Source organism: Pelodiscus sinensis, chromosome 19 (assembly GCF_052426305.1).
Source record: "Pelodiscus sinensis isolate ZL-2025 chromosome 19, ASM5242630v1, whole genome shotgun sequence".
NCBI classification, from domain to species: Eukaryota; Metazoa; Chordata; order Testudines; family Trionychidae; genus Pelodiscus; species Pelodiscus sinensis.
This window is the reverse complement of record NC_143070.1, coordinates 33,471,140-33,607,092: the sequence shown is the minus strand read 5'-3', so window position 1 is coordinate 33,607,092 and position 135,953 is coordinate 33,471,140. Positions and strand designations below refer to the sequence as shown.

At 61.7% G+C, this 135,953-nt stretch overlaps 9 protein-coding genes across 10 annotated transcripts in view; 3 read left to right on the top strand and 6 right to left on the bottom strand.

The window, feature by feature from the left end:
* GABBR1 (gamma-aminobutyric acid type B receptor subunit 1) overlaps positions 1–24,916 on the top strand; it is a 53,654-nt gene extending 28,738 nt beyond the window's left edge. Inside the window, exons 6-23 of the mRNA XM_089771215.1 lie at positions 741–901; positions 6,996–7,130; positions 7,730–7,900; positions 8,757–8,858; positions 9,355–9,420; positions 11,691–11,882; positions 13,193–13,435; positions 13,576–13,639; positions 14,899–14,976; positions 15,465–15,615; positions 17,205–17,337; positions 17,532–17,648; positions 20,880–20,987; positions 21,087–21,180; positions 21,389–21,516; positions 22,460–22,588; positions 23,496–23,639; positions 23,744–24,916. Of these exons, the coding sequence (XP_089627341.1) occupies positions 741–901; positions 6,996–7,130; positions 7,730–7,900; positions 8,757–8,858; positions 9,355–9,420; positions 11,691–11,882; positions 13,193–13,435; positions 13,576–13,639; positions 14,899–14,976; positions 15,465–15,615; positions 17,205–17,337; positions 17,532–17,648; positions 20,880–20,987; positions 21,087–21,180; positions 21,389–21,516; positions 22,460–22,588; positions 23,496–23,639; positions 23,744–23,995 (2,468 nt within the window). The 3' untranslated portion in view covers positions 23,996–24,916. The remainder of the gene's footprint in view (positions 1–740; positions 902–6,995; positions 7,131–7,729; positions 7,901–8,756; positions 8,859–9,354; positions 9,421–11,690; positions 11,883–13,192; positions 13,436–13,575; positions 13,640–14,898; positions 14,977–15,464; positions 15,616–17,204; positions 17,338–17,531; positions 17,649–20,879; positions 20,988–21,086; positions 21,181–21,388; positions 21,517–22,459; positions 22,589–23,495; positions 23,640–23,743) is intronic.
* Positions 24,917–27,553: 2,637 nt separating this feature from the next.
* On the bottom strand, positions 27,554–28,341 carry RNF225 (ring finger protein 225; the record flags this gene model as incomplete). The annotated part of the gene is given in 2 exon segments (XM_089770522.1): positions 27,554–28,008; positions 28,011–28,341. Coding segments are annotated over 2 exon segments (786 nt in total), but the record flags the coding sequence as incomplete, so codon positions are not given.
* Positions 28,342–30,316: 1,975 nt separating this feature from the next.
* Positions 30,317–32,253, bottom strand: RPS5 (ribosomal protein S5). Its single transcript, XM_089771424.1, has 5 exons — positions 32,041–32,253; positions 31,571–31,780; positions 31,246–31,374; positions 31,060–31,158; positions 30,317–30,424 (listed from the first exon to the last, which is right to left on the bottom strand). The coding sequence occupies exons 1-5, from the start codon at positions 32,236–32,238 to the stop codon at positions 30,356–30,358; spliced, it is 705 nt and encodes a 234-aa protein (XP_089627550.1). The 5' UTR covers positions 32,239–32,253; the 3' UTR covers positions 30,317–30,355.
* Positions 32,254–46,583: 14,330 nt separating this feature from the next.
* Positions 46,584–56,487, bottom strand: TEKTL1 (tektin like 1). Of its 2 annotated transcripts, none has more exons than XM_089771369.1 (8): positions 56,339–56,487; positions 54,714–55,263; positions 52,479–52,583; positions 51,517–51,715; positions 50,926–51,092; positions 49,519–49,614; positions 48,810–48,923; positions 46,584–47,075 (listed from the first exon to the last, which is right to left on the bottom strand). In XM_089771369.1, exons 2-8 carry the CDS (start codon positions 55,257–55,259, stop codon positions 46,875–46,877), a joined length of 1,428 nt encoding a protein of 475 aa, XP_089627495.1. In that variant the 5' UTR covers positions 55,260–55,263; positions 56,339–56,487; the 3' UTR covers positions 46,584–46,874. The 2 variants fall into 2 exon arrangements, with proteins under 2 accessions (XP_089627495.1, XP_089627494.1); XM_089771368.1 differs by having other exon boundaries at positions 54,714–55,266; positions 56,339–56,485.
* A 4,576-nt stretch (positions 56,488–61,063) lies between these two features.
* LOC149523112 (uncharacterized) lies at positions 61,064–76,914 on the bottom strand. The gene is made up of 5 exons (XM_089771253.1): positions 76,825–76,914; positions 75,131–75,229; positions 74,338–74,412; positions 74,022–74,258; positions 61,064–70,048 (listed from the first exon to the last, which is right to left on the bottom strand). Exons 2-5 carry the CDS (start codon positions 75,162–75,164, stop codon positions 67,902–67,904), a joined length of 2,493 nt encoding a protein of 830 aa, XP_089627379.1. The 5' UTR covers positions 75,165–75,229; positions 76,825–76,914; the 3' UTR covers positions 61,064–67,901.
* Positions 76,915–77,001: 87 nt separating this feature from the next.
* LOC149523108 (uncharacterized) lies at positions 77,002–130,173 on the top strand. Its single transcript, XM_089771384.1, has 2 exons — positions 77,002–77,170; positions 126,072–130,173. Exon 2 carries the CDS (start codon positions 126,099–126,101, stop codon positions 127,410–127,412), a length of 1,314 nt encoding a protein of 437 aa, XP_089627510.1. The 5' UTR covers positions 77,002–77,170; positions 126,072–126,098; the 3' UTR covers positions 127,413–130,173.
* On the bottom strand, positions 85,942–90,001 carry LOC149523111 (uncharacterized). Its single transcript, XM_089771330.1, has 2 exons — positions 88,404–90,001; positions 85,942–87,803 (listed from the first exon to the last, which is right to left on the bottom strand). Exons 1-2 carry the CDS (start codon positions 88,710–88,712, stop codon positions 86,448–86,450), a joined length of 1,665 nt encoding a protein of 554 aa, XP_089627456.1. The 5' UTR covers positions 88,713–90,001; the 3' UTR covers positions 85,942–86,447.
* LOC149523110 (uncharacterized) lies at positions 95,872–101,994 on the bottom strand. Its single transcript, XM_089771332.1, has 2 exons — positions 101,385–101,994; positions 95,872–100,142 (listed from the first exon to the last, which is right to left on the bottom strand). Exons 1-2 carry the CDS (start codon positions 101,691–101,693, stop codon positions 98,802–98,804), a joined length of 1,650 nt encoding a protein of 549 aa, XP_089627458.1. The 5' UTR covers positions 101,694–101,994; the 3' UTR covers positions 95,872–98,801.
* LOC149523109 (endonuclease domain-containing 1 protein-like) lies at positions 113,967–120,001 on the top strand. The gene is made up of 2 exons (XM_089771338.1): positions 113,967–114,993; positions 117,576–120,001. The coding sequence occupies exons 1-2, from the start codon at positions 114,706–114,708 to the stop codon at positions 118,914–118,916; spliced, it is 1,629 nt and encodes a 542-aa protein (XP_089627464.1). The 5' UTR covers positions 113,967–114,705; the 3' UTR covers positions 118,917–120,001.
* Positions 130,174–135,953: the final 5,780 nt, after the last annotated feature.

The following is a 135,953-nucleotide window of genomic DNA, read 5'->3' as shown; positions in this document are numbered from 1 at the left end:
GCTCCATCCTTCCCCTCCCCTCCCCTCCTTCCTCCCCCTCCCATCCCTTGATCCCTCCCTGCCATCCCTGCCCGTCCCCACCATCTCTCCATCCCCCCCGCCCTTCTTTCTCCTCCCTCCTCCTCCCCTCCCTCCCTCCCCCTCTCACCATGGCTCCATCCCCCTCCCCTCCTTTCTGTTCCCTCCCCCCTTCCTCTGCCTCCCCCCTCCCGCTCCCCCCTGCATCCCTCCCCCTCCCCACCATCTCTCCTCCTTCCCCCTCCCCTCCCCTCCCCTCCCCACCATCTCTCCTCCTTCCCCCTCCCCTCCCCTCCCCCTTCCCCTCCCACCATCTCTCCTCCTTCCCGTCCCCTCCCCTCCCTCCCCTCCCCTCCCCACCATCTCTCCTCCTTCCCCCTCCCCTCCCCTCCCCCTCCCCCCTCCCCACCATCTCTCCTCCTTCCCCTCCCCTCCCTCCCCCTCCCCCTCCCCCTCCCCACCATCTCTCCTCCCTCCCCCTCCCCTCCCCGCCTCCCCCCTCGCTCCGCCCCCCGCATCCCTCCCGCGCCGCGCTCCCCCCCTCCCGCCCCCCGCGCCGCCGCCGCCGCCGCCGCCGCAGAACCTCCCGCGCGCCCTGGCCGGGCCCCGGGCCCCCCGCGCGCCCCAGCCCCCTTGCTCCGGCCCGGCCGGGTGTGGGGGTCCGCTGCGGGCGCTGCTGCTGCTGGCGGGGCTGGCGGCGCTGACGGGCGGCCGGGCCGCAGGGCGCCGGGCCGTGCACGTCGGGGCGCTGTTCCCCATGAGCGGCGGCTGGCCGGGGGGCCAGGCCTGTCTCCCCGCCGTGCGCATGGCGCTGGAGGACGTGAACCGCCGCCGGGACATCCTGCCGGACCACGAGCTGCGCCTCATCCACCACGACAGCAAGGTGCGGGCCGGGGGGCGCGGGGCTGGGGGGCGGCAGGGGGCGCACGGTTGGGGGGTTCAGGCAGAGGGATGCAGGATTCCGGGGTGCCGGCGGGGGGCGCGGGGCTGGGGGGCGGCGGGGGGCGCACGGTTGGGGGGTTCAGGCAGAGGGATGCAGGATTCCGGGGTGCGGGCCGGGGGGCCGGCGGGGGGCGCGGGGCTGGGGGGGCCGGCGGGGGGCGCGGGCCTGGAGGACCGGCGGGGGGCGCACGGTTGGGGGGTGCAGGCCGGGGGGTCTGGCGGGGGACACAGAGTTGGGGCTCAGGTAGAGGGGTGCAGGATTCGGGGGGCTGGCGGGACACAGTATTGGGGTGTCCAGGCCGGGGGGCTGGCGGGGGACACAGAGTTTGGGGTTCAGGCAGAGGGGTTCAGGATTCGGGGGTGCAAGCCGGGGTCGTGGGGATGGGGGGCTGGCAGAGTTGGGGAGTTCAGGCAGAGGGATTCAAGATTCCAGGGTGCAGGCAGAGGGGTGCGGGGCTGGAGGGCTAGCTGGGGGCGCAGGGTTGGGGGGTGCAGGCCGGGGGCTGTGGTGTGGGGGGTGCTGCCAGGGGGCACAGTGTTGGGGGATGCAGGCTGTGGGATGCAGGTCTGGGGGTGTGGGGTTGGGGGGGGCAGGCCGGGGGCACAATATTGGGGTGTCAGGCCAGGGGTTTGGGGTTGCGGGGCTGGTGGGAGACACAGAGTTGGGGGGCTCAGGCCGAGGGGTGCAGCATTTGGGGGTTCAGGCCGGGGTGTACCGGGTTGGGGGATGGCAGGGGACTCAGGGTTGGGGGGTTCAGGCAGAGGGGCGCAGGATTCGGGGGTGCAGGCCGGGGGCTGTGGATGTGGGGTGCTGGCTGGGGGCACAGTGTTGGGGGGTGCAGGCTGTAGGGTGCAGGCCAGGAGATGCAGGGTGGGGGGTGCAGGTAGGGGGGTTCAGGGTTGCAGGGTTCAGGCCAGAAAGGGAGGGGTTGGTGGTGCAGGCGGGGGGGAAGGGTTTGGGGGTGCAGGGATGGAGGCTTGTGGTTGGGGGGTGTGAGGGTGCAGGCTGGGGGCGCAAGGGCTTGGGGGCACCACCATGGGGTGTGGAGCTTAGGGTTCTGGCTGGGGGTGCGGGGCTGAGCAGTTCAGGGCTGGAGGAACAGTGAGGGGCACAGGGTTGGGGGGTGCAAGCTGCGGGCTGCGGGGGAGCTGCTGGCCATGGGCCTGGGGAGGCACAGGGTTGAGGGCACCAGCATGGGGTGTGGAAATGGGGGAGCCAGTGGGGGACACCATCTTGGATGGGCATGGGGGGCTGGACATGGTGGTGCAGGCTGGCTGTGGGGGGCAGCAGGGAGGGACATGGGGGTGCAGGCTGGTTGTGGGGGGCAGCAGGAAGGGACATGGGGGGCAGGCTGGCTGTGGGGGGCAGCAGGAAGGGACATGGGGGGCAGGCTGGTTGTGGGGGGCAGCAGGAAGGGACATGGGGGGCAGACTGGCTGTGGGGCAGCAGGAAGGGACATGGGGGGCAGGCTGGCTGTGGGTCAGCAGGGAGGGACATGGGGGGCAGGCTGGCTGTGGGGGGCAGCAGGGAGGGACATGGGGGGCAGGCTGGCTGTGGGGTCAGCAGGGAGGGACATGGGGGGCAGGCTGGCTGTGGGGGGCAGCAGGGAGGGACATGGGGGGCAGGCTGGCTGTGGGGTCAGCAGGGAGGGACATGGGGGGCAGGCTGGCTGTGGGGGGCAGCAGGAAGGGACATGGGGGGCAGGCTGGCTGTAGGGGGGCTAATAGTGCAGGGGGCTGGAGAGCAAGGGGTCGCCAACAGGGCCAGGCCTGGGGGCGGGGAAGGGAGCATCAGTGGGGCTGGGCCGAGGGTTCCATGGAGCTGGGGGCACCAATGGGGGGAGGTGGCCTTGGGGGCACAGGGGAAAGGGGCGTCCCAGAAGTGGGGGGAGGCAGAGGCTGGGGGGATGCACACACACATCCCCCCCCCGTGCTGCGTGTCTCGCACGCTCCCTCTGCTCCCTCGCACGTGCCCTGGGCCGGATGGCTCCCCGTCAGGTCTGCCCCTGCTGGTCGGCTCCGTTCCTTGTGTCTCCCCCCCCCCCCCCCGCGCACAAGCGCCTTGCACGCCCAGCCTGTTGCACACGTGTCGGCTGTCTGGGCCCCCTCGTGCTCTGCCCTTCTCTTGCACGCCCGCGCACGGATTCCCTGGGGCCGCTCCGAGTCACTGCCTCCTGCGCACGCTGACACGGTCACGCGCCTCGCCCCCGCCTCGCGTCTTCCAGGCTCCTTTTTCCCCAGCCCCCTCGCCCAGCCCTGGGCACTGGGGTCTGGTGGGTCAGACCGGGGGGGCTGGGAGCCAGGACCCCCCCAGTCACACTCCCTCTGGGGGTCCTGGCTCACCCCCCCCCCCCCGCCCCGAGCCATCTACATGGAATCTGGAGCAAATTTCCCAAGCAGCAAAGCTTCCGTCCTCCTTGAAATGCACCATCTTGAGAATGTCGCCTGTCTGCCCCCTCCCCCCAGCTACACACACAGCCCGTCCGCCTGTCCATCACTCCCGACACACCCCGTCCGCCTGTCCCTCTCTCCCCTTGCACCCCGTCCGCCTGTCCCTCTTTCCTGGCACACTCTGTCCGCCTGTCCCTCTCTCCCCTTGCACCCCGTCCGCCTGTCCCTCTCTCCCCTTGCACCCCGTCCGCCTGTCCCTCTCTCCCTGCTCACCCCGTCCGCCTGTCCCTCTTTCCCGGCACACCCCGTCCGCCTGTCCCTCTCTCCCTGCTCACCCCGTCCGCCTGTCCCTCTTTCCCGGCACACCCCGTCCGCCTGTCCCTCTCTCCCCTTGCACCCCGTCCGCCTGTCCCTCTTTCCCGGCACACCCTGTCCGCCTGTCCCTCTTTCCCGGCACACCCCGTCCGCCTGTCCCTCTCTCCCCTTGCACCCCGTCCACCTGTCCCTCTTTCCTGGCACACTCTGTCCGCCTGTCCCTCTCTCCCCTTGCACCCCGTCCGCCTGTCCCTCTCTCCCCTGGCACCCCGTCCGCCTGTCCCTCTCTCCCTGCTCACCCTGTCCGCCTGTCCCTCTTTCCCGGCACACCCCGTCCGCCTGTCCCTCTCTCCCCTTGCACCTCGTCCGCCTGTCCCTCTTTCCCGGCACACCCCATCCGCCTGTCCCTCTCTCCCCATGCACCCCGTCTGCCTGTCCCTCTCTCCCGGCTCACCCCGTCTGCCTGTCCCTCTCTCCCGGCACACCCCGTCCGCCTGTCCCTCTCTCCCCTTGCACCCTGTCCGCCTGTCCCTCTTTCCCGGCACACCCTGTCCGCCTGTCCCTCTTTCCCGGCACACCCCGTCCGCCTGTCCCTCTCTCCCCTTGCACCCCGTCTGCCTGTCCCTCTCTCCCGGCTCACCCCGTCCGCCTGTCCCTCTCTCCCCTTGCACCTCGTCCGCCTGTCCCTCTTTCCCGGCACACCCTGTCCGCCTGTCCCTCTTTCCCGGCACACCCCATCCGCCTGTCCCTCTCTCCCCTTGCACCCCGTCCGCCTGTCCCTCTTTCCCGGCACACCCCGTCCGCCTGTCCCTCTCTCCCCTTGCACCCCGTCCACCTGTCCCTCTCTCCCTGCTCACCCTGTCCGCCTGTCCCTCTTTCCCGGCACACCCCGTCCGCCTGTCCCTCTTTCCCGGCACACCCCATCCGCCTGTCCCTCTCTCCCCTTGCACCCCGTCCGCCTGTCCCTCTTTCCCGGCACACCCCGTCCGCCTGTCCCTCTCTCCCCTTGCACCCCGTCCACCTGTCCCTCTCTCCCTGCTCACCCTGTCCGCCTGTCCCTCTTTCCCGGCACACCCCGTCCGCCTGTCCCTCTCTCCCCTTACACCTCGTCCGCCTGTCCCTCTTTCCCGGCACACCCCGTCTGCCTGTCCCTCTCTCCCCTTGCACCCCGTCCGCCTGTCCCTCTTTCCCGGCACACCCCGTCCGCCTGTCCCTCTCTCCCGGCTTACCCCGTCCACCTGTCCCTCTCTCCCGGCACACCCTGTCTGCCTGTCCCTCACTCCCGGCACACCCCATCCACCTGTCCCTCTCTCCCCATGCACCCCGTCTGCCTGTCCCTCTCTCCCGGCTCACCCCGTCTGCCTGTCCCTCTCTCCCGGCACACCCCGTCCGCCTGTCCCTCTCTCCCGGCTCACCCCATCCTCCTGTCCCTCTCTCCCGGCACACCCCGTCCGTCTGTCCCTCACTCCCGGCACACCCCATCCACCTGTCCCTCTCTCCCCGTGCACCCCGTCCGCCTGTCCCTCTCTGCCCACTCACCCCGTCCGCCTGTCCCTCTCTCCCGGCACACCCCGTCTGCCTGTCCCTCTCTCCCCGTGCACCCCATCCATTTGTCCCTCTCTTCTGGCACACCCCATCCACCTGTCCCTTTTCCCATTCACCCCATCCGCCTGTCTGTCTCTCCCCACACACTCCATCTGCCTGTCTGTCTGTCCATCCCAGCTTCCTCCTCTCTCTGTCTCTCCCCTGCCTTCATCTCCTCATCTCTCTGTGTCCCCCGCCCTCCCCACGCTCCCCCATCTGCCCCCCCCCCAGCTCGCTGTGGCTGATAGGTTGCCATGGCAGCCCAAGCTACTTTGCCTGCTGATGGGGTTGTCATGGAAACTGATCTTCCTCCCCCAGCTGCCATGCCCTGAATAATTCATGGGCCCCTTCTGGTGTCCAGCCAGGGGAGGGAGGATGGGCTGTGACCTTCTGCAGGGAGCAGGGAGCCCGGACTAGTGGTTAGAGTGGTGAGGCTCGGAGCCAGGACTCCTGGCGTTGTGGGGGGAAGTGGGGGCCAGTGGTTAGAGCAGGGAGGCCGGGTGCCAGAACCCTTAGGGTTGAGCGTTGGGGGTGCAGAGCGGGGTCTAATGGGTTAATGGGAGTAGCTGGGAATCAGGACTCCTGGGTGTCTCTCTCTCTGGGAGGGCAGTGGGGCCTAGTGGGCGGAGCGGGAGCACAGCGAGTCAGGGCTCTGAGAGCAGCGTGGGGTGCAGGGTGAGAGCTGGGAGCGGTGCGGCGGGGCAGGGCAGGGCGGGGGCAGGTGTGTCAGGGGAGGGCTGGGCCGGGCAGGGGAGGTTCAGGCAGGGCAGGGCTGGGCAGGGGAGGTTCAGGCGGGGGAGGTTCGGACGGGACCAGGGAGGGCGGGGCAGGGGGAGGCAGGGCAGGGGAGGGGAGGTTCAGGCGGGGGAGGTTCGGACGGGGCGGGGCAGGGCTGGGGAGGGCGGGGCCGAGTGGGGCAGGGGAAGGCTGGGTCGGGAGGGGCCGGGGAGGGCGGGGCAGGGGAAGGCAGGGTCAGGTGGGTCAGGGGAGGGGCGGGGCCGGGCAGGGGAGGTTCAGGCGGGGGACGTTTGGGTGGAGCAGGGCTGGGTCGGGCGGGGCACGAGGGCAGGGAGGGCGGGGCTGGGTCAGGCAGGGCCAGGGAGGGGAGGGGCAGAGGAGGGCGGGGCTGGGGAGGGCGGGGCCGGGCGGGGCAGAGGAGGCGGGGTCGGGCGGGGCAGGGGAGGGTGGGGCAGAGGAGGGGGGGCCGGGCGGGGCCGGGGTGGGCGGGGCAGGGGAGGGTGGGACAGAGGAGGGCCGGGTCGGGCGGGGCCGGGGTGGGCGGGGTAGGGGAGGGTGGGGCAGAGGAGGGCCGGGTCGGGCGGGGCCGGGGTGGGCGGGGTAGGGGAGGGTGGGGCAGAGGAGGGGGGCCGGGCGGGGCCGGGGTGAGCGGGGTAGGGGAGGGTGGGGCAGAGGAGGGCCGGGTCGGGCGGGGCCGGGGTGGGCGGGGTAGGGGAGGGTGGGGCAGAGGAGGGGGGCGGGCGGGGCCGGGGTGGGCGGGGTAGGGGAGGGTGGGGCAGAGGAGGGCTGGGTCGGGCGGGGCCGGGGTGGGCGGGGTAGGGGAGGGTGGGGCAGAGGAGGGCTGGGTCGGGCGGGGCCGGGGTGGGCGGGGTAGGGGAGGGTGGGGCAGAGGAGGGCCGGGTCGGGCGGGGCCGGGGTGGGCGGGGTAGGGGAGGGCCGGGCGGGGCAGGGTCGGGCGGGGCAGGGAAGGCCGCGCCCCGTCCGTGACGGTGGGTCCGCCCCCGCAGTGCGACCCGGGCCAGGCCACCAAGTACCTGTACGAGCTGCTCTACAACGACCCCATCAAAATCATCCTCATGCCCGGCTGCAGCAGCGTCTCCACCCTGGTGGCCGAGGCCGCCCGCATGTGGAACCTCATCGTGGTGAGCGGGGCGGGTCTGTGGGGCGGGGGCGGGGGGCTGCACTCGGGGAGGGGGGCGGCGCGGGCGCCGATGAGCCAGCTGGGGGGAGAGAGAAGCAAGTGGCGGTCCGAGCGCGGCCGTCGTGCGAGAGGTGGGGCGTGCGAGGCGACGGGGCACGGCTCTCGCATGGACGGCCCCCCTCCCTGCAGCCTGGCCCCCCCCATATTGGACACGCCTTCCCCCCAGAGCCAGCCGGGTTCCCCACCGTCCTTCCTCTCTGTGGTCACATCCCGGGGCCCTCTGGGGCGTCAGCCACTTTCCCCTGCCTCTCCCCGGGAACTTGGGGGAAACTGAGGCACGCACCGTGGTCGCGGAAACTACCGGGAGAATGTGGCCACCCTGCCAGCGGGGCGCCCCGGGAGAGGCTCTGATGCCGCCCAGCGGCGCGTTTTTCTACAGCGGGGGGTGGAGGGGGCGTCAGCACCCGCCCCGGTGCACAGAACAAAATTCCTTCCGCACACTTGGTCTCGGGGAGCTGCGGGGGGAGCGGGGGGGATGCTGAGGTATTGGTGGGGTTGGGGGGCGACCGCCCTGACCCCCCCTCCGCTGACCCCCCCCAGCTGTCGTACGGCTCCAGCTCGCCGGCGCTGTCCAACCGCCAGCGGTTCCCGACCTTCTTCCGCACCCACCCCTCGGCCACCCTGCACAACCCCACCCGCGTGCAGCTCTTCAAGAAGTGGGGCTGGACCAAGATCGCCACCATCCAGCAGACCACCGAGGTCTTCACCTCGGTACGGCCCCGCCCCCCGCCGGCCCCGCCCCTCCCTCCTCTGGGCCCCGCCCCTCCCTCCTCTGGGCCCCGCCCCTCCTCCTCTGGGGCCCCTCCTCCCTCCAGGCCCCAACCACCTCCGCCTGGCCCCGCCCCTCCCTCCTCTGGGGCCCCTCCTCCGCCCGGCCCCGCCCCTCCCTCCTCTGGGTCCCGCCCCCTCCTCCTCTGGGGCCCCTCCTCCCTGCAGGCCCCTCCCACCTCTGCCCAGCCCCGCCCCTCCCTCCTCTGGGTCCCGCCCCCTCCTCCTCTGGGGCCCCTCCTCCCTGCAGGCCCCTCCCACCTCTGCCTGGCCCCGCCCCTCCCTCCTCTGGGGCCCCTCCTCCGCCCGGCCCCAACCACCTCCGCCTGGCCCCGCCCCTCCCTCCTCTGGGGCCCCTCCTCCCTGCAGGCCCCTCCCACCTCCTCCTGAGCCCCACCCCTCCCTCCTCTGGGCCCCGCCCCCTCCTCCTCTGGGGCCCCTCCTCCCTGCAGGCCCCTCCCACCTCTGCCCAGCCCCGCCCCTCCCTCCTCTGGGGCCCCTCCTCAGCCCGGCCCCGCCACCTCCTCCTCCTCTGGGGCCCTTCATCCTCCCGGCCCCACCCCTCCCTCCTCTGGGGCCCCGGTCCCTCCTCCCCCTGGCTCTCAGCCCCTCCTCCGCCCGGCCCCGCCCCCTCCTCTTCTGGGGCCCCTCCTCCCTCCAGGCCCCTCCCACCTCCTCCTGAGCCCTGCCCCTTCCTCCTCTGGGGCCCCTCCTCCCTCCAGGCCCCTCCCACCTCCGCCCGGCCCCGCCCCTCCTCTTCCGGAGCCCCCGGCGCCCCCTGACCCCTGCCTCCCCCCAGACGCTGGACGACCTGGACCAGCGGGTGAAGGAGGCCGGGATCGAGATCACCTTCCGCCAGAGCTTCTTCTCCGACCCCTCGGCGCCCGTCCGCAGCCTCAAGGTGAGACGCCCTCGGCCGGGGGAGGGGCCTGGCGCGGAAGGGGGAGGGGCCTAGGGCTGGGGGAGGAGGAACCTGGGGCGGAAGGGGGAGGAGCCTGGGGCTGAAGGGGGAGGGGCCTCGGGCTGGGGGGAGGGGCCTAGGAGCGGAGGGGCGGCCCAGCGTTGAGCTGTTGGGGGCCGTGGAGCCGGCGGGAGGGCAGGGCAGGGGGCTGGCCGGCGGGGGGGGGGGGGCTGGGCTGGACAGACGGGGCCCCCCGGCCCCCACCCCGTGTGCTCCCCATCCCCCGTCCAGGTGGGGTCCCCCCCCCCGCAGGCCGGCCATGAGTAGGGGGGTGTCAGCGTCACCTCTGGGGGGGAGGCGCCAAGCTCCAGGTGTATGCAAATTTATGCAAATGTGCAGCACCCCCCCCCGTGAGCTGGCGAGCGGGGTGGGGGCGGTGGCGGGGGGCAGGAGGTAGGTGGGGGTGGTAACCGTGTCCCCCCCTCCCGCCCCCCAGCGCCAGGACGCCCGCATCATCGTGGGGCTCTTCTACGAGACCGAAGCGCGCAAGGTCTTCTGTGAGGTGGGTCCTGGGGGGCCGGCCTCCTGCTGGGGGCAGTGGGGGGCTGGCTCCCTGCTGGGGGGCAGGTGGGGGGCAGGCTCCATGCTGGGGGTAGTGGGGGGGCTGGCTCCCTGCTGGGGGGCAGGTGGGGGCAGGCTCCATGCTGGGGGGCAGGTGGGGGGCAGGCTCCATGCTGGGGGGGCGAGTGGGGGGCTGGCTCCATGCTGGGGGGGCGAGTGGGGGGGGCTGGCTCCCTGCTGGGGGGCAGGTGGGGGGCAGGCTCCATGCTGGGGGCAGGTGGGGGGCAGGCTCCCTGCTGGGGGGCAGGTGGGGGGCTGGCTCCCTGCTGGGGGGCAGGTGGGGGCAGGCTCCATGCTGGGGGGGCGAGTGGGGGGCTGGCTCCATGCTGGGGGGGCGAGTGGGGGGGCTGGCTCCCTGCTGGGGGGCAGGTGGGGGGCTGGCTCCCTGCTGGGGGGCAGGTGGGGGGCAGGCTCCATGCTGGGGGGGGCCAGTGGGGGGCTCTGGACTCATTAGTATAGGGCAGCTGGGGTGGAGGGGCTGGACTCAGCACTGGATGGGGGGGCAGAGCCCCACAGCACAGATACCCCACAATGCTCATGCCCCATAACACACCCCATAGCACACACATGCATGTGGTTCATGCATGCCCCCCACAGCGCGCGCACACACACACACACACACACACACACACACGCCTCACAACACACATGCTTCATACCTCACAACACACACACACCTTATACCTCACAACACACACACGCCCCTCACAACACACACACCTCATACTTCACAACACACGCCTCACACACACACACACATGCTTGACACACACACACACGCGCCTCACACACACACACACACCTCACAACACACACACACCTCATATCTCACAACACACACACCTCATATCTCACAACACACACACACACCTCACAACACACACACCTCATATCTCACAACACACACACACACACCTCACAACACACACACTCCTCATACCTCACAACACACACATACCTCACAACACACACACCTCATATCTCACAACACACACACACCTCACAACACACACACCTCATATCTCACAACACACACACACACCTCACAACACACACACTCCTCATACCTCACAACACACACACACACACCTCACAACACACACATACCTCACAACACACACACCTCATATCTCACAACACACACACACACCTCACAACACACACACACCTCATATCTCACAACACACACACCTCATATCTCACAACACACACACACACACCTCACAACACACACCTCACAACACACACACTCCTCATACCTCACAACACACACACATACCTCACAACACACACACCTCATATCTCACAACACACACACACACCTCACAACACACACACACCTCATATCTCACAACACACACACACACCTCACAACACACACACTCCTCATACCTCACAACACACACACACACACCTCACAACACACACATACCTCACAACACACACACCTCATATCTCACAACACACACACACCTCACAACACACACACCTCATATCTCACAACACACACACACACCTCACAACACACACACTCCTCATACCTCACAACACACACACACACACACCTCACAACACACACATACCTCACAACACACACACCTCATATCTCACAACACACACACACACCTCACAACACACACACTCCTCATACCTCACAACACACACACACACACCTCACAACACACACATACCTCACAACACACACACCTCATATCTCACAACACACACACACACCTCACAACACACACACACCTCAGACCTCACAACACACGCGCCGCACAACAGGCCCACACAGGAGATGGCTGGGCCTAGCCAGCCAGCCAGCACTCCCCTGCCAGCTCCGTCACGTTCCCCCAGCGCCACCCCCCGCCCCAGATCTTATCTGTGCCAGTCCCACTGCGGCAGCCTGAAAGTGGGTCAGCGCCAGCCACGCAGCCCCTCGCCGGGCCCCCTTCCCTCCCCGGCCAGGCCCGCCTCCACCCCGGCATCACGGCAGAGGTTCCCTCTCGCCCTTGCCACTTTTCCCGCCCGCGAGCCAGTTTTTTCCACCCGCGGTGCGGAATAATTTTATGTTCTGCGCACCTGTGTGCACCACCCGCCGAACCCCAGGGGCCTCGCCGGGGCGGGTCTGTGAACCCCTGGCCCTCGCGGCGGCGGGAGGGCGGGGGCGAGGGGGCCGGGCTGAGCGGGCGCCCGTCTCTCGGGGCGCAGGTGTACAAGGAGAAGCTCTACGGGAAGCGGTACGTCTGGTTCCTCATCGGCTGGTACGCCGACAACTGGTTCCGCATCAAGGACCCCGCCATCAACTGCACCGAGGCGGAGATGGCCGAGGCGGTGGAGGGGCACGTCACCACCGAGATCGTCATGCTCAACCCCGAGAACACCCGCAGCATCTCCAACATGGTGAGGCCAGGCGGCGGGGGGGCGGGGGGCAGGCCCCAGAGCAAGGGGGTGCCAAGAAGAGCCTGGTGGACAGTGGAGCAGAGGTGGGGACTTGCGGGGGCCAGGAGAGCTGGGGCAGGAGGACCTGGGGGGGGAGCGAAAGAGAGGCAGGGAGGGGGTTGTGGGCTTGCCTTAACTCAGCCCTGTCTCCTTAACCCTGCCCTCTCCCCTTAACTCTGCCCCTTCCCGTAATTTTGTCCCTTCCCCTTAACTCTGCCCCTTCCCCTTAACACTGCCCCTTCCCCATAACTATGGCCTCTTCCCTCAACTATGCCTCTTCTGTTATCTCTGCCCCTCCCCTTAACTCTGCCCCCTTCTCTTACCTCTGCCCCTCCCCTTAACTCTTGTCTATTCTCCTTAACGCTGCCCTTTCCCTCACCTCTGCCCCTTCCCCTTAACACTGCCCCTCCCCTTAACTTTGCCCCTTCCTTTTAACTCTGCCCCCTTCTCTTACCTCTGCCCCTTCCCCTTAACACTGCCCCTTTCCCATAACTCTGCTCCCTACCCTTACCTCTGCCCTTTCCCCTTAACTCTGCCCCCTTCTCTTACCTCTGCCCCTCCCCTTAACTCTTATCTATTCTCCTTAACGCTGCCCTTTCCCTCACCTCTGCCCCTTCCCCTTAACACTGCCCCTCCCCAACTTTGCCCCTTCCCCTTAACTCTGCCCCTTCCCATAACTTTGCCCTTTCCCCTTAACTCTGCCCCCCTTCCTCTTACCTCTTCCCTTCCCCTTAACTCTGCCCCTGCCCTTAACTCTGCTTCCTTCCCTTTAACTCTGCCTCTCCCCTTAACTCTTACCTCGTCTCCTTAACGCTGCCCTTTCCCTCACCTCTGCCCCTTCCCCTTAACACTGCCCCTTTCCCATAACTCTGCCCCCTTCCCTTACCTCTGTCCCTTCCCTTAACTCTGCTCCTGTCCTTAACTCTGTCCCTTCCCTTAACTCTGCTCCTGTCCTTAACTCTGTCCCTTCCCTTAACTCTGCTCCTGTCCTTAACTCTGTCCCTTCCCTTAACTCTGCCCTTTCCTTTTAACTCTGCCCCACCCCTAAACTCTGCCGTAACTCTGCCCCTTCCCCTTAACTCTGCCCCTTCCCCTTAACTCTGCCCCTTCCCATAAGTTTGCCCTTTCCCCTTAACTCTGCCCCTTCCCCTTAATTCTGCCTCTTCCCGTTAACTCTGCCCCTTCCCTTAACTTTGCCCCTTCCCTTAACTCTGCTTCCTTCCCTTTAACTCTGCCTTTCCCCTTAACTCTGCCCTTTCCCTGCCCTGCAGACGTCCCAGGAGTTCATCGAGAAGCTGCAGAAGCGGCTGGGCAAGAACCCGGAGGAGACGGGGGGCTTCCAGGAGGCCCCGCTGGCCTACGACGCCATCTGGGCCCTGGCCCTGGCCCTGAACAAGACCTCGGCCGAGCTGGTGAAGAAGGGCCTGCGGCTGGAGGACTTCAACTACAACAACAAGAACATCACCGACGAGATCTACCGCGCCCTCAACTCCTCCGCCTTCGAGGGCGTCTCGGTGAGCGGCCCCGCGCCGGCCTCCAGTCCAGGCTCCGCCCCCCCAGCTCCACCCCCCGCCCGTGGGCGCCCGCGGCCCACCGGGGAACGGCCCTACTGCCGCTAGCGGTGACGCCGGCCCGTGTGTCTTTCCCCGCCCAGGGTCACGTGGTGTTCGACGCCAGCGGCTCCCGCATGGCCTGGACCCTCATCGAACAGCTCCAGGGTGAGTGACGGCCCGGGCAACAGCGCCACCCCCGGCAACAGCTCGACAGCCCTGCCCTGGGCAACAGCGTGTCACCAACCCCCGCTTGCACAGCAACTGCCGCTTGTGCAACAGCTCCACAACCCCCGTTCTGGGCAACAGTTTGCCAGCAACCCCCACTTGCACAGCAACCTCTGCTTGTGCAACAGCTCAACAACCCCCGTTCTGGGCAACAGCTTGTCAACACCCCCTGCTTGCACAACAACTCCCGCTTGTGCAACAACTCAACAGCCTCTGCTCTTGGTAACAGCTCAACTGCCCCTGCCCTGGGCAACAGCGTGTCACCAACCCCTGCTTGCACAGCAACTGCCGCTTGTGCAACAGCTCCACAACCCCCGTTCTGGGCAACAGTTTGCCAGCAACCCCCACTTGCACAGCAACCTCTGCTTGTGCAACAGCTCAACAACCCTCACTCTGGGCAACAGCTTGGCAGTCCTTGCCCTCGGCAACAGCTTGTCAACAACCCCCCACTCACACAACAACCCCCACTTGTGCAACAGCTCTACAACCCTCACCCTGGGCAACAGCTTGTCAACAACCCCCACTTGCTCAGCAACCCCGCTCTTGGCAACAGCTCAACACCCTCTGCGCTGGGCAACAGTTTGCCAGCAACCCCTGCTTGCACAGCAACCTCCGCTTGTGCAACAACTCAACAGCCTCTGCCCTGGGCAACAGCTTGTCAACAACCCCCACTTGTGCAACAGCTTGACCGCCCTCATGGGGGACAATAGTTTGACAGCCTTTGCCCTGGGCAACAGCTTGACAACCCCCCACCCCGATCAACAGCTCGACCACACCCCCGCCACAGCTCATCGACAAGGTCCCCCCCACACACAACAGCTCAACAACCCCATGGGTCAACACTACGCTCACAGCTGCCCCATCCCACGTACCGCACAGCACAACACCTCCCCCTGCGCAACGCACCTTGCAACACACCCAGCACCCACACCACCACAACCGCCCCTCTGTTCACACCCCCCAGCAACACACCACACCCCGGCGCTCCCCCAAGCGCACCGTGTCCCACCACAACCCCCCGGCAAAACCACACAACCGCCCCTCGCTCCAAGGGCGACAGACAGCCCGGCTTCCCAAGCTCCCCGCCCACCCCAGAGCCAGGAGGCTGCCCTGGGATGATAGGTGGGGGGCGGTGTGATGGGGAGGGGGGGTGTCTGACACACACCCCTCCCCGGGACTGACCCCTTCCCCCTCGGCAGGGGGTGTCTACAAGAAGATCGGTTACTACGACAGCACCAAGGACAACCTGTCCTGGTACAACAACGACAAGTGGATCGGTGAGCCCACAGCCCCTAGGGATTGTGGGAGGGGTTCCCCACGCACCCCCCCCCCCCCGGGCCGTGCCCTGCTGCTAAGGATTCTGGGAACCCTCCCTCCCTCCTCACCACCCCAGGGTTTCCCTTCCCCCCCCTGCAGCCGGGTATTGTGGGAAATCTCCCCCCCCCCACCCGGGTGTTTCCGTCACCAGTGGCTCCAGGACCTGCCGGGATCGGGAACGTCCCGCCTCCCCCAGAGGGTCTCCCGCCCCCGGCCCCAGGGATTCTGGGACTCCTGCCCCCCCAAGCGGAGTCCCATCCACGGGCCCCACGGCGGTGGGGGACTGCAGGAATGGCCCCTCGGAGGGCTGGGGGGGGTCCCCGTGGATTTGGGAGCTTCGGGGTCCGAGGGGAGTCGCCGGGGTGGGGGGCTGACGGGCCCCGGGGCGGGTGGGATTGGGGGGCGCAGTGCTGGGGTCAGCCCCCCCTCCCCTGGCTCTCCCCTGCAGGGGGCGCCCCCCCGGCCGACTACACCAAGGTCATCACCACCTTCCGCTTCCTGTCGCAAAAACTCTTCATCTCCGTCTCCGTGCTGGCCAGTCTGGGCATCCTGCTGGCCACTGTGTGCCTGGCCTTCAACCTCTACAACGGGCACGTCCGGTCAGTGCCCTACGGCGCCCGCCCCACGGCGCCCGCCCCACGGCGCCCCATAGCCACCTCCCCCCCGGCCTGGGCATCCTGCTGGCCACCGTGTGCCTGGCCTTCAACCTCTACAACGGGCACGTCCGGTCAGTGCCCCACGGCGCCTGCCCCACGGCGCCCCATAGCCACCTCCCCCCCAGCCTGGGCATCCTGCTGGCCACCGTGTGCCTGGCCTTCAACCTCTACAACGGGCATGTCCGGTCAGTGCCCCACGGCGCCTGCCCCACGGTGCCCGCCCCACGGCGCCTGCCCCACGCGCCTGCCCCAAGGCGCCCCATAGCCTCCTCCCCCCCCCGGCCTGGGCATCCTGCTGGCCACCGTGTGCCTGGCCTTCAACCTCTACAACGGGCACGTCCGGTCAGTGCCCCACGGCGCCTGCCCCACGGTGCCCGCCCCACGGCGCCTGCCCCACGCGCCTGCCCCAAGGCGCCCCATAGCCTCCTCCCCCCCCGGCCTGGGCATCCTGCTGGCCACCGTGTGCCTGGCCTTCAACCTCTACAACGGGCACGTCCGGTCAGTGCCCCACGGCGCCCGCCCCACGGCGCCCGCCCCACGGCGCCCCATAGCCACCTCCCCCCCGGCCTGGGCATCCTGCTGGCCACCGTGTGCCTGGCCTTCAACCTCTACAACGGGCACGTCCGGTCAGTGCCCCACGGCGCCCGCCCCACGGCGCCCCATAGCCACCTCCCCCCCAGCCTGGGCATCCTGCTGGCCACCGTGTGCCTGGCCTTCAACCTCTACAACGGGCATGTCCGGTCAGTGCCCCACGGCGCCTGCCCCACGGTGCCCGCCCCACGGCGCCTCCCCCACGCGCCTGCCCCAAGGCGCCCCATAGCCTCCTCCCCCCCGGCCTGGGCATCCTGCTGGCCACCGTGTGCCTGGCCTTCAACCTCTACAACGGGCATGTCCGGTCAGTGCCCCACGGCGCCTGCCCCACGGTGCCCGCCCCACGGCGCCTGCCCCACGCGCCTGCCCCACGGCGCCCCATAGCCTCCTCCCCCCCCGGCCTGGGCATCCTGCTGTCCACCGTGTGCCTGGCCTTCAACCTCTACAATGGGCATGTCCGGTCAGTGCCCCACGGCGCCTGCCCCACGGCGCGTGCCCCACGGCGCCCCATAGCCACCTCCCCCCCGGCCTGGGCATCCTGCTGGCCATCGTGTGCCTGGCCTTCAACCTCTACAACGGGCACATCCGGTCAGTGCCCCACGGCGCCCGCCCCACGGCGCCCCATAGCCACCTCCCCCCGGCCTGGGCATCCTGCTGGCCACCGTGTGCCTGGCCTTCAACCTCTACAACGGGCACGTCCGGTCCGTGCCCCACGGCACCCGCCCCACGGCGCCTGCCCCACGGTGCCCGCCCCACGGCGCCCAGCCCCCCATGCCATGGCCGTGTCCGTAGGGGCCGGTCTCTGCAGTGAGGGGGCAGGGGCCGGGCTGTGGGGCGCCCCCCATGCCATGGCCGTGTCCGTAGGGGCCGGTCTCTGCAGTGGGGGGGCAGGGGCCGGGCTGTGGGGCGCCCCCCATGCCATGGCCGTCTCTGCCCGGCAGGTACATCCAGAACTCGCAGCCCTACCTGAACAACATGACGGCCGTGGGGTGCACGCTGGCCCTGGCCGCCGTCTTCCCCCTGGGGCTGGACGGCTACCACATCGGGGCTGGGCTCTTCCCCTTCGTCTGCCAGGTGGGGCTGGGCTCGCGGTGGGGGGTCAGAGCGGTTGTGGGGGCAGCAGGGGACAGGCGGGGGTGGAACTGGGGGCAGGGAGCGCAGGAAGGTGGGGGGCAGGGGGAAGTCTGGGGCTGAAGAGGGGGGGTGGCAGGGCGGTCAGGGGGGCAGCCGGGGGGGCCGCTCTGACCCCGCCCTCTGCCCCCCGGCAGGCCCGGCTCTGGCTTCTGGGGCTGGGGTTCAGCCTGGCCTACGGCAGCATGTTCACCAAGATCTGGTGGGTGCACACCGTCTTCACCAAGAAAGAGGAGAAGAAGGAGCGACGCAAGGTGAGGCCGGAGGGGGGCCGGGGGGTCCGGGGCGTGGGGCAGGCGGCGGGCAGGGGGGGGCATCAGGCTGCAGATATGAGGTGGAGCACTAGGGGGCGCTGTGGATTTGCGGGCGCTATGCCGGGCACTAGGGGGGGCTGTGGATTCGGGGGCGCTATACCGGGCACTAGGGGGCGCTGTGGATTTGCGGGCGCTATACCGGGCACTAGGGGGCGCTGTGGATTTGCGGGCGCTATACCGGGCACTAGGGGGCGCTGTGGATTTGCAGGCGCTATACCGGGCACTAGGGGGCGCTGTGGATTCGGGGGCGCTATACCGGGCACTAGGGGGCGCTGTGGATTTGCGGGCGCTATACCGGGCACTAGGGGGCGCTGTGGATTTGCGGGCGCTATACCGGGCACTAGGGGGCGCTGTGGATTTGCGGGCGCTATACCGGGCACTAGGGGGCGCTGTGGATTTGCGGGCGCTATACCGGGCACTAGGGGGCGCTGTGGCTTTGCGGGCGCTATACCGGGCACTAGGGGGCGCTGTGCATTTGCGGGCGCTATACCGGGCACTAGGGGGCGCTGTGGATTCGGGGGCGCTACACCGGGCACTAGGGGGCGCTGTGGATTTGCGGGCGCTATACCGGGCACTAGGGGGCGCTGTGGATTTGCGGGCGCTATACCGGGCACTGGGGGGCGCTGTGGATTTGCGGGCGCTATACCGGGCACTCGGGGGCGCTGTGGATTTGCGGGCGCTATACCGGGCACTAGGGGGCGCTGTGGATTTGCGGGCGCTATACCGGGCAATAGGGGGCGCTGTGGATTTGCGGGCGCTATACCGGGCACTAGGGGGCGCTGTGGATTTGCGGGCGCTATCCCGGGCACTAGGGGGCGCTGTGGATTTGCGGGCGCTATACCGGGCACTAGGGGGTGCTGTGGATTTGCGGGCGCTATACCGGGCACTAGGGGGCGCTGTGGATTTGCGGGCGCTATGCCGGGCACTAGGGGGCGCTGTGGATTTGCGGGCGCTATACCGGGCACTAGGGGGCGCTGTGGATTTGCGGGCGCTATACCGGGCACTAGGGGGCGCTGTGGATTTGCGGGCGCTATGCCGAGCACTAGGGGGCGCTGTGGATTTGCGGGCGCTATGCCGGGCACTAGGGGGCGCTGTGGATTTGCGGGCGCTATGCCGGGCACTAGGGGGCGCTGTGGATTCGGGGGCGCTATACCGGGCACTAGGGGGCGCTGTGGATTTCCGGGCGCTATGCCGGGCACTAGGGGGCGCTGTGGATTTGCGGGCGTATACCGGGCACTAGGGGGTGCTGTGGATTTGCGGGCGCTATGCCGGGCACTAGGGGGCGCTGTCGATTTGCGGGCGCTATACCGGGCACTAGGGGGTGCTGTGGATTTGCGGGCGCTATACCGGGCACTAGGGGGCGCTGTGGATTTGCGGGCGCTATACCGGGCAATAGGGGGCGCTATGGATTTGCGGGCGCTATACCGGGCACTAGGGGGCGCTGTGGATTTGCGGGCGCTGTGCCGGGCACTAGGGGGCGCTGTGGATTTGCGGGCGCTATACCGGGCACTAGGGGGCGCTGTGGATTTGCGGGCGCTATACCGGGCACTAGGGGGCGCTGTGGATTTGCGGGCGCTATGCCGAGCACTAGGGGGCGCTGTGGATGTGCGGGCGCTATGCCGGGCACTAGGGGGCGCTGTGGATTTGCGGGCGCTATGCCGGGCACTAGGGGGCGCTGTGGATTCGGGGGCGCTATACCGGGCACTAGGGGGGGCTGTGGATTTCCGGGCGCTATGCCGGGCACTAGGGGGCGCTGTGGATTTGCGGGCGTATACCGGGCACTAGGGGGCGCTGTGGATTTGCGGGCGCTATACCGGGCACTAGGGGGTGCTGTGGATTCGGGGGCACTATACCGGGCACTAGGGGGCGCTGTGGATTTGCGGGCGCTATGCCGGGCACTAGGGGGTGCTGTGGATTTGCGGGCGCTATACCGGGCACTAGGGGGCGCTGTGGATTTGCGGGCGCTATACCGGGCACTAGGGGGCGCTGTGGATTTCCGGGCGCTATACCGGGCACTAGGGGGCGCTGTGGATTTGCGGGCGTATACCGGGCACTAGGGGGCGCTGTGGATTTGCGGGCGCTATACCGGGCACTAGGGGGTGCTGTGGATTCGGGGGCACTATACCGGGCACTAGGGGGCGCTGTGGATTTGCGGGCGCTATACCGGGCACTAGGGGGTGCTGTGGATTTGCGGGCGCTATACCGGGCACTAGGGGGCGCTGTGGATTTGCGGGCGCTATACCGGGCACTAGGGGGCGCTGTGGATTCGGGGGCGCTATACCGGGCACTAGGGGGCGCTGTGGATTTGCGGGCGCTATACCGGGCGCTAGGGGGCGCTGTGGATTTGCGGGCGCTATACCGGGCACTAGGGGGCGCTGTGGATTTGCGGGCGCTATGCCGAGCACTAGGGGGCGCTGTGGATTTGCAGGCGCTATGCCGGGCGCTAGGGGGCGCTGTGGATTTCCGGGCGCTATACCGGGCGCTAGGGGGCGCTGTGGATTTGCGGGCGCTATACCGGGCACTAGGGGGTGCTGTGGATTTGCGGGGGTATACCGGGCACTAGGGGGTGCTGTGGATTTGCGGGCGCTATACCGGGCACTAGGGGGCGCTGTGGATTTGCGGGCGCTATACCGGGCACTAGGGGGCGCTGTGGATTTGCGGGCGCTATACCGGGCGCTAGGGGGCGCTGGGCGGGGGGGCTGGGGGGCGGGGAGCTGGGGGCCGGGGGCGCTATACCGGGCACTAGGGGGCGCTGTGGATTTGCGGGCGCTATACCGGGCACTAGGGGGCGCTGTGGATTTGCGGGCGCTATACCGGGCACTAGGGGGCGCTGTGGATTTGCGGGCGCTATACCGGGCACTAGGGGGCGCTGTGGATTTGCGGGCGCTATGCCGGGCACTAGGGGGTGCTGTGGATTTGCGGGCGCTATACCGGGCACTAGGGGGCGCGGTGCCGGGGGGGGCGCTGTGGATTTGCAGGTGCTCTGTGGGGCACTATGGGGTGCTGTGTATCTGGGGGCGCTATGCCGGCACTCGGGGGGCTGTGCGTCCGGGGGGGCTGTGCTGGGCAGTAGGGGGCGCCGAGGGGTGCGGGGGGGGGGGGCCGAGGGGCGCGGGGTGGCCGAGGGGCGCAGGGAGCGCCGGCGGCGGCGCTGACTCTCCCCCTCGGCAGACGCTGGAGCCCTGGAAGCTCTACGCCACCGTGGGGCTGCTGGTGGGGCTGGACGTGCTGCTCCTGGCCGTCTGGCAGATCGTGGACCCCCTGCACCGCACCATCGAGGTATGGCCCCGCGGGGCACTGCCGGGGGAAGCTCGCAGCCGGGGGCGGGGTGGGGGGAGGGGCCCCCCGCCGGCCGCTCACCCCCCTCCCTCCCCGCAGGAATTCACCAAAGAGGAGCCGAAAACCGACCTGGACGTCTCCATCCTGCCCCAGCTGGAGCACTGCAGCTCCACCAAGATGAACACCTGGCTGGGTGGGCGGGGCACCGGGGGGAGGGGCTTAGGGAGGGGGCGGGGCCCCGGCTCAGCGGGGGGAGGGTCAGGTGGGGGGCAGCGTGCGGGGTGGGGGCAGTCCCGGGATCTCTGAGCCGCGCCTGTGTGACTCCTGGGGGGCACCCCACAGCCCTGCCCCCTGCCCCCCAACAGCCGCCGCCCCCCCTGACCTGCCCCCGCCCCCCACAGGGATATTCTATGGGTTCAAGGGGCTGCTGCTGCTCCTGGGCATCTTCCTGGCCTACGAGACCAAGAGCGTGTCCACCGAGAAGATCAACGACCACCGGGCCGTGGGCATGGCCATCTACAACGTGGCGGTGAGAGGCGGCCCCCCCCCCCCCCCTGGCCCTCCCCCCGGCCCCCCCCCCCCCCCTGGCCCCCCCCCGGCCCCCTCCAGCCCCCCCGGCTCCCCCCCCCTGGGCCCCCGGCCCCCCCCGCCTCCCTCCCCGCCCCCCCGGCTTCCCCCGCCTCCCCTGCTCCCCGCCTCCCCCCCCCCTCCAGCCCCCCCGGCCCCCCAGCCCCCCGGCCCCCCCTCCTCCCCCTCCCCCCGGCCCCCCAGCCTCCCCCCCCTCCCCCTGGCCTGCCCCCCAGCCCTGCCCCCCAGCCCCCCAGCCTCTCCACTGCCCCCCAGCCTCCCCCCAGCCTCCCCCCGGCCCTCCCCGCCTGCCCCCCGGCTCCCCCCCTCCCCTGCTCCCCCCCGGCCCTCCCCCCAGCCCCCCTCTCCCCCCAGCCTCCCCCCAGCCTCCCCCCAGCTCCCCCTGGCCTCCCCCGGGCCCCCAGCCTCTCCACTGCCCCCCAGCCTCCCCCAGCCCCCCCAGCCTCTCCACTGCCCCCCCCCTCCCCCAGCCCCCCCAGCCTCTCCACTGCCCCCCAGCCCCCCACCCCTCTCTGCCCCCAGCCCTCCAGCCCCCCAACCTCTCCACTGCCCCCCAGCCTCCCCCCAGCCCCCCAGCCTCTCCATTGCCCCCCAGACTCCCCACTGCCCCCAGCCCCCAACCTCTCCACTGCCCCCCATCCCCCCAACCTCTCCACTGCCCCCCAGCCTCCCCACTTCCCCGAATCCTCCCCACTGGGCCGCGGGAATGACCACCAGCCGTGACCCCCAAGTACCCCTCAGTGCGGAAGCATCGGGTACCCCACGGTATCATGCCGCAGTGATATGCGGGGTAGGGGGTTGGGTTGGGGGGTGCCAGGGCAGGGCGCTTCCCCCCTCCCCTCCCCGAGCGGTGACCCTGGCCGCCGGCTCCGCCTGTGCCGCAGGTGCTGTGCCTGATCACCGCGCCCGTCACCATGATCCTCAACAGCCAGCAGGACGCCGCCTTCGCCTTCGCCTCGCTGGCCGTCGTCTTCTCCTCCTACATCACCCTGGTGGTGCTCTTCGTGCCCAAGGTAGGGCCCTGCCCAGGCCGGGGAGCTCTGGGCTGTTGGCTCCCCGTCCGACTGTTGTGGCCGGGGTCGCAGCTCCGGGGAGCTCTGGGCTGTTGGCTCCCCGTCCGACTGTTGTGGCCGGGGTCGCAGCTCCGGGGAGCTCTGGGCTGTTGGCTCCCCGTCCGACTGTTGTGGCCGGGGTCGCAGCTCCGGGGAGCTCTGGGCTGTTGGCTCCCCGTCCGACTGTTGTGGCCGGGGTCGCAGCTCCGGGGAGCTCTGGGCTGTTGGCTCCCCGTCCGACTGTTGTGGCCGGGGTCGCAGCTCCGGGGAGCTCTGGGCTGTTGGCTCCCCGTCCGACTGTTGTGGCCGGGGTCGCAGCTCCTGGGAGCTCTGGGCTGTTGGCTCCCCGTCCGACTGTTGTGGCCGGGGTCGCACGTGGGGCTTCGCAGCTCCGGGGAGCTCTGGGCTGTTGGCTCCCCGTCCAACTGTTGCGAGCTCAGGTCTGGAGGTGGCCTTGGGGCGTTGTCTCTTAACAGTCGGCGCAGGCAGGGAGTTGGATGCCTGTGCTGCAGGTGTAGCAGCGGGGTTTGTGTCTGACTCAGGTGAGGGGGTAGCGGGGAAGTCTGGGGGTCTCTGTGCCGGGTGCGCTTGTTGGTCCTTGTCTGCCTGTTGGCAGAGCAGGAGAAACGAGTTGCCAGGGGAGCTTTTCTGGAGGTAGCCTTGCAGCGACTGTCTCCCAACAGTCCGTGCTGTCTCCGACAGTCAGGACAGACGGAGGCGGGTGTTTCCGGCGGAGCGGTGCGGTGTCGTCTCCGACAATCACCCGCAGGGGGTAGCCGGCAGCCAGCCAGCCTTCTGGGGGTGGCGTTGTGTTTGTCGAGGGGTAGCTGGGGGAGGCCGGACAGTCACCGGGAGGCGCCTGTTGCAGATGCGGCGGCTCATCACCCGGGGCGAGTGGCAGTCGGAGCAGCAGGACACCATGAAAACCGGCTCGTCCACCAATAACAACGAGGAGGAGAAGTCCCGGCTGCTGGAGAAGGAGAACCGGGAGCTGGAGAAGATCATCGCCGAGGTAGGGGGTGGAGAGGCCCCCCACTCCGCCTGTGGGGTCCCTCTCCCCACCCGGGAGGGGGGGGGACACACGACACTCATCCCCCCCCCCCTTCTTTCCGGCAGAAAGAGGAGCGCGTCTCCGAGCTCCGCCAGCAGCTCCAGGACCGGCAGCAGCTGCGCGCCCGGCGCCGCCCCTCCAACCCCGCCTCGCGGGACGGCGGCGGCGCCGACAACCACTTCACCCACGCGGCCGGGCCCGTCCCCACCCTCTACCAGCCCAGCCTGCCCCTGGTGCGCTGCCTCGTCTCCGAACAGGCCGACAAGCTGGGCCGCAGCAACTGCGACGGCAGCCGGGTGCACCTGCTCTACAAGTGACCGCCGAGGAGGGGCGGGGCCTGGGGAAGGGGCGGGGCCTGGGGAAGGGGCGGAGCTTAACGCGGGTCTTTTCCCTTCCGCCCCCCGGTTGCGTCTCTTCGCTTTGGCAACTCTCTCTGTGGCTGTCCAGCGCCCCTTCCCGCCTCCGGAGGCTGCAGGGGGTCCGGGGGGCACCTCACGTGGTCTCTCTGGGGCCGTGTCAGGCTGGAGGGGGGGGGCGATGGCTCGTCACCAAGGCGACACGGGGGCGGGGGGGGGCGGGTGAATCGAGAAATCTCACTGTGTAGCGGCGCCGCGGCGGACCTGGTGGCCAGCAAGATACAGTCACGCACAGCCGGATCGCGTTACCGGGGCGTACGGTCGAGGTGTACTGCACAGCCGGATTTAGTTCCTCCTACGTACGGTGTTCTTGTAGCCTAGAATCTAGGTTTGGTTACCTGTAAGTACAACCAGACTGTAACACACAAGCGGATCTGGTGAGGTGTATGTACCATCGAGCTGGGGTGCGGAGCTGGGGCTGATGGCTGCAATGTACTGTCAGGCTGTAGTGGCACGCCAGCGCTGCTGTAGTTGTAAGTACAGTCCGACGGTAGTGTACAGCTGGGTCTGGTTCCACGTGAGTACAGTCCGACGGTAGTGTACAGCTGGGTCTGGTTCCACGTGAGTACAGTCCGGCTGTAGTGTACAGCTGGGTCTGGTTCCACGTGAGTACAGTCCGGCTGTAGCACACCACCAGATCCGGTCACTTGTATGTACAACCAGACGGTAGCACACGACTGGGTCTGGTTATTTGTCCGTACTATCAAAGTGTAATGCACAGTCGGGTCAGGTTCCTGTAATGTACTGTCAGGCTGTGGTGTACAACCGGGTCTGGTGTTCTCAGTTGCACTTTAGTGAACAACTGGATCTGGTTATTCTCGAGTGCCGGCGTGTTATTTCTGTGCACAGATGAACCGGTGCTCTCGCAACTCCCCGATCCGGGAGGAGTGTCGCGTACAGTCAGCCTGGGGAACACCCTCGGCAGGCGTTGTTCTCCTCCGTCCCACGGTCCCGGCCGTGGGGGCCGACCTGCCCTGGTTACCCACAAGAAGGGCCATGCAGCACTCGTGTGCACAGTCGGATCGGGTTACTCTGGCTACACCCGAGCAACCCTCGGTCGCCCTGCGGCGGGTCACACCCGTGCACAAACAGACAGGGTTTTGCATGGAGAGGTGGGGGGAAGGGCTACACATCCCAGCCCTGCTCCGGCCAGCCAGCTTGGCGGTGACAGCCCCGCTGGGGGCCAGCCGCAGTCTGACTGTAGCGTACAGCCGTTTACTCAGCCGCATGGGCCCTTTCTGGACTGACAGACACAGGCAGGGGGCGGGCATGGGGGGCTGGGGCGGGGCACGGTGTAGCTGGCCACAAAGGGCCCCAGAGACCCCCCCCCCCATGCTCCCTGATGACAGAGTGCCCCCAGCAATGGGGAGCCCCCCCAAGCCCGAAGGCCAGTGACCCCCCCCCCCGGCCTCCATACACACAACCCCCCACGTGGACAGGGACCCCCGCTGCCAAGCCGGAGGGCTGACCCCCAGGGACCCCCGCTGCCAAGCCGGTAGGCTGGGCCTGAGCCAGACCGGCCCCCTTACCCCCTCCCAGCCCTATGCCAGAAAGAGCCCCACCTTGCTCTAACCTGGGGGGGGGGGCGGCTGTTTGCCTCGGGGGGCAGCCCTGGTCTGCAGCCCAGCCCTCCAGCGCGCCCCCCCCCCCCAGGTGCCAGGAAGCTGCCCCCCCTCTCCAGGCACAGCCGGAGCTGCAGGACTCCTGGGCTAGCGCCCTGGCAGGGCAGTGGCAGCGAGTGGTTAGAGCCAGGGGGCTGGGCTTCCCGCCCCCAATCTGGCTGCTCAGGACTGGGTGAGAGTGGAAGGAGCCGGGCCCAGCCCCAAGCAGGAAACTCCTGGGGCCCCACCCGGGGCCCACCCCCCCGTCCCACCGCTCTACCCACTAGGCCTGCTGCCCTGCCCCAGCCAGGGAAACCTGGTATCCCCCCCACCAGCCCCACTGCTCTACCCACTAGGCCCTGCTGCACTCCCCCAGCCAGCAGAGAACCCTGGTATCCCACCCCCCAGCCCCACCGCTCTACCCACTAGGCCCTGCTGCACTCCCCCAGCCAGCAGAGAACCCTGGTATCCCACCCCCCAGCCCCACCGCTCTACCCACTAGGCCTGCTGCCCTGCCCCAGCCAGCAGAGAACCCTGGTATCCCACCCCCCAGCCCCACCGGGCTACCCACTAGGCCCTGCTGCACTCCCCCAGCCAGCAGAGAACCCCCGCGTCCCACCCCCCCAGTCCCACCGCTCTACCCACTAGGCCCTGCTGCACTCCCCCAGCCAGCAGAGAACCCTGGTATCCCACCCCCAGCCCCACCGCTCTACCCACTAGGCCCTGCTGCACTCCCCCAGCCAGCAGAGAACCCTGGTATCCCACCCCCCCCCCCAGCCCCACCGCTCTACCCACTAGGCCTGCTGCACTCCCCCAGCCAGCAGAGAACCCTGGTATCCCACCCCTCCAGCCCCACCGCTCTACCCACTAGGCCCTGCTGCACTCCCCCAGCCAGCAGAGAACCCCCGCGTCCCACCCCCCCAGTCCCACCGCTCTACCCACTAGGCCTGCTGCCCTGCCCCAGCCAGCAGAGAAACCTGGTATCCCCCCACCAGCCCCACCGCTCTACCCACTAGGCCCTGCTGCACTCCCCCAGCCAGCAGAGAAACCTGGTATCCCCCACCAGCCCCACCGCTCTACCCACTAGGCCCTGCTGCACTCCCCCAGCCAGCAGAGAACCCTGGTATCCCACCCCCCAGCCCCACCGCTCTACCCACTAGGCCTGCTGCACTCCCCAGCCAGCAGAGAACCCTGGTATCCCACCCCCCAGCCCCACCGCTCTACCCACTAGGCCTGCTGCACTCCCCCAGCCAGCAGAGAACCCTGGTATCCCACCCCCCAGCCCCACCGCTCTACCCACTAGGCCTGCTGCACTCCCCCAGCCAGCAGAGAACCCTGGTATCCCCACCCCCTCTACCCACTAGGCCTGCTGCACTCCCCCAGCCAGCAGAGAACCCTGGTATCCCCCCCCAGCCCCACCGCTCTACCCACTAGGCCCTGCTGCACTCCCCCAGCCAGCAGAGAACCCTGCATCCCACCCCCCTCCAGCCCCACCGCTCTACCCACTAGGCCCTGCTGCACTCCCCCAGCCAGCAGAGAACCCTGGCATCCCACCCCCTCCAGCCCCACCGCTCTACCCACTAGGCCCTGCTGCACTCCCCCAGCCAGCAGAGAACCCACACATCCCACCTCCCAGCCCCACTCCCCATGTGGGGTCCGGCTTGACCCCCCTTGGTGGTTTTTCCCCCTTTTGCTGCCCCAGACGCCCCCCCCCAAAGCTTGCAAGTGAAAAATTAAAGCATTTAATGAGTCGACGGTGGGGGGGGGGGAAAGCTGGCGGGTGGGGGGTGTCCCCCACCAGTCCCTTTAGCAGCATTCCTGGGGGCCCTTGACCCCTTGGTACCCGGTGGGCACAGGCCTAGGGCTCCCCCTTTTGCCCCCCCAAACGTGGGGGGGCTGAGTCCGATGCGGGGGGCGGTGCCCTAGGACGGCCTCGGCGTGTCACTCCCCGGGGGGTCCTGGGACCCCCTGTCCACCCTGCGGAGGCCACGGGTGGGGGCCCCCCGTCTCCTGCTGCCGCGGGGCCCGGGTCCCCGGCCTGGGGGGCGGTGCCGTTGGGCCAGGGCAGGGTGCCGTTGCTGGTCCCCGGGCCCGGCCCGTAGGCGGCGGGGGGCAGCAGGAAGAAGATGTAGACGCCCGAGACCACCAGCCCCACGGTGAGGGCCACGGCCAGCCCCACGGCCAGGGCGAAGGGCCAGCGGGAGGGGGCCAGCGCCCCTGCCCCCAGCCCCCGGGGCGGCGGGCGGCCCACGTCCACGCTCAGGCTGACGGTGTCGAGGGGGGGCGGCCGGCCCGGCGGGGCCCGGCCACGCAGAGCAGGCCACGGCGGCGGCTGAAGCGGACGGAGGCGGCGGCGGCGGGCGCCAGGCGGGCCAGCAGGTCGCGGCGGGTGGGCAGGCCGGGCGGGCCCCGGCGGGGGGCAGGCGGGGTGGGCTCGCGGCACACGGGGCAGACCAGGGCCCGGCCGGGGGCGGCGGCCACGTGGAGCCGGGCCAGGCACTCGAGGCAGAAGACGTGGCCGCAGCCCAGCGCCTTGGGCACCCTGAAGAGCCGGTCGTAGGGCGAGAAGCAGATCACGCAGTCCAGGGCGCCGTCCTCGTCCGCCGCCGTGGGGCCCCGCGGCCGGGCCCCCCTCCTCCGCCATGCCGGGGGTCACGCCGCCGCCAGCGCCGGCTGGGGGGAGGGAGGGAGGGGCAATGTTTACCGGGCCGAGATAAGAGCCGGGGCTGGCCGCTGCCCCCCCCGCCCCACGGCCCCGTTTGCTCAGGGAGGGGCTGGCGGCCCACCCCGGCCCCACAGGGCCCCCCTGCTGGTACCACCTGCCCTGGAGAGATGGGGGGTAGGAAAGGGAGGGGGCAGGGAGCATGTGCCCCCAAAGCACAACGCAGCCTGCCCCCGACCCCTGCCAACCCGGCCTGTGCCCCATGGCCCCTGCCAGCCCCACTGACTCTGCTAGCTTTGCTGTCGCCCCTCCCTCCCGCCCCACAGCCCTGCCAGCGCCCCCCACTCCTGCCCCACAGCCCCTCCAGAGCAGCCTTTGCCCCACGGCTCCTGCCCCACAGCCCCCTCCAGAGCAGCCTTTGCCCCACGGCTCCTGCCCCACAGCCCCCCTCCAGAGCAGCCTTTGCCCCACGGCTCCTGCCAGTGCCCCATAGCCCTTGCAAGCTTTGCTGATGCCCCTCACTCCTGCCCCACAGCCCCCTCCAGAGCAGCCTTTGCCCCACGGCTCCTGCCAGTGCCCCATAGCCCTTGCAAGGTTTGCTGATACCCCTCACTCCTGCCCCACAGCCCCCTCCAGAGCAGCCTTTGCCCCACGGCTCCTGCCAGTGCCCCATAGCCCTTGCAAGCTTTGCTGATGCCCCTCACTCCTGCCCCACAGCCCCCTCCAGAGCAGCCTTTGCCCCACAGCTCCTGCCAGTGCCCCTCACTCCTGCCCCACAGCCACCTCCAGAGCAGCCTCTACCCTACTCCTGCCCTTCAGCCCCTCACGCCTGCCCCCCCAGTACCTCATTCCAGCCCCACAGCCCCTGCCTTCTGAGCTGCCCCCCCCCCAGTGAGGCTCACCAGCTGTGGGTCAGGTGTGGAGCTGGGCGCTGGCTGCTTGCGGCTCCTGGTGCTCCGGGATCTGCCCCCTACAGCGCCAGGGCGCACTTCCCCCTGCAGCGCCCGCCCCACAGCCCCCCCCCCGGCCGGCCCGCCCTCCGGGTGCGGTCTCAGCCACCAGCCGGTGCCACCGCATTCCCTGCCTGTGGCTATTGGCCAGGAATGCGGCCGGTCCCCCCAGCGCTGAGCGACAGGCGGCTCCCTCCGGCCGTGGGGCTGGCCGGCGAGGGGCAGCCGGAGACCCGTACCAAGGGGCAGGGAGCCAGGGGTACAGGACTGGCAAGCCTCCAGCCGGGCCATGGGGCACAGCCAGGCCTGCCCCACTCCCCCCCCTGAGCCGGGGAGCTGCCCTGTAGACCCCGTGGGGCAGCCCCATAGCCTAGCGGGCCGAGGGGCCGCTGCGTCCCCAGGGGCCGCTGCGTCCCCGCCCCTCACGCTGGCCCAGCCCGCGTGGGAGCTGCCACAGGCGGCTCAGGCCGGCCCAGCGCCACGGGGCAGGATCGGGGGAACCGGTTCCCCACGTCACACGCAGCCCCGCCCCACGCCCTGGGGGCGGCTGAGCCCCTCCTCCCCCGGCACTGCCCCACGCTGCCAGGAGCCAAGGCTGCCCCCAGTGCGGAGTTGGGGGGCCCCTGGCCAGACCCAACGGCCACATCTATCTCACCCCCTTGCACAAGTGTGTGTGTGTGTGTGTGGGGGGGGGGGGAGGGGGGAGACCAGGGCAACCAGCCGCCCCCCCCCCCACAGAGGGGCTGGGGGTAGGGGAAGCCCCCTTGGTTCATACACGTGGTACAGGCCCCCCCCGCAGAGATGGGAGGAGGCTCTCTGCCCCCCCAGGCAGCTCCCTGCAGGGGGGGAAGGGGGGAAGTGTAGGGCAGAGCTCAGCCCGCCGCTACCCCACGCCGCAGCAGGGGGGCAGGTGGAGGAGTAAGAAAGCCGCTCCCTGCCCCAGCAGCCCCGCCCCCCTCCGGGGCCCAGGCCCGCCCCCGGCAGCGCGCAGCTCAGAGAGGACACGTGGGGGGGCGGCGAGCGGTTTATTGAGGGGGCCGGGGGGCTCCTAACGGTTCGATTTGGCCACGCGCTCCAGCTCGTCCTTCTTCTTGATGGCGTAGGAGTTGGACGAGCCCTGGGGGGGAGGAGACCGTGAGCCCCCCGGCCTGGTAGGGCCAGCCCCCCACCCCGCCCCACACCACAGAGCACCCTCCTGCGTTCAGTTCCCAGCTGCCCTCGCCCAAGGGGGCAGGATCTGTCCTGCATTGCTGGGGCTGTCGCCCCCCCCCCCCCCCGCCCCGGAGCTGGGGGCCCCCCGCCCCTCCGGCCCATGGGGATACCCACTCTGGAGGTGAGCCAGGCCCATCACAACCAGGAGGGGAAGCAGCCAGGTGCTACAGCAGCCCCGTCGACCTCCCCCGTCCCCCCCACGTGTAGGGCTGCCCCCCCAGCCCCTCCCGCCCCACGGCACAGAGCGGACAAACCAGACCTTCCTGGCTCCAGTTCCCAGCGGCGCCCCCCCCTCGCAAAGGGGGCAGGATCTACCCTGCATTGGTAGGGACCCCCCCCCAAGAGCTGGGGGAGCACCCCTCTCCAAGTGGGGGCTGCCCCCCTCCAAGCTCGGGGGGGGGGTCTCCCTGCCTAAAGACACCGGGCAGGGTCAGGTATCCCCAGGCCGACCACACCCAGGAGGGGAAGCAGCCAGGTGCTACAGGCGCCCCTGGGACCCCTTCTCCCCCCACATCCGTGGGGCTGCCCCCCGAAGCCAACCTTGGCGGCGTTGATGAGCTCGTCGGCCAGGCACTCGGCGATGGTCTTGATGTTGCGGAAGGCGGCTTCCCGGGCCCCGGTGCACAGCAGCCAGATGGCCTGAGGTGTGGGGGGGACAAAGAGGGGGGCGGTTACCACAGACCCACAGGCCGTGGGGCAGGGGTTAGGGAGGGCGCGGCCGGGTACCTGGTTGACGCGGCGCAGCGGGGACACGTCCACCGCCTGTCTGCGCACGGTGCCGGCGCGGCCGATGCGGGTGGAGTCCTCCCGGGGGCCGCTGTTGATGATGGCGTTGACCAACACCTGCAGGGGGTTCTGCGGGGAGACAGGCGCACGGAGCCGTCAGGCGGCCGCCTTCCCGCTCCCGTTTCCGCCCGCGTGCGGGTTAAATTTTGCGCGCGCACCGCGCGCCGCAAGGGAGCACGCACCGCACCGCAAGGGGACCCCACCCCTCTCCCACCCCTCAGGAACCCCCCGGCAGGGCCCCCCCCCCGCCCCACGGCTGCCCCACCTCCCCGGTGAGCAGGTGGATGATCTCGAAGGCGTGCTTGACGATGCGCACGGTCATCAGCTTCTTGCCGTTGTTGCGGCCGTGCATCATCATGGAGTTGGTGAGGCGCTCCACGATGGGGCACTGCGCCTTGCGGAAGCGCTTGGCCGCGTAGCGCCCGGCGCTGTGGGGCAGGTACTTGGCGTACTTCTCCTTCACCGCGATGTAGTCCTGCCCGGGGGAGAGACGCCCGCGTTAGCGCCCCCGCGGCGGCTCCCCCCCCACACAACGGGAGGGGAGGAGCCAAGCGTCCGGCGCCCCCCCCACACACAACGGGAGGGGGAGGAGCCAAGCGTCCGGCGCCCCCGCCCCCACACACACACAACGGGAGGGGGAGGGGCCAAGCGTCCGGCGCCCCCCCACACACACACACACACACGGGAGGGGAGGAGCCAAGCGTCCGGCGCCCCCCGCCGCCGCCCCCGCCGCACCTGCAGGGAGATGTCATTGATCTGCACGTCGTCCGTGCTCCATTTCCCGAAGAGCTTGATGTCGGGGGTCTCGGCCACGGCGGGCGCCGTCTCCCAGTCGGTCTTCTGGAGGGGGAGGGGGAGGGTCAGCGGGGCAGCCGGGCCCCATAGCGCAGGCCCCGAGCGCCCCCTGGCCCAGTCCCCTCCCACAGAGCCCATGGGGGGGCGCCCGCGGTGCCGGACCCCCCCGCCGTGGAGGGGATTTAAAGTGGGCCCCCCTCCCCGCGTAGGGGGCACCGCTCCGTGGAGTCTGGAAGTGCCTGCACCCCAGAATCGGGCCCCCCCACGCACGGTTCCCCGCCCCCGACGTTCGAACCACCCCCCCAATGCAGGGTCGCCCCCCCTCCCTCCCCACGCCCCCCCCCGCATTCCATCCCCCCTTCCCCTCCCACGCACGGCTCCCCGCCCCCGACGTTCGAACCACCCCCCAATGCAGGGTCGCCCCCCCACCTTCTCCACGGAGGCTTCCCTCCCCCCTGCATTCCATCCCTCCCCCCACGCGCCGCCCCCCCATACCCCTGTCCCCCCCGGGTTCCATCCTCCCTCCCGCCCCCCCCACGCGCCCCCCCGCGCTCCCTCTGCGTTCCATCCCCCCCCCCCCCCCACGCGGCCCCCCCCCCCCCGCATCCACCCCCTCCCTCCCCCACGCGCGCCCCCCTCCCTCCCGCGTTCCATCCCCCTCCTCCCCCCCACGCGGCCCCCCCCCCCGCGTTCCATCCCCCTCCCTCCCTCCCCACGCGCGCCCCCTCCCTCCCGCGTTCCATCCCCCCTCCCTCCCTCCCCACGCGCGCCCCCTCCCTCCCGCGTTCCATCCCCCCCCTCCCTACCCACGCGCGGCCCCCGCGTTCCATCCCCCCCTCCCTACCCACGCGCGGCCCCCCTCCCTCCCGCGTTCCATCCCCCTCCCTCCCTACCCACGCGCGGCCCCCCCGCGTTCCATCCCCCCTCCCTACCCACGCGCGGCCCCCTCCCTCCCGCGTTCCATCCCCCCTCCCTCCATCGCCACGCGCGCCCCCCCCTCCCTCCCGCGTTCCATCCCCCCCCCCCCACGCGCACCCCCCCCCCCGGCATTCCACGCAAGGTTCCATTCCCCCCTCCCCCCGCGCGCTCACATGGCGGCAGCTCCGGCGGCGTCCGGCCCAGGAAAGAGGCTTCCGCACGGGGTCTCCCGGCCTCTTATGATACAGGCGGGCCGGGCTGACCTTGCGGCGGCGGACTGCGCATGCGGCCCGGAGCCGCGCGGGCGCGCCGAGCGCTTCCGAAGCCTCGCTTCCGCCCAGAGCACCGCCCGCTCGGCCCTCGTGCGCAGGCGCGCGCACCTCTCCCTCCCCCCGCGCCAGGCGCCCGGCGCCGCCTTTTCTGACGCATGCGCGTGGCAAAATGGCCGCGAGCGCGAGCGCATGCGCAGGAGCTGTCTTTCGCCCCACGGGCTTTTCCTGCCCCGCGCCGCTTCGTTGGCGCATGCGCGAGATCGGCCAGGCGGCGCTTGCGCGTTGGCCCCTGCGAAGCGAGCGGCGCCATGTCTAGTGAGGGCAGCTGCCCTAAGCACCTCCCCTTCCCACGTGACCAGAGACCCCCCCCCCCAAAGCTAGGGGCCGGGCTCACCCCCCACACTGGCCCCCCAAAGCTAGGGGCCGGACTCACCCCCCACACTGGCCCCCCCAAAGCTAGGGGCCGGGGTCACCCCCCACACTGGCCCCCCCAAAGCTAGGGGCCGGGCTCACCCCTCACACTGGCCCCCCCAAAGCTAGGGGCCGGGGTCACCCCTCACACTGGCCCCCCCAAAGCTAGGGGCCGGGCTCACCCCCCACACTGGCCCCCCCAAAGCTAGGGGCTGGAGTCACCCCCACACTGGCCCCCCAAAGCTAGGGGCCGGGGTCACCCCCCACACTGGGCCCCCCAAAGCTAGGGGCCGGGCTCACCCCCCACACTGGCCCCCCAAAGCTAGGGGCCGGGCTCACCCCCCACACTGGCCCCCCCAAAGCTAGGGGCTGGGCTCACCCCTCACACTGGCCCCCCAAAGCTAGGGGCTGGGCTCACCCCTCACACTGGCCCCCCAAAGCTAGGGGCTGGGCTCACCCCTCACACTGGCCCCCCAAAGCTAGGGGCTGGGGTCACCCCCCACACTGGCCCCCCCAAAGCTAGGGGCCGGGCTCACCCCCCACACTGACCCCCCCAAAGCTAGGGGCCGGGCTCACCCCTCACACTGGCCCCCCAAAGCTAGGGGCCGGGGTCACCCCCCACACTGGCCCCCCAAAGCTAGGGGCCGGGCTCACCCCCCACACTGGCCCCCCCAAAGCTAGGGGCCGGGCTCACCCCCCACACTGGCTCCCCAAAGCTAGGGGCCGGGCTCACCCCCCACACTGGCCCCCCCAAAGCTAGGGGCCGGGCTCACCCCCCACACTGGCTCCCCAAAGCTAGGGGCCGGGGTCACCCCCCACACTGGGCCCCCCAAAGCTAGGGGCCGGGCTCACCCCCACACTGGCCCCCCCAAGCTAGGGGCCGGGGTCACCCCCCACACTGGCCCCCCCAAAGCTAGGAGCCGGGCTCACCCCTCACACTGGCCCCCCCAAGCTAGGGGCCGGGGTCACCCCCCACACTGGCCCCCCCAAAGCTAGGAGCCGGGCTCACCCCCCACACTGGCCCCCCCAAAGCTAGGGCCCGGGCTCACCCCCCACACTGGCCCCCCCAAAGCTAGGGGCCGGGGTCACCCCCCACACTGGACCCCTCAAAGCTAGGGGCTGGGCTCACCCCCCACACTGGCCCCCCCAAAGCTAGGGGCCGGGGTCACCCCCCACACTGGCCCCCCCAAAGCTAGGGGCTGGGCTCACCCCCCACACTGGCCCCCCCCAAAGCTAGGGGCCGGGGTCACCCCTCACACTGGGCCCCCGAAAGCTAGGGGCCGGGGTCACCCCTCACACTGGCCCCCCCAAAGCTAGGGGCCGGGGTCACCCCTCACACTGGCCCCCCCAAAGCTAGGGGCTGGGCTCACCCCCCACACTGGCCCCCCCCAAAGCTAGGGGCCGGGGTCACCCCTCACACTGGGCCCCCGAAAGCTAGGGGCCGGGGTCACCCCCCACACTGGCCCCGCCAAAGCTAGGGGCCGGGGTCACCCCTCACACTGGGCCCCCCCAAAGCTAGGGGCCGGGCTCACCCCCCACACTGGCCCCCGCAAAGCTAGGGGCCGGGGTCACCCCCCACACTGGCCCCCCCAAGCTAGGGGCTGGAGTCACCCCCACACTGGGCCCCCCAAAGCTAGGGGCCGGGCTCACCCCTCACACTGGCCCCCCCAAAGCTAGGGGCCGGGGTCACCCCCCACACTGACCCCCCCAAAGCTAGGGGCCGGGCTCACCCCTCACACTGGCCCCCCCAAAGCTAGGGGCCGGGGTCACCCCCCACACTGGCCCCCCCAAAGCTAGGGGCCGGGGTCACCCCTCACACTGGCCCCCCCAAAGCTAGGGGCCGGGCTCACCCCCCACACTGGCCCCCCCAAAGCTAGGGGCCGGGGTCACCCCCCACACTGGCCCCCCCAAAGCTAGGGGCCGGGCTCACCCCCCACACTGCCCCCCCCCAAAGCTAGGGGCCGGGGTCACCCCTCACACTGGCCCCCCCAAAGCTAGGGGCCGGGGTCACCCCCCACACTGGCCCCCCCAAAGCTAGGGGCTGGGCTCACCCCTCACACTGGCCCCCCCAAAGCTAGGGGCCGGGGTCACCCCCCACACTGGCCCCCCCAAAGCTAGGGGCCGGGGTCACCCCCCACACTGGCCCCCCCAAAGCTAGGAGCCGGGCTCACCCCTCACACTGGCCCTCCCAAAGCTAGGGGCCGGGGTCACCCCCCACACTGGCCCCCCCAAAGCTAGGGGCCGGGGTCACCCCCCACACTGGCCCCCCAAAGCTAGGGGCCGGGCTCACCCCCCACACTGGCCCCCCCAAAGCTAGGGGCCGGGGTCACCCCCCACACTGGGCCCCCCCAAAGCTAGGGGCCAGGCTCACCCCCCACACTGGCCCCCCAAAGCTAGGGGCTGGGGTCACCCCCCACACTGGCCCCCCCCAAAGCTAGGGGCCGGGCTCACCCCCCACACTGGCCCCCCCCAAAGCTAGGGGCCGGGCTCACCCCCCACACTGGCCCCCCCAAAGCTAGGGGCCGGGCTCACCCCCCACACTGGCCCCCCAAAGCTAGGGGCCGGGCTCACCCCCCACACTGACCCCCCAAAGCTAGGGGCCGGGGTCACCCCTCACACTGGCCCCCTCAAAGCTAGGGGCCGGGGTCACCCCCCCACACTGGCCCCCCCAAAGCTAGGGGCCGGGGTCACCCCCCACACTGGCCCCCCCCAAAGCTAGGGGCCGGGGTCAAGCCCCACACTGGCCCCCCCAAAGCTAGGGGCCGGGCTCACCCCTCACACTGGCCCCCCCAAAGCTAGGGGCCGGGGTCACCCCCCACACTGGCCCCCCCAAAGCTAGGGGCTGGGCTCACCCCCACACTGGCCCCCCCAAAGCTAGGGGCCGGGGGTCACCCCCCACACTGGCCCCCCCCAAAGCTAGGGGCCGGGGGTCACCCCCCACACTGGCCCCCCCAAAGCTAGGGGCTGGGCTCACCCCCACACTGGCCCCCCCAAAGCTAGTGGCTGGGGTCACCCCCCACACTGGCCCCCCCAAAGCTAGGGGCCGGGGTCACCCCCCAAACTGGCCCCCCAAAGCTAGGGGCCGGGGTCACCCCCCACACTGGCCCCCCAAAGCTAGGGGCCGGGGTCACCCCCCACACTGGCCCCCCAAAGCTAGGGGCCGGGGTCACCCCTCACACTGCGCCCCCCAAAGCTAGGGGCCGGGGTCACCCCCCACACTGGCCCCCCCAAAGCTAGGGGCCGGGGTCACCCCCCACACTGGCCCCCCAAAGCTAGGGGCCGGGGTCACCCCTCACACTGCGCCCCCCAAAGCTAGGGGCCGGGCTCACCCCCCACACTGGCCCCCGCAAAGCTAGGGGCCGGGGTCACCCCCCACACTGGCCCCCCCAAGCTAGGGGCTGGAGTCACCCCCACACTGGGCCCCCCAAAGCTAGGGGCTGGGCTCACCCCTCACACTGGCCCCCCAAAGCTAGGGGCTGGAGTCACCCCCACACTGGGCCCCCCAAAGCTAGGGGCCGGGCTCACCCCTCACACTGGCCCCCCCAAAGCTAGGGGCCGGGGTCACCCCCCACACTGACCCCCCCAAAGCTAGGGGCCGGGCTCACCCCTCACACTGGCCCCCCCAAAGCTAGGGGCCGGGGTCACCCCTCACACTGGCCCCCCCAAAGCTAGGGGCCGGGGTCACCCCCCACACTGCCCCCCCCCAAAGCTAGGGGCCGGGCTCACCCCCCACACTGCCCCCCCCCAAAGCTAGGGGCCGGGGTCACCCCTCACACTGGCCCCCCCAAAGCTAGGGGCCGGGGTCACCCCCCACACTGGCCCCCCCAAAGCTAGGGGCTGGGCTCACCCCTCACACTGGCCCCCCCAAAGCTAGGGGCCGGGGTCACCCCCCACACTGGCCCCCCCAAAGCTAGGGGCCGGGGTCACCCCCCACACTGGCCCCCCCAAAGCTAGGAGCCGGGCTCACCCCTCACACTGGCCCTCCCAAAGCTAGGGGCCGGGGTCACCCCCCACACTGGCCCCCCAAAGCTAGGGGCCGGGGTCACCCCCCACACTGGCCCCCCAAAGCTAGGGGCCGGGCTCACCCCCCACACTGGCCCACCCAAAGCTAGGGGCCGGGGTCACCCCCCACACTGGGCCCCCCCAAAGCTAGGGGCCGGGCTCACCCCCCACACTGGCCCCCCCAAAGCTAGGGGCCGGGGTCACCCCCCACACTGGCCCCCCCCAAAGCTAGGGGCCGGGCTCACCCCCCACACTGGCCCCCCCCAAAGCTAGGGGCCGGGCTCACCCCCCACACTGGCCCCCCCAAAGCTAGGGGCTGGGCTCACCCCCCACACTGGCCCCCCAAAGCTAGGGGCCGGGCTCACCCCCCACACTGACCCCCCAAAGCTAGGGGCCGGGGTCACCCCTCACACTGGCCCCCTCAAAGCTAGGGGCCGGGGTCACCCCCCACACTGGCCCCCCCAAAGCTTGGGGCCGGGGTCACCCCTCACACTGGCCCCCCCAAAGCTAGGGGCCGGGGTCACCCCCCACACTGGCCCCCCCCAAAGCTAGGGGCCGGGGTCAAGCCCCACACTGGCCCCCCCAAAGCTAGGGGCCGGGGTCAAGCCCCACACTGGCCCCCCAAAGCTAGGGGCCGGGGTCACCCCTCACACTGGCCCCCCAAAGCTAGGGGCCAGGGTCACCCCCCACACTGGCCCCCCCAAAGCTAGGGGCTGGGCTCACCCCCACACTGGCCCCCCCAAAGCTAGGGGCCGGGGGTCACCCCCCACACTGGCCCCCCCCAAAGCTAGGGGCCGGGGGTCACCCCCCACACTGGCCCCCCCAAAGCTAGGGGCTGGGCTCACCCCCACACTGGCCCCCCCAAAGCTAGTGGCTGGGGTCACCCCCCACACTGGCCCCCCCAAAGCTAGGGGCCGGGGTCACCCCCCAAACTGGCCCCCCAAAGCTAGGGGCCGGGGTCACCCCCCACACTGGCCCCCCAAAGCTAGGGGCCGGGGTCACCCCTCACACTGCGCCCCCCAAAGCTAGGGGCCGGGGTCACCCCCCACACTGGCCCCCCCAAAGCTAGGGGCCGGGGTCACCCCCCACACTGGCCCCCCAAAGCTAGGGGCCGGGGTCACCCCTCACACTGGCCCCCCCAAAGCTAGGGGCTGGGGTCACCCCTCACACTGCGCCCCCCAAAGCTAGGGGCTGGGCTCACCCCTCACACTGGCCCCCCAAAGCTAGGGGCTGGGGTCACCCCTCACACTGGGCCCCCCCAAAGCTAGGGGCCGGGGTCACCCCTCACACTGGCCCCCCCAAAGCTAGGGGCCGGGGTCACCCCCCACACTGGCCCCCCCAAAGCTAGGGGCCGGGGTCACCCCCCACACTGGCTCCCCAAAGCTAGGGGCCGGGGTCACCCCTCACACTGGCCCCCCCAAAGCTAGGGGCCGGGGTCACCCCCCACACTGGCCCCCCCAAAGCCAGTGGCTGGGGTCACCCCTCACACTGGGCCCCCCAAAGCTAGGGGCCGGGGTCACCCCCCACACTGACCCCCCCAAAGCTAGGGGTCGGGGTCACCCCTCACACTGGCCCCCCCAAAGCTAGGGGCTGGGCTCACTCCCCACACTGGACCCCCCAAAGCTAGGGGCTGGGCTCACCCCCCACACTGGACCCCGCCAAAGCTAGGGGCCGGGGTCACCCCTCACACTGGGCCCCCCAAAGCTAGGGGCTGGGCTCACCCCTCACACTGGGCTCCCCAAAGCTAGGGGCTGGGCTCACCCCTCACACTGGCCCCCCCAAAGCTAGGGGCTGGGGTCACCCCTCACATTGGGCCCCCCAAACCTAGGGGCTGGGCTCACCCCCCACACTGCGCCCCCCAAAGCTAGGGGCCGGGCTCACCCCCCACACTGGGCCCCCCCAAAGCTAGGGGCCGGGCTCACCCCCCACACTGGACCCCGCCAAAGCTAGGGGCTGGGCTCACCCCTCACACTGCGCCCCCCAAAGCTAGGGGCCGGGCTCACCCCCCACACTGGGCCCCCCCAAAGCTAGGGGCCGGAGTCAAGCCCCACACTGGCCCCCCCAAAGCTAGGGGCCGGGGTCACCCCCCACACTGGCCCCCCCAAAGCTAGGGGCCGGGGTCACCCCTCACACTGGCCCCCCCAAAGCTAGGGGCCGGGGTCACCCCCCACACTGGCCCCCCCCAAAGCTAGGGGCCGGGGTCAAGCCCCACACTGGCCCCCCCAAAGCTAGGGGCCGGGCTCACCCCTCACACTGGCCCCCCCAAAGCTAGGGGCCGGGGTCACCCCTCACACTGGCCCCCCCAAAGCTAGGGGCCGGGGTCACCCCCCACACTGGCCCCCCCAAAGCTAGGGGCTGGGCTCACCCCCACACTGGCCCCCCCAAAGTAGGGGGCCGGGGTCACCCCCCACACTGGCCCCCCCCAAAGCTAGGGGCCGGGGGTCACCCCCCACACTGGCCCCCCCAAAGCTAGGGGCCGGGCTCACCCCCACACTGGCCCCCCCAAAGCTAGTGGCTGGGGTCACCCCCCACACTGGCCCCCCCAAAGCTAGGGGCCGGGGTCACCCCCCACACTGGCCCCCCAAAGCTAGGGGCCGGGGTCACCCCCCACACTGGCCCCCCAAAGCTAGGGGCCGGGGTCGCCCCTCACACTGCGCCCCCCAAAGCTAGGGGCCGGGGTCACCCCCCACACTGGCCCCCCCAAAGCTAGGGGCCGGGGTCACCCCCCACACTGGCCCCCCAAAGCTAGGGGCCGGGGTCACCCCTCACACTGCGCCCCCCAAAGCTAGGGGCTGGGCTCACCCCCCACACTGGGCCCCCAAGCTAGTGGCTGGGGTCACCCCCCACACTGGCCCCCCCAAAGCTAGGGGCCGGGGTCACCCCTCACACTGGCCCCCCCAAAGCTAGGGGCCGGGGTCACCCCCCACACTGGCCCCCCCAAAGCTAGGGGCCGGGGTCACCCCCCACACTGGCTCCCCAAAGCTAGGGGCCGGGGTCACCCCTCACACTGGCCCCCCCAAAGCTAGGGGCCGGGGTCACCCCCCACACTGGCCCCCCCAAAGCTAGTGGCTGGGGTCACCCCTCACACTGGGCCCCCCCAAAGCTAGGGGCTGGGCTCACCCCTCACACTGGGCCCCCCCAAAGCTAGGGGCTGGGGTCACCCCTCACACTGGGCCCCCCCAAAGCTAGGGGCTGGGCTCACCCCCCACACTGGACCCCGCCAAAGCTAGGGGCTGGGGTCACCCCTCACACTGGCCCCCCAAAGCTAGGGGCTGGGCTCACCCCCCACACTGGGCCCCCCAAGCTAGTGGCTGGGGTCACCCCTCACACTGGGCCCCCCCAAAGCTAGTGGCTGGGGTCACCCCCCACACTGGACCCCGCCAAAGCTAGGGGCTGGGGTCACCCCCCACACTGGCCCCCCCAAAGCTAGTGGCTGGGGTCACCCCTCACACTGGGCCCCCCAAAGCTAGGGGCTGGGGTCACCCCCCACACTGGCCCCCCCAAAGCTAGGGGCCGGGGTCACCCCTCACACTGTGCCCCCCAAAGCTAGGGGCCGGGCTCACCCCCCACACTGGACCCCGCCAAAGCTAGGGGCCGGGGTCACCCCTCACACTGGCCCCCCAAAGCTAGGGGCCGGGGTCACCCCTCACACTGGCCTCCCCAAAGCTAGGGGCTGGGCTCACCCCCCACACTGGACCCCGCCAAAGCTAGGGGCCGGGGTCACCCCTCACACTGGCCCCCCAAAGCTAGGGGCCGGGGTCACCCCTCACACTGGCCTCCCCAAAGCTAGGGGCTGGGCTCACCCCCCACACTGGCCCCCCCAAAGCTAGGGGCCGGGGTCACCCCTCACACTGGCCTCCCCAAAGCTAGGGGCTGGGGTCACCCCTCACACTGGGCTCCCCAAAGCTAGGGGCTGGGCTCACCCCCCACACTGGACCCCGCCAAAGCTAGGGGCTGGGGTCACCCCTCACACTGGGCCCCCCAAAGCTAGGGGCTGGGCTCACCCCCCACACTGGACCCCGCCAAAGCTAGGGGCTGGGCTCACCCCCCACACTGGACCCCGCCAAAGCTAGGGGCTGGGCTCACCCCTCACACTGCGCCCCCCAAAGCTAGGGGCCGGGCTCACCCCCCACACTGGACCCCGCCAAAGCTAGGGGCTGGGCTCACCCCTCACACTGCGCCCCCCAAAGCTAGGGGCCGGGCTCACCCCCCACACTGGACCCCGCCAAAGCTAGGGGCTGGGCTCACCCCCCACACTGGACCCCGCCAAAGCTAGGGGCTGGGCTCACCCCCCACACTGGGCCCCCCCAAAGCTAGGGGCCGGGGTCAAGCCCCACACTGGCCCCCCCAAAGCTAGGGGCCGGGGTCACCCCCCACACTGGCCCCCCCAAAGCTAGGGGCCGGGGTCACCCCTCACACTGGCCCCCCCCAAAGCTAGGGGCCGGGGTCAAGCCCCACACTGGCCCCCCCAAAGCTAGGGGCCGGGCTCACCCCTCACACTGGCCCCCCCAAAGCTAGGGGCCGGGGTCACCCCTCACACTGGCCCCCCCAAAGCTAGGGGCTGGGCTCACCCCCACACTGGCCCCCCCAAAGCTAGGGGCCGGGGGTCACCCCCCACACTGGCCCCCCCCAAAGCTAGGGGCCGGGGGTCACCCCCCACACTGGCCCCCCCAAAGCTAGGGGCTGGGCTCACCCCCACACTGGCCCCCCCAAAGCTAGTGGCTGGGGTCACCCCCCACACTGGCCCCCCCAAAGCTAGGGGCCGGGGTCACCCCCCACACTGGCCCCCCAAAGCTAGGGGCCGGGGTCACCCCTCACACTGCGCCCCCCAAAGCTAGGGGCCGGGGTCACCCCCCACACTGGCCCCCCCAAAGCTAGGGGCCGGGGTCACCCCCCACACTGGCCCCCCAAAGCTAGGGGCCGGGGTCACCCCTCACACTGCGCCCCCCAAAGCTAGGGGCTGGGCTCACCCCCCACACTGGGCCCCCAAGCTAGTGGCTGGGGTCACCCCTCACACTGGGCCCCCCCAAAGCTAGGGGCCGGGGTCACCCCTCACACTGGCCCCCCCAAAGCTAGGGGCCGGGGTCACCCCCCACACTGGCCCCCCCAAAGCTAGGGGCCGGGGTCACCCCCCACACTGGCTCCCCAAAGCTAGGGGCCGGGGTCACCCCTCACACTGGCCCCCCCAAAGCTAGGGGCCGGGGTCACCCCCCACACTGGCCCCCCCAAAGCTAGTGGCTGGGGTCACCCCTCACACTGGGCCCCCCCAAAGCTAGGGGCTGGGCTCACTCCCCACACTGGACCCCGCCAAAGCTAGGGGCCGGGGTCACCCCTCACACTGGGCCCCCCAAAGCTAGGGGCTGGGCTCACCCCCACACTGGACCCCGCCAAAGCTAGGGGCCGGGGTCACCCCTCACACTGGGCCCCCCAAAGCTAGGGGCTGGGCTCACCCCCCACACTGGACCCCGCCAAAGCTAGGGGCTGGGGTCACCCCTCACACTGGGCCCCCCAAAGCTAGGGGCTGGGCTCACCCCCCACACTGGACCCTGCCAAAGCTAGGGGCTGGGGTCACCCCTCACACTGGGCTCCCCAAAGCTAGGGGCTGGGGTCACCCCTCACACTGGGCTCCCCAAAGCTAGGGGCCGGGGTCACCCCTCACACTGGGCCCCCCAAAGCTAGGGGCTGGGCTCACCCCCCACAGTGGGCCCCCCAAGCTAGTGGCTGGGGTCACCCCTCACACTGGGCCCCCCCAAAGCTAGGGGCTGGGCTCACCCCCCACACTGGACCCCGCCAAAGCTAGGGGCTGGGGTCACCCCTCACACTGCGCCCCCCAAAGCTAGGGGCCGGGCTCACCCCCCACACTGGGCCCCCCCAAAGCTAGGGGCCGGGGTCACCCCCCACACTGGACCCCGCCAAAGCTAGGGGCTGGGCTCACCCCTCACACTGCGCCCCCCAAAGCTAGGGGCTGGGCTCACCCCCCACACTGGGCCCCCCAAGCTAGTGGCTGGGGTCACCCCTCACACTGGGCCCCCCCAAAGCTAGGGGCTGGGGTCACCCCCCACACTGGACCCCGCCAAAGCTAGGGGCTGGGGTCACCCCCCACACTGGCCCCCCCAAAGCTAGGGGCTGGGGTCACCCCTCACACTGGGCTCCCCAAAGCTAGGGGCCGGGGTCACCCCTCACACTGGGCTCCCCAAAGCTAGGGGCTGGGGTCACCCCTCACACTGGGCTCCCCAAAGCTAGGGGCTGGGCTCACCCCCCACACTGGGCCCCCCAAGCTAGTGGCTGGGGTCACCCCTCACACTGGGCCCCCCCAAAGCTAGGGGCTGGGGCTCACCCCCCACACTGGGCCCCCCAAAGCTAGGGGCTGGGCTCACCCCCCACACTGGGCCCCCCAAGCTAGTGGCTGGGGTCACCCCTCACACTGGGCCCCCCCAAAGCTAGGGGCCGGGGTCACCCCCCACACTGGACCCCGCCAAAGCTAGGGGCTGGGGTCACCCCTTACACTGGGCTCCCCAAAGCTAGGGGCTGGGCTCACCCCCCACACTGGGCCCCCCAAGCTAGTGGCTGGGGTCACCCCTCACACTGGGCCCCCCCAAAGCTAGGGGCCGGGGTCACCTTTCACACTGGGCCCCCCAAAGCTAGGGGCTGGGCTCACCCCCCACACTGGGCCCCCCAAGCTAGTGGCTGGGGTCACCCCTCACACTGGGCCCCCCCAAAGCTAGGGGCTGGGCTCACTCCCCACACTGGACCCCGCCAAAGCTAGGGGCTGGGGTCACCCCTCACATTGGGCCTCCCAAATCTAGGGGCTGGGCTCACCCCCCACACTGGGCCCCCCCAAAGCTAGGGGCTGGGCTCACCCCCACACTGGACCCCGCCAAAGCTAGGGGCCGGGGTCACCCCTCACACTGGGCCCCCCAAATCTAGGGGCTGGGCTCACCCCCCACACTGGGCCCCCCAAGCTAGTGGCTGGGGTCACCCCGCACACTGGGCCCCCCCAAAGCTAGGGGCTGGGCTCACCCCCCACACTGGACCCCGCCAAAGCTAGGGGCTGGGGTCACCCCTCACATTGGGCTCCCCAAAGCTAGGGGCTGGGCTCACCCCTCACACTGGCCTCCCCAAAGCTAGGTGCCGGGGTCACCCCTCACACTGGCCCCCCCAAAGCTAGTGGCTGGGGTCACCCCTCACACTGGGCCCCCCCAAAGCTAGGGGCTGGGCTCACCCCCCACACTGGCCCCCCAAAGCTAGTGGCTGGGGTCACCCCTCACACTGGACCCCGCCAAAGCTAGGGGCTGGGGTCACCCCTCACACTGGCCCCCCAAAGCTAGGGGCTGGGCTCACCCCTCACACTGGGCCCCCCAAGCTAGTGGCTGGGGTCACCCCTCACACTGAGCCCCCCCAAAGCTAGGGGCTGGGGCTCACCCCCCAGATTTCCCCCCCAAAAGCTAGGGGCTGGGGTCACCCCACAGACTGTCCTTCCAAAGCTAGAGATTGGGCCCCCCGAAGTTAGGGGCTGGTCTCACCCCACCCCTGCAGTTCTCTGAGCACTTTGCCCCGGAGGGGCCAAATCTCTACCCTCCTTTTATACGGGGGGTGGGGGGGGTGGGGGGTGGTGAGACTGAGGCCCAGTGGGGCTGAGAATTATCCCCGTGCACTCAGCTGGCTGGAGCCGGGGATCCCACCCAGGTATCCACAGCCCTGGGGGTGCCTCGTTCGGTCGGGGGGCACGACTTTGCGATATCGCATTGTTGGCTTTACTGCGAATTGCCCAGGGGAGAGGGAGGCATTTGCCAGCTGTGCTTTGCCACCGACAAATGTCGGAAGTGACGGCGCCGCAGTGGTGGGTGGGTTTTTCTTTCGTTCGCTTTTTAATTGCTAGACCTCGGCGGGTGCCCTGGACTCCCCCAGCTGGAGCCACGTCCACTGCGGCCTGGTGCGAGATAACGGGAACGGGACTCTTCACAGACGGAAGGAGCATGAGCATTTCTCAGGGCATGTCTACACCACGGCGTTCTTTCGAAATATCTAATTTCGAAATAGCTTATTTCAAAATAACACGTCTCCACACAAAATGCATTTCGAAATAGCTTTTTGCTCTTTCGAAATAGCACGTCCACACTGATTGGACGCTGAATTGCATTTAAGGCCAGCCGGAAGCGGTTCCGGAAGGGCATCAGGTCAGAAGTGACCTTGTGGCCAGGGCGGCCAGCAGGGCACCCTGAGAAGGACTGGAGGCCCCCTATTTCGAAATAAGCGTCTACACAGCACTTATTTCGAAACAGCAAGTTTGAAATGGGCGCTATTCCTCGTGGAATGAGGTTTCCGCATTTCAAAATAAGCCCTCTGCTATTTCAAATAGATTTCGAAATAGCAGTTGGCTTGTGTCGACGCGAGGAAAGTAATTTCGAAAGAACTTTGCTGTGTAGACATACCCTAGGGCCGTGTCCAGACTCAGGGGTTTTTTCGGGAAAAGTAGCCTTTTCCCGAAAAAACTTCCCCTGCGTCCAGACTCAAGCCGCGTTCTTTCGAAATTATTTCGAAAGAACGCGGCTTTTCTTTCGATGGCGGTAAACCTCAATTTACGAGGAAGAACGCCTTCTTTCGAAAGTTCCTCTTTCGAAAGAAGGCGTTCTTCAATGTAAAGAGGCCGTCTTCGAAAGAGAGCATCCAGACTCGCTGGGTGCTCTCTTTCGAAAAAGCGGATTTCTCTTTCGAAAGATCCGCCTGCAGTCTAGACGCGATCTTTCGAAAGAGGCTCTTTCGAAAGATGCTTTCGAAAGAGCCTCTTTCGAAAGAAGCCTGCAGTCTAGACATAGCCTAAGTGCCTGTTGCTCTCTTATGCACTGCTCTGCCTATGCTTATTGATGTGTCACTTTGCAGGAACCATGCATTAACCCTGTCCTAGTGACGTGGTGACGATGGATAAAAGCAACTCTCCCTAATCAACTGTGTGTGAAGTGAATCCATAATCCCGTTGGGTCGTGGCCCTGTGAGTTGACGGCACGCGCCGGAGCCGATTTTCGGTGAGGCCTTTAACGTCGGCCGGCCTGGTTTTTAATTCACCGCCGGGCGTATAAACTCTTTTGCTTTCCTTAGAACTACTCGTCTTCCTTTGTCCAGAGATCTAGCGGAGGGGCCGGGGGCGGGGAAGGGGGTTGCCAGCGTGGCCCGCTAGGAGCAGACCAGCTGGCGGGCCTCGTCCAGGCTGCTGCGCGGGTGCATGCGGCGACGGCGCAGGCGCTGCACGCTGCCATCCGCCTCGTAGCCCGTCTGTTTGTCACGGATGCAGGAGCGCAGGTGCTGCTGGGTGGCTTGCATCTGCCGCACGTTGGCCGCCGCCTTCTGCATGGAGCGCTCCAGGAGCACGCTGCCCTGGAGGGGGGGCACAGGCGGACAGAGAACACCGTCACCTCCCCCCCTGCCTTGCTACCCGTCCCTCCTTTCAGCTGGGGGGAATCACCCCTCCTCCAGCAGCCCTGGCACCTCCCTATGGCTGGGCAAAGTGCCCTTTATCCAGCCACACCGTCACCCCCTACAGCCAGGCAATGTACCGCCATCCAGCAACACCATCACCAACTACAACCGAGCAACGTATCCCCCCATCCAGCAACACTGTCACCCCCTACAGACAGGCAATGTACCGCCATCCAGCAACACCATCACCAACTACAACCGAGCAACGTATCCCCCCATCCAGCAACACTGTCACCCCCTACAGCCAGGCAATGTACCGCCATCCAGCAACACCATCACCAACTACAACCGAGCAACGTATCCCCCCATCCAGCAACACTGTCACCCCCTACAGCCAGGCAATGTACCACCATCCAGCAACACCATCACCAACTACAACCGAGCAACGTATCCCCCCATCCAGCAACACTGTCACCCCCTACAGACAGGCAATGTACCACCATCCAGCAACACCATCACCAACTACAACCGAGCAACGTATCCCCCCATCCAGCAACACTGTCACCCCCTACAGCCAGGCAATGTACCACCATCCAGCAACACCATCACCAACTACAACCGAGCAACGTATCCCCCCATCCAGCAACACTGTCACCCCCTACAGCCAGGCAATGTACCACCATCCAGCAACACCATCACCAACTACAACCGAGCAACGTATCCCCCCATCCAGCAACACTGTCACCCCCTACAGCCAGGCAATGTACCACCATCCAGTAACACCATCACCAACTACAACCGAGCACGTATCCCCCCATCCAGCAACACTGTCACTCCCTACAGCCAGGCAATGTACCACCATCCAGCAACACCATCACCAACTACAACCGAGCAACGTATCCCCCCATCCAGCAACACTGTCACCCCCTACAGCCAGGCAATGAACCACCATCCAGCAATACCATTGACAACTACAACCGAACAATGTACCTCCCATCTGACAACACCATCACCCCATTCAGCTGAGCAATACACTCCCCCACCGAACAACACCATCACCCTCTTCAGCCAAGCAAAGTACCCTCCAGCAACACTGTCACCTCTTACAGCCAGGCATCGTACCCTTATCCAGGAACAACATCGTCCCCTACAGTCAGGCGTCGTACCACTGTGCATCAACACCGTCACCCCCTACAGCCAGGCAATGTAACACCGTCCAGCAACACCAGCACCGACTACACCCGAGCAATGTACCTCCCATCCGACATCATCACCCCCTCTAGCCAGGCAATGTACCCCCATCTGACAACACCATCACCCTCTCCAGCCAAGCCAAGTACCCTCCAGCAACACTGTCACCTCCTACAGCCAGCCATCGCACCCTCATCCAGCAACACCATCATTCCCTACAGGCAGGCATCGTACCACCGTGCAACAACACCGTCACTCCCCACAGCCAAGCAACATACCCCCATCCGACAACACCGTCACCTCGTACAGCCAGGCATTGTACCCCCATCCAGCAATACCGCCACCTCGGCTGTGCAAGCTACCCTTCTCCAGCACCAGCCCTACCCCCTAAAGCTGGGTAGCACTGCGCTCTGCCGCCATCCCCCCCAGGCGAGGGGCCCCCGGAAGGGTAACACCGCTGCTCCCCACGGCCGTGCTGGTGGGGGGGGGCCCGGCACTTACCTGGGTGAGGATCTGGGGTTCAGGCAGCTGGGTGCCCACGTGGCGCTGGTACACCCGCACCATGGGCCGGGTCAGCTTCTCCCGCGCCTCCAGGTACGTGCTGGACTCGGGGCCCTGCGACAACGGAGCAGGGGTCAGAGCAGGGCGGCCTCCCCCCGGGAGTCACCCCCCCATGAGGGGTCACCCCCCACCCCGAGCCGGTCTCCCCTGCCCCAGCCCCTCTCCCCTGCCCCCACCCTTCCCCCTCCTGCCCCCAGCCCCTCTCCCCTGCCCCCGCCCATCCCCTTCCTGCCCCCAGCCCCTCTCCCCTGCCCCCGCCCATCCCCTTCCTGCCCCCAGCCCCTCTCCCCTGCCCCAGCCCATCCCCCTCCTGCCCCCAGCCCCTGTCCCCTGCCCCGCCCATCCCCTTCCTGCCCCCAGCCCCTCTCCCCTGCCCCAGCCCATCCCCCTCCTGCCCCCAGCCCCTGTCCCCTGCCCCGCCCATCCCCTCCTACTCCCAGCCCCTCTCCCCTGCCCCCGCCCATCCCCCTCCTGCCCCCAGCCCCTCTCCCCTGCCCCAGCCCATCCCCCTCCTGCCCCCAGCCCCTGTCCCCTGCCCCGCCCATCCCCCTCCTGCCCCCCAGCCCCTCTCCCCTGCCCCCGCCCATCCCCCTCCTGCCCCCAGCCCCTCTCCCCTGCCCCCGCCCATCCCCCTCCTGCCCCCGCTCACCATGGTCATGCCCTGGGTCACGTCCATCTCCCCGAGGAAGCGCTGGCAGCGGTGCAGGGTGCTGCGCATCCCCCCCAGCGTCATGTAGAGCCGCTCCTGGCCGGGGAGGGAGCACGGGGTGAGGGGGGGGGGCTCCCTCCCCTGGTGGTTCCCCCCCCAGCTCCAAACTCCTCTCCTCCCTCCCCTCCCCTCCCCGGGTACGGGGCCCGTGGAAGCAGCCGGCTCCTCTCCCAGAGCCATGTGGGGCTGGCGCGGGGGCGGGGGGCGGGGAGGGGGGGGCTGATTCAGAGGGGGTCTGGGAGCCCTCCCCCAAAAGGATGAACAGGACCCCTGCGGGGGGGGGGGGTCTGTCCCCTGCAGCAAACTTGCCCCCCCCGGAAATGCTCCGAAGTTGGGGATCCACGGGGGGGACATGCAGGGGGGTCCTGGGGAGACAGCGGAGAAAAGCACGGAGAAGGGGGGGCTGAGTGGGACAGGGGGTGTCCCCATCTGTGGGGCCGTCAGGAGGGTCCATTGGAGGGGTGGGGTGAAGTGTGTGTGTGGGGGGGGTGATTTCGCAGGGGGGATGGCACCGTGGGGATCAATTTGGGGGGTGGGAGGCCATGGGGGCAGCATGCAGGAGGGATGGGGGGCAGGACTGGCGGAGTGCCTGGGGGGGCAGCATGTGGGGGGGGGCAGCATGCAGGGGGCAGAAGCGGCGTCCCTGGGCGGCTGCATTCAGGGGAAGAGGTGGGGGCAGCATGTGGGGGCAGAGGTGGGGGCCGTGAGGCACAGCGTGGAGGGGGAGGAAACATATATCCATAGGGGGCCGGGGCAGGAGTGACGGGGGCAGGGGTCCCTAGAGGGGCAGGTGCAGGGGTTCCTGGGGGGCAGGGGTGGAGTTCCCCGGGGGGCAGGTGCAGGGGTCCCTGGGGGGCAGGTGCAGGGATGCTCAGGGGGCAGGTGCAGGGGTCTCTGGGGGCAGGGGCAGGGATGCTCAGGGGGCAGGTGCAGGGGTCTCTGGGGGGCAGGGGCAGGGATGCTCAGGGGGCAGGGGTTCCTGGGGGGCAGGTGCAGGGGTCTCTGGGGGCAGGGGCAGGGATGCTCAGGGGGCAGGGGTTCCTGGGGGGCAGGGGCAGAGGTCCCCGGGGGGCAGGGGTCCCTGGGGGGCAGGGGCAGGAATGCTCAGGGGGCAGGGGTTCCTAGGGGGCAGGGGTGGGGTCCCCGGGGGGCAGGTGCAGAGGTCCCTGGGGGGCAGGGGTGGAGTTCCCCGGGGGGCAGGTGCAGGGGTCCCTGGGGGGCAGGGGCAGGGGTTCCCGGGGGGCAGGGGTCCCTGGGGGGCAGGTGCAGGGATGCTCAGGGGGCAGGGGTTCCCAGGGGGGCAGGGGAGGGGTCCCCGGGCGGCAGGGGGCCGGGACCCCCCCATACCTTGAGCCCCTGGGTCTCGTCCATCTTGCGGCTCAGGCTGCTGTCGACGGCGGCCTGGGCCTCGTGGCGCGTGGCCGTGGCCTGAGCCGTGGCGGCCTGGAGCCGGGCCAGCACCTCCTTGGAGCGCAGGGTCAGGCGCCGCCCCTCCTCGATGGCCGCCGCGCACTCTGGGGGCGCAGGGGGTCAGAGCCGGCCCCCTGCCGGCGAACCCCACCCCCACCCATGCGCCGGGGGGGCGAGGTGCTCATGGGGTGCTGTGGGGGGTGGGTTGGGGGTGCGCCGTGGGGGTGGAAGGCAGGGATTGGCAGGGGGCCTGAGCAGGCTTTTGGGGGGCTGTCTGGGGGTCCTTGGGGTACATGTTGGCAGGGATCCCTGTGGGAGATGAGCCAGGCCTGACGGGGCTGGGCTCCGGGGTGGGGGTCCCTCGGGTGGGGCAGGCCGGTCCGTACCTGGTGTGTAGGGCCCGACGGGGTTAGGCTCCGGGGTGGGGTTCCCTCGGGTGGGGCAGGCCGGTCCGTACCTGGTGTGTAGGGCCTGACGGGGCTGGGCTCCGGGGTGGGGGTCCCTCGGGTGGGGCAGGCCGGTCCGTACCTGGTGTGTAGGGCCCGATGGGGTTGGGCTCCGGGGTCGGGTTCCTCACCACGAAGGGGGACGAGGGCCGGCTCAGGCTGAGCCAGGAGTCGCGCCCAGCCTGCAGTAGCACCATGCGCAGAGGCTGCCCCAGCAGCTCGAGCGCCTGACCCCGCTCCTGGCACAATTCCTCGATGTTACGCCGGCACCCGTTCAGCTCCTGGCGCGGGAACACGGCTCAGGGCCTCTCCCACACCCGCCCGGCGCGGGAACACGGCTCAGGGCCTCTCCCACACCCGCCCGGCGCGGGAACACGGCTCAGGGCCTCTCCCACACCCGCCCGGCGCGGGAACACGGCTCAGGGCCCCTCCCACAGCCGCCCGGCGCGGGAACACGGCTCAGGGCCCCTCCCGCACCCGCCCGGCGCGGGAACACGGCTCAGGGTCTCTCCCACACCCGCCCGGGGCGGGAACACGGCTCAGGGTCTCTCCCACACCCGCCCGGGGCGGGAACACGGCTCAGGGTCTCTCCCACACCCGCCCGGCGCGGGAACACGGCTCAGGGCCTCTCCCACACCCGCCCGGCGCGGGAACACGGCTCAGGGCCTCTTCCACACCCGCCCGGCGCGGGAACACGGCTCAGGGCCTCTCCCACACCCGCCCGGCGCGGGAACACGGCTCAGGGTCTCTCCCACACCCGCCCGGGGCGGGAACACGGCTCAGGGTCTCTCCCACACCCGCCCGGGGCGGGAACACGGCTCAGGGCCCCTCCCACACCCGCCCGGTGCGGGAACACGGCTCAGGGCCTCTCCCACACCTGCCCGGCGCGGGAACACGGCTCAGGGCCTCTCTCACACCCGCCCGGTGCGGGAACACGGCTCAGGGCCTCTCCCACACCCGCCCGGCGCGGGAACATGGCTCAGGGCCTCTCCCACACCCTGGCTGTCTAGGGCCGTGCCCCCCCCTCCTCCCGCCCATCCTGACCTTGAGGTGCCCCTCGGACATGTCCATGTCCCCTTCCAGCTTCGCCTTCAGCCGCTGCAGCTCCTTGTGCTCCCAGCGCAGCAGCGCGTCCACCTGGTCCGGGACCTGCGCCGGGGGCGGGCGGGGCAAGTGACGGCTGGGCAGGGGCCGAGCGCCGGCCGGCAGCAGTGGGCATGGGGGGCGGGAGGGACAGGGGGCCGCCTGCTCCCTTGGCAGCGGTGGGGCACGTGCTGGGGGTGGGGCAAAAGGGACACTAGGGGCGTGGGGCATAAGGAGCACCGGGGGCAAAGGAAACAAGGCACAAGAGACACAAGAGACACGAGACACAAGGGGCACCGGGTACAAGGGACATCGGGCACTAGGGACACAAGGAGAACAGGGCACTAGGGGCACGGGGCACCAGGGACACAAGGGGCACCAGGGTCACACAAGGGGCACTGGGTACAAGGGACATCGGGCACAAGGGACACAAGGAGCGTAAGGGCCACCAGGGACACAGGGAGCACGGGGTACAAGGAGCACAGGGCACTAGGGACACGAGGGGCACAAGGGACACACAAGGAGCACGGGGTACAAGGAGCACAGGGCACTAGGGACACGAGGGGCACAAGGGACCCACAAGGAGCACGGGGTACAAGGAGCACAGGGCACTAGGGACACGAGGGGCACAAGGGACACACAAGGAGCACGGGGCACTAGGGACACGAGGGGCACAAGGGACACACAAGGAGCACGGGGCACTAGGGACACGGGGCACTAGGGACACGAGGGGCACAAGGGACACACAAGGAGCACGGGGCACTAGGGACACGAGGGGCACAAGGGACACGAGGGGCACAAGGGACACACAAGGAGCACGGGGCACTAGGGACACGAGGGGCACAAGGGACACACAAGGAGCACGGGGCACTAGGGACACGGGGCACTAGGGACACGAGGGGCACAAGGGACACACAAGGAGCACGGGGCACTAGGGACACGGGGCACTAGGGACACGGGGCACAAGGGACACACAAGGAGCACGGGGCACTAGGGACACGGGGCACAAGGGACACACAAGGAGCACAGGGCACTAGGGACACGGGGCACAAGGGACACACAAGGAGCACAGGGCTCTAGAGACACGGGGCACACGGGGCCATGGGGCACACGGGGCACACGGGGCACACGGGGCACAAGGCACACGGGGCACAAGGCACACGGGGCACACGGGGCACAAGGCACACGGGGCACACGGCACAGGGGGCACACGGGGCACACGGGGCACAAGGCGCACGGGGCACACGGGCACACGGGGCACAAGGCACACGGGGCACATGGGCACACGGGGCACACGGGGCACACGGGGCACAAGGCACACGGGGCACACGGGGCACAAGGCGCACGGGGCACACGGGCACACGGGGCACAAGGCACACGGGGCACACGGGCACACGGGGCACACGGGGCACAAGGCACACGGGGCACACGGGGCACACGGGGCACAAGGCACACGGGGCACATGGGGCACAAGGCACACGGGGCACAAGGCACACGGGGCACAAGGCGCACGGGGCACACGGGCACACGGGGCACAAGGCACACGGGGCACACGGGCACACGGGGCACACGGGGCACACGGGGCACAAGGCACACGGGGCACACGGGGCACAAGGCACACGGGGCACATGGGGCACAAGGCACACGGGGCACAAGGCACACGGGGCACACGGGGCACTAGGCACACGGGGCACACGGGGCACATGGGGCACAAGGCACACGGGGCACACGGGGCACACGGGGCGCAAGGCACACGGGGCACACGGGGCACAAGGCACACGGGGCACACGGGGCACACGGGGCACACGGGGCACAAGGCACACGGGGCACAAGGCACACGGGGCACACGGGGCACACAGGGCACACGGGGCACAAGGCACACGGGGCACTAGGCACACGGGGCACAGGGCACACGGGGCACAAGGCACACGGGGCACAAGGAGCACGGGGCACAAGGCGCACGGGGCACACGGGGCACACAGGGCACACGGGGCACAAGGCACACGGGGCACTAGGCACACGGGGCACAAGGCACACGGGGCACAGGGCACACGGGGCACAAGGCACACAGGGCACTAGGCACACAGGGCACACGGGGCACAAGGCACACGGGGCACTAGGCACACGGGGCACACGGGGCACACGGGGCACAAGGCACACGGGGCACTAGGCACACGGGGCACACGGGGCTCTCACCTGCTCGGCGGGGGGCCGGTGCGCGCGCACCAGGACGCTCTGCCGGTTGGTGAGCAGGCCGGCGCGCACCCTGGCCAGGGCGGCGTCGAGCCGCTCGCGGGCCAGGCCCAGGCGCTTGGCCTGGTCGTTGAGCTCGGCCAGGGCCTGGCGCAGCCGGCTGAGCACCAGGCGCACGGCGGCGGCGTAGCGGGCGATCAGCCCGTTGCTCTGCCCGGCGCAGGCCTCCCGGAAGCCGGGCAGGGGCAGGCGGCGGGGCCAGGGCGGGGGCTTGAGTTTGCTCTTCCACAGGGTGACCCCCGGCCCCTCGGGCGGCTTCTCCACCCGCTCGCCGGCCGCCGTCACGTCCAGCCGGAAGCGCCAGCCCTGCAGCCGGGCCTGCCGGGCGTGGGGCGTCTCCGGGGCCTGGCCCGGCGGGCGCCACTGCTGGAGCCCCTCCTGCCCGCAGCGCCCCCGCAGCGCCCGCGCCGCCCGCACCGTGCCCTGGGCCGCCTGGCGCCAGGCCTCCGCCCCCGCCCGGCCCTGCAGCAGCTCCGCCGGCGGCCCCATGGCCCTGCTGGGGGGGAGACGGGGGTCAGCGCTGGGGACTCCAGGGGGCAGGGAGAGGCGGGGGGAGAGGAGGCTGGCCGTCACGGGGGTCAGGTCTGAGGGCAGGGGGGCAGGGAGGGGAGGGGGACAGCTGCCCCCATGGTCAGGGCAGGGAGAGGTGGCTGTTCTGTGGGTTAGGCCTGGGGGGCAGGGAGGGGCAGGGATCAAGAGGCCCATGGCCCAGACTTAGAGGGCAGGGGGCTAAGGTCTGGCTGGCCTGTGAGTCAGACTGGGGGGCAGGGAGGAGCAGGGGGCTCGGGGCTGGCAGGCCGATGGCCCAGACCTGGGGGGCAGGGAGGAGCAGGGGGCTCGGGGCTGGCAGGCCCATGGCCCAGACCTGGGGGGCAGGGAGGGGCAGGGGGCTCAGGGTTGGCTGGCCCGTGAGTCAGACCTGGGGGGCAGGGAGGAGCAGGGGGCTCAGGGCTGGCAGGCCCATGGCCCAGACCTGGGGGGCAGGGAGGAGCAGGGGGGCTCAGGGCTGGCAGGCCCATGGCCCAGACCTGGGGGGCAGGGAGGGGCAGGGGGCTCAGGGTTGGCTGGCCCGTGAGTCAGACCTGGGGGGCAGGGAGGAGCAGGGGGCTCAGGGCTGGCAGGCCCATGGCCCAGACCTGGGGGGCAGGGAGGAGCAGGGGGGCTCAGGGCTGGCAGGCCCATGGCCCAGACCTGGGGGGCAGGGAGGAGCAGGGGGGTCGGGGCTGGCAGGTGTCTGGCCCAGACCTGGGGGGCAGGGAGGAGCAGGGGGCTCAGGGCTGGCAGGCCCATGGCCCAGACCTGGGGGGCAGGGAGGGGCAGGGGGGCTCAGGGCTGGCAGGCTGATGGCCCAGACCTGGGGGGCAGGGAGGAGCAGGGGGGCTCAGGGCTGGCAGGTGTCTGGCTCAGACCTGGGGGGCAGGGAGGAGCAGGGGGGCTCAGGGCTGGCAGGCCGATGGCCCAGACCTGGGGGGCAGGGAGGAGCAGGGGGGTCGGGGCTGGCAGGCGTCTGGCTCAGACCTGGGGGGCAGGGAGGAGCAGGGGGGTCGGGGCCCCCCCGGGGGGCTCACCTGCCTCTCCCTACCCACGAGGACCCTTCCTGCCCGGTGTGGGGTGCGGAGTGGCTCCCTGCGCTGCCGTATCCCGGGGGCTCCCCCTCGGCATCCGCCTCCCTCCTCCCTCACGCTGGGGGGGGGGGGGTCTGTGTCTCGCCACGGAGACGGTTGCCACGGCAGCGGATGCTTGCCACACAATGCCCCCCCCCGTTCCATGCGGGGGGGGGCAGCGTCCCACCTCACGTGGCCCAGAAGAAAAAGTGGGAGGGGGTGGAGGGGGATGCGCTTGGGAGGATCAAACTCCCTGAACCCGCAGGGGGGGCTGGCCCCGATCCTGGGGGGGGGGGGCTGCTGTGGGGCTGGGCCACGTCTCCCAGGGGCAGGGGTGGACGTGGCACCGTAGTGCAAACCGGGGTCTTACTACTGCTGCCAGCGAGCAGGGGCGGGGGAGCCACCCCTGCCCGCCCCGGCCCCGTCCTGCCAGGGTCTGCCCTATCACGGGGCAATTCTCCAGCCTGTCGCTCAGCCCCTCCGGTGTGGGGCCCGGCTCCGAGCTCCCCCACCCCCAGGACTAGGGAGGGGCTAATAAGAACATCAGAGCGGCCAGACCGAGCCAGACCAAAGGCCCATCTAGCCCGGCGTCTGGTCTGCCGACAGTGGCAAAACGCCTCCCGGGATCCCTCCCCCGTCGCCCATTCCCAGACACACGGAGGCGAGGGGCGCCCTCCCTCCCCATCCCGGCTCACAGCCCTCACCGCCATGAACCCATCTAGCTCTTTTCTCAACCCTGTTCAAGTTCTGGCCTTCACCGCCTCCTCCGGCGAGGAGTTCCACCGGTGAACGGTGCGCCGGGCGAAGAAAAACGTCCTTGGGCTTGTTCCACTCCTCAGATTTGCTTTTTTGACGGCCGCTGCCCACGGAGGGGATGTTTTCGGCGCGCTCTCCCCAGCGACTCCCCGATCTCTCGCTCGAGAAAAACCGCTTGATCTAGTTGGCGCCCAGTCTGAAAGGGCTGAGAGATTAGACGGAGGTTCCAATTTGATTTTATTTTTTGGGGCATGCCTCTAGCTGTTGGCCTGTCACCGCGCCATTCCCCTGATGCTGGGTAAGATCCCTGAACATCCAGGGCCGGATCCAGACAAATCAGGGGCCGGATCCGACCCCTGGGCCGTAGGTTCCCCGCCCTCGACCTTGTTTTCAAAAGACCGTCCTCACGGCAACACCGTTATCATCCCACCAGTGCAAGGGTCCTGGGTCTAGCTACGCACGGGGAGCGCTGGCCCCGGCTTAACTTCCGAGGAGAGGCTAAAGAGACGGGGATTTTCCAGCTTCGAAAAGAGGAGACGGAGGGGGGCTGTGATCGAGGCCTATAAAATCGTGAGTGGGGTGGAGAGGGTGAATAAAGACAAGTTATGGACCTGTTCCCATTATGTACGAACTAGAGGCCACCCAATGAAATGAATGGGGAGCAGGCTGAAAACGAATACAAGAAAGTTTCTTCTTCACACAGCGCAACACCTGCGGAACTCCTCGCCGGAGGAGGCTGTGAAGGACTAGAACAGAGTTTAAAGAGAAGCTAGATCATTTCATGGAGGTTAGGTCCATAAAAGGCTATTAGCCAGGGGATAAAATGGTGTCCTTGGCCTCTGTTTGTCAGAGGCTGGAGAGGGATGGCAGGAGACAAATCGCTTGATCGTTGTCTTCAATCCACCCTCTCTGGGGCACCTGCATTGGCCACTGTGGGCAGACAGGATACCGGACTAGTAGGACCTTTGGTCTGACCCGGTACGGCCGTTCTTACGTTCTCCCTGGCTCCAGGATGGCTCCTTTCACACTCCTCCCCAGCCCACGGCGAGAAAGGACGCCACGAACGCCACCGTCACGCTGTTGGGGGCAAACCGATAAAAAGGTCGAGTTTATTTATTTACAGGTGTTCACGCTACCGCCCGGCGGGTATGTACAGCGGCTACAAAAGCGTCGCCCAACGGAACCAGACATCAGAAAACCAAACGTCCCCGCGGGGGAAAAAAACAACAAACACACGCGCCGAAGGGCCGATGCAGACGGAAGATACGGACATATCGACACAAAACTGGCTTCCTTCTATCGCCGCCGGCCAGCCTCATCCTGGAACGGCAAAGTTCCCACCCTCCCTCGTGGCTCCCCCAGGAAAACACACCCCCCCAGTCCTGCCTCCCCTGCCCAGGAGGGGGACCATGAGACAGGCAGGGAAGGTGAAATTGTGCCACCTAATTTTCCAGCACCTGTCGGGAAGGAAACAAACATCACATCCTCTCCCTTACCAGAAGCGGGTCGGCAAACCCCCACTCACGTAGCCATAGCTTGTGTCATTGTAGAGGTGGTTCAGTCGGGAGATCTAGAGAGATATGACATAGTCTGCCCCACGGTGCCTCAGTTTCCCCATCTGAAACGGGGGCGCGTGCGATGCTACGATGAGATGGGTCGGCGTTGAAACTGGCCCCTTCCTATCGCATCTACCTCTTCCCCCACCTGCGTCTCCCGTCCTGTCGCTGGAGTCCTGTTGAGTAAGTCTTCCTTGCTTTATACAGCCGGTCGCCGAGTTATGAATGGTCGATTTACGGCCGTTCGTACTGACGACCCAACCTCCCATTAAGCGTTCGGAAAGGCGGTCCCCCAGCTACGAACGCGATCCGCGCTTACGAACAGCGCGGTCGCATGTCAATGAACGGGGTCTGACTTCCGAACACTTCGAGTTCCGACCAAGAGTTTGGTCTGTAACTCGTTCATAAGTCGGGGACCGGCTGTACTCCCGATCACAACAAAACTCAGCGGGGACGTAGCAACGTACAGGCTCAAAGAGCAGATCGGAAGCTAGGTAATTCACCCTCACAGCCGGAAGGTAAAGTGGGTGGGAGGCACTGGTGCTACCCATTTTACAGAGGGGGAAACCGAGGCACAAGACGGCAACAATGACTGATCCCACGCCAGCCTCAAGTCTGTCCAGTAGGTAGGGCAGATGACACAGAAAAAGCTCAGCTCGGTGGTCAGCTCCCGGGTGTTTTAAAGGAGAGTTTTTCTACCCCTCTACGGAGGAAAACGACACCAAACCGGGTACGATTTCACCGTCATTTCTTCAAGCTAGAACTGCACGTCAGCTGCCTCTTTGTCGTCTTAAGCCAGTTGGGAAAACGGAGACGAAGGGGAGGTCTACACTGCGGCGTTATTTCGGGATACGTCTGGTATCCCAACATGGTGTATTCCGCGTCGTGAGAGCACGTCCGTTATTTCAAAACAGCTTTCGAAATAACGGACGCGCTCGTCCTCGTTCCGCGAGGATGCAGGGATGCTTCGGAATGGCGGTTTATTTCGAAATTTGGCGCCACATGATGAAAGACGAAAAAAAGATCGGAAGATATGCAAATTAGCACCGAATTTGCATATCGCCTTTCGAAAGAAGAACGTCTTCTAGATGTACCCCAAGAGAACAAGTGTGGTGCATTTTCTTGGCCACGCCTGTGGCCAGAAATCTTTGTTACCTGCCTATCGGTTTTCATCCCTCTATGGCCCCATTGACCTAAGGTTCCCCGGGACATGTTTACAGCACTGCCAATCTCGAAAGTTTTTTTTTTAAATCAAGCTCTAAAAAAAAAATCACCTGACCGACTTAAAAATCCAAAAATTCTTAAAAAGAAAACAAAATTCAGGGATTTTCTTTTAAAATTCGCTTTCCAGTTTCTGACCTTTTAGGGCCGTCTTTCTTCAACTTTTTAAGACCAGGGACACCGAACAATACATATATATTTTATGCGGAATACGGAGGATTTTTTATTAAGCGAAAAGAAAAAAAAAAAACGGGGAAAAGTTATTGAGCAAAAAAAAAAAAAGGCCGGAGGAAAGTTGTTGAGCAAAAAACGTTAGGATCCCGTGTTCAAGTTTTTCTCTGCAACCACAAAGGCGAGAGACTTTTCAATGAAAGCTGGTTAGCGACACCAATGGCTGAAACGATTTATCTGGGGAAAAGAGGTTTTGGGTCTGGACACGGTGATCCAAAAGCATCACTTATCGTCTCTATTTCTGCCATACCGTTTTTTCTGTGGGAGGAAGCCAGCTGACCGCAGCACCCAAAGGGCATGCCTACACAGCAAAGTTATTTCGAAGTAACGTTCCTTCGAATAAGCGGAGGGCTTATTTCGAAATTGGTAAACCTCATTTCACAAAGGATAGCGCCTATTTCAAAATAAGCGCTGTGTAAATGCTTATTTCGAAATAGCGGGCCTCCGGCCCTTCCCACAAAGCTGCCGTGGCCACAAGGTCACTTCTGACCTGATACGCTGCCGGAACCGGTTCCGGCTGGCCTTAAATGCGATTTAGCATCAGTGTGGAGACGCTATTTCGAAAGAGCAAAAAGCTATTTCGAAATGCATTTTGTGTGTAGACGCGTTATTTCGAAATAAGCTATTTCAAAATACCGTATTTTCCGGCGTATAAGGCTACTGGGCGTATAAGACGACTCCCTAATTTTTTAGTTAAAAGATAGGTTATCGTCTTATACCCCAGCGCCCCTCCGCCTCCCCGGCTTTGCTCCCGGTGTCCCTGGTCTGCTGGAGACGGTCCCCAGCAGACCAGAGGCACCGGGAGCAAAGCTGCAGCAGCGGCGGGATCCCGCGCCTCTGAGGCTTTGCCAGAGCAAAGCCTCAGAAGCGCGGCACCCCGCCACCGCTTCGGCTTTGCTCCCGGTGCCTCTGGTCTGCTGGGGACCGTCTCCAGCAGACCAGGGACACCGGGAGCAAAGCCTCTGAGGACGTCCCGGCAGCGGGACAGCCCCGGTGTGCCAGCTGTATACCCGGCGTATAAGACGACCCCCGATTTTTGGGGGATGTTTTTTAGCATCAAAAGTGGTCTTATACGCTGGAAAATATGGTACCTATTTGGTGAAATTTTGAATTGGGTGAAATTTGGCAAAATTTGGAAATACGCCATTATTCCGAAGCCTCCCTTACTCCGCGGGGAAGGAGGGTTACAGAGACATTGGAATCGTGAGCCCGTTCTAATTCCAAAGAACGGGCTTGTTTTAAAGAAGTGGAATAGCTATTTCGGAATACCGGAAACATCCCCAAATAGCACCGCCGTGTAGACGTACCCAAAGAGATACATCTCCCGGGTTTTCCAGGGAAACACCTTTGTCGGCTTCTCAGTTATTGGCATGGCGGCCGAGGAAAAATGCCCGTTTCTTCTTCCAGTTTGCACCGTTCACACGTTTTCTCGAAGGCACATCACAAACCCAGATGAGGCATCCCTTGGGGGCGAGGTAACAGAATAATTGGGTAAAGCCAGGGAAGATATACTTCATCTCTCACCATCACCCTCCAGTGAAAGACCAACCACCGTTGGAACGGTGTCTCTGCTCGCGACGGCCACGGTCCAGCGGGTCCTCCTGACAACATCATCCCTCCGGCTTCTCCTCCTTGTCAACGCAACATTCCGCTATTCCTTGTCGGCTCTTTCTCCACGTGGAACATTTCCCGTTCCAGCTGCATCAGCCCCCGCTGGCCTCCCACGAAAAAGTGCCCCACGTCCGTAAGGTGGCAAGAGAACACCAGTCCGAATCTTTTGGTCTTTGAGTTCACACAGGACGTTGAGTCTTGGGTTGCCCAAAGGCCTCCCGTCACGTCGGCGAAACCTCTACCGACACGGTTTCTTCCGGCGATCTCCCGTCACTCCACTCCGCTTCCCCCGTCTCTCCGTTTAACGGGTCTCAGCGCCGGCCTTCACAGCAGCCAGCCCAAATTAAAGGCAGCAAATAATGTAACATCTCGTGTTTAGCGTTTGCCACCTCCTCCAAGTTCATTGACTTTACGGTCCCACGCCGGAAATCAAACGTCCAAAACGACGGACGTTTTCGCCGGTCGCTTCCAAGTAGCCGTTTCTTTAGGAACGAGGAACTTCCTGGACCAAAAGGTTCAGAGAGGGGAGCCGTGTTGGTCTGTAACTGGAAAAAACTTAAAAGCAGGCTTCGAGACTTACAAAAACGGTGCTGCAAGATTATTGGTTGGTTTTTACGTTTTTCCCAGGCCAAGTTGCGCTGAATAGTCTAACAGAATTCTGAATCAGCTGTCCCTGGCATTCTGGTCCTAAATCTCCCATCCTGAGGATGCAAACCCATTTATACCCTTCCCGGGAGGACTGGGTTTTCCCTGGCCTGTGGGTTCTCCGTACAGCGAGACACCTACCCCCAGCTTGGCCGGAAACATTCCCAAGTGTGGGGGGATTCCAAACCTCATACGCCTTCTCTTCCATCAAAAAAGCCGGGATCATCCCCAAACAACACAAGCTGAACCACAGCCTGGCTCGTTCGTCAGTCCCATTAAACCTCCCTGTTGAAATGGTTAGACAGCTGTTTAATGCACTACTGGAAGGCACTCAGATGCTACGGTGATGAAAGCGGCATAAAACCCCCTAGGACTGAATTCTTGGACAGGGTTTTTCACCGGCTACAGCCCAGGGACGTACCACCGATCTACAACGGTGAAGCTATGTTTAGTCCGCTGAACAGAACACCCCTGGCAAATTAGGCCATTCATATAGGCCGGAAGTTTTACTATGTCAGTCCCGGGATGCTAGAAAGACAAGGCAGGTGAGGTATTATCTTTGGCTTGCTCTACACTTCTGCGGACCGTTGATCTAAGTTACGTATCAGAGGGGTAGCCGTGTTTATCTGGATCTGCACAGGCGACAAGGAGTCCTGTGGCACCTTATAGACTCACAGATGTATTGGAACATAAGTGGGAAAAGACCCACTTCATCAGATGCATGTAGTGGAAATTTCCAGAGGCAGGTGTAAATATGCAGGCCAGAATCAGGCTAGAGATAACGAGGTAAATTCAGTCAGGGAAGGTGAGGCCCACTCCTAGCAGCTGATGTGGAGGTGTGAATACCAAGGGTGTGTCTAGACTACAGGGTTTTGTCGACAAAAGTGGACTTTTGTCGACAAAACGATACCTGCGTCCACACTGCCTTTGAGTTATGTCGACATAACGTCGACAAAACTCGGCCGTTTTGTCGACGTATGTAAACCTCATTCTATGAGGAAGAACGCCTTTTGTCGACAGAGTTCTGTCGATAGAAGGCATTATTGCAGCTACACTGTCCTTTGCGTCCACACTGTTATGTCGACGAAGCGGCTTGCTTTGTCGACAGAACTGGATGTCGTCTAGATGCTCTATGTCGACATAAGTTTTGTCGACAGATTCTGTCGACAAAACTTATGTCGACGTAAGCATGTAGTCTAGACATACCCCAAGGGTGTGTCTAGACTACAGGGTTTTGTTGACAAAAGTGGACTTTTGTCGACAAAACTAGACCTGCGTCTGCACTGCCGCTGAGTTCTGTTGACGGTGGTAAACCTCATTCTACGAGGAATAACGCCTTTTGTCAACAGAGTTCTGTTGACAGAAGGCGTTACTGCATCTACACTGTCCTTGGTGTCTACACTCTCATGTCGACAAAGCGGCTTGCTTTGTCGACAGACCTGGACGTCGTCTAGACGCTCTTTGTCGACAGAAGCTTCGTCGACAGTATCTGCCGAGAAAACTTCTGTCGACAAAAGCCTGTCGTCTAGACGTAGTAGGAGACGTAGAGGAGAAATTGCTTTTGTACTTGGTTAGCCATTCACAGTCTTTGTTTAATCCTAAACTGGTGTCAAATTTGCAGATGAACTGCAGCTCAGCAGTTTGTCTTTGAAGTCTGGTTTTGACGTTTTGTTGTTGCAGGATGGCTGTTTTTACATCTGCTACTGTATGTCCGGAGAGACTGAAGTGTTCTCCTACAGGTTTATGTATATTACCATTCCTGATATTTGATTGACGTCCATTTATTCTTTTACGTAGGGACTGTCCAGTTTGGCTGATGTATATAACCCTCGTTCTCTCTAGCCTGATTCTGGCTGCATATTGATACCTGCCTCTGGAAATTTCCACGACATGCATCTGACGAAGTGGGTCTTTGCCCACGAAAGCTTATGCGCCAATACAGCTGTGAGTCTATGAGGGTGTGTCTAGACTACTGAGTTGTGTCGACAAAAGTGGACTTTTGTCGACAAAACTATACCTGCGTCTACACTACCGCTGAGTTCTGTCGACATAACGTCGACAGAACTCAGCAGTTTTGTCGACGCTGGTAAATCTCATTTTACGAGGCAGAACACCTTCTGTCGACAGAGTTCTGTCGACAGAAGGTGTTATTGCCTGTAGGGTTGCGTCTAGACTACAGGGTTCTGTCGACAGAAGGAGTTATTGCCTGTAGGGTTGCGTCTAGACTACAGGGTTCTGTCGACAGAAGGTGTTATTGCCTCTAGGGTTGCGTCTAGACTACAGGGTTCTGTCGACAAAGCAGCTTGCTTTGTCAACAGAACTCAATGTGTCTGGACGCTCTTTGTCAACAGAACTTCTGTCAACAAAACCTTGTAGTCTAGACGTACCCTAAGGTGCCACAGGACTCCTTGTCGATTTAAGTTACGCAACTTCGGCTCCGTGAAAAACAGAGCAGACGTCAACGTGCTTAGATCGACTTCCCGTGGCATCTCCGCCCGCCGCTCCCACGTCTGGAGTTCTGGGACCCATCTCGGCAGTCGACGGATCAGGTCTACACCAGACCCGACACATCGACCTCCGCTGGATGGATCGCTCGCTGCCTCTCCGGTGGGCAGCAGCGCCGCGGCCGGGTCATTCAAAGACAAAGTTTCCCGTGTGAGTGCATTCGCGAGGGTGACGAGAGGTCAGGAGAACGCGCCCCAACGCTGTGGTGCCAATGCAATTTTGTAGTGTAGACCCGGGCTCAGCTATTTTGAACTCAAACAGTAGCATGGAAGGGTGTCTCTCTCACCAATGGAAGTAGGTCCAATAAAAGCTATTACCTTAAACCCCTCCCTCCCATGGGAAGTCGAAGGGGAACCAGGGTGCTGATATGGACGTCGGAGTGTCCAAGGGGACAACGTCCCCTGGCTCCTTTTCCCTTCACAGATGGGATCCTACGTCAGGGAGCGGCGAAAGGCAAGCCGGGGAGATGTGAGACCGAAAAAGGGAGCTGAAAACCAACACGTGTGTGTGTATGTGTGTGTGTGTGTGTGTGTGGGAGGGGGTGTTGCATGAAATTCCAGCTGGGATGTGGGAGTACGCGACCACAGTCTCACGATGCGAAGGGGCGTCGGGAGACGCCGGACTCTTGGAGACGCCGGCCGAAGGACGGACTTAAGCAGCCTCAAGTGTTTGCTGACTGAGTCGTTAGTCTCTGAAACAGTCCAGGACTAAGGAGGAAGGAGTATCAAGTAGTGTGTTGCGAGGAGGGGGGCAAGTCTTCCTAAACCACCCCTCCATCACGATAGTACAGCAGGTGTCGAAAACACAGCAGTCTCCTCACCGGGAAACAGGAAAATAGATTAAAAAAAATATATTTACAGCGTCTAAAACTAGTCCCGGGCTATTTACAAGGTTACAAAAAATTAAAAACAGGTCCCATGGAACCAGACGGGGAAAAGAGAGAGGCAAGAGCCGTCGGAGGGGGCCACGATCCAACACCGACGCAGAAACGAGCCCAGTGGAATTAGTCAGTGACGAGTGTTCCCAAGCGTCTTAGGGATGAGCCTCGCTAGAGCCAGTCGTTAATTTTTTTTTAAAAAAGGCCAGTCGGGGGAGAAAGGAAGGAAAAAAACCATTTTTCTCCTCAGGTCCAGTTTTCAAAATTTCAAAATTCAAAAATTGGCACTGAAGCAGTGAAACTCCAGATCACGTTGGAGTCGTTTAAAAACAAAAAACAAAAAAAGGGAGGAGAACTCACAATGTCGGAAAATTATTGTCTTCTTTTCTTGTTTCGTCAAAATGCCAAAGGTCAACCCAGCTTGTCCTCCAGCTTTCACTAATGTTGACCACCTCTTACTTTAAACTACCCCCCACCACCTACCATCTACACGTCCGGAGATGCCAGCTTCTAGCAGCCCCCAAGGACAAGGGTTCTGCTTATTTCTCAGGACGCTGGCCCACCGGCAGGGCAGGGACTGCTGCTTTCAAGACAGGCCGAGATCGGAGGGCTCATAGCTGTCTTTCCTTTCCGGCCCGGGCCTCCAAAGAGTCCTCTGAGGCCGGCACCCTGCTCTGGAGCCATGGGACGCCGGAGAGGGTCGGAGAGGGAGGCGACCGCCTTGCCGAAAGCGGGGCGAGAGCCGGGGACGGAGGCTCTTGTGCGGCAGGACTGGAGGGGCCAGCGACTGGAGACATGGAAGGGGAGGAGGTCGGGCTGAGCGTCAAACCGGCTGATGGGCCGTGGGGCGCCCGAGCCACCAGGATCCACGTTTGCCCGCTCTTCTCGGCACCCACGGGGAGGCGACGTTTTCAAAGCACGTCCCCTGGCTCCAGGAGGCCGGGCCCGTAGGGCCAAACATGATGAACCTCAGGATGCGACTGCAAGAGGGGTGGTGACACTGGGGATGCAGGGAGTGGGGACTGGGAGGAAAGGCGAGATTCATGGGGTACCGGGGGGGGGGAGTTGTGGTTATGGGGTACCAGGAGGGGGGAGATTTGAGGTTATGGGGTACCAGGAGGGGGGAGAGCTAAAATTATGGAGTGCCAGGAGGGGGGAGGAAGAGTTGAGGCTATCGGGTACCAGGAAGGGGAAGAGCTGAGGTTATGGGGTGCAAGGGGGGGGGGAGCTGAGATGAAGAGGTGCCAGGAGGGAGAGTTGAGGTTATGGGGTGGGGGGGGGAAGAGCTGAGGTTATGGGGTGCAAGGCGGGGGGGAGCTGAGATGATGAGGTGCCAGGAGGGAGAGTTGAGGTTATGGGGTGGGGGGAAGAGCTGAGGTTATGGGGTGCAAGGCGGGGGGGAGCTGAGATGAAGAGGTGCCAGGAGGGAGAGTTGAGGTTATGGGGTGTGGGGGGAAGAGCTGACGTTATGGGATGCAAGGGGGGGAGCTGAGATGATGAGGTGCCAGGAGGGAGAGTTGAGGTTATGGGGTGGTGGTGGGGGTAGAGATGAGGTTATGGGGTGCCAGGAGGGGGAAGAGTTGAGATTTTTGGATGACAGCAGGGAGGGAGCTGAGGTTATGGGGTACCAAGAAAGGATAGAGTTGAGGTTATGGGATACCAGGAGGGGGAGGGCTGAGACTATGGGGTACCAGGAAGGGGGGAGAGCTGACGTTACGGGGTGCCAGGAAGTGGGGAGAGTTGAGGTTATGGGGTACCAGGAGAGGGGGTGAGGTTATGGGGTACCAGGAGGGAAGAGGGATGAGACTATGGCGTACCAGGAAGGGGGGAGAGCTGACGTCACGGGGTGCCAGGAAGTGGGGAGAGTTGAGGTTATGGGGTACCAGGAGGGGGGGTGAGATTATGGGGTACCAGGAAGGGGGAGAGCTGAGATTACGGGGTGCCAGGAGGAGGAAAATCTAGATTCACGGGCAAGGAGGGAGAGAGGCAGGTGAGAATTAGGGAGTGTGAGAGGGGGAACGGAACGGCAGTGGGGGGCGACGGGAGGGGGAAAGGCAAGATTCTTGGGCCGTCGGGAGGGAGGGAGGCAGGTGAGAACAAGGGGGCGCGAGGAGGGTCGGGGGGGTTAGTTTATCAGTGACGAGGCCGGGGCGCCGGACGGAGCCGGGGAGGGGAAGGACGGGTGGGGGAAGGCGCGGGAGGGGAAGGACAGGGCCCAGGGCAGGTCCAGCGGGTTGCTGGAGAGGGCGGGGATGGAGAGGGGCGAGGGGGAGGAGGGGAAGGAGGGCAGGGAGGGCAGCGGGGCGGAGGAGGCGCCCAGCGGGGAGGGGAAGGAGGCGGAGGAGAAGGCGGAGGAGGGCTGCAGGGGGTTGCCGGCGGCGGGGGCGGCCGCGGCGGGAGGAGGAGCCTTGGCAGCCAGCGGCGAGGGCTTGTCGCCGGCGTGGGTGCGCTGGTGCCGGTTGAGGTGGGAGCTGCGGCTGAAGCATTTCCCGCACTCGGGGCACTTGTAGGGCTTCTCGCCGGTGTGCACCCGCTGGTGGATGGTGAGCTCGGAGCGCTGGATGAAGCTCTTGCCGCACTCGGAGCACTGGTAGGGCTTCTCGCCCAGGTGGGTGCGCTGGTGGGTGATGAGGTTGGAGCTGACGCTGAAGCACTTCCCGCACTCGGGGCAGCGGTAGGGCTTCTCGCCGGTGTGCATGCGCCGGTGGATGGTCAGGTCCGACTTCTGGATGAAGCCCTTGCCGCAGTCGGGGCAGGCGTAGGGCTTCTCGCCCGTGTGGATCCGCTGGTGTTTCACCAGGGCCGAGCGCTGCCCGAAGCCCTTCCCGCAATCCCCGCACTTGAAGGGTTTCTCGGCCGCCGGTGCCGCCGGCTTCCCGCCCCCCAGGCTCTTCCCGCAGTCCAGGCACTGCTGGGCGCGCCGCCGGGAGAGCAGCGTGGCCGGCGGGGAAACGCCAACCAGGCTTTTCCCGCAGTCCGGGCACTTGTGGGGCTTCCCGCCGGCCGCCCCTTTGGGGCCGGCGCCGCAGGCCAGGTAGCTCTTCCCGCAGTCCGGGCACTGGGGCGGCCGCTCGCCGGCGTGGGCCCGCTGGTGCTTGATGAGGGCGGCGCTCTGCCCGAAGCTGCGCCCGCAGTCGCCGCACTTGAAGAGCTTCCCGTGCTGGTGGGCGGCCAGGAAGCCCTGCAGGTGCTCGGGGCAGCGGTAGGAGGCTTGCTCGGCGGCGTGGATTTTCTGGTGCCGGTCCAGGTGGGAGCTGACGCTGAAGCTCTTGCCGCAGTCGGGGCAGGTGTAGGGCCGCTCACCGGTGTGCACCCGCTGGTGCCGCTCCAGGTCCGACTTCTGGATGAAGCGCTTGCCGCAGTCGGCGCAGGGGAAGGGGCGCTCGCCCGTGTGGATGCGCTGGTGCTGCGTCAGGTTGGAGCTGCGGCTGAAGCGCTTGCCGCAGTCGCCGCACTGGTAGGGCCTCTCCCCGGTGTGGGTCTTGCGGTGCTTGGAGAGGGACGCCCGTTGGGCAAAGCACTTCCCGCACTCGGGACACTGGTGGGCAGCCACCGTCTCCTCCTCGTCCTCCTCCGGGCGGCCCCGGTGCCGGCCGGCTGTGCCGCCGGCTTTGCCCCCGCCGCAGGGCCGGCGCGGCTCCCCGGCGTGGGTGCGCCGGTGCCGGTCCAGGTGGGAGCTGACGCTGAAGCGCTTCCCGCACTGGCCGCACTGGTAGGGCCGCTCGCCGGTGTGCACCCGCTGGTGCCGCTCCAGGTCCGACTTCTGGATGAAGCTCTTGCCGCAGTGGGCGCAGGGGAAGGGGCGCTCGCCGGTGTGGATGCGCTGGTGCTGCGTCAGGTTGGAGCCCCGGCTGAAGCACTTGCCGCAGTCGCCGCACCGGTACGGCTTCTCGCCCGTGTGGATCTTCTGGTGCTTGGCCAGGACCGAGCGCTGCCGGAAACAGCGCCCACACTCCCCGCACTGGTGCGGCTTCTCCGGCGCCCGCGGCCCATAATCCTTCCCGCACTCCGTGCACGTGCTCGGCGGCGGTGCGGGAGGGGGCGCCTTGCCCTTCTTGAGGCCGGCCCGGCGCGTGGCTTTGCCCTCCGGCTTCGCCGGCGCCGGGCTCTTCTCCTCTTGGGGCGGGCCCTCCAACCGGCACTGGCTCCCGCTGGCGTGACCCTGGTCGGGGCCCTCGGTTTTGCCCGCTACCGCCTCGGGGGACTCGGCCGGCTCCGATCCGTCCAGTGGGGGGCTCTCCTCCTCGTTCTCGCTCGCCGCCCCGTCACCTGCTGGAGAACCCAGACCACAAGTTGTCAGGAAGTGGGGAGTGTCGGGGGGTGTTACATACGGGGGGGAGGGGGCGCTCGGTGCCCGGACGTTACTGGTTGAACGTGACAGAAATGGGGTGTTTCCTGTTGCAGAAAACAGCCCAGAGTTGGAGCTGTGGTGTCTGGTACCTCGGTGACCCCGACCCTGCTTAGAGGACATGGTCGGTTCTGGCCAGACGACAGACAAGGAGCAGCGGGGGGGGGACCCCGGCAACTGGCCCAGCTGACCCCAACGAGGGGGGAACATTGGACGGGGAGGGAAGGGAGGGCGACCCTCTTACTTGGCGAGAAGACACTGGACAGGGGAGGGGCTACTGCTGGGGATATTGGAGGCTCTGCTGGGAGACTGGGGGTTGCTCACAGTGGAGGCAGGTGGCTGACGGCCCTGAGAGGCGCCGTCCCGGAGGCGGAGGGGCGGACCCCCCAGGTGAGAATGGGCCCCCCAAGAGAAGGTCTCTGCACAGAAGTCGACTCCCTGAAGAAGAGCTGTTTCACGGCCGCGAGAGTGGAGCGGGCTCTCCGAAAAAGCGGAAGGGGGGGTTCCGCCCAGGAGCTGAGGGGCCAAATGTCTCACAAGTCACTCCCTGCCCCACGGGGGAATGGAGCCAGTCTAAGGGGGAGGGGGGATGCTATCGGATGAAGATCTGATCACTGGTATAGACTGAGAAGTCTGGCCCAAGGCATGTCAAGTCAGGCGTCTATGGACAGGTTATGATTTGCTCCTTATAATTACACTTAGGGAGGTTGTGGGGTCTTTGTCCCTGGAGAGTCTAGACCACTGGTCCCTAACCTTTTGGGGCTGTGGGGCGCCCGGGGGCGGGGCCACTCATGAGCCAGCCACCCAGGGGCGGGGCCGCACTCGTGCCCGGGGCAGGGCCACACATACGCCATGTCTCTGGTTCCGGCACCACCCACGCGCCACACTCCCGGGGCCGGCGTCGCTCCTGTGCCGCACGCCCAGGAGTGGGGCTGCCCATATGCCACGCGCCCAGGGCCGGCGCTGCTTCTGTGTCATGTGCCCAGGGGCGGGGACGGCCCCAATCATTCGGCGGGCGCACAGAAATGGCCCAGTGGACGCCATGGCGCCCGTGGGCACCACACTGGGGACCAGTGGTCTAGACCAGCTGTGCCCAACCCGCCCCTCCAGGGTGCGGCTCGCGAAGTCCCCCCGCAGCTCGTAAAGCCTCCCCCGAAAACAGCCCTTTGCTCCCGGCTCCCTGTGCTCACCGGGGGCAGCGGAGCCGTCCTGCGTGGCCATGAAAGCTGGCGTTAGCCAGCGGGCGTGGGATGTGACCAAAAAGCCCCTACATGTGTTTTCTTAAAGGGGCAGTCCTTTTTTTTTTTTTTGCTAGACAACTTCCCCCCGGCTCTTTGCACTGGATCCACTGATATTTTGGCTCTTTGCCCGAAATGGGTTGGCCACCCCGGCCTAGACGGTGCTGGGGCCTGCTGGGAGGGCAGGGGACCAGACTCGATCACCCCTCGAGGGCCCTTCCGGTTCTCGTGCTCTGCGATGCTATGCCATTCGTATACATGTGATATTGGCGCTTACGCCCTTCTTTTTCACCTCTGACGAGCCTTCCTAGGAAGGTGCACACTAGCCGGCGGGCAGTGGCGTTCGCCTCCCAAGGACCGAGTCGTGTCCGGAGAGGAAAGTTGCCCCTGGGACGAACTCCATCTTGGGACGGTACTTTTCCACACGGGAGAAGCTAGAAAGACCCCCGGGAACCCCACTAATTTGACCTCTTTCCGGCTTCTCTACGGCTCAAGCCGTCGGACCGCGGACTCACCCCACGGGGGCTGTCTGATAATTGGCACGGGACCAGAGACTTGACTTAGCGGCTTATTCCGTCGCCTGAACCAAGAACTGGGCCAGTGGCGTACGTCTTCGATTCCACGAACAAGTTCAACACTCACCTCTTTGTTTCTTTCTTTTATGAACAAACCGTTCGGTTTTAGATACTCAACGGTTGGCCAAAGGGACTCACAAGCTACCTTCCACATCCTTAACCAACCAACTCACGGAAGTACTAACTGTTATCAGCCTCTGGCAATTACTTGAAACATCTCTCTCTCCCCTCGCTCCTCCTTTTTTCCTCTTCCCTTATTTATTCTTGGATCCGGACTTGTAATACTCCAGTCATCTGAAGAAGGAGGTTGCGCCCACGAAAGCTCATGGCCCCATCTACAGGTTTAGTTAGTCGTTAAGGCTACATATAGACAGCATGCCGTTTTCGACAGATACGGCCGACAAAGCCCCGCTCCAAAAAGAGCATCTAGACGACAGCCAGTCCTGTCGAAAAAGCAAGCCGCTTTTTTGAAAGAGAGAGTAGCCGCTCTCTTTCGAAAAAGCAGTGTGCGTGCAGGAGCACCTTTTTTTCCGAACGAGTACTTTCGAAAAAAGGCGTGCTTCCTCGTAAAACGAGGTTCACCGCTGTCAACAAAACTGTTGGCTTCCTGTAGACAGAACGCGGCAGTAGTGTAGACGCAGGTACGGTTTTGTCGACAAAACGCCACTTTCGTCAACAAAACCCTGTACTCTAGACACACCCTAAGGTGCTACTAGACTATTTGTTGTTTTTGACGTTTTTCCTGTTACAGACTCACTCGGCTACCCCCTCTGAAGCTTTTAAACCAAAGGAAGGTTTTTTTCACGCAGCACACCGCCAACCTGTGGAACTCCTCGCTGGAGGATGTTGCGAAGCCCAGTTCTTGAACGGAGTTCAGAAAAGAGCTAGATAGATTCATGCAGGTTGTTTTTAAAGAGCAGGGACAATGCATTGGTTCCTAGAAGCATCAGCGACTTTAGTGCAGAAGGGACATATTCCGGGGCAACTTAGAGCGGCGGGTGTGTGTGTGTTGAAGTGTCCCTTAGTTAATTTTTGAGGTCATTTGGGTGTCATCCTGGCCTTGTGGGATTTAACTTGCTGAAAGGTTAACAGGGAGTAGGTTTAAAACAAGCCAAAGGCAGTTTCTCTTCACACAGCCAACCTGTGGAACTCCTCGCCAGGGGATGTTAGGTCAACACAATAACAGGGCTAGATAGATTCATGGAGGTTAGGTCCATCAATAGCTATTAGCCAGGAGGGGTAGGGATGGTGCCTTAGCCTGTTTGTCTGGAAATGGATGACAGCAGAGAGATCATGTGAGGATTCCCTGTTCCATTCCCTCCCTCTGGGGCACCTGGCATTGGCCACTGTTGGCAGAGAGGACACCAAACTAGATGGACCTCCGGCTGTTCTTACGTGATATCCCTCTAACATCAGTGTCAACCCGTGGAACTCCTCGCCGGGGGATGTTGCGAAGTCCAGGACTTTAATAGGGTTCGAAAAAGAACTAGATACATTCATGGAGGTTAGGTCCAGCCATGGCTACTAGCCAGGATGGGTAGGGAGGGTGTCCCTCGCCTCTGTTTGTCTGGAAATGGGTGACGGGGGGAGATCACTTGATGTTTCCCTGGAGAAACAGGGCCGTGAACCCCAGTCCCTTCTGCTCCCGCTAGGTTTAACAGGAGCACGCATGCTCCCCTCCCAGCGTCCCCTGTAAGCCAAATCTCAGGGGAGATTCTAAGGATGCCCGGCTGATTCGCAGCACGCCCGCAGCTCGATTTTGTTCCTACGGGTGGTGCATGTCCACACAGGTGGCACCGCCCATCCTGGCTAATAGCTATTGATGGACCGAACCGCCATGAATCTATCTAGCCTTGTTATTGTGTTGGCCTAACATCCCCTGGCGAGGAGTTCCACTGGTTGGCGGTGGGGCTGTGTGAAGAGAAGCTGTTTGAAACCTGCTCCCTATTTGCCCTTTGTGACACAAAATTTATTCCGCGCCCCGATCCAAAACTCTGCGCATGGATGGGGAAGATTCGAGGGAACGTTCCCCCCTGTCACAGGCCTCTCCCATCCTCCCTCCATTAACACACGCCGCCCCTCACCTCCGTCCTTGGCGCTCCTCGGGGCTTTCTTGCGGGCCTTGCGTTTGCCTTCCTGGCTCTGCTCCCTCACCAGCTCCCGCAGCATCTTCTCCACCTGGCTCCGGCCGGCCGTCTGCAGGATGAAGCCCAGCTGCCGGCGGAGGTCGGGGGTCATCCCACCCTCGCTGGGGCCCGCTGCGGACGAGTTCTGGACCGGAGCTGGCTCCAGCTGGCCCAGTTCCGACTCCATCTCCAAGCCTGAAAGGGAGCCGGGGGGTTAGCCGGCTGCTCCCTGGGGAGGGACGGCGAAGGGGACTGGAGATCTAGAGCCGCTTACCGGAGACCAGACCGCGCCGCCGGTGCGACTCGGCGAAGGCGGTGATCCGGGGCCAGCTGATCGCGATCTCCTCCGCTGCGGGGAAACACGGACGGGACGGGACGGGACGGGCGGTTAGACAGCAGACGGGCGCAGCCCCAAAGCCAGGCCCCGAGAGGAGCCGGGCGGGGGGAGGCGACAGAGACGGGGGATGCGGTGCGGTTTCTTTGAAGGCCGGACGACACCGTTCCGACCGGCCAGTCCGGCTTCCTGCTTCTCGCAGGCCCGGAAAACGGGGATTCCTGCAGCCGGCCCGTATCTGGCGGCCGAGCTAACACGGTTCCTTAGAAAGACGACTCCGGCACCGACTCGGACCCCGTTTGCATCACATCGGGGCGCTCCACTGCTCTCACCCAGGAGGAAACCCAGAGCTAATCCCCCCCTCTTATCAATGGTAAACTGAGGCACGGAGACAGTCCCACGGGGAAAATGTGTCGGAGAGCAGAGGGGTCGCCCTTACCGGCTGGACTGCACCCCGACAGAGCCCAGGAAACTGATGTTCTCCCCTGCCCACGGCCCCGGTACCAGCGGTTAATTCCCTTCTTTCTGGAAACCATGCCTCTTATTTTCCAGGCGGGCGTAGCTAGCCTCAGTTTCCCCCAGTGGCCTGCTTGCGGCCGGAAATCTCCTCGCCCGGCAGGGACTTATTAACCATCCCAAGCGACCAGAGAGAAGGGGGATTTCCGCTTGGCGGAGAAACGTCCCCACTGACCCCAGAAAACACACGAGACCCGGGCTCGTGCCGGCTTCTTACCCAGCGAGATCACGTTCTCGTAGTTCTCCTGCATGGTGCTCCTGCGGCCCGACGCGCCCCGGGGTGAAACTCCGCCGCCTCCTCCCAGGCCACCGGCTCCTGAAACATCCAGAGACACCCCCCCCGCCCCCGCACCTGTCAGGATCTGCGGCAGAGACACACACCCCCGGCTCCCTTCTGCGAGGGGCGCCCCCCACCCTTCTGTGCCCCCCCCGGGTCTGCTCCTTCACACTGTGTCCCCCCCGGCAGGGAGCCAAGCGGCCCCAGACGCAAGGCTGCAACGCACAGCTCGACAGCCGCGAAATGGGGCCGCTCAGTGAGATTTTCGTGACTCAGTTTCCCCGCGATCCGTGGCACCAGCGTTTCCCTGTCAGCGGTGTGTTTGGGCGGCTGCCCAGGAGAGATTCGGGTGCTGCCAAGCTGATCGGCAGAGTGCCCGCCGGCGACGGCAGGTGTGTCTCTGGGTGGTGCCCCTCCACACATGCCTCGGAGCACGGAACAATTTTTATTCCGCACATAGTTGGGGAAAAAAATCCGAGAGGGAACGCGGCAGACAGGGGGTGATGCTTACGCTTGGGGCAGGACTAAACGACTTGGGGGGCCAACCCGGGACACTGGAAACGGCCAGAAGAAAACGGGGGAACCCCAACACCGGACTGGGCCTGCTTTGCCTCTCCCTGCTCACCCCGGGGTTTCCGGGGCTGGAAAACGCCGGGGGTGCACCTCCCAGATGCACGGCAGAGAGGACCGGTTCAGCCGCAGGCTTGGCCTGGGAGGAAGCGGAGCCACACAGTGTCTCAGATGCAGACCGTGGGAGCCCTGGGGGCAGCGGGGGGCTGGCCCACGGGGATGCTGAGAAGCTGGGGCATAGCCTGCCCCCCCCCCCGGCTCCGGGGCACTGGCCCCCAACCCAGAACCCCCCTGCAGGCTGCAGGGTTGCTCCGCGAACTCAGACCCCCTGAAACGCGGGGGAGAAGGGAGTTGGGGGGTTTGGTCCTGACTCCATGGGCCTCCCTGCTGACTGATGTGCCTGGCTCTGCCATGCCAGGCACCCCCGGGGGCCCTTAACTCCTCCGCGCACCCCCCTGAACCGAGCCCACTAAACACGGTGACCCCCGCGCCCCCCAACCGGCAGGGTCTGAACCCAGCAGCGCCGCAGCCCCCGCAGCAGTGGGGCAGCAGGCAGGGGCAGGACCTGGCTTCTCCTCCCCCTGCCCCACTGTGTGCACGTGTGTGTGTGGGTCGCAGGCTGATAACATGCAAGGGAGGCTGCAGCCTGGGCCGTGGGTTCAAGGGGGCCGAAAGAGGGGCAGGGACAGGAAGGGGCCAGGGTGGAACTGGGGGGGGGGTGTAAAATGTGGGGCAGGAGCCCCCCCCCACGTCCCAAACCGCCTGTAACCCCAGGCTCCCCCCCCCCCACATTATCTGGGGTGCCAGAAAGGGAACCCCCCGAAGGGGAATCCTCTCGCCATGACGTCACCGGCAAGACACGTCACCCAAAGCGTAGCCCAGCCGGGGAGCACCGGGGGGGGGGGGGGAGTAGAGGCCTCTCCCCTCCCCCCAGGCTCTGCCCCCCCCTCCGGCCGGGGATTGGGAGCCGCGCGCCCTAGCGCGCCGGAGGGCGCAGCGCCGCGCCCTGGAGGGGACCCAGTTCGCTTCCCGGCGCGGCCGTGCGCCCAGGGCGCACCGCTCACCTGCAGCCCGCGCCTCCCGGGGGCTGGCGGCCGCGGCTCAGCCCGGCTCCCCCCTCCACCCCCCCGTGCGACCTGGGAAGTGCAAGCGCCGGAGACACGCCCCGGAGCTGCCGGAGCAGCCGCCGCCTGCAGAGCCCTCTGCTGGCAACAGCTGATCCCAGCTCCCCCCCCCCTTCCCCAACTTTTTCCGGGGGAAAATCCTGCGCGCAAGGGGGAGATCCGGCGGGGAGCGCCCCCAACCCCCTGTTCGGGATGTGATAGACCTGGACTTTAGCCAGGCTTTTCATACGGTCTCCACGATATTCTTGCCAGCAGGTTAAGGGAATGTGGATTGGATAAATGGACGGTAAGATGGAGAGAAAACTGGCTAAAAGGCCGGGCCCAGTGGGTAGTGATCAATGGCTGGATGGCGGTCGGTGTCTAGCGGATCGGTTCTAGGACCGGTTTTGTTCAATATCTTTATGAATGACCTGGACGAGGGGATGGATTGCACCCTCAGCAAGTTTGCAGATGACACTAAGCGAGGGGGAGAGGTAGATACGCTGGAGGGCAGGGACAGGATTCAGAGTGACTTAGACAAATTGGAGGATTGGGCCACAAGAAATCGGACGAGGTTCAACAAGGACAAGTGTAGAGTCCTGCCCTCGGGATGGAAGAATCCCAAACATTGTTACAGGCTGGGGACCGACTGGCTAAGTAGCAGCTCTGCAGAAAAGGCCCTGGGGGTGACAGTGGATGAGAAGCTGGATATGAGTCAACAGGGCGCCCTTGTAGCCAAGAAGGCTCATGGCATATTAGGTGCATTAGGAGGAGCGTTGCCGGCAGATCCAGAGGTGTCATCATTCCCCTTTATTCGGCTCTGATGAGGCCACATCTGGAGTATTGTGTCCAGTTCTGGGCCCCCCACTACAAAAAGGATGTGGACGCATTGGAGAGGGTCCAGCGGAGGGCAACCAAAATGATTCGGGGGCTGGAGCATATGACCTACGAGGAGAGGCTGAGGGATTTGGGTCTGTTTAGTCTGCAGAAGTGAAGAGTGAGGGGGGATTTGAGAGCAGCCTGCAACTTCCTGAAGGGAGGTTCCAAAGAGGCTGGAGAGAGGCTGTTCTCAGTAGTGACAGATGCAGAACAAGGAGCAATGGGCTCAAGTTGTGGTGGGAGAGGTCCAGGTTGGATATTAGGAAAAACTATTTCGCTAGGAGGGTGGTGAAGCGCTGGGATGGGTTCCCTAGGGAATTAAGGGAGTCTCCATCCCTAGAGGTGTTTAAGCCTCGGCTTGACCAAGCCCCGGCCGGGTTGATTTAGTTGGGATTGGTCCTGCCTAGAGCAGGGGGCTGGACTTGATGCCTCCTTAGGTCTCTTCCAGTTCTATGATTCTATGATCCCCCAGGCTGGGAGCGCCCGGCTCAGTGGGGCAGGAAAGGCCCCAGGGGGAGAGGCTGGAGAGAAGCCAACAGGGCGCCCTTGTAGCCAAGAAGGCGAATGGCAAATTAGGGTGCGTTGGGAGACGCATGGCCAACAGATCCAGAGACGTGACTATTCCCCTTTATTCGGCTCTGGGGAGGCCACCTCTGGAGAATTGCGTCCAGTTCTGGGCCCCCCCCACTGCAGAAAAGGATGTGGGGGCATTGGAGAGGGAGGGCGACCCAAAGGACTAGGAATAGGAGAGACGGAGGGATGTGGGGTTGTTTCGTCCAGTGTTTCTCCACCTTTTTTAATAAAGTACCCCTTTAAAAAAAATATTAGACGTACCCCCAGGACCTATCGTTTTCAGACACACCCATTCCCCCCGTAGTTGAACCACATTTCTTTAAACACGTTCTTTGTCGCCGGGCCGGCGATGCCATTTTGGGGTGTAAAACGTACCCACGGAATAACGGTAAAAATGAAGACACACACTGGCTGTGTCTACACTGGCAAGTTTTTCCGGAAAATCAGCCGCTTTTCCGGAAAAACTTGCCAGCTGTCTACACTGGCCGCTTGAATTTCCGGAAAAGCATCCTGCCAATCTAGACGCGCTTTTCCGAAAATGCTTTTAACGGAAAACTTTTAACGGCTCCGAAAAAGAGGCTGTTCTCAGTGGGGCGGGTGGCGGAAGGAGGAGCAACGGTCTCACCTTGCGGTGGGGGAGTCTAGGGTGGAGATGAGGCCAGACTCTTTCCCTAGGAGGGTGGAGGAGCACAGGGACGGGTTGCCTAGCGAGGGGGTGGAGTCTCCATCCCTAGCTGGCCCGGCTGGACCAAGCCCTGGCTGGGATGATGGAGTCGGGGTTGGTCCTGCTTTCGTCTCCTGAGCTCTCTGCCCGGCCGGGGATTGGATACGGCGTTGGGCGCCGTGGGGAGAACGCTGCTCCGGGTGGTCTCCAGCACACGGGGCTGTGTCTCGTCCCGGGGGGAACTTTTGGGGGGCTCTCCAAACTGGCGGAGGCGTCCGTGGGGCTCACCCCGGCCCCCCACGATCGGCGGGCGTGTCAGAGCCAGGGGGCTGGAGCCGCCCCACATCCTCCGTGGGTCCAGCCCGAGAGGGGACCTTGCGGCTTGCACCGGGCCGCTAGCTTTTCTCGCCGGGCCCTGGGTCTGGAAGGGTCTCGTCCCTTCATGCCCCCTCTGGTGGCCCTTAAACGCCCGCCTAACGCCGTGGGGCAGAGGGGGCAGGAGGGAAGTGTGGGAGGGAGGTTGTTTTAGGGTCTTATTGTCCCTGCCTTGCAGTGTTGCACTGAGTCACTAGGTGTCCCTGCCGGCTGGGAGGTGCCCACACCAGGGCACACAAAGTCCTGCGGGGAGGGGGGCGGAGTATTTAACTCAGTCTTGCTCTGACTTTCCCGGGTGGGACCCCTAGTCCAGGTCAAACAGCCCCACCCCCGCCAGCAGCACCCACCAGCTTTTCAGAGCAGAGGAGGGTTGGGGTGCGAGGGGTGGGGGTTCTGGCTGGGGGTGCAGGCTCTGGGGTGGGGCCGGGGGTGAGGGGCTCAGAGTTGGGGTACGGGGGGTGGGGGTTCCGACTGGGGGTGCAGGCTTTGGGGTGGGGCCCAAGCTGAGGGACACAAGGTTGTGGTGCAGACACACACACACTCTCACATGCACATACACACCCTGTCTCTCTCTCTCTCTCTCTCTCTCTCTCACACACACACACACACACACACGCTTTCTCACACACACAGAGAAAATGCACACATTCACACACACTGGCATACTCACACACACACACACAAACACACATGTACACACTTTCTAACACACATACACTTTTTTCTCTCTCTCACACACACACACAAACACACATGTACACACACTTTCTAACACACATACACTTTTCTCTCTCACACCCACACACAAACACATATGTACACACACTTTCTCACACACATACACTTTTCTCTCTCCTCTCTCTCTCACACACACGTACACACACTTTCTCACACACATACACTTTTCTCTCTCTCTCACACACACAAACACACATGTACACACACTTTCTCACACACACACTTCTCTCTCTCTCTCTCACACACACACATGTACACACACTTTCTCACACACATACACTTTTCTCTCTCTGTCACACACAGACACACACCAACACACACCATTTCTCACACAGTCTCTCTTTCTCACACACACATACACCACCAGGGGGCGCTCTGAACGAGAAAACAGACTGAACTCCCCTCCCCCCCACCCCGAATCTCTCTCAGGGCCTGGCTTTGGGGGCAGCCCCATGAATCTTGGAGGGGCTGGGTTGGGATTTTGAATCTTTGGGGCCGGCCATGCTGAGCTCACCCACGGGGCGGGGCCTTCTGGGGGCTCTCGGGGCATGCGGTTGGGTGCCCGGCTTGCCAGTCAGGATCCAGACCCCCCCCCCCCGGGGCTCTGAGTCCCAGGAGATGCTCCGGATGCGGGCGGGAGGCACAGGAGGGGCGCGCGGGGCAGAGCGTTGGGGCGTCTCCCCAGGGTAGATGGGCCCCATCGTGGTCCTGCCGGGCCGCCCTCCGCATGGGGACATGCGGCCTTGTGCGGTGGCGGGGCTCCGCACGGAGAGCTGTGCGCGACGGTTCCCTTTCCGGCTCCGGACCAGACGGACGTACCGTGGGACGAGGCCCTGTGTCGGCAACCCCCCCTTTTGCGCAAGATGCTGTATCCCTCCTTTTTTGGGGGACGTGCGAGGGTACGTCTACACTACAGCGCTATTTCGAAATATCTCCCTTCGACAGAGTTATTTCGGAAGCGCTTATTTTGAAATAACACGTCTACACGGCCAATGCATTTCGAAACAGCGTTTTGTTCTTTCGAAATAGCGCGTCCACGCTGCTTGGACGCTGAATTGCATTCGAGGCCCCCGGAACTGGTTCCGGCAGGACATCGGGTCAGTAGTGACTTTGTGGCCCGGGCGGCCAGCAGGGCACCCTGGGAAGGTCTGGAGGCCCCCTATTTCGAAATAAGTGTTTATTTCGAAATAGCCATTTGGAAATGGGCGCTATTCCTCGTGGAAGGAGGTTTCCCCATTTCGAAATACGCCCTCCGCTTTTTTGAATGAATTGCGAAAGAGCAGTTGGCTTGTCGACGTGAGGAATGTGATTTCGAACTAACTTTGCTGTGTAGCCACACCCCGAGGGAAGGGCTGGTGGCGCACATGTGTTGAGGGAGGGTCTGGCGTCCCCACCGGCATGCTGGTCCGGATGGCCGGCTTATCCCGCCTCCCCAATGCCGGGCAGGGTCTCTGGAGCCGAGCCGGCCTGTCTCCCGGAGTCCTTCCCGCCTTTTCTGTGCTCCAAGTCTCTGTGTTCGCCTCTCAAAAGGCGTGCGGGGCCGGGGGAGGGGTGCGTCCCTTCCTTACCTCCGTGCCAGGGCGAGCTGAGCATGTCCCACCTTACAAAAAGAGGGATTAAAAAAAGCCCCGCCCCTTCAAGCAGACTGGGCATGCTCCAAGTGCGGAGGCAGTATAAAAGGCCAGAGAGCAGCTCAGTCTGGAGCAGCCAGTGACGAGGAAGGGACCTCTAAGCAGAGCGGCGACAGATGTCCTAGAGACTTTGACTACCAGGCCGCACTGCCCTGAGCCAAGGGTGACTCCCTGACTCTGGCCATTGAGCCGCACTGCCCTGAGGCAAGGGTGACTCTGGCTAGTAGGCCACACTGCCCAGCGACCCGTGCTATTAAGTGACTGGTGGGGCTGCCCCGAGACCAGGGGTATGTACAGGCTAAGGAGAGGGCTGACGACCCCGCGGCGGATCGGGAGGCGTCCTCGCCCCGGGATAGCTTTATTCCTGGGATGGGGTGAGCAGACGTCGTCACCAGCTCATTCACTGATGAGCCTGATTTCCTCCACGCCACGCTGGGCCCGCTCATTTCTGAGCCTGTCCTCTGTTGGTTTCTCAGCCACGGCTCCCACCCCACCTGGGGGCTGCCCGAATCCCAGCTTTCTGGGCCCGTCTCGTAGCATGGAGGGGAAACCCACCATGGGCCAGCGGCTTAGGGTATGTCTACACAGCAAAGTTCTTTCGAAATAACAGCTGTTCTTTCGAAATAACTTTCCTAGCATCTACACGGCCGTTCTGTTATTTCGAAATTAATTCGAAATAGCGGAGGGCTTATTTTGAAATTGGTAATCCTCCTTCCATGAGGAATAGCGCCAGTTCCGAAATTGCTGCTTTGAAAGAAGCGCTGTGTAGACGCTTATTTCGAAATAGGGGTCCTCCAGCTCTTCCCAGGGTGCCCTGCTGGCCACCCTGGCCACAAGGTAACTTCTGACCTGATGCCCTGCTGGAACTGGTTTCAGCCAGCTTTCAATGCGATTCAACGTCCACTCAGTGTGGACGTGCTATTTCGAAATCGAAAAACGCTATTTTGAAAAGCATTTTGTGTAGCCACATTATTTCGAAATAAGCTATTTCGAATGAACTAGATAGTTCCAAATAACGCTGTAGTGTAGACATATCCTTAGTTACAAAGGAGAGCAAAACCCACTCTTAAATGCACAGATATCCGATCCCATGTTCCAAACCATAAAACAATCAACGTTACCCTCCTTACAGATCGTGAATTCTTACAGATCGTGAATTCTTACAGATAGTGAATTCTTACAGATCGTGAATTCTTTTCTTGGAGGAGCATTCTGTCTGTCTCCCTCACTAGCTGGAGAGAAACTACCCAGAGAAAAAGGAGGGAAAAACCCCAAAATTCCTCTGTCCCAGTTTGAAATTCTTACCTACATTCCTATTGGCCAACTCTACTTGGGTTAGGTATTGTTAACTCCTTAGACCCAAGACTGCTGGCCATTTCTCATGGTCATGACAGTTTCTATGATGACGTAACTGACTCTATGGATATGGGGAAGTCGGTGGATGTGATAGACCTTGACTTTAGCAAGGCTTTTGATACGGTCTCCACAATATTCTTGCCAGCAAGTGAAGGGAATGTGGATTGGATAAATGGACAGAATGATGCATAGAAAGTTGGCTAGATTGTCCGGCTCAACGGGTAGTGATCAACGGCTCGATGTCAGGATGGCGGTCGGTTTCTAGCGGAGTGCCCCAAGGTTCGGTTCTAGGACCGGTTTTGTTCAACATCTTCATTAATGACCTGGCTGAGGGCATGGGTTGCGCCCTCAGCAAGTTTGCGGATGACACTAAGCTGGAGAGGTAGATACGCTTGTCAGCCGACGGTCAGGACAGTGTGTGTGTGTGTGTGTGTGTGTGTGTGTGTGTGTGTGTGTGTGTGTGTGTTTCCAAGAAAAGGTTTAACGTCCGTGTCTTTACTGCTAGGACCGGGGTCCCGTCGCAGAGGGTGACCAGCAGGCCAACAGACGCCCCGTTATATAGGAAGAGCTTATTACACCTTAGATTTTAGCGGCTAGAACACAAAGTTCCTTTGCAGCGGGCAGTCTAGGGAAGGCTGAAAAGTGCCCCAATGGATCTTGTCACCTGGGAGTGACACACATCCAAACGCCCAAGCTCTCCCTATGTCTGTCCCTTTATGACCGGCTGAAGTTCTTTTAAATTGTGCTTGGTTCTATTACAGCAACTGGAGGAGTCAGGTTAAAGCTTAAACAGTTACAGGTTTATTAAAGAAGCTTACAAATCATATGGTTACAATGGCTATTGCTCGATTTCTTAAATGCTAGCAAATATATATATATATAGGTCTTAAAAATGATTACAGGAAAAAGGTAAAGATAGAAAATAGAAATAATGGTACCAAGTGACAGCTTAATCTTTAAAGAGCTCTAACACTATGTGTATATATACTTAAACAAAGGACCACATCCAGGTACAATTTTTACCCCTTTCTGTGCCTCTCGACTCCAGCGTGTCAGGCCAGAGCCGGTCCCTCAATTCCTAGGAAAGACGAATACGAGGTGGGCATCCCCTTGGAACCTCGGGAGATCAAACACCTAACCCGACCAGCAGGTAGATGGTAGATTGACACTCAGAGAAAATGTGCTGCTGGACCCATCTTTATACCCCTAGGGGCCCGTATCCTCTTTCTTATCTAAGATGCCGAATTGTACTGGTCCGTTTTGTGGCGCCAGTTCTTACAAGCAAGTTTCAAGTTAATTTACACTTGCAAGAGAGATAACTAAATTGTGCGTACTAGACATTTTTTTACTGGGCGAGAGATTCCTCCCCCCGTGGACGGCTGTGTGTTCGTATCAATATGGGTTAAGTCGAGGACACTCCTTGGCAGCCTCTTGGTCAGCAACTGGTGTATCTCTGTTTACAGCCATTCACGGTCACACAGCCTGGGTCTTCTGCTCTGTATGCCCTGTATGCTCCAGGCAAGCAAAAATGGATGTTACAAGGGGGGGTTCTGTCTGGCTACAACGCTGTAGGGCAGGGATCGGGTCAGATTGGAGGTCCCGGCAGTGCCAGACAATATAGGTGCAACCTCTTGATTCATTGCATCTAAGCTTTGGTGTGGGAGAGCCAGATCAGCTGTACTAACACTGGGCATTTTACCGGGATCAGATAGCCAGGGTTGCCAGGTATCTGGTCTTATGGGTGTGGGGGAGCGTGGGAATTTAAAGGTATAGTAACTCTTTTTTTTTTGCTCAACCAATTTTTCTGCCATGTTCAGTATTTTTCGGGGAACTATCTGGCAACCCTAGGAGCAGGTCCAAAGGCAGGAGCTTCTGAGAGGAGTGCTTTTTTGGTAAAAGTAGAAGGCAAGGGTATGAATGCATCCCCCATGGCCCTCCTAGCCATGAGACCGGTTCTGTCCAATATCTTCATCAACGATTTAGATATCGGCATCAAGAGTACTCTTATTAAGTTTGTAGATGATCCCAAGATGGGAGGGGTTGCAAGTGCTTTGGAGGAGAGGGTCATAATTCAAAATGATCTGGAGAAATGCTCGGAGGTAAACAGGATGAAGTTGAATAAGGACAAATGCAAAGTGCTGCACTTAGGAAGGAACAATCCGTTTCACACACACAGAACGAGAAGCGACTGTCTAGGAAGGAGTCCGGCAGAAAGGGATCTAGGGCTTATAGTGGACCACAAGCTGAACAGGAGTCAACAGTGTGATGCAGTTGCAAAAAAGCCAACATGACTCTGGGCTGCATGAACAGGTGTGTTGTGAGCAAGACATGAGGAGTCATTCGTCTGCTCTACTCTACGCTGGTTAGGCCTCAGTTGGAGGATTGTGTCCAGTTCTGGGCACCTCATTTCAGGAGAGAGGTGGAGAAATTGGAGAGGGTCCAGACAAGATCAACGAAAATGATAAAAGGTCTAGAGAACATGAAGGAAGGCTGAAAGAATTGGGTTTGTTTCGTTTAGAAAAGAGAAGATTGAGGGGGGACCTGAGAGCGGTTTTCAGGTATCGAAAAGGGTGTGACAAGGAGGAGGGAGAAAACTTGTTCTCCTTGGCCTCTGAGGATAGAAGAAGAAGCAATGGGCTTAAACTGCAGCAAGGGAGGTTTAGGTTGGACATTAGGAAAAAGTTCCTAACTGTCGGGGTAGTTAAACACTGGAATAAATTGCCCAGGGAGGTTGTGGAATCTCCATCTCTGGAGATATCGAAGAGCAGGTTAGATAAATGTCTGTTATTTATGGGATGGTTTAGACCAGTGTTTCACAACTAAGGTTCTGCGGACCATTGTTGTGGAATAAATAAATAACAATTTTGAAATACCGTGAACAATTCCAAATATCCCTCGAAATATCGCGGGAATTTTTGTCCGGCAATTGGCAATACTGGCGTAATCTTCGTACACTACCAAGTGCTGCTTTGTTTTGTTTTGGTCAGTTCCTACCTAAGGTTAGGTTAAGTTGTATTGTGCCTGTCCTTCTGCTTCCCAGAATTCTGCACCTTTCTAGTCTTGTCCAGTGCACGTTACGGTACTTCGCTATTTTGTAGATGCGTAGTCTTTGCGCCGTTTTGTAATTTACATTTATACCGAAATGTAGCAGTAATTGAATTGAGCTTCCTGCTGTCAACTTTTTCCGGCCAAGCAAACGTTTTCATAGGTAGGGGCTCTTTGGGATATGAAAAATTATTTTAGGGGTTCCTCCATGGGAAAAAGGTTGGGAATCAGTGGTCTAGACAGTACTGGGGCCTGCCATGAGGGCAGGGGACAGGACTCGATGACCCCTCGCAATCTACGCACCCTGCCCCACATATAGGCCTCTATGGGGTGCAGTACTCCCAGGACCCCTCTGCATCCTTGGTGTAACACCACTGGTAGCTGTAGGTGTGATACCCGCAGTAGTGCTGGGGGGAGCAGCAATACTCCCAGTTCTGTATGTAATCTGTGTAGCACCAGTAGTACTTTTCCCCATAAAGGCCACAGGGATGGTCAGCGCGACAGGGCGTCCTGGAGACAGTCACCGTGGAGTACTGGGGGGAGCAGGAAGTGGTGGAGCCGTGTCCTCGTGAGCACTCGTACCGCCCTGACCTTAGACTCACCGAGCACTTGCTTGTGCAGCAGTAATCCCAGTGGTTCTTGTGAGACGTGTAACACCAGCTGTAGGAGTATCTGTAATACCCACAGGGCGCCCCCACGCAGCTCCACCCCTGGGCGGTGACACGGGAGCCTGGCAGGTGCTTCTGCTCCTGGAGGGTGCACACTCTGTCTGAAGTCCCAGAATCCTTTGCCAGCCCAGGAGCCGCAGCCCGAGGGGTCAGGACGCAGGCCAGGTTGTCTTGGTTGTACAAATTCGTAAACATTTTCTGCCATTCGGACAAGTCGGGAAAACCCGCCGTGAACCGGATGTTTGTCAGCTCCAAGCTGTTCTGATCCAAGTTCTGGCTGCCCATCACCCGGGAGGTCTCCATGTCCAGTCGGCTTCTCTTCCGTCCCGGGAGGAGCTGGGAGTAATATTCGGACAGGAGGGTCTGAAAGGTGTTGTACAAGGCGGACCTCACTGCGATGGCAACCTTTTCGACTTCATCATTCTTGGAGCCACAGTCGTCTGCAAAGATGCTGAGGGGCTCCAAAGCTCTGTACAGACGGGCTAGCTCTGCGTTTAGCTCCTCCACAGGGATGATTTGAAGACTGGACTCCTCCCGGTTCTCGGCGAGGAAGGCCAAGGAGAATTCTTTGCTGCTGTCCCTGTGATCGCAGCACACAGCCGTCCAGACGTGGCTGGGCACCGAGACCTGGTTGAAGGGCCGGCTACGGTCCCCTTCCTCGTCCTCGCTCTGCTTTGGGATTTTCACTTCGCCATTGGGCACCGTTCCTGTGACAAGGTAAGCGGTGCTGGCCTCAGACGTGCACCTCACAGTTAGCTGGTCCTTGAGGGCTTTCTCCAGCTGGTACCAGAGGATGCGGTTGAAGCAGGGGTCCATGGGGGCGGCGTTGGTGAGGGTGAAGGTGGCCGTGCGTCTCTCATCACACTGGAAGGCGTTGGGGTTCAGGTGTCCCCGGTCGTAGGACGTGTCCTCGTAGTCCTCGTTGACGGCCTGGCTGGATCTCAGCTTCTCCTCGCTCAGTGTAGACGCAGCCTCCGTCGTCATGTCTGGGGACTTGTTCTGATCCGACAGCTGTGGACGCAGAAGGTCAGAAGTTTTTGGCTTTTCCTGAGATGCCGACACTCGGGGGCATCCCCCCGTGTCCTTGGCAGAGCCCGTCGCCCGTCACAAACAGCAGCACCCGGGGCTCAGCTGCCCTGGGTGGGGGCAAGTAGGGCCATTTTTCCAAGGCAACATTTTTTTATGGAAGGGGCCCCCGAAATTGCTTCGCCCCGGCCCCCCTGAATCCTCTGGGCGGCCCTGCAAGAAGGAGACCGAGGCGGGATTCCTCTGGGGGATTCCCTTGTACGGCCTGATGCACGGACAGAAAATGGTTCTACCCCTAGATGGAAAAATACCCGGGATCTCCTTTACTCTGGGACCCCTCCCTTGAGACCTCCCCTCCCCTGTGCCCCCTGCCCTGGGTCACCCCCTCTTTTATCCCCCGCATCCCGAGGATCTCATCCCCATCCAGCTCCTTCTCCCAACTCTCCTGGGACCTCATCCCATGTGCCTTCCTGTTCCCTGGACTCGTCGTGCCGTTTCCCTCCTGATTTGTGACACTTGCCCCTTCCCTCTCCACTCCTTTCCCTCCCGCCCCCTCTGTTCCTCCCACCGAGCGCCAGGACCGACCTGGGGCTCCACGAACCACTTGCTGCGCTTTTTAGTTTGCTGTGAGCACCGGCTGCCATCCAGGGTGTAGGCCGACCAGAGCGGGATGCGGTTGGCCTTGTCGTAGAGGGTGGCGAAGTGGTACCGGTTCTGGTACCGCTGGCAGATATCGGCTGTGTCAGCCTTAGCAAAGCCGCTGGGACTGGTTTTTTTGTAGAAAAAATCTTGGCACTTATCAAACGTCCCCACTTCAGCCAGCGCCGGCCCTGCCCACAGCCACACGCAGCCCAGGAGCACCGGCCAGGCCATGGCTCCGCGAGGCACCGGCATGTCACTGCTGTGCTAGGTCCTGGGAGCTGCGCCTGAGTCTGGTTCTTTGCAGACTTCCTGCTTGGAGCTTTACGAGTGAGTCCCGTCGGCCCCTCCCAGCTGCATAGGGAATGGCCAGAGCCTCTGCCCTCCCCCTCTCAAATACTCTCCCTTCACTTTGATCTCGGGGAGGGAGTCGCGGGGCAGGATCTGTGAGTTCCAGGCCAGATTGGAGAGAATTTAGGGGGCATGTCGGCCCCACAATCCCAGGCTGCACCCTTGGGTGTCTGTCCCCAGTTCTGTTCTCCGTTTGCTGCCAACCCTCTTTCTGCAAAGTTCACAGGGGGCATTCGTGTTTGTTTGTTCTCTTTTATAACTTTCGGTTTTGTTCTGACACTGCCGAATAGCCACTCCCGACAGGCCTCTTGCCCCATCAGACACGAACGCAGAGAAAATAAATATGTTAGGTAACGTACGGTTGGCACCAAGCCGACGGCTCATGCGGGCCCACCTTTCCGGCTCCAGGGGTGAGCCACGTCCATCTGTGGCTAAGACTTCACCCTCCCACCCAACCCCACGGGTAACTCTGCTTTCCTGTTTCAAAGTCATTGGCCTGCTTGTGTGTCCGGCGCAATTTGTTCCGAGGAACAGATCTGCTCTTCCGACATATTGGTCAGGCTCTTCCGAAAGAGGAGGTTTTTCTGGAACTTGGCCCAGTGTAGCAAATTGCGTCTTTTTTTCCAATAAAACGTTATAGTCTAGACGTAGCCTTAGAAATTAACTGATAGCAACAGGGTTTCTAATTCTTATATAAAGAAAAAAATACAACAAATACCAATCAAAGCCACATTTTCAGGTTATTTTTAATTTAGCACAAGCAGGAAAATATTTCCAATCCCAAATCTTGAGGGGTCAGTTTGGGTATGTCTACACTACAGCATTATTTCAAAATATCTAATCTTAAAAGAGTTCATTCGAAATGGCTTATTTTGAAATAACGCAGCTACACACAAAATGCATTTCGAAATAGCGTTTTTCCATTTCAAAATAGTGCGTCCACACTGAGTGGACACTGAATCGCGTTTAAGGCTGGTTGGAACCAGTTCCGGCCGGGTATCAGGTCAGAAGTTACTTTGGGTATGTCTACACTACCACCCTAGTTCGAACTAGAGTGGTAATGTAGGCAACCGGAGTTGCAAATGAAGCCCGGGATTTGAATTTCCCGGGCTTCATTAGCATGCTGCCGGCCGGCGCCATTTTTAAATGTCCGCTAGTGCGGACTCCGTGCCGCGCGGCTACACACGGCACGGACCAGCTAGATTGGACTAGGCTTGCTATTCCGAACTAGCTGTACACCTCATGGCATGCCAGCCGGACGCCAGCAATACGGGCTGCTGGAGAGCTCAGTGTGTTTCAGGCAGATTCATGGTGGGTCACCCGTGGGCTGTGACCTGGCAGTGAGCGTGGACCCGGGTCCCCCAACCTACCCCCATTAACTCCCAAAGGGGACGCTACACAGTTGTGACTGACTCTCACCACTAGGCCCCACTGCCCTGAGGGAAGGGAGTGGTGTTAGGAAGTCTGACCACCAGGCATCACTGCCGTGAGAGTAGGGAGCGGGGTTACTGACTATGGCCACTAGGTCTCAATGCCCTGAGGGAAGGGAGCAGAGTTAGTGACTCTGGCCACTAGGCATCGCTGCCCTGAGAGAAGGGAGGGGGGTGTTACTGACTCTGGCCACTAGGCCGGCTAGCCTGAGGGAACAGAGGGGTTACTGACTATGGAGGGGTGAGTGACCCCGGAGAATCTGCCCCTGCAGGGAAACCCCGTAGCGTTCCTGAGGAGATTCCGGTTCAACCGGAACTTGTTTACCCCCAACTGTCAGGAAAAAGGCGGGAAAACCTGACCGGGCAGCCTTCCGATCACATGACCCATCTTCCATTTTGAAAAGCAAAATGGAGGCCCCGCAATACGTTAAAACGTGCCTACGGCTCATACGAAATGACTAGGATTTTACCCTGCAGAAAAAGCCGGTTTCCCAGTGGGACCTGGCTGGGTTAGCCCTGGTGGAAAAAGCTCTGGACCCACAGCCTGGCGGGCAGGCTGAAGCGGGAGGCCGGCTATACAGGCTGGTGCAGAACATAAGAACAGCCATATTGGGTCACCCCAAAGGTCCATCTAGCCCTGGCCCCACTGCCCTGAGGGAATGGCAGGGTGTTGCTATCTCTAGCTGCTAGGCACCACTACCCTGAGGGAAGGGAGGGGTGAGAGACCCCGTAGAATCTGCCCCTGCAGGGAAACCCCGTAGCGTTCCTGAGGAGATTCCGGTTCCAACTGGAACTTGTTTACCCCCAACTGTCAGGAAAAAGGCGGGAAAACCTGACTGGTCGCAGCTTTCTAGGCCCCGCTGCCCTGAGGGGAGGGAGAAGTGTTTCTGACTCTGCCCACTAGGCACCGCTGCCCTGAGGGAAGGGAGAAGTGTTTCTGACTCTGCCCACTAGGCCCCGCTGCCCTGAGGGAAGGGAGAAGTGTTTCTGACTCTGCCCACTAGGCACCGCTGCCCTGAGGGAAGGGAGAAGTGTTTCTGACTCTGCCCACTAGGCCCCGCTGCCCTGAGGGAAGGGAGGGGTGTTTCTGACTCTGCCCACTAGGCACCGCTGCCCTGAGGGAAGGGAGGGGTGTTTCTGACTCTGCCCACTAGGCACCGCTGCCCTGAGGGAAGGGAGAAGTGTTTCTGACTCTGCCCACTAGGCCCCGCTGCCCTGAGGGAAGGGAGGGGTGTTTCTGACTCTGCCCACTAGGCCCCGCTGCCCTGAGGGAAGGGAGGGGTGTTAGTTGCTCCGACACTCAGGGCCCACGTCTCTTTGTACCCTCTGACCTATGCAGCAGAAGCCTGCAGGGCAGAACGGAGCTGGCAAGGCCAAGTGGGCAGCTCTGTGTCGAGAATGGGCCTTGGAGTCGGGAGAATTTATAAATCCCGCCGTGAATTCTCCTCCAGACGTGAAGGGCATTAGTCGATTCTCCTCCCACCACCGCCCCGTTCTCTTGAGTGCTGGGCTCGCAATGTTCCCTCCCATTTTTCCCATGCATGTGTGGAATGAATTTTGCTCTGTGCACCAATGTCTGAGGGGCTGGGGGTGCGTTTAGTGGTTGGGGACTCAGCGTTGGGGCGGCAGGTTGACGGGTGTGTTGGAGTTTGGACTCTGGCTGGTAGCCTGGGCTCTGGGGTAGGACGGAGGATGATGGGCTCGTAAGAACGTGAGTACGGCCACACTGCTTCAGACTGAAGCAAAAGCGGTGCCTTCAAAAAAGTAAAACACAGACAGTTGTTTTATAAAATTGCTTTCCACAAGTTTTCCTTTAGAAAAATCTCTTTAAATGATGCTGAGGAATTCCGATTTCCCTTCCTCCTCCTGAAATGAGGGTTACGGGAGTCGGAAGAAGAAATCCTCCAGCTCGACAGTATTTCGAAATAACAGCTTGCTCTAAAGACGCACTCTGTTATTTCGGAATAACGTCCGTTATTCCAAAATGTGTAGATGTTCCCCTTAGGCAGGGGCGGCCCGTGAGCCTAGGCGAAGTAGGCGGTTGCCTAGAGCACCACTGGCCCGGGCGCCCGATGACAACGTCACGGCCATTGACGGACGTGTCCCGCCCGCCTGGGGTGCCAGCTGCTGCAGCCGGACTCGGGCCGCCCCTGCCCTTAGGAATATCATATTCCGATCTCAGGCTGTGGCTTCACAGTATCCTCGCTAAAAACATTTGCTAAGCTATTGGGGGGGGGGGTTGAAATATGCGCAGGCTCGTATTTTCATCGAGTCACATCTTGTAAAGAGGGGGGACGTGTTTCTTCAGCCAAAGAAGTGGCTTGTGCCCACAAAAAAAAATCAAGATCCCGTCTACATTTTTGGTTCATCTCGAAGGTGCTGCAGGAACATTCGTCGTTTTCTACGTTTTTTCAATTACTGATGAAAACAGCTTCCCACCCCCCACGACCCCCCACAGCGCACACACACTTCAGAAAGAAGGCCTGGCATAAGAAGGGGAGGAGAAAAGAAGAGGGGGAGGAGATGAAGAGGGAGGTGGGGGTGGGGTGAGAACGGCTTCTGATTGGTCAGACCAAGAGGCGGGGTTAGTTAAGTAACTCACCACCCCTGGAAGTCTGATCATTTTCCCACCGACAGCCCTTGGGTAAGGTTGCTGCTGCTTTCTAGACTTTTCCGCCCACCCTCTCACCTGGCCGGCCTTTCCTTTCCCTTCTCTTCCGTTTAATTCAGTTCATTTTCTTCGGTTTTTTAATCCCCTTTCTCCACCGTTCCTCTTTTCTTTAATTCACTTTCATTCTGTTTCCAAACTTTCCTTGTTGTTTTCTCTAGCTGCCGCGTGCTTTTTTTCACCCCATTTCCCTCTAAAGGCCTGCTTTTCTGTTTCTTCTTGCATTTCCTTTGCTTTTTCATTTCTTTTATTACTTTTTCCTGGCTGATTTCCCTCGCTCCCACAGGATTCCCCCGTTTTTCTTCCACAAGCCTGCTTTGCTAATTCCCTCTTTTATGGAATTTGAATTCTTTTTTTGTACCTTCTTCTTCCTGACTTCTCTAGCTGCCACGTTTCCCCCCTGCTAATTTCCTCTAAAAGCCTCTTTCCCCCCAATTTTCCTCTTTTAGTTAATGCGCTTTTTAATCAATTTTAATTCTTTTTAAAAACATTTTCCTTTATGTATTTCATTTGCATTTGGTTCCCATTCTCCTCTCTCCGCCATCCCACTGTTATTTAATTATCCTTTTACGTCTGTTTTAAGTCTCTTTTCACTCTTTCTTTTCCTTGTTTCCTTTTTCTTTATTTTTCAAACCCCTCTCGCCTGCCCTAACAAGTTTTCTTTGCTTTCAGGACCAGTTTTTTTAATCAATTCGTCTTTGCCGTCTTTTACTTTTTTTTAAGACCCCAAATATCTATAAACATACATCGCCGGTCAGAAAATCAACCCCTTCCTGATCTCGCAAATGCTTCAGCTTCTGGATCTATTTTCCTACCCTGGGGTGCACTTGGCGGAGTAGCCAAGTTCACGGCCAGCAGAGCAGGCAGGCGGCGTTGGAAAAGAAAACACGACCTCTGGGGCCCAGACGGTGCCGCGTCTGCCAGCAAGGGAGTGCCCAGAAAATTGACCTCCCAGATTTGGAAGGAGTTTAGTGGGGTGGTGCAGGTCCAGAGAGGCGTCCCAGCCGTCCGTCTGTCGGCCTCCTACATCAGTCCGTCCCCCTGAGGCGATGAGGCCTATTGGTCTGAGTCTCTCGTGAGGCCCTCAGGTTACAGAGTCGCCTGGTTTAATGGCTGGAGTCGGTAACACAGCCCTGGGGCGTAGGGCTGTGCCGTCTAGTGGCTAGACAGGTCTCTGGCTGGGCCACGCTCTGGTGTTCCTGAGCTGGGCTGCTCCCTTTTATCCTGCTCCAGGCCTTTGGAGCATGCCCAGTGCCGCTTGGGGGCGGGACTTCCTCCGCCTGTAGGGTTTGAACCCCTTTGCTCCCAGCATGGGCCAGGCCGTGAACATTGCATCCCTCCCGCACAAAAGCCTATGCAAATGAAGCACAGATTAGCATATTGCGGTGCTTCATTTGCATAATTAATCAGGGGCCGGTTTTGTGCAAGAGCCGTTCTTCCTGACAGAGTGGAGGAGAGGGATCCAACGCAGACAGAGCCTCACCCACAAGCGAAACCATCACTGGGTGGGTTTGACCCTGGGAAGCTTAGTGTGCGAGCCTCTTCCACATGAGCTAAAGCCGAAACTCTTAGCCCAGGCTGTAGAGCTCCCTGTTCTTCTCTCTGGCTGTAAGTGGCTCTCCATGGGGCAGCGACCCACACTAGGGGGGTGGGTGGGACACTGGCCCCTCCCTCCTTCTCTCCCTCCCAATGCCCCCACCCCAGCCTACTCCTGCCCCCTTCCTCCCTTCCCACCCCCCATGCCATCCTGATCCTGCCCCCTCCCTCCTTCCACACTCCCACCCCAGCCTCCTCCCACCCACTCCCTCCCTCCCAAACCCTCCACCCTCACCCTGCTCCTGCCTCCTCCCTCCCTCCCAAACCCTCCACCCTCACCCTGCTCCTGCCCCCTCCCTCCCTCCCAAACCCTCCACCCTCACCCTGCTCCTGCCCCCTCCCTCCCTCCCAAACCCCCCACCCTCACCCTGCTCCTGCCTCCTCCCTCCCTCCCAAACCCCCCACCCTCACCCTGCTCCTGCCCCCTCCCTCCCTCCCAAACCCTCCACCCTCACCCTGCTCCTGCCCCCTCCCTCCCTCCCAAACCCTCCACCCTCACCCTGCTCCTGCCCCCTCCCTCCCTCCCAAACCCTCCACCCTCACCCTGCTCCTGCCCCCTCCCTCCCTCCCAAACCCTCCACCCTCACCCTGCTCCTGCCCCCTCCCTCCCTCCCAAACCCTCCACCCTCACTCTGCTCCTGCCCCCTCCCTCCCTCCCAAACCCTCCACCCTCACCCTGCTCCTGCCCCCTCCCTCCCTCCCAAACCCTCCACCCTCACCCTGCTCCTGCCCCCTCCCTCCCTCCCAAACCCTCCACCCTCACCCTGCTCCTGCCCCCTCCCTCCCTCCCAAACCCTCCACCCTCACCCTGCTCCTGCCCCCTCCCTCCCTCCCAAACCCTCCACCCTCACCCTGCTCCTGCCCCCTCCCTCCCTCCCAAACCCTCCACCCTCACTCTGCTCCTGCCCCCTCCCTCCCTCCCAAACCCTCCACCCTCACCCTGCTCCTGCCCCCTCCCTCCCTCCCAAACCCTCCACCCTCACCCTGCTCCTGCCCCCTCCCTCCCTCCCAAACCCTCCACCCTCACCCTGCTCCTGCCCCCTCCCTCCCTCCCAAACCCTCCACCCTCACCCTGCTCCTGCCCCCTCCCTCCCTCCCAAACCCCCCACCCTCACCCTGCTCCTGCCCCCTCCCTCCCTCCCAAACCCTCCACCCTCACCCTGCTCCTGCCCCCTCCCTCCCTCCCAAACCCTCCACCCTCACCCTGCTCCTGCCCCCTCCCTCCCTCCCAAACCCTCCACCCTCACTCTGCTCCTGCCCCCTCCTTCCCTCCCAAACCCCCCACTCCCAGCCTACTCCTGCCCCCTTCCTCTCTTCCCACCCCAAGCCTACTCCTGCACCCTCCGTCCCATCCAGACCCCTCACCTGCCCGCACCCCAAATCCCAGCCTTCTCCCTGGCAGGCTCCTCCCACACATGGAAACCCCACCCCAGAGCTTAGGGGCAACCCACAACGTCTACTCACTATGGCCCCCCAAAGAATTAATTTGTCTCATGGGGGAGCCCTAAGCCTGGCCGTGGGGCGAGCGTCTCTGTTTGAAAATCTGCTTCCGGCGCAGCAAGGTGGAGTTTTCGGTTTCTCACTCGTGTGCGGCTCCCGACTGATTTTCCCGTGTCCCCGTGGGCCCGGCCCCAGAAAAGATTCCCCACCCCTGGTCAAAGATGTTCACATGCCCCTGTCTCTGGGCATCAGGGACCCCCGGCGAGCAGAGACCCCGGCCCGCTCAGCCCCACGACAAACACGCCGGAGAATTCAGGCCACTGTTTAATTATTGGGGCCTTCGGCTACACAGGAGAGAAAGGGACAAAAAGCAGAAATCCCCCGGGGGCTGGGCGGGAACCTGGGTTTCTCAGCCGTGGCTCCCACAGCGCCCGGGGGATGTCATTTTGCATCCCATGCTGGGCCAGACCGAGTGGGACATCAGCACCCAGAGGTGCTGACTTCTGCATGCTCGCCCCTCACTCCATCTCAGCCCCCACCCCTCCACTTCTCCCCCATCCCCATCATTGGTAGCTGAGGGGGTGTTTGCCCCCAACCGTGTTCATAGTGGGCCAAGTGAGGTGTCTGTCCTGGTATCTCAAGGGTTCATGTCTGAGAGGCACCCACGGGTGCTGCTTTCAGAGCTGGGTGCCTGGCCAGCAGCGACTCTATGGGATTTATCAGATTCATCCTCCCTTTCCCTCTCCCCTCCCAGGCCTCCTTCCTTCCTCTCCAGCCACGGTTGGTCTCCATCAAGACTAGCTCAAGGTCTCATATATTGCTGCATCTCCTGCCCCTCTTTGCACCTGCTCTCAGGGGTACGCTGACCCCAGCAGGGTGCGACTGCTCTCGGCATACAGTGCTCTTGGCCTGGCCTTGCAGTGCTGCACTGAGTCACTAGATGTCCCTGCCAGCTGTAGGGCACCCACACAGGGGCACACAAAGTCCCAGGGGCGGGGAAAACAGCCCCACCCCCACCAGCAGCACCCACCAGGTGTTCAGAGCAGAGGGAGGCTTGGGGTGCTGGGGAGGGGGTGAAGGTTCTGGCTTTGGGGTGGGACCAGGGTTGACGTGCAGAGGATTGGAGTGCTAGAGGGTGCAGGTTCCAGCTGGGGGTGCAGGATCTGGGGTGGGACTGGGGTTGAGGGGCTCAGGCTTGGGGTGCAGGGGGTGAGGGTTCTGGCTGGGGGTGCAGGATCTGGGGTGGGACTGGGGTTGAGGGGCTCAGGCTCGGGGTGCAGGGGGTGAGGGTTCTGGCTGGGGGTGCAGGATCTGGGGTGGGACTGGGGTTGAGGGGCTCAGGCTTGGGGTGCAGGGGGTGAGGGTTCTGGCTGGGGGTGCAGGCTCTGGGGTGGGACTGGGGTTGAGGGGCTCAGGCTTGGGGTGCAGGGGGTGAGGGTTCTGGCTGGGGGTGCAGGATCTGGGGTGGGACTGGGGTTGAGGGGCTCAGGCTTGGGGTGCAGGGGGTGAGGGTTCTGGCTGGGGGTGCAGGCTCTGGGGTGGGACTGGGGTTGAGGGGCTCAGGCTCGGGGTGCAGGGGGTGAGGGTTCTGGCTGGGGGTGCAGGCTCTGGGGTGGGACTGGGGTTGAGGGGCTCAGGCTCGGGGTGCAGGGGGTGAGGGTTCTGGCTGGGGGTGCAGGATCTGGGGTGGGACTGGGGTTGAGGGGCTCAGGCTCGGGGTGCAGGGGGTGAGGGTTCTGGCTGGGGGTGCAGGCTCTGGGGTGGGACTGGGGTTGAGGGGCTCAGGCTCGGGGTGCAGGGGGTGAGGGTTCTGGCTGGGGGTGCAGGCTCTGGGGTGGGACTGGGGTTGAGGGGCTCAGGCTTGGGGTGCAGGGGGTGAGGGTTCTGGCTGGGGGTGCAGGATCTGGGGTGGGACTGGGGTTGAGGGGCTCAGGCTTGGGGTGCAGGGGGTGAGGGTTCTGGCTGGGGGTGCAGGCTCTGGGGTGGGACTGGGGTTGAGGGGCTCAGGCTTGGGGTGCAGGGGGTGAGGGTTCTGGCTGGGGGTGCAGGCTCTGGGGTGGGACTGGGGTTGAGGGGCTCAGGCTTGGGGTGCAGGGGGTGAGGGTTCTGGCTGGGGGTGTAGGATCTGGGGTGGGACTGGGGTTGAGGGGCTCAGGCTTGGGGTGCAGGGGGTGAGGGTTCTGGCTGGGGGTGCAGGCTCCGGGGTGGGACTGGAGTTGAGGGGCTCAGGCTTGGGGTGCAGGGGGTGAGGGTTCTGGCTGGGGGTGCAGGATCTGGGGTGGGACTGGGGTTGAGGGGCTCAGGCTTGGGGTGCAGGGGGTGAGGGTTCTGGCTGGGGGTGCAGGCTCTGGGGTGGGACTGGAGTGGAAGGCCAGTCTGGATGTTCTCTTTCGAAAAAGTTTGCATTACACAGCGCCTTTTTTCGAAAGCACAGGACGGATCTAGGCTAGTAGCAGGGACACCCTTCCCCTGCCGTATTTGGGGACGGGGGCGGGGAGCAGGGGGGGGGAGCATGGGGATTTAAAGGTGCCGTGACTTTTTTTTGGTGCAATTTGTTTCCCTCAATCTTCCCCTTTTTTTTCTTGCCATGTTCGGTATTTTGGGTGAAACTCTGTGGCAACCTTAGGAGCAGGCCCGGAGGCAGGAGTTTCGGGGGGGGGGGGGGGGCTTTTTTGGTAAATGCAGACCACAAGGGTGTGAATGCACCCCCTTGCTTCCTTGAGTCAGCGAGAAAAATAGCCCCAGCCTTTCCTCGGCTGGCCAGAGCAGGGGGGAGGGAGGCTGTGGCCGACGCATACTTACTGGTAGGCGCACTGGGGGTACTTTCGCACTCTATGCACCCCGCCCCACATTGGGCATCTATGGGGTGCAGCGCTCCCAGGCCCCCTCTGCATCCTCAGTGTAACACCACTGGTAGCTGTAGGTGTGATACCCGCAGTAGTGCTGGGGGGAGCAGCAATACTCCCAGGTCTGTTTGTAATCTGTGTAGCACCAGTAGTAACCTTTCCCATAAAGGCCACAGGGATGGTCGGCCCGGCAGGGCGTCCTGGAGACAGTCACTGTGGAGTACTGGGGGGAGCAGTAAGTGGTGGATCCGTCTCCTCGTGAGCACTCGTACCGCCCTGACCGTCGATTCACCAAGCACTTGCTTGTGCAGCAGTAATCCCAGTCGTTGTTGTGAGACGTGTAACACCAGCTGTAGGCGTATCCGTGTTTCCCACAGGGCCCCCCCACACAGCTCCACCCCTGAGCGGTGACACGGGAGTCCGGCAGGTGCTTCTGCTCCTGGAGGGTGCACACTCTGTCCGAAATCCCAGAATCCTTTGCCACTCCAGCAGCAGCAGAAGGGGTCAGGACGCAGGCCAGGTTGTCTTGGGCGTACAGATTCGTAAACCTTTTCTGCCATTCGGACAAGTCGGGAAAACCCGCCGCGAACCGGACGTTTGTCAGCTGCAAGCTGTTCTGATCCAAGTTCTGGCTGCACATCACCCGGGAGGTCTCCGCGTCCAGTCGGCTTCTCTTCCGTCCCGGGAGGAGCTGGGAGTAACGGTCGGACAGGAGGATCCGTAAGGTTCTGTACAAGGCGGCCCTCACTGCGGATACAACCTCTTTGACTTTTCTGTTCTTGGAGCCACAGTCGTCTGCAAAGACCTTGACTGACTGGACGTACAGACGGGTTAGCTCTGCGTTTAGCTCCTCCACAGGGATGATTCGAAGTTTGGACTCCTCCCTGTTCTCGGCTAGGAAGGCCAAGGAGAATTTTCGGCGGCTGTCCCAGTGATCGCAGCACACAGCCGTCCAGATGTGGCTGGGCACCGAGACCCGGTTGAAGGGCCGGCTACGGTCCCCTTCCTCGTCCTCGCTCTGCATTGGGATTCTCACATTGACATTGGGCACCGTTCCCGTCACTAGGTACAGGATGCCAGACATGCAGCTCTCAGTTAGCTGGGCCTTGAGGGTTTTCTCCAGCTGGGACCAGTGGATGCGGTTGAAGCAGGGGTCCATGGGGGCGGCGTTGGTGAGGGTGAAGGTGGCCGTGCGGCTGTCATTACACTGGAAGGCGTTGGGGTTCAGGTGTCCCCGGTCGTAGGACGTGTCCTCATAGTCCTCGTTGATGGCCTGGCTGGATCTCAGCTCGTCCTTGCTCAGTGTAGACTCAGCCTCCGTCGTCATGTCCGGGGACTTGTTCTGATCTGACAGCTGTGGACGCAGAAGGTCAGAAGATTTTGGCATTTCATGAGGTGCCGACATTCGGGGGCATCCCCCCGTGGCCATGTCAGAGCCCCTCGCCCAACGCAAACAGCAGCACCCCGGGGCTCAGCTCCCCAGCTCACTCCTGGGCACCGTAGCTACTTACTCACTTGTGAGCCGGGATGTCCAGCCCACCCACTGGGGAGATCAGACACGGCCTGGGCCCATCTCCACCCCGAGACCTCCCTCCGGGCCCCCCTCCCTTGGGTCTGACTTGGATCACACCCCTCTCCCAGCGACCACCCAGTAGCGCCCCTCTGGGACCTCCTGGCCCGGCTCCTGGGCACCACCTCCTGTCCCCTCTTGTCTCCTGGGGCTCCATTCAGAGCAGAAGAAACCGGCGCTGAGGGAAGAGATGGGAAAGAGAAATGGGAGGTGGATGAGAAGCTGCAACAATTTCAACCAGGTGGACTCTGGTCCCCGGCTCTGCTGCTCCCCCCCCCCTTCAGCGGTGTCCCCATTGGCACATTGGTTGGGAAAACGTTTGTCGGTCAGGGCCAAGGGCACGATTTCGGGAGAGGGAGGGGACTACACCAGCGAGCACCAGGGCATGGCATCTTCTTCTTGGCCATCCCCCGAGGCCCAGGGCGCGAGGGGAAAGTGCACGGCTGGTGCGTATTCAGCTCCCTCCCGGCAGCCACGAGGAGGCTGAGCTGCCTGGGGTGTTGGGGGCCCAAGTGGGGCAAGTTTTCTCCAGGCCCCGGGCCCCACAGGGGCCCCTACGAGAATGTCTGAAGTCTATAGTATTGAAATTTTTTTTTATGGAAGGGGCCCCCGAAATTGCTTCGCCCCAGTCCCCCTGAATCCTCTGGGCGGCCCTGCGAGGAGGAGACCGAGGCGGGATTCCTCTGGGGGATTCCCTTGTACGGCCTGATGCACAGACAGAAAATGGTTCTACCCCTAGATGGAAAAATACCCAGGATCTCCTGTACTCTGGGACCCCTCCCTTGAGACCTCCCCTCCCCTGTGCCCCCCTGCCCTGGGTCACCCCCTCTTTTATCCCCCGCATCCCGAGGATCTCATCCCCATCCAGCTCCTTCTCCCAACTCTCCTGGGACCTCATCCCATGTGCCTTCCTGTTCCCTGGACTCTTCGTGCCATTTCCCTCCTGATTTGTGACACTTGCCCCTTCCCTCTCCACTCCTTTCCCTCCCGCCCCCTCTGTTCCTCCCACCGAGCGCCAGGACCGACCTGGGGCTCCACGAACCACTTGCTGCGCCTTTTGGGTTGCTCTGAGCACTGGTTGGGGTTCAGGGTGTAGGCCGACCAGAGCGGGATGCGGTTGGCCTTGTCGTAGAGGCTGGCGTAGTGGTACCGGTTCCGGTACCGCTGGCAGATATCGGCTGTGACATTCGTAACAAAGCCATTGGGACTGGTTTCTTTGTAGAAATTCTGTCGGCACTTATCGAACGTCCCCACTTCGGCCAGCGCCGGCCCTGCCCAGAGCCACACGCAGCCCAGGAGCACCGGCCAGGCCACAGATCCACGAGACACCGGCATGTCACTGCCTTGCTAGGCACTAGGAACTGCACCTGGGTCTGGTTCTTTGCAGTCTTCCTGCCTGGGGCTTTACGAGTGAGTCCCGTCGGCCCCTCCCAGCTGCATAGAGAACGACCAGAGCCTCTGCCCTCCCCTTCTCAAATACTCTCCCTCCACCTCGATCTCGGGGAGGGAGTCGCGGGGCAGGATCTGTGAGTGCCAGGCCAGATTGGAGAGAATTTAGGGGGCACGTCGGCCCCACAATCCCAGGCTGCAGACCACGGTGTCTGTCCTGAGTTCTCTGCTGCGTTTGCTGCCAACCTTTTTCCTGTTTGTTTGTTCTCTTGTTTCACTTTTGGTTTTGTTCTGAGACCGTCGAATAGCCGCTGCCAACAGGCCTCTTGCCCTGTCAGACATGATCTCTGAGGGTATGTCTACACTTCTGTGACGGACCGGGCCATGTCTGGGCACAGCTGAGGGCGTCCGCTCAGGGCGAATTGCTCAAATCCGGGGCTCCTTACAGCCCCCAGACTGGTGACCTCTCCAAACAGGCCACACACCAGTCCCACAGAGCGCTTCAGCTGCCTGCCTGAAGCCTCCCGAGCAAAACCCCTCCGACACTCCAGCAATATCCGTGCCCCACATGGCCCCAGGCCTATACACAGGTGGGGGGTCCTAGCACCCAATCCCACCTACCCCGAACAAGTCCTGTCCGGTTCCAAGAAACCAGCCACAGATCCCTGGTCAATTTACCCTCTGGACCTTACCCACAAATCACGCTGGGCCAATCCTTTAGCATCTAACATCTAAAGGTTTATTATTACAATAAAGAAAAGCATGAGAGTGAGGTTGTTAAAGAATAGTACGTTACATGCATCGAATCTCCCCGTTCTCGATGCAGGCTCTAGCAGAGATGTTACAGCTGCTGGTTTAGAAGTTCTTGTTGCACGTCCTACGATCAGGATGGGTTCACAGGTCTTCCGGGCTCTTCGATCCCTACAATGCTGCCTCTGGGATGAAGTGCTGAGCTGAGAACAAAATGGCATCGACCACATGGCCTCTTTATACCTCCTTCCTGGCCTCTTCTTGGATGCAGCAAGTCACCTGGTCAGAGGCCAATCTCTGTGTTCCCTGCTAGCTGCTCTCAGGTGACAGCCCCCATTCTTTGGGTGTGTCCATAGCCCATCAAGTGCCATTGTCCTACAGGGCCTGGCTAATCAGCCTGTCCATAGCCATGCTTAACCACATTCACAGAAATATTCAGCTTCCACACAGATTACAGATTCCTACCTACACACACAGACATTATACACTCACATAAATAGCGTACATAAGATCAGCAAACAATAAGCTCCCATTCAATACCCCACATGGCTCCCTTTTATATCAATTTCTGGGGCCAACACCCCCACCTAGGGGTGCAGCAGCGATCTGGCTGCTTCCCTCCAATTCGGTAATGTGACAACTACCCCTCTAGTTCCAACTAGGGTGGTTAATGTAGGCATACCGCACTTGCAAATGAAGCCCGGGATTTGAATTTCCCGGGCTTCATTTGAATCTTGCTGGGCGCCGCCATTTTTAAATCCCCGTTAGTGCGGACTCCATGCCCGTGGCTACACGCGGCACGGAGTAGGTAGTTATGAATTACGGAGTAGGTAGTACCTCAGGTGTACCAGTAGTTCAAATTAGAAAGCCTAATTCGAACTATCTACTCCGTGCCGCATGTAGCCACGGGCATGGAGTCCGCACTAACGGGGATTTAAGCAGCTGTGGCAAGTCTGGTAGGAGGCCGCCCAGGTTGTGGGGTTACGTCCCCAAGAGCTTGGGTGCTACATGGTTGTTACTTACTCTGGCCACTAAGCATCACTGCCCAGAGGGAAGGGAGAGGTTGTTAATGTCTGTGCCCACTAGGCCCCACTGCCCTAAGGGAAGGGAGGGGTGTTAGTTGCTCTGACACTCAGGGCCCACGTCTCTTTTTACCCTCTGACCTATGCAGCAGAAGCCTGCAGGGCAGAACAGGGTTGGCAAGGCCAAGTGGGCAGCTCTGTGTCGAGAATGGGCCTGAGTCGTTCCTTGAACTCAGGAGAATTTATAAATCGCGCCGTGAATTCTCCTCCAGACATGAAGGGTATTATTCGATTCGTCCCCCACCTCCAGTCTCTCGAGTGCTGGGCTCGCAATGTTCCCTCCCATTTTTCCCATGCATGTGCGGAATGAATTTTGCTCTGTGCACCAATGTCTGAGGGGCTGGGGCTGCGTTTAGTGGTTGGGGGCTCAGCGTTGGGGTGGCAGGTTGACGGGTGTGTTGGAGTTTGGACTCTGGCTGGTGGCCTGGGCTTTGGGGTGGGACGGGGGATGATGGGCTCGTAAGAACGTGAGTACGGCCACACTGGTTCAGACTGAAGCAAGAGTGGTGCCTTAAAAAAAGTAAAACACGCAAATTCATTTTATGAAGTTGCTTTCCACAAGTTTTCCTTGAGAAAAATCTCTTTAAATCAAGCCGAGAAATTCCGATTTCCCTTCCTCCTCATGAAATCAGGGTTACGGGAGTCGGAAGAAGAAATCCTCCAGCTCGACAGTATTTCGAGAGAACGGCTTGCTCTAAAGACTCACTCTGTTATTTCGGAATAACGTTAGTTATTCCAAAACTAGCCAATTAGTCCGTCATAAGACGGGATTTTCTGGTCTCTCCTCCACGTCGGTCTTCTCTCCTGAGCCTCTGGTTTTTCGCTCCGTCTCTCTTTCTCTTCTCCCCCTCCTGCCTCTCACTCTCTCTCTGCTCTCCTCTGTCTCCATTGGGGATGCTCGCTTGTCACCGCCCCACCCCAATTCGTCTCCCACCATGGCTCTCGGCTGACTTCTTTGCTCCCTGTGGTGGCCCGGCTGAGTGGCACAGAAGTCAGCCGAGCGCCACCGTGGGAGACGAATGATGTGACTCAGGCAACAGTGACGCCCAGAGGGAACAGCCGGCATGACAGCGTTACAGAGTCACAGACATTGGGCTACTATATATAGGATGATGTGTAGACGTATCCCTTAGGAGTTTCATATTACGATCTCAGGCTGTGGCTTCACAGTATCCTCGCTAAAAACGTTTATAACCTATGGACGGGGGGGGGGGTTTGAAGTTTGCGCAGGCTCGTATTTTCATCGAGTCACATCTTGTAAAAAGGGGGGACGTGTTTCTTCCGCCAAAGAAGCGGCTTGTGCCCATTCAAGCTCACGATCCCGTCTACATTTTTGGTTCGTCTCTACGGTGCTGCAGGAACATTCGTTGTTTTCTACGGTTTTTCAATTACAGATGAAAACGGCTTCCCTCTCCTCCCCCTCCCCCACTTCAGAAAGAAGGCCTGGCTTAAGAAGGGGAGGGGACGAAGAGGGAGAGGGTGGGGTGAGAACGGCTTCTGATTGGTCAGACCAAGAGGCGGGGTTAGTTAAGTAACTCACCGCCCCGGGAAGTCTGATCATTTCCCCTCCGACAGCCCTTGGGTAAGGTTGCTGCTGCTTTCTAGACTTTTCCGCCCACCCTCTCATCTTTCATTTAAGTTGTTCATTTTCTTCGGTTTTTAAATCCCCTCTCTCCACCATTTCTCTTTTCTTTAATTCGCTTTCATTCTTTTCCCAAGCTTTCCTTGCTGTTTTCTCTAGCTGCCGCATGCTTTTTTCACCCCGTTTCCCTCTAAAAACCTGCTTCTCCGTTTTCCTCTTGCATTTCATTTGCTTTTTCATTTCTTTTATTTCATTTCCACACGTTTTCCTTGCTGATTTCCCTCACTTCCATGAGATTTCCCCGCCTGTTTTTCCTCTAGAAACCTGCTTTTCTAATCTCTTCTTTTATGGATTTTCCCTTGTAACTTATTTGAATTCTTTTTTCATCCCGTTTCCTTCCCGACTTCTCTAGCTGCCCCGTTCCCCACCCCCCAATTTCCTCTAAAAGCCTCTTTCCCCCCATTTTCCTCTTTTATATAAAGTGCTTTTTAATCGATTTTAATTCTTTTAAAAAACTTTTTCTTTTATGTGTTTCATTTGCATTTGGTTCCCATTCCCCTCTCTCCACCATCCCACTTTTATTTAATTAACCTTTTACATCTATTTCAAGTCTCTTTTCACTCTTTCTTTTCCTTGTTTCCCTTTTCTTTATTTTTCAAACCCCTGTCTCCTGCCCTAACAAGTTTTCTTTGCTTTCAGGACCAGTTTTTTTAATCAATTCGTCTTTGTCATCTTTTATTTTTTTTTAAGACCCTAAACTTCTACCAACGGACATCGCCGGTCAGAAAATCAACCCCTTCCTGATCTCGCAAATGCTTCAGTTCCTGGATCTATTTTCCTACCCTGGGGTGCACTTGGTGGAGGAGCGGGATGGTTCACAGCCAGCAGAGCAGGCGTGAGGGGTTGTGAAAAGAAAACACGACCTCTGGGGCCCAGACGGTGCCGTGTCTGCCAGCAAGGGAGTGCCCAGAAAATTGACCTCCCAGATTTGGAAGGAGCTTAGCGGGGTGGTGCAGGTTGAGAGAGGTGTCCCAGGCGTCCGTCTGTCGGCCTCCTACATCAGTCCGCCCCCCTGAGGCGATGAGGCCTATGGGTCTGAGTCTCTCGCGAGGGCCTCAGGTTACAGAGTCACCCGGTTTAATGGCTCGAGTCGGTAACACAGCCCTGGGGCGTAGGGCTGTGCCGTCTAGTGGCTAGACAGGTCTCTGGCTGGGCCACACTCAGGCGCTCCTGAGCTGGGCTGCTCCCTTTTATCCTGCTCCGGCCCTTTGGAGCATGCCCAGTGCCGCTTGGGGGCGGGACTTCCTCTGTGTGCAGGGTTTGATCCCCTTTCCTCCCAGCGTGGGCCACCCCGTCACGCTTGGACGACGTGCTGTGCAAAAGCCTATGCAAATGAAGCACGGATTAGCATATTGTGGTGCTTTATTTGCATAACTAATTAGGGGCCGGTTTTGTACAGGCTTTGCAATGCCAGCCTACCCCTGCCCCCTCCCTCCCTCTCCAGCCCCCACCCCCAGCCTGCTCCTGTGTCCTCCCTCTCTCCCAAACTCCCCACTCCCAGCCTACTCCTCTATCCTCCGTCCCACCCTGTCCCCTCCCACCCTTCCTCCCCACCCCCATCCCCAGCCTACTCCTGCCCCCTCCTTCCCTTCTAAGCCCCCCACTCTCAGCCTACTACTGCCCCCCCCAAACTCACACCCCTATCCTACTCCTGCCCCTCCCTCTCAAATCCCCCACCCCCAGCCTACTCCTCTCCCCTCCCTCCCAACCCCTCCACCCCCACCTATTCCTGCCCCCTCCCTCCCTCCCAATGCCCCCAGTCCCAGCCTATTTCTATCCCCTCCCTCCCTCCGAAAGACCCACCACCAGCCTACTCCTGTCCCCTCCCTCCCTTCCACGTCGTACCCCCTCCCTCCTGTCCAGACCCCACATCCACCCGCATCCCAAATTCCAGCCTGCTCCCTGGCAGGCCCCTCCCACACACAGCAACCCCATCCCAAAACTTAGGGCCCGTGAAAGAGTTAATTTTGTCCCGGGGCGGGGGGGGGGGGGGCGGAGCCTTGGCATGGGGCAAGCGTCTCTGATTGAAAATCTGCTTCCCACTCAGCAGGTGGAGTTTTCAGTTTCCCACTCGTGTGCGGCTCCCGACTGATTTTCCCGTGTCCCCGGCCCCATAAAAGATTCCCGGCCCCATTCAAAGATGTTCACATTCCCCTGTGTCTGAGCAGCAGGAACCCCCGGCAAGCAGAGACCCCCGGCCCACCCAGGCCCATGACAAACACACCAGAGAATTCAGGCTACCATTTAATAACTGGGGCGTTCGGCTACACAGGAGAGAAAGGGAAAAAAACACAACTCCTCCTCGGGCTGGGTGGGTGCCGTTAGGGGAACGAAACGTCATTAAACTGGACACAGAGCCTTCTCCTTCGCTCCTTCACTAACGAGCCTGATTTCCGACACGTTCCTGGGCCCGTTCATGTCTGCGACCATCCTGCCTGGGTTTCTCAGCCGTGGCTCCCACACCGCCCGGGGGCTGCCGGTTTGTCTGCCTGAATCCCGGCTTTCTGGCCCCGTCTCGTAGCCTGCCTACAACTGCCGCTGTCTGGCTCAGTGTGACTTTTTCTGGGCCCCCTCTCATGTTTCTTGGGCTACGTCTAGACTGCAAGCCTCTTTCGAAAGAGGCTTTTTCGAAAGATACTTTCGAAAAAGCCTCTTTCGAAAAAGAGTGTCGAGACTGCAGGCAGTCCTTTCGGAAAAGCAAGCCGCTTTTTCGAAAGAGAGCACCCAGGCCGTCTGGATGCTCTCTTTCGAAAAAGCCCTGTTTGCATTCAAGAACGCCTTTTTTCAAAAGAGCACTTTCGAAAGAAGGCGTTCTTCCTCGTGAAATGAGGAGTACCGCCGTCGAAAGAAAAGCCGCGTTCTTTCGATTTAATTTCGAAAGAACGCGGCTGTCGTCTAGACGCAGGTGACCTTTTTTCGAAAAAAACCTGCAGTCTAGACACAGCCTTGGAGCCCAGTCATGGGCATTGGTCTTTGAGTCGGGGCTTGGACAAGACGCCTTCCATCTCTCAGCCCTAAACGTCTGTGAGTCTAGGAGATTTAGGCACATGAGACCTATGCTGCTAAACGTCCTAGGCACTTACAAAAAGGTTACCGATACTGGTATAGTCGCCTGCCCCTCCCTACGGATGGTGCGTGCAGCTCCCATTGGCTGCAGATCGCTGTTCCCGGCCAATGGGAGCAGCAGGAAGCTGAGCAAACCATGACACCACTTCCCGCGGATCCCGTTGGCCGGGAACAGCGATCCGTGGCCAATGGGAGCCGTGATCTCCTGTAGGACCAGAGGCGCCGGTACATATAGCAGTGACAGCCAGCCACAGTTAACCGAGAGAACCAGATCTGGCACATGGGCCGGTTTTTGCTTGTGTTAACACGGAGGCCTTTGAAGCCACGTCGGGCGAGGCCAGGAAATGGCTCCCAGGTGCTGTCTGGAATTTGGGAGCGGTGGGAGGAAGGGGGAGAGCCGACGATTTTTTTCAATGAGATCTGAAGAGCTAATGAGCCAGTGAAGGAAAGGGGAGGGGTCACTGCCACTGAGGGGCGGGGCCTGTCGCGCTAAGAGCTGAAGATGGCTCTTAGCTCGTCTCTGCTGTGGTGTGGAGGAGCCAGAGCAGCGCAGCGGGGACACGGGGCGGAGCAGAGCTCCCAATTATTTCGGTGATCTGTAAAGCACCAGTAGTCGTATTTCTCATAAAGGCCACAGGGATGGTCAGCCCGGCAGGGCTTCCCGGAGGCGGTGAGGGCGGAGTACTGGGGGGAGCAGGGAGTGGTGGAGCCGTCTCCTCGAGAGCACTCGTACTGCTTTGACCCTTCATTCACCGTGCACTTGTCTGTGCAGCAGTAATCCCAGTCGTTACTGTGAGACGTGTAACACCAGCTGTAGGCGTATCCGTGTTTCCCGCAGGGCGCCCCACGCAGCTCCACCCCCGGGTGGTGATACGGGAGCCCAGCAGGTGCTTCTGCTCCTGGAGGGTGCAGACTGGGTCCGAAATCCCAGAATCCTGCGCCGCAGGGCCCAGCACACAATCCAGCTGGTTCTCATCATAGATGTACTCGCAAACCCACTGCCAGCCCTTGGAGCTGGAAATATCCATAAAGGACCGAAAGGTGTTCACATCCACGGTATCGCCTACCATCAGCGGGGTGCTCTGCAAGCCCAGTCGGCTCCTTTTTGTTCGTAGGACATGCTGGTCGTAAGAGCTGGAGAGGGAGATCAGGAAGGTGTGGGACAAGGCAGACCCGGTGTCTGATATCACCGCTTTCCCTATCTGGCTCTGAGAGCCGCAGTCGTCTTCAAAGATCCTCATGGGCTCAGAAGCACCATAGTGACCGTATTTAGCTCTGCCTATCAGCTGTTTGTCGGCAGATTGGGGCAGTCTGGACGCTCCCCTGTCGACATGAAAGCCCTTTATCGACGAGGCATAACGGGGAGGTCGATAAAGGGCTTTCAGGTCAGTGCGGGAACATCCAGAGTAGCTCACTGAGCTGAGCTGATCAGCTGTTTGTCGGCTCAGCACGGCAGCCATTTAAATTTAAATGAAGCCGCGATTATTTAAATCGCGGCGTCATTTCCCTCTGCTGATCAGCCTAATCTACATGGCTCCATCAACAGAGCCATGTAGTTTAGACACACCCCAAATGAAGTGAATGGGTAGCAGGTTTAAAACTAATAAAAGAAAGTTCTTTTTCACACTGCGTGTCGTCAACCTGTGGAACTCCTCGCCAGAGGAGGCTGTGAAGGCTAGGACTATAACGGGGTTTAAAGAGAAGCTAGATCATTTCATGGAGGTTAGGTCCATAAAAGGCTAATAGCCAGGGGATAAAATGGTGTCTTTGGCCTCTGTTTGTCAGACGCTGGAGAGGGATGGCAGGAGACAAATCGCTTGATCATTGTCTTTGGTCCACCCTCTCTGGGGCACCTGGTGCTGGCCACTGTTGGCAGACAGGCTACTGGGCTAGATGGACCTTATGTTCTTAGGTTCATGCAGAACTTTTGGCAAAACACTTCCCTGTGGGGCCAGACGAGCTGGGAGCTGCTGCAAAGTTCACATCCCATTTCAAGTTCTACATCCCACACGTCACGCGGGATAGGAACTAGCCGAAAGCCGACTTGCCAGCCCCCTGGGCAAGGTGAGGAGGAGCCTGAAATAAAACAGATGCTGGGAGCGTTGCTGAGAGGGTCAACTCAGGCCAATTGCTTAGACACTGGGCTACATAGAGGCCAAATCCAGAGGTCCCCCTCTATCAGGCACCAAACACCACTTGGATTGGAGTTAGCCGGCTGTCCACTCATCCGTGCGATGAACTGAGCCGTGTCCATTATCCCAAGTACAAATACTTCAGAGCTCAAAGGCCCTCTGGCTACTGACAACTGTTAATCCACAGTGTGAAAGTGGAAAGAATTATACTGTAAGAGAAAGATGAATTATGCTGCAATAATTGAATAAGTTGAAAGAATACTGTTTGTCTCTGAACAGGAAGAAGAAACGTATGTTAATATTGTTTGTAGGTATGCAGATTCCAGAGTGCTAGCCAGAGTTAATGGGAAAAGGAACATTAGGTGTTAGGGAGAAAGCAAAGGAGATATGGACAGGAGATTGCTGTGTGCTTGATGTGGAAATGAAGATACTTGACTAGTCTCACACTAATTATGTGAAGTTTTGCCCTGTTAACTTAGCTTTCTTTTGACTGTATAAATCAAGGGGTTTGAACCTTGTATGGCGCTCACATTTTCTGGGTTAATTTAGCAGAGCAGCTTTGCTGAATAAACAGAGCGGTCTGACAAATCTGTGAGTCCTGTCTGACTTTGACAACAGTAACGCTGACTCAGGCACCTTCATGTTGTATCTGAGTGTGTGGTCTTCGGGGCCTCTCACGGCGTCTATGATGCTAGCTACCTGCGTAGAATTGGCATGATATATCGGGGGAGCCTATGAAAACACAGACAGCTGAATGTTTATCATCCTTGATGGAGCAAGAGATCTGTCAGGGCCCTATACCAGTGAACCCTAAATGTACTATATCGCTGTCCTGAACTCCTACCGGAGGCAGACAGGAGTTGGGAATTACATAAATGATTTGGTGGAAAAGAGAATATTTGTGCTAACTCAATAGACATCAATAGACCAGGAGGCTAAGACAACAGAATGTCTGAGCAAATTAAGATAAGCGGGAAATCAAGCAGGGAACAATGTACTGTGAACCAGATAACACAGGACAAACAATGTCAAAGTAAAGTAAAGAGCAAGTCAAATCATGAGCCATGTGCATTGCACGGGGATTTGATCCTACGGAGTTACCGAGCCAGTCCAAAAATCGGTAACACCATGGACAGCAAATGCAAGGTGATATGCAATGGATATAAGGAGAGAAGGTGTCTGGGTAGCCAAGGCTGGCCTTACCATGAGGTGAACTGAAGTGGCCACCTCAGGTGCCAGACTGGGGTGGGGGTGGGGAAACGCCAGTAGGACCCAGAGTGTAGAAAATTGTGTCTGCTGTTGGTGCAGATATAGGTAGAATCAGAGGGTATGTCTACACTACCCCGCTAGTCCGAACTACCTAGTTCGAGCCCCATGTAGCCGCGCTACACGGGGTTCGAAGCAGTGGGGATTTAAAAATGGCAGCTCCCCGCTTATGCAAATGAAGCCCGGGAAATTCAAATCCCGGGCTTCATTTGCAAGTGCGGTATGCCTACATTACCCTCCTAGTTCGAACTAGCGGGGTAGTGTAGACATACCCATAGAGCTGGAAGAGATCTCAGAAGGTCATGAAGTCCAGCCCCCTGCTCTAGGCAGGACCAATCCCAACTAAATCAACCTGGCCAGGGCTTTGTCAAGCCGAGACTTAAACACCTCGGCTATGTCTAGACTGGCAAGTTTTTCCGCAAAATCATCTGCTTTTGCGGAAAAACTTGCCGGCTGTCTACACTGGCCGCTTGAATTTCCGCAAAAGCACTGACGATCTCATGTAAGATCGTCAATGCTTTTCCGGAAATACTGTGCTGCTCCCGTTCGGGCAAAAGTCTTTTTCCGAAAGACTTTTGCGCAAAAGGGCCAGTGTAGACAGCACAGTCGTGTTTTCCGCAAAAAAGCCCCGATCGCGAAAATGGCGATCGGGGCTTTTTTGCGGAAAACCGTGTCGAGATTGGCCACAGACACTTTTCCGCAAAAAGTGCTTTTCCGGAAAAACGTCCTGTCAATCTAGACGTGCTTTTCCGAAAATGCTTTTAATGGAAAACTTTTCCGTTAAAAGCATTTTCGGAAAATCATGCCAGTGTAGACGTAGCCAAGATGAACAGCATATACATGTACGATATCTGTATGTGGGGTTATAATTATGGACTCTGTGTTGACACTGGAAGGTTCTCTATCTGAAGCAGAGCAATGGGCGAGGAATGCTCATCCAGTGGCTTTGCTAATTAGACAATAGATCTCTAAGTACCCGAGACACATGGACTATGTCTACACTGGCACCCTTTTCCGGAAATGCTTAAAACAGAACAGTTTTCCGTTATAAGTATTTCCGGAAAAAGAGCATCTACATTGGCAGGATGCTTTTCTGGAAAAGCTTTTTTTCCGGAAAAGCGTCCTTGGCCAATGAAGACGCGCTTTTCCGGAAAAAAGCCCCGATCGCCATTTTCGCTGTCTACACTGGCCTTTTTCCGGAACAGTTTTCCGGAAAAAGGACTTTTGCCCGAGCGGGAGCAGCATCGTTTTTCCGGAAAAACACTGACAATTTTACAGTAGATCGTCAGTGCTTTTCCGGAAATTCAAGGGGCCAGTGTAGACAGCGCGCAGCTTATTCCGGAAAAGCGGCTGATTTTCCGGAATAAGTGGCCCAGTGTAGACACAGCCCCCGAGGAATGTCTGGAGACCTGCAAGCCAGCCAGGATAATGGTTGCTGACTTGGGACACAAGAGGCTACGTCTACACTGGCATGATTTTCTGGAAATGCTTTTAACGGAAAAGTTTTCCGTTAAAAGCATTTTCGGAAAAATCGCATCTAGATTGGCAGGATGCTTTTCCACAAAAGCACTTTTTACGGAAAAGCATCCGTGGCCAAGCTAGACGCGGTTTTCCGCAAAAAAGCCCCGATCGCCATTTTCACAGTGACCTGCTCTGGCCAGGAAGATGCCGGAGGAGGTATATAAGTGCCATGTGGCACCCTCCATCATGTCTTCAGCTCAGCTCTTGTTCCCAGAGGCAGCTTTGCAGGGAACAATGAGCCGGGAAGAACCGTGGACCCATCCTGACGTAGGATGTGCACCAGAGACTGTTAAGCCAGCCGTGATAACATCTCTGCTGCGAGCCTGCATTGAGAACTGGGAGATTCGATGCATGTAATGTAGGATACTTTAGCAACCTCACTCTCCTGCTTTTCTTTCTTGTAGTAATAAACTGTTAGATGGTAGATGCTAAAGGATTGGCCCCGTGTGATTTCTGGGTGAGATCCAGAGGGTAAATTGACCTGGGAACTGTGGCTGGTTTCTTGGGACCGGAAGAACCCATTCGGGGTAGGTGAGATGGGGTTCTATAACCCCTCACTTGTGTATAGGCCCGGCGCCATCTGGGGCACGGATATTGCTGGGGTATCGGAGGGGTTTTGCTCGGGAGGCTTCAGGCAGGCAGCTGAAGCGCTCTGTGGGACTGGTTTGTGGCCTGTTTGGGAAGGTCTCCAGTCTGGGGGGGCTGTACGGAGCCCCGGATTTGAGCCAGGAACCAGGAGCCATCAGTACAGCCTGGCTGGGAGGAGAAGGGGGCAGGGCTCTGGAGCCTGCCCTGCCACGCAAGCCAGCTAGACTGGCCCCTTCCTAAACTGGCTGAGACTACCCCAGCCCCCAGCAGGCAGCCCTGCCTGCTTTGTTCATCGTCCCCTGGGATCTCCCCCTGCCCAGAGCCAGGTACAGGACATGTCTGCCCAGGCCCCGCTGTCAGAACAAAACCCAAAGTGAACCAAGAGACCAAACACACAGGCAGGGCTCCCCTGAGATTTCCAGTAAAAGGGAAAAACAGCCGAGAACTCTCGGTGCCCCCCGGGGGTGCAGCCTGGGACCGACGTGCCCCCCAAACTCTCTCCAGCCTGGCCTGTCGCTCACAGAGCCTGCACCCCAAAATCCAGGCCTGGCCCAGAGCTCGCACCCAGACTCCAGCTCCGAGCCTGCACCCTTCACCCCCTCCCACATCCCTCTCAGAGCCCATCCTGTCCCCCAGCTCCCTCCCCGAGCCTGCCTCCCAATTCCCAGCCCCTGCCCAGAGCACGCAGACGTCAGCTCCGCGCCTGCCCCCCAGCTCCCTCCCCGAGCCTGAGGCTGAGGGCTCAGGGCTGCAGCCGGGGATGGAGTGACTGTGTTTACTTAGAAAGCCCCTGGCAGGGCGCCTGCAAAGAGCAGGAATCAGAGGTTGCTCCCAGGGGCCTATAAATAGGAGGGACCCAGCAGGGTCTGACATCTGGTGTCCAGCGGGCAGGGCTGATCTCTCGCCGCGCCATGGCCTGGCCGGTGCTCCTGGGCTGCGTGTGGCTCTGGGCAGGGCCGGCGCTGGCCAAAGTGGGGACGTTCGATAAGTGCCGAGAGTATTTCTACAAAGAAACGGATCCCAGCAGCTTTCCCACGTCCGGCACGGCCCAGATCTGCCAGCGGTACCAGAACCGCTACCACTTCGCCACCCTCTACGACAAGGCCAACCGCATCCCGCTCTGGTCGGCCTACACCCTGGACCGCAGCCCGTGTGGAGAGCGTCCTCAGAGGCGCAGCCAGTGGTTCGTGGAGCCCCAGGTCGGTCTCAGTGCTTGGGGGGAGGAACAGAGAGGACAGGGGGAGGGGAGAGGGAAAGGGAGGGAGTCGTTCATCAGGAGAGAAATTGCAGGGAAATCCCAGGGAAGGCGGCACCCGGAGCGAGGTCGCAGGAGAGGAAGGGGGCATGGGGCACAGGGAAATCCCAGGAGTAGCAGTTAATGAGAACTAAGGAGTTAATTCGAATTAACGTTTAACTGTCGCATCTCACAGTTAGTTCGGACTAAGGGCGATTTAAAAATGGCGGCGCCCAGGAACATGCAAATGAAGCCCGGGATATTTAAATCCTGGGCTTCATTTGCAACTCCGGTTGCCCTCGTTACCCTGCCTACCTCGAACTAACGAGCTAGTGTAGCCGTACCCCAGGGAAGGGAGAGTGTGAGCAGGAACAGGTAACAGGAGAGTTTGGAGAGGGAGTTCGCCAGGTAAAAGAGGAGTAAAAACGGGACCCTTGTGGTAAGTGACTGTCTGGAGTGTGTGTTTGGCTACGTCTACACTGGCCCCTTTTCCGGAAGGGGCATGTTAATTTCAGAAGCCGTAATAGGGAAATCCGCGGGGGATTTAAATATCCCCCGCGGCATTTAAATAAAAATGTCCGCCGCTTCAAAGTAGGAATAAGATCCTCCGGAAAAGGGCTTTTTTTCCGGAGGATCGGGGCCAGTGTAGACGCTCTTTTCCGGCTTTTTTAAAAGCCGGAAAAAAGCGGCGGACATTTTTATTTAAATGCCGCGGAGGATATTTAAATCCCCCGCGGATTTCTCTATTACGGCTTCTGAAATTAACATGCCCCTTCCGGAAAAGGGGCCAGCGTAGACGTAGCCTTTGTGTGTGGGGGAGTTATTTGCAGTGTGCTGAGCTTGTGTTTGGTTTGTTTGTTTGTTTGTTTGAAGGAGCTTCTAAAAGGTTTGAAATCTAGAAGCCTCTGTTAATTGGCTGAGCCTCAGTCAGGGGGAGGGGCTACCAGAGCTATATAAGCGTGTGACTCAGCCACCAGGGAGAGCGCGACCAGGAACAGCTAACAGGAGAGTTTGGAGAGGGAGGTTAGAGGGCACTAGTGACTTCTGACCTTCTTTAAAACATAACTCTTCGAATAATCTATACTCCAGGGCTGTGTCTACACTGGGACACTTATTCCGGAAAAGCAGCCGCTTTTCCGGAATAACTTGCCAGCTGTCTTCACTGGCCGCTTGCTTTTCCGGAAAAGCACTGACGATTTACTGTAAAATTGTCAGTGTTTTTCCGGGAACACTATGCTGCTCCCGTTCGGGCAAAAGTCCTTTTCCGAAAAAACTGTTCCGGAAAAGGGCCAGTGTAGACAGCACAGTAGTCTTTTCCGGAAAAAAGCCCCGATGGCAAAAATGACGATCGGGGCTTTTTTCCGGAAAAGCGCGTCTACATTGGCCACGGACGCTTTTCCGGAAAAAGGGCTTTTCCTAGCAAGAGAAGCTAGATAAATTCATGGAGGTTAGGTCCATAAAAGGCTATTAGCCAGGGGATAAAATGGTGTCCTTGGCCTCTGTTTCAGAGGCTGGAGAGGGATGGCAGGAGACAAATCGCTTGATCATTGTCTTCGGTCCACCCTCTCTGGGGCACCTGGTGCTGGCCACTGTTGGCAGACAGGATACTGGGCTAGATGGACCTTTGGTCTGACCCAGTACGGCCGCTCTTATGTTCTTAAGGGGGAGCCCTATGGAGGGGAGATACCAGGAGAAGGGGGGCGCTGTGGTGGGAAGATCCCCAGGCATTTTTCCATTTAGAGGCAGTACCGTTTTCTGTCTGTGCATCAGGCTGCACACGGGAATCGCCCAGAGGAATCCCGCCTCGGTCTCCTCCCAGTGGCCACCGGGAGGGAGCTGAAACGCACCGGCCGTGCACTTCCCCTCACTCCCTGGGCCTCGAGGGATGGCCAAGAAGAGCAGGCCATGCCTGGTGCACTGGTAGTGCCCTCCCCCTCCTGAAATGGTGCCCTTGGCCCTGACCGACAAACGTTTTCCCGACCAACGTGCCAATGGGGACACCGCTTGAGGCGGGGACCAGAGTCCACCTGGTTGAAATTCCTGCGGCTTCTCATCCACCTCCCGCTTCCTTGCCCGGCTATTTCCTCAGCGCTGGTTTCTTCTACTCCCAATGGGGCCCCAGGGGATGGGGCAGGAGGAGGTGACAAGGCGGGGCAGGAGGTGGGGTCCCAGAAGGAGGGCTGGGAGGTCCAAGAAGGGCACTACTGGGAGGACACCAGGAGAGGGGTGTGATCCAATTCAGACCCAAGGGAGGGGGGCCCGGAGGGAGGTCTCAGGGTGGAGACGGACCCAGGCCGTGTCTGATCTCCCCAGGGGGTGGGCTGGACATCCCGGCTCTCAAGTGAGTAAGTAGCTACTGCCCCCAGGGGGGCTGGTCTGCATCTGAAGACGGGGGTGGGGAGGTTGGCTGGAGGAGGAGGGGAAGGACGGGTTGTGTGTGTGTGTCGGAGGCTGGGGAGCTGAGCCCCAGGTGCTGCTGTTTGCGACAGGCCAGGGAGGTTGGCATCTTAGGAAAAGCCAAAATCTTCTGACCTTCTGCGTCCACAGCTGTTCCATCCAGACGAGTCCCCAGACATGGCGACAGAGGCTGAGTCTACACTGAGCGAGGACGAGCTGAGATCCAGCCAGGCCGTCAACGAGGACTACGAGGACACGTCCTACGACCGGGGACACCTGAACCCCAACGCCTTCCAGTGCAACGAGGGCCGCACGGCCACCTTCACCCTCACCAACGCCGCCCCCATGGACCCCTGCTTCAACCGCATCCACTGGTACCAGCTGGAGAAAACCCTCAAGGCTCAGATTTCTGGGAGCTGCAAGTCTGGCATCCCGTACCTAGTGACGGGAACGGTGCCCAATGTCAATGTGAAAATCCCAATGCAGAGCGAGGACGAGGAAGGGGACCGTAGCCGGCCCTTCAACCAGGTCTCGGTGCCCAGCCACATCTGGACGGCTGTGTGCTGCGACGACATTGACAGCCGCCAAAAATTCTCCTTGGCCTTCCTAGCCGAGAACCGGGAGGAGTCCAAACTTCGAATCATGTCTGTGAAGGAGCTAAACGCAGAGCTAACCCGTCTGTACGTCCAGTCAGTCAAGGTCTTTGCAGACGACTGTGGCTCCGAGAACGATAAAGTCAAAAAGGTTGTAACCGCAGTGAGGTCCACTTTGTACAACACTTTTCAGATCCTCTTGTCCGACCGTTACTCCCAGCTCCTCCCGGGACGGAAGAGAAACCGACTGGACGCGGAGACTGCCCAGATGATGTGCAGCCAGAACTTGGATCAGAACAGCTTGCAGCTGACAAACGTCCGGTTTGCGGTGGGTTTTCCCGACTTGTCCGAATGGCAGAAAAGGTTTACGAATCTGTACGTCCAAGACAACCTGGCCTGCGTCCTGACCCCTGCTGCTGCTGCTGAAGTAGCAAAGGATTCTGGGATTTCGGACAGAGAGTGCACCCTCCAGGAGCAGAAGCACCTGCCGGACTCCCGTGTCACCGCCCAGGGGTGGAGCTGCGTGGGGGCGCCCTGTGGGTATTACGGATACGCCTTCAGCTGGTGTTACACGTCTCACGGCAACGACTGGGATTACTGCTGCACAAGCAAGTGCTCGGTGAATCCAGATTCGGAGCAGTACGAGTGCTCAAAAGGAGACGGATCCACCACTTCCTGCTCCCCCCAGTACTCCGCTGTGACCGTCACTGGGAAGCCCTGCCGGGCTGACCATCCCTGTGGCCTTTATGGGAAAGGTTACTACTGGTGCTACACAGATCACATACAGACCTGGGAGTATTGCTGCTCCCCCCAGCACTACTGCGGGTATCACACCTACAGCTACCAGTGGTGTTACATCAAGGATGCAAAGGGGGCCTGGGAGTACTGCACCCCATAGCGGCCTGTCCATGGGCGGGGTGCATAGAGGCATCCATTTCAGTCCCCTGCCCTCATGGCAGGACCCAGTACCACCTACACCATCTCTGATAGACCTTTATCTAACCTGCTCTTCAATATCTCCAGAGATGGGGATTCCACAACCTCCCTGGGCAATTTATTCCAGTGTTTAACCACCCTGACAGGTAGGAACTTTTTCCTAATGTCCAACCTAAACCTCCCTTGCTGCAGTTTAAGCCCATTGCTTCTTGTTCTATCCTCAGAGGCCAAGATGAACAAGTTTTCTCCCTCCTGCTTATGACACCCTTTTAGATACCTGAAAACGGCTCTCATATCCCCTCTCAATTTTCTCTTTTCTAAACTAAACAAATCCAATTCTTTCAGCCTTCCTTCGTAGCTCATGTTCTCTGGACCTTTCATCATTCTCGTGGCTCTTGTCTGGACCCTCTCCAATTTCTCCATCTCTCTCCTGAAATGCGGTGCCCAGAACTGGACACAATCCTCCAACTGAGGCCTAACCAGCGTAGAGTAGAGCAGACGAATGACTCCTCATGTCTTACTCACAACACACCTATTCATGCAGCTCAGAGTCATGCTTGCTTTTTTGCAACAGCGTCACACTGTTGACTCCTGCTTAGCTTGTGGTCCAGTATAACCCCTCGATCCCTTTCTGCCGGACTCCTTCCTAGACCGTCGCTTCCCGTTCTGTGTGTGTGAAACGGATTGTTCCTTCCTAAGTGGAGCACTTTGCTTTTATCCTTATTCAACTTCATCCTGTTGACCTCCGACCATTTCTCCAGTTTGTCCAGATCATTTTCAATTATGTCCCTATCCTCCAAAGTACCTGCAACCCCTCCCAGCTCGGTATCATCTACAAACTTAATAAGAGTACTCTTGATGCCGATATCTAAATCGTTGATGAAGATATTGAACAGAACCGGTCTCATGGCTAGGAGGGCCATGGGGGTGCATTCATACCCTTGCCTTCTACTTTTACCAAAAAAGCACTCCTCTCAGAAGCTCCTGCCTATGAGCCTGCTTATTTCCCGAAAAATACTGTACATGGCTGAAAAATTGGTTGAGCAAGAGTCACTACACCTTTAAATCCACACGCTCCCCCACACCCATAAGTTGAGGCTAAAACCGGATACCTGGCAACCTTACCTGATCCCGGTAAAATGCCCAGTGTTAGTCCAGCTGATCTGGCTCTCCCACACCAAAGCTTAGATGAAACGAATCAAGAGGTTGCACCTCTCTTCTCCGGCACTGCCCTGGGTTTTTCATCCCCTCCCCACCTCTTTCCTGCTTCTACTGCTCCCTTTCTGAACTTCAACACTACAAATCAACACTTAGCCAGCTGGTCCCCAGCCTGTACCAATGCTTGGGATTCTTCCATCTCAAGGGCAGGACTCTACACTTGTCCTTGTTGAACCTCATCCGATTTCTTGTGGCCCAATCCTCTAATCTGTCTAGGTCACTCTGGACCCGATCCCTGCCCTCCCGCGTATCTACCTCTCCCCCTAGGTTAGTGTCATCCACAAACTTGCTGAGGGTGCAATCTATCCTCTTAGCCAGGTCATTAATGAAGATGTTGAACAAAACTGGTCCTAGAAACCGATCCTTGGGGCACTCCGCTAGAAACCGACTGCCATCATTGAGCTGTTGATCACTACCCACTGGGCCCAGCTTTCTAGCCAGTTTTCTATCCATCCTACAGTCCGTTTATCCAATCCACATTCACTTAACTTGCTGGCAAGAATATTGTGGGAGACCGTATCAAAAGCCTTGCTAAAGTCAAGATCTATCACATCCACCGACTTCCCCATATCCATAGAGCCAGTTGTCTTCACACAGCGGGTAGTCAACCTGTGGAACTCCTTGCCGGAGGAGGCTGTGAAGGCTAGGACTATAACAGAGTTTAAAGAGAAGCTAGATAATTTCATGGAGGTTAGGTCCATAAAAGGCTATTAGCCAGGGGATAAAATGGTGTCCTTGGCCTCTGTTTGTCAGAAACTGGAGAGGGATGACAGGAGACAAATAGCTTGATCGTTGTCTTCGGTCCACCCTCTCTGGGGCACCTGGTGCTGGCCACTGTTGGCAGACAGGATACTGGGCTAGATGGACCTTTGATCTGACCCAGTATGGCCGTTCTTACGTTCTTATGTTATGTTCTCATCAGAGAAACTGTCATGTGACCACGATAGATGGCCAGCAGTCTGGAGACTAAGAAGTTAATGATACTAACCCAGGTAGAGTTGGCCAATAGGAATGTAGGTAGGAAATTCAAACTGGGACAGAGGAATTTTGGGGTTTTTCCCTCCTTTTTCTCTGGGTAGTTTCTCTCCAGCTAGTGAGGGAGACAGACAGAATGCTCCTTCAAGAAAAGAATTCACTATCTGTAAGAATTCACGATCTGTAAGAATTCACTATCTGTAAGAATTCACGATCTGTAAGAATTCACGATCTGTAAGGAGGGTAACGTTGATTGTTTTATGGTTTGGAACATGGGATCGGATATCTGTGCATTTAAGAGTGGGTTTTGCTCTCCTTTGTAACTAAGGATATGTCTACACTACAGCGTTATTTGGAACTATCTAGTTCATTCGAAATAGCTTATTTCGAAATAATGTGGCTACACAAAATGCTTTTCAAAATAGCGTTTTTCGATTTCGAAATAGCACGTCCACACTGAGTGGACGTTGAATCGTACTGAAGGCTGGCTGGACCTATCAGGTCAGAAGCTACCTTGTGGCCAGGGCGGCCAGCAGGGCACCCTGGGAAGAGCTGGAGGCCCCCTATATCGAAATAAGCGACTACACAGTGCTTCTTTCAAAGCAGCAATTTCGGAACTGGCGCTATTCCTCATGGAAGGAGGATTACCAATTTCAAAATAAGCCCTCCGCTATTTCGAATTAATTTCGAAATAACAGAACGGCCGTGTAGATGCCAGGAAAGTTATTTCGAAAGAACGGCTGTTATTTCGAAAGAACTTTGCTGTGTAGACATACCCTAAGCCGCTGGCCCATGGTGGGTTTCCCCTCCATGTGTACATCACTTTGTTTCTTTTCCATCTAGTCATGATGCCTGCAACACGAATATTGTGGCGATAATAAAAGTTCTTTCTCTTTTCTTTGTAGTAATCTGGTGTTGGTTAATTTGTGTGTCCTGGTTTGGACTTTCGGGGTGAGATGTCCCAAGTGATCTCTCCTCGGGTTTTCTTGCCAGTACTTGAGTGGTGGCCGCGGAGTTTTTCTCCCAAAATCTAGGTTGTTAAGATTTGGGGCCGGGGGAAGGGAGAGAGTTTTAACCAAAGCCTGGTAGAGAAGGTTTTGGAGTACTTTTGTGGGGCCCCACTTCTGCATTTATCGTTCCAAATTGGGGATGAACCCTTGACGGAAGGTCATCAGGTTGGTCAGGCACGACTTGCCCTTGGTGAATCCATGTTGACTGTTCCTGGTCACTTTCCCCTCTTCCAAGTGCTTCAACATGGATTCCCTGAGGATCCCCTCCTGGATTTTTCTCCTGTCCGACCAAGCGGCGGGATGTGGGAGGGGGCCCAGAAAACATCGCACTGATCTAGAACAGCGGCTGTTGTTGGCAGGCTACGAGACGGGGCCAGAAAGCCGGGATACGGGCAGCCCCCAGGTGGGGTGGGAGCCGTGGCTGAGAAACCAACAGAGGACGGGCTCGGAAATGAGAGGGCCCAGCGTGGCGTGGCGGAAATCAGGCTCATCAGTGAATGAGCTGGTGACGACGTCTGCTCACCCCATCCCAGGAATAAAGCTATTCCAGCGTGAGGACACCTCCTGATCTGCCGCAGGGTCGTCAGCCCTCTCCTTAGCCTGTACATACCCCTGGTCTCGGGGCAGTCCCACGAGTCAATAAATAGCACGAGTCGCTGGGCAGTGTGGCCTACTAGCCAGAATCATCCTTGGCTCAGGGCAGTGCAGCTCAGTGGCCAGAGTCAGGGAGTCACCCTTGGCTCAGGGCAGTGCGGCCTGGTAGTCAAAGTCTCTAGGACATCTGTCGCCGCTCTGCTTAGCGGTCTCTTCCTCGTCACTGGCTGCTCCAGACTGAGCTGCTCTCTGGCCTTTTATACTGCCTCCGCACTTGGAGCATGCCCAGTTTGCTTGAAGGGGCGGGGCTTTTTTTAATCCCTCTTTTTGTAAGGTGGGACATGCTCAGCTCGCCCTGGCATGGAGGTAAGGAAGGGACGCGCCCCTCCCCCTGCCCCGCACGCCTTTTGAGAGGCGAACACAGAGACTTGGGGGCATGGAAAAGGCGGGAAGGACTCCGGGAGACAGGCCGGCTCGGCTCCAGAGACCCTGCCCGGCATTGGGGAGCCGGGATAAGCCGGCCATCCGGTCCAGTATGCCGGCGGGGATGCCAGACCCTCCCTCAACACATGTGCGCCACCAGCCCTTCCCTCGGGGTGTGGCTACACAGCAAAGTTAGTTCGAAATCACATTCCTCGTGTCGACAAGCCAACTGCTATTTCACAATTCATTCAAAAAAGCGGAGGGCGTATTTCGAAATGGGGAAACCTCCTTCCACGAGGAATAGCGCCCATTTCCAAATGGCTATTTCGAAATAAACGCTTCTTTCGAAATAGGGGGCCTCCAGCCCTTCCCAGGGTGCCCTGCTGGCCCCCCTAGCCACAAAGTCACTACTGACCCGATGTCCTGCCGGAACCAGTTCCGGGGGCCTCGAATGCAATTCAGCGTCCAAGCAGCGTGGACGCGCTATTTCGAAAGAACAAAACGCTGTTTCGAAATGCATTGGCCGTGTAGACGCGTTATTTCAAAATAAGCGCTTCCGAAATAACTCTGTCGAAGGGAGATATTTCGAAATAGCGCTGTAGTGTAGACGTACCCTCGCACGTCCCCCAAAAAAGGAGGGATACAGCATCTTGTGCAAAAGGGGGGGTTGCCGACACAGGGCCTCGTCTCACGGTACGTCCGTCTGGTCCGGAGCCGGAAAGGGAACCGTCGCGCACAGCTCTCCGTGCGGAGCCCCGCCACCGCACAAGGCCACATGTCCCCATGCGGAGGGCGGCCCGGCAGGACCACGATGGGGCCCATCTACCCTGGGGAGACGCCCCAACGCTCTGCCCCGCGCGCCCCTCCTGTGCCTCCCGCCCGCATCCGGAGCATCTCCTGGGACTCAGAGCCCCGGGGGGGCGGGTCTGGATCCTGACTGGCAAGCCGGGCACCCAACCGCATGCCCCAAGAGCCCCCAGAAGGCCCCGCCCCGTGGGTGAGCTCAGGATGGCCGGCCCCAAAGATTCAAAATCCTAACCCAGCCCCTCCAGGGTTCATGGGGCTGCCAGGCCCTGAGAGAGACTTAGAGTGGGGGGTAGAGGATGGGGGGAGGGAGGGGAGGAGTTCAAACTGTATTCTAGTTCGGAGCGCCCCCTGCTGGGTGTGTGTGTGTGAGAGAGACACTGTGTGTGAGAAAGGGTGTGTATGTGTGCATTTTGAGTGTGTGCATGTGTGTGTGTGTGAGAAAGGGTGTGTATGTGTGTGTTTTGTGTATGTGCGTGTGTGTGTGTGTGTGAGAGAGAGAAAGGGTGTGTATGTATGCGTTGTGTGTGTGTGTGTGTGCGTGAGTGCGTGAGAGTGTGTGACAAAGGGTGTGTATGTGTGTGTTATGTATGTGTGTGTGCGTGTGTGTGTGAGAAAGGGTGTGTATGTGTGTGTTTTGTGTGCGTGTGCGTGTGTGTGTGAGAGAGAGGGTGTGTATGTGTGCGTTGTGTGTGTGCATGTGTGAGAGTGTGTGTGAGAGAAAGGGTGTGTATGTGCGTGTTTTGTATGTGTGTGCGTGTGTGTGTGAGAAAGGGTGTGTATGTGTGTGTTTTGTGTATGTGTGCATGTGTGTGTGAGTGTGTGTGTGAGACAGGGTGTGTATGTGTGCATGTTGTGTGTGTGTGTGTGTGTGTGAGAAAGGGTGTGTATGTGTGTGTGTTTGTGTAAGTGAGTGTGGGAAAGTATCTGTACATGTTCTTTTCTGTGTGTGAGTTGTGTGTGTGTGTGTGTGTGTGTGTGTGAGAGAGAGAGAGAGACAGTACGTGTATGTGTCTGCACCCCAACTCTGAGCCCCTCACCCCTGGCCCCACCCCAGAGCCTGCACCCCCAGCCGGAACCCCCACCCCCCGCACCCCAACTCTGAGCCCCTCACCCCCGGCCCCACCCCAGAGCCTGCACCCCCAGCCGGAACCCCCACCCCTGCATCCCAACTCTGAGCCCCTCACCCCCGGCCCCACCCCAGAGCCTGCACCCCCAGCCGGAACCCCCACCCCTGCACCCCAACTCTGAGCCCCTCACCCCCGGCCCCACCCCAGGGCCTGCACCCCCAGCCGGAACCCCCACCCCTGCACCCCAACTCTGAGCCCCTCACCCCCGGCCCCACCCCAGAGCCTGCACCCCCAGTCGGAACCCCCACCCCTGCACCCCAACTCTGAGCCCCTCACCCCTGGCCCCACCCCAGAGCGTGCACCCCCAGCCGGAACCCCCACCCCTGCACCCCAACCCTCCTCTGCTCTGAAAAGCTGGTGGGTGCTGCTGGCGGGGGTGGGGCTGTTTGACCTGGACTAGGGGTCCCACCCTGGACAGTCAGAGCAAGACTGAGTTAAATACTCCACCCCCCTCCCCGCAGGACTTTGTGTGCCCTGGTGTGGGCACCTCCCAGCCGGCAGGGACACCTAGTGACTCAGTGCAACACTGCAAGGCAGGGACAATATGACACTAAAACAACCTCCCTCCCACACTTCCCTCCTGCCCCCTCTGCCCCACGGCGTTAGGCGGGCATGTAAGAAAAGCTAGCGGCCCGGTGCAAGCCGCAAGGTCCCCTCTCGGGCTGGACCCACGGAGGATGTGGGGCGGCTCCAGCCCCCTGGCTCTGACACGCCCGCCGATCACGGTGAGGTCATCGCATGCACGGGGGGGCCGGGGTGAGCCCCACGGACGCCTCCGCCAGTTTGGAGACCCCCCCAAAAGTTCCCCTCGGATGAGAAACAGCAACGCGCATTGGAGACCACCCGGAGCAGCGTTCTCCCCACGGCGCCCAACGCGCATCCAATCCCAGGCTGGGCAGAGACCTCAGGTAGAGAAATCTACACTGGGCCAAGTTCTGACCTTCTGACCTTCTGCGTCCACAGCTGTTCCATCCAGACGAGTCCCCAGACATGGCGACAGAGTCTGAGTCTACACTGAGCAAGGACGAGCTGAGATCCAGCCAGGCCGTCAACAAGGACTACGAGGACACGTCCTACGACCGGGGACACCTGAACCCCAACGCCTTCCAGTGCAACGAGGGCCGCACGGCCACCTTCACCCTCACCAACGCCGCCCCCATGGACCCCTGCTTCAACCGCATCCACTGGTACCAGCTGGAGAAAACCCTCAAGGCTCAGATTTCTGGGAGCTGCAAGTCTGGCATCCCGTACCTAGTGACGGGAACGGTGCCCAGTGTCAATGTGAGAATCCCAAAGCAGAGCGAGGACGAGGAAGGGGACCGTAACCGGCCCCTCAACCGGGTCTCGGTGCCCAGCCACATCTGGACGGCTGTGTGCTGCGACGACATTGACAGCCGCCAAAAATTCTCCTTGGCCTTCCTAGCCGAGAACCGGGAGGAGTCCAAACTTCGAATCATGTCTGTGAAGGAGCTAAACGCAGAGCTAACCCGTCTGTACGTCCAGTCAGTCAAGGTCTTTGCAGACGACTGTGGCTCCGAGAACGATAAAGTCAAAGAGGTTGTATCCGCAGTGAGGTCCGCCTTGTACAGAACCTTACGGAGCCTCCTGTCCGACCGTTACTCCCAGCTCCTCCCGGGACGGAAGAGAAACCGACTGGACGCGGAGACCTCCCGGGTGATGGGCAGCCAGAACTTGGATCAGAACAGCTTGCAGCTGACAAACGTCCGGTTCACGGCAGGTTTTCCCGACTTGTCCGAATGGCAGAAAAGGTTTACGAATTTGTACAACCAAGACAACTTGGCCTGTGTCCTGACCCCTGCTGCTGCTGCTGGAGTAGCAAAGGATTCTGGGATTTCGGACAGAGAGTGCACCCTCCAGGAGCAGAAGCACCTGCCGGACTCCCGTGTCACCGCCCAGGGGTGGAGCTGCGTGGGGGCGCCCTGTGGGTATTACGGATACGCCTACAGCTGGTGTTACACGTCTCACGGCAACGACTGGGATTACTGCTGCACAAGCAAGTGCTCGGTGAATCCAGATTCGGAGCAGTACGAGTGCTCACGAGGAGACGGATCCACCACTTCCTGCTCCCCCCAGTACTCCACAGTGACCGTCACTGGGAAGCGCTGTCGGGCCGACCATCCCTGTGGCCTTTATGGGAAAGGTTACTACTGGTGCTACACAGATCACAAACAGACCTGGGAGTATTGCTGCTCCCCCCAGCACTACTGCGGGTATCACACCTACAGCTACCAGTGGTGTTACACTGAGGATGCAAAGGGGGCCTGGGAGCGCTGCACCCCATAGATGCCCAATGTGGGGCGGGGTGCATAGAGTGCGAAAGTACCCCCAATGCACCTACCAGTAAGTATGCGTCGGCCACAGCCTCCCTCCCCCCTGCTCTGGCCAGCCGAGGAAAGGCTGGGGCTATTTTTCTCGCTGACTCAAGGAAGCAAGGGGGTGCATTCACACCCTTGTGGTCTGCATTTACCAAAAAAGCCCCCCCCCCCCAGAAACTCCTGCCTACGGGCCTGCTCCTAAGGTTGCCACAGAGTTTCACCCAAAATACCGAACATGGCAAGAAAAAAAAGGGGAAGATTGAGGGAAACAAATTGCACCAAAAAAAAGTCACAGCACCTTTAAATCCCCATGCTCCCCCCCCCCTGCTCCCCACCCCCCCCGTCCCCAAATACGGCAGCGGAAGGGTGTCCCTGCTACTAGGCCTAGATCCGTCCTGTGCTTTCGAAAAAAGGCGCTGTGTAATGCAAACTTTTTCGAAAGAGAACATCCAGACTGGCCTTCCACTCCAGTCCCACCCCGGAGCCTGCACCCCCAGCCAGAACCCTCACCCCCTGCACCCCAAGCCTGAGCCCCTCAACCCCAGTCCCACCCCAGAGCCTGCACCCCCAGCCAGAACCCTCACCCCCTGCACTCCGAGCCTGAGCCCCTCAACCCCAGTCCCACCCCAGATCCTGCACCCCCAGCCAGAACCCTCACCCCCTGCACCCCAAGCCTGAGCCCCTCAACCCCAGTCCCACCCCGGAGCCTGCACCCCCAGCCAGAACCCTCACCCCCTGCACCCCAAGCCTGAGCCCCTCAACCCCAGTCCCACCCCAGATCCTGCACCCCCAGCCAGAACCCTCACCCCCTGCACCCCGAGCCTGAGCCCCTCAACCCCAGTCCCACCCCAGATCCTGCACCCCCAGCCAGAACCCTCACCCCCTGCACCCCGAGCCTGAGCCCCTCAACCCCAGTCCCACCCCAGAGCCTGCACCCCCAGCCAGAACCCTCACCCCCCGCACCCCGAGCCTGAGCCCCTCAACCCCAGTCCCACCCCAGATCCTACACCCCCAGCCAGAACCCTCACCCCCTGCACCCCGAGCCTGAGCCCCTCAACCCCAGTCCCACCCCAGAGCCTGCACCCCCAGCCAGAACCCTCACCCCCTGCACCCCGAGCCTGAGCCCCTCAACCCCAGTCCCACCCCAGAGCCTGCACCCCCAGCCAGAACCCTCACCCCCTGCACCCCAAGCCTGAGCCCCTCAACCCCAGTCCCACCCCAGATCCTGCACCCCCAGCCAGAACCCTCACCCCCTGCACCCCAAGCCTGAGTCCCTCAACCCCAGTCCCACCCCAGATCCTGCACCCCCAGCCAGAACCCTCACCCCCTGCACCCCAAGCCTGAGCCCCTCAACCCCAGTCCCACCCCAGATCCTGCACCCCCAGCCAGAACCCTCACCCCCTGCACCCCAAGCCTGAGCCCCTCAACCCCAGTCCCACCCCAGAGCCTGCACCCCCAGCCAGAACCCTCACCCCCTGCACCCCAAGCCTGAGCCCCTCAACCCCAGTCCCACCCCAGAGCCTGCACCCCCAGCCAGAACCCTCACCCCCCGCACCCCAAGCCTGAGCCCCTCAACCCCAGTCCCACCCCAGAGCCTGCACCCCCAGCCAGAACCCTCACCCCCTGCACCCCAAGCCTGAGCCCCTCAACCCCAGTCCCACCCCAGAGCCTGCACCCCCAGCCAGAACCCTCACCCCCTGCACCCCAAGCCTGAGCCCCTCAACCCCAGTCCCACCCCAGATCCTGCACCCCCAGCCAGAACCCTCACCCCCTGCACCCCAAGCCTGAGCCCCTCAACCCCAGTCCCACCCCAGATCCTGCACCCCCAGCCAGAACCCTCACCCCCTGCACCCCGAGCCTGAGCCCCTCAACCCCAGTCCCACCCCAGATCCTGCACCCCCAGCCAGAACCCTCACCCCCCGCACCCCAAGCCTGAGCCCCTCAACCCCAGTCCCACCCCAGAGCCTGCACCCCCAGCCAGAACCCTCACCCCCTGCACCCCGAGCCTGAGCCCCTCAACCCCAGTCCCACCCCAGATCCTGCACCCCCAGCCAGAACCCTCACCCCCTGCACCCCAAGCCTGAGCCCCTCAACCCCAGTCCCACCCCAGATCCTGCACCCCCAGCCAGAACCCTCACCCCCTGCACCCCAAGCCTGAGCCCCTCAACCCCAGTCCCACCCCAGATCCTGCACCCCCAGCCAGAACCCTCACCCCCTGCACCCCAAGCCTGAGCCCCTCAACCCCAGTCCCACCCCAGATCCTGCACCCCCAGCCAGAACCCTCACCCCCTGCACCCCGAGCCTGAGCCCCTCAACCCCAGTCCCACCCCAGATCCTGCACCCCCAGCCAGAACCCTCACCCCCTGCACCCCGAGCCTGAGCCCCTCAACCCCAGTCCCACCCCAGATCCTGCACCCCCAGCCAGAACCCTCACCCCCTGCACCCCAAGCCTGAGCCCCTCAACCCCAGTCCCACCCCAGATCCTGCACCCCCAGCCAGAACCCTCACCCCCTGCACCCCAAGCCTGAGCCCCTCAACCCCAGTCCCACCCCAGATCCTGCACCCCCAGCCAGAACCCTCACCCCCCGCACCCCAAGCCTGAGCCCCTCAACCCCAGTCCCACCCCAGATCCTGCACCCCCAGCCAGAACCCTCACCCCCTGCACCCCAAGCCTGAGCCCCTCAACCCCAGTCCCACCCCAGATCCTGCACCCCCAGCCAGAACCCTCACCCCCTGCATCCCGAGCCTGAGCCCCTCAACCCCAGTCCCACCCCAGATCCTGCACCCCCAGCCAGAACCCTCACCCCCTGCACCCCGAGCCTGAGCCCCTCAACCCCAGTCCCACCCCAGATCCTGCACCCCCAGCCAGAACCCTCACCCCCTGCACCCCGAGCCTGAGCCCCTCAACCCCAGTCCCACCCCAGATCCTGCACCCCCAGCCAGAACCCTCACCCCCTGCACCCCGAGCCTGAGCCCCTCAACCCCAGTCCCACCCCAGAGCCTGCACCCCCAGCCAGAACCCTCACCCCCCGCACCCCGAGCCTGAGCCCCTCAACCCCAGTCCCACCCCAGAGCCTGCACCCCCAGCCAGAACCCTCACCCCCTGCACCCCGAGCCTGAGCCCCTCAACCCCAGTCCCACCCCAGATCCTGCACCCCCAGCCAGAACCCTCACCCCCTGCACCCCAAGCCTGAGCCCCTCAACCCCAGTCCCACCCCAGATCCTGCACCCCCAGCCAGAACCCTCACCCCCTGCACTCCGAGCCTGAGCCCCTCAACCCCAGTCCCACCCCAGAGCCTGCACCCCCAGCCAGAACCCTCACCCCCTGCACCCCAAGCCTGAGCTCCTCATCCCTAGTCCCACCCCAGATCCTGCACCCCCAGCCAGAACCCTCACCCCCTGCACCCCGAGCCTGAGCCCCTCAACCCCAGTCCCACCCCAGAGCCTGCACCCCCAGCCAGAACCCTCACCCCCTGCACCCCGAGCCTGAGCCCCTCAACCCCAGTCCCACCCCAGATCCTGCACCCTCAGCTGGAACCTGCACCCTCTAGCACTCCAATCCTCTGCACGTCAACCCTGGTCCCACCCCAAAGCCAGAACCTTCACCCCCTCCCCAGCACCCCAAGCCTCCCTCTGCTCTGAACACCTGGTGGGTGCTGCTGGTGGGGGTGGGGCTGTTTGCCCCACCCCTGGGACTTTGTGTGCCCCTGTGTGGGTGCCCTACAGCTGGCAGGGACATCTAGTGACTCAGTGCAGCACTGCAAGGCCAGGCCAAGAGCACTGTATGCCGAGAGCAGTCGCACCCTGCCGGGGTCAGTGTACCCCTGAGAGCAGGTGGAAAGAGGGGCAGGAGATGGAGCAATATATAGGACCTTGAGCTAGTCTTGATGGAGACCAACCATGGCTGGAGAGGAAGGAAGGAGGCCTGGGAGGGGAGAGGGAAAGGGAGGAGGAATTTGATAAATCCCATAGAGTCGCTGCTGGCCAGGCACCCAGCTCTGAAAGCAGCACCCGTGGGTGCCTCTCAGACATGAACCCTTGAGATACCAGGACAGACACCTCACTTGGCCCACTATGAACACGGTTGGGGGCAAACACCCCCTCAGCTACCAATGATGGGGATGGGGGAGAAGTGGAGGGGTGGGGGCTGAGTTGGAGTGAGGGGTGAGCATGCAGAAGTCAGCACCTCTGGGTGCTGATGTCCCACTCGATGCAAACTGTGGGAGCCACGGCTGAGAAACCCAGGGAGGACGAGCGCAGGAATGAACGGGCCCAGGAACGTGTCGGAAATCAGGCTCGCTAGTGAACGAGCTAAGGAGCTAAGGAGCAGGGTTCTCTGTCCAGTTTAGTCACATTTCGTTCCCATAACGGCTCCCGCCCAGCCCCCGGGGGATTTGTGCTTTTTGTCCCTTTCTCTCCTGTGTAGCCGAAGGCACCAATTGTAGCTTGAATTTTCGAGTGTGTGTCTTGTGGGCCTGGGCGGGGCAAGGCCTCTGCTCGCCAGGTGTCCCTTTTATGGGGGGAACCTTTTATGGGGCCGGACCCACGGAGACACGGGAAAATCAGTCGGGAGCCGCACACGGGTCAGAAACCGAAAACTCCACCTTGCTGCGCTGGAAGCAGATTTTCAAACAGAGACGCTCGCCCCACGGCCAGGCTTAGGGCTCCCCTGAGAGACAAATGATCTTTCTGCAGGGCCCATGGCTTTTAGACATTGTGGGCCTCCCCTAAGCTCTGGGGTGGGGTTTCTGTGTATGGGAGGGGCCTGCCAGGGAAGAGCAGGCTGGGAGCGGGGGGTTTGGAAGGCAGGGAGAGGGCAGGAGCAGGCTGGGGTGGGGGGTTGGGAGGGAGGGAGGGGGCAGGAGCAGGCTGGGGGGTCGGGGTTTTGGGAGGGAGGGAGGGAGGGGGCAGGAGTAGGCTGGCATTGCAAAGCCTGTACAAAAAAGGCCCCTAATTAGTTATGCAAATGAAGCGTGGCAATATGCTAATCCATGCCTCATTTGCATAGGCTTTTGCACAGGAGGGATGCAATGGTCACGTCACCTGGGCGTGACGGGCAGGCCCACACTGGGAGGAAAGGGGTTCTAACCGCACGGGCGGAGGAAGTCCCGCCCCCCAGCGGCACTGGGCATGCTCCAAAGGGCTGGGGCAGGATAAAAGGGAGGTGGCCCAGCCAGGGACCTGCATGATGGGAGCCAGAGACTGTGATGAGCCTCTAGAGCTGAAGGCTGGTTTGGGACCTGGATCCCACTAGTGGGGCTGCTGCCCCAAACCCGAGACACTCTAGCCACTAGACAGTGCTGCCCTGCACCCCAGGGCTGTGTTACTGACTCGAGCCATTAAACCCGGCTACCCTGTAACCTGAGGCCCACGTGACTGACTCAGATCAATAGGCCTCATCGCCTCAGGGGATGGACTGATGTAGGAAGCCAACAGACGGACAGCTGGGACGCCTCTTTGGAGCCACTAAGCTCCTTCCAAATCTGGGAGGTCAATTTTCTGGGCACTCCCTTGCTGGTAGACGTGGCACCGTCTGGGCCCCAGAGGTCGTGTTTTCTTTCTGCAACCCTTCACGCCTGCTCTGCTGGCGATAAACCACCCCGCTCCTCTGCCAAGTGCACCCCAGGGTAGGAAAACAGATCCAGGAAGCATTTGCGAGATCAGGAAGGGGTTGATTTTCTGCCCGGCGATGTCGGTTTGTAGAAGTTTGGGATCTTAAAAAGAATAAAAGACGGCGAAGACGAATTGATTAAAAAAACCGGTCCTGAAAGCAAAGAAAACTTGTTAGGGCAGGCGAGAGGGGTTTGAAAGATAAAGAAAAAGGAAACAAGGAAAAGAAAGAGTGAAAAGAGACTTAAAACAGACGTAAAAGGATAATTAAATAAAAGTGGGATGGTGGAAAGAGGAGAATGGGAACCAAATGCAAATGAAATACAGAAAAGAAAGTTTTTGAAAAAGAATTAAAATCCGTTAAAAAGCACATTAACTAAAAGAAGAAAATGGGGGGAAAGAGGCTTTTAGAGAAAATTGGGAGGGGGACGTGGCAGCTAGAGAAGTCGGGAAGGAAAAGGGATGAAAAAAGAATTCAAATAAGTTACAAGGGAAAATCCATAAAAGAGGAGATTAGAAAAGCAGGCTTCTAGAGGAAAAACAGGGGGAAATCCTGTGGAAGTGAGGGAAATCAGCAAGGAAAACGTGTGGAAAAAGACATACAAGAAATGAAAAAGCAAATGAAATGCAAGAGGAAAACAGAAAAGCAGGCTTAGAGGGGAACGGGGTGGAAAAATCATGCAGCAGCTAGAGAAAACAACAAGGAAAGTTTGGAAAAAGAATGAAAGCGAATTAAAGAAAAGAGGAACGGTGGAGAGAGGAGATTAAAGAACCAAAGAAAATTAACTAAATTAAATGAAAAAGAAGGGAAAGGAAAGGCCGGACAGGTGAGACAGTGGGCGGAAAAGTCTAGAAAGCAGCAGCAACCTTACCCAAGGGCTGTCGGAGGTGAAATGATCAGACTTCCAGGGGCGGTGAGTTACTTAACTAACCCCGCCTCTTGGTCTGACCAATGAGAAGCTGTTGTAACTCCCCCGCCCCTTTGTCTCCTCCCCCTTTTCTTTTCCCCTCCCCTTCTTATGCCAGGCCTTCTTTCTGAAGTGCGTGTGTGTAGATGGGGGGAGCTGTGTTTGCCTATAACTGAGAAAACATAGAAAACAATGAATGTCCCTACAGCACCTTAGAGACAAACCGAAAATGTAGACGGGATCGTGAGGTTTTGTGGGCAGAACCCACTTCTTTGGATGAAGAAACACGTCCCCCCTTTTTACAAGATGTGACTCAATGAAAATACGAGCCTGCCCAAACTTCAAACACCACCCCGTCGATAGGTTAGCAAACGTTTTTAGTGAGGATACTGTGAAGCCGCAGCCTGAGATCGTAGTATGAGGGGAACGTCTACACATTTTGGAATAACTGACATCCTTATAGCAAGCCGTTATTTCAAACTACTGTCGAGCTGGCAGACTTCTTCCTCCAACTCCCGTAACCTCATTTCACGAGGAGGAAGGGAAGTCGGAATTCCTCAGCTTGATTTAAAGAGATTTTTCTCAAGGAAAACAAATTTCATAAAACTAGTTTGTGCGGTTTACTTTTTTAAGTAATCACTTTTGCTTTTAGGCACAGACCAAAAGCAGAAGCTGACTTAACCCTTTTTTAGTGAGTTAGAGAGAAGCATTTTTTTTTAAACCACACAAACCCACACGATTCTTTTTAATGCAAACCAAATTAAGCAAACGAGAGGCTGTTTTTTCCTCACCATACATTCTGTTTTGTGACCGGAAGTTGTTTTGCAGGGCAGAGACAGATGTTCTAGTTAGCTACTAACCCCGTATGGTGGGTCAACGAGAACTTTGATTTTTAACAAGTTCCTATGAACGCGATGTAACGATATTCCTTGACAAAGGGTAAAAGATAGATCCAGAAGATACGCAGAAAAAGAGGACCCCACCCTCCAAATATTTCAGTAAATGCTCTACTTCTGTGACCAAAACGGCAATGAACGGCGGCTAATCTTTTTAATCTCTTGACTTGTGACCCTTGGACAACATCCCCAGCTGTGTGTTTGCGGCTGTGCAGCTAATTACCTCTCCTAGCCACTAGAGGGCGCTCACGGTTACGGTTGGGTACCTCCGGCTCCTACTTCAGCCCTGACCTACCTGAGCATCCTCCCCAGACATACATCCCTTCATCTGCACATGAAGGCTGGAGGCATTTGACACGTGTCCCTTGACAACTTTCTGTGTCCATCTGTCAAGGAATTTAGGAACTGGAGTTTAGTGGTAGCAAAACATTCCCCAGCACGTGTGTTTTTGATTAAATTTGGGTTTTTGGTTAGTCACCTTCTCCCCATCAGTACCTCTTCCCAAAATCATCTACTTTTCTTGAAAACCTTTGCTAAGCCCCACACCTGTTAGGCCAAAACCCCATTTCCACCCCCACCCCCCCCCGAGTTCTGAAAAAATCAGACATGGGCACCCTAACTTGGAAATAAGATACACACGTTGTGCTGTGCAACGTGCATGTCTTCATTCCCATACGTTTCCAAATAGCTTATTATTTGGCACGTCTACACAGCCCCGCCCCTAGAGCCTACCAGTACCTGCCCCACCCCCCTCCCTTAGCCCTGTGCTACTTCCCAGACACTTTACAAGAGTGGTGCCTTTACCACAATATGGCGTCTGTGATTCCAAATAAGGGGTGTAAAACCCACCCATAGTGGATCAGAGGGGAGGAGGGGGGCGTTAACCAGTGAAATACTGCCAGATGAGCACATCACAGAGGTTCTGTCCACTGGACCTAAAATATATGGGGTGATTCATAGAATCCCAGGGCTGGAAGAGACCTCAGGAGTCATCAAGTCCAGCCCCCTGCCCAAAGCAGGACCAACCCGACTCCATCATCCCAGCCAGGGCTTGGTCACGCAGAGACTTAAACACCTCTAGGGATGGAGATTCCA

Excerpts from the sequence above, each read along its gene's own strand:
- LOC149523108 (XM_089771384.1), top strand. The coding sequence starts at position 126,099 with ATGGCGACAGAGTCTGAGTCTACACTGAGCAAGGACGAGCTGAGATCC.
- RPS5 (XM_089771424.1), bottom strand. The coding sequence starts at position 32,238 with ATGGGCTCTGTGGGAGGGGACTGGGCCAGGGGGCGCTCGGGGCCTGCG. Across the intron at positions 31,159-31,245 it reads CGCTGCGCCGCGTCAACCAG|GCCATCTGGCTGCTGTGCAC; the intron begins GTACCCGGCCGC and ends CCCACACCTCAG. Across the intron at positions 30,425-31,059 it reads AGCTCATCAACGCCGCCAAG|GGCTCGTCCAACTCCTACGC; the intron begins GTTGGCTTCGGG and ends CCTCCCCCCCAG.
- LOC149523110 (XM_089771332.1), bottom strand. The coding sequence starts at position 101,693 with ATGCCGGTGTCTCGTGGATCTGTGGCCTGGCCGGTGCTCCTGGGCTGC. Across the intron at positions 100,143-101,384 it reads AGTGGTTCGTGGAGCCCCAG|CTGTCAGATCAGAACAAGTC; the intron begins GTCGGTCCTGGC and ends CTGCGTCCACAG.
- LOC149523109 (XM_089771338.1), top strand. The coding sequence starts at position 114,706 with ATGGCCTGGCCGGTGCTCCTGGGCTGCGTGTGGCTCTGGGCAGGGCCG. Across the intron at positions 114,994-117,575 it reads AGTGGTTCGTGGAGCCCCAG|CTGTTCCATCCAGACGAGTC; the intron begins GTCGGTCTCAGT and ends CTGCGTCCACAG.
- LOC149523111 (XM_089771330.1), bottom strand. The coding sequence starts at position 88,712 with ATGCCGGTGCCTCGCGGAGCCATGGCCTGGCCGGTGCTCCTGGGCTGC. Across the intron at positions 87,804-88,403 it reads AGTGGTTCGTGGAGCCCCAG|CTGTCGGATCAGAACAAGTC; the intron begins GTCGGTCCTGGC and ends CTGCGTCCACAG.
- TEKTL1 (XM_089771369.1), bottom strand. The coding sequence starts at position 55,259 with ATGGGGCCGCCGGCGGAGCTGCTGCAGGGCCGGGCGGGGGCGGAGGCC. Across the intron at positions 52,584-54,713 it reads ACCGGCCCCCCGCCGAGCAG|GTCCCGGACCAGGTGGACGC; the intron begins GTGAGAGCCCCG and ends CCCCCGGCGCAG. Across the intron at positions 47,076-48,809 it reads AACCCCAGATCCTCACCCAG|GGCAGCGTGCTCCTGGAGCG; the intron begins GTAAGTGCCGGG and ends CCCCCCCTCCAG.
- LOC149523112 (XM_089771253.1), bottom strand. The coding sequence starts at position 75,164 with ATGCAGGAGAACTACGAGAACGTGATCTCGCTGG. Across the intron at positions 74,413-75,130 it reads CGAGAACGTGATCTCGCTGG|CGGAGGAGATCGCGATCAGC; the intron begins GTAAGAAGCCGG and ends GTTTCCCCGCAG. Across the intron at positions 74,259-74,337 it reads GCGGCGCGGTCTGGTCTCCG|GCTTGGAGATGGAGTCGGAA; the intron begins GTAAGCGGCTCT and ends GCTCCCTTTCAG.